Raw genomic sequence first — 144,179 nt, 5'->3', positions numbered from 1 at the left:
ATTTCTGCTTTGAGCTGTTCAGTAAAAGTAAAGATCTGTGTTATGTATCGTTTTCATGAAATGAATCACTAGCTGTGATGCAAATAGGAATGGAGCAGACATAGGTATAGATACAGCAGATATTTAGCATAGCTAGAATGGCAAGAATTTTGTTTGTTCTTTGTCCTGCTCTGCAATGGATAGGCTCACAGGGAGGACTCAGTTAGAGATACTTTCACACTGCTCTTTTTTGTTTAAGCTGAGTCTGTGGATATAGGATTTGCTGGCTCAGACACAGAAATAATGAGCATTTCTGTACAGTACATTCCTTGCATTCAGTTAAACGAAGGAAAAGTGCAATTAGGTTTGAAAGAAAGGCTGAAAAGCTGTAAGTGAAGTGAAGATGTCCCCCTCACAATGAAAACTACTGGAAAGAGACCTTTTCATTCTGCAGCCTGACAGGAAACATTTTGCTGTTACTCTGTATGTGGACCAGCACTACTGCACTTAATGATTCCAAGGAAGCAGAGGGAAGCTGTGAACTGAACCAGTGTCTGTAGTGCAGAATGAAGAAGTTAAATGATATGATTTCCTGTAGTAATCTGAAACATGGATTTAGTTACCCCATACAAAATGATGGTGCTGTGTTTAGTTATAGGGCAAAAGCTGGCCAGGACCAGAAGTGATCTCCTTATAAATCATTTCTATTTAGTATGATCTTTTTTGCATGAAGGCTTTATTCTCCAACTGTCTAGCAGCTACCAGGTCAAATGGTATGTGATCCTTTTCTACTTCCAGTTAAATGAGTATTCATGAATAACAAAATGGCTGTGAATCAGGCTAAAGGCTGAGCTGTCCTTTGTGTGCCAGTTTGGGAAGGTAAACCAGGGAAAGAATTGTTCATTACCTTTATTTTGATATCTGATCAAAGTCAAGGGAACTGAATTTTTGAAATGAACAATTTATGACCCGTTTGGATTTTTTAAGAGGAATATAGCATCCTGGTGTGAGCACTCAGCCAGCCTTGTTCATGCAAATGAGTGTACAGAATACCTTCCTAAATTGCTTATGTTCGAAGAGACCTCTGCAGCTTGACTGACATCAGGCTTTCCGAGAGAAGGAGAGCTATAATTTAGAGAAGAAGCCAACTCTTTTCTCTCTCAGCAATGCAGGCTTTGAGCCTTTTTGTTTGCTGTGCTCTGGAAATCCAAAGTCAGATTGCCAGCTCTGTCTGCTTTTAATTTCCGGAAGCCAGTAAGGACAAACACTTGGAAACATGGTGAGAGGTTTGCTCAAAACCCATGAAATTTAAGGAATCAGTCTCAATGCTGTTTTCTTTTTGTTGCCTTCTGACTTTGGGGTGCTTTCTGGCAAATCTAAACATTCTGGTAGTGTACTTCACTGAGGAAAGATAAAAGTAAATTGGAAGCTGTGCTTCTCAAATAAGGGTGGAACTAAAACTCGTCACAAGACTCAAAATAAACTCACATTGCTAATCTCTTCTAACATTATTAAAACCACGAGAAGTTTTTCCTGCATATTAGTCTTGCACCAACTCACTGTAATGGACCACCACAGGAGTGTATTTGCAATGATATTGCAGTGGTTTAGCATGATGCAAGGGGTTAATTAGTCAAAAAATGCCAATCTTAAATTGGTGGCTGGGTGTTCTAGGGCAGAACAGGGCAAGGAGTTTCAGTGAAATGTGTAGGGTTTGGAATGTGCTCTTGTAATTATGATAGAGATAGGTTTTCCTGTATTTGTGTTCTATTTCAATTTTGCATGGTGGCTGGCATGTGTCCTGAACCTGCATCTAAAACACTAGCAAAAATGATGCACAAAAGCTGCCTCGTGGGATAGGGTGGGCCAAAAACAAGCACAGTACAATTGGTGTGAAGATACATCTGTACCGAAGATGTGGTGTTGCTCAACTCGGTCTACTTAGTCAGCTACTAACGGGTAGGAATGTTGCTTTTTTCTTTGAAGCCCATCTTCATCTCATCTCCAAATATTTGTGGAGGATTCCAGAGGTTTTGTTCTGAGTGAATACAATGCACTTAAGTGTGTTTCAGGACCTTCTGGTGTTGGAGACAGATTTGAGCAACAGGGAAACTTTACAAAATACATGGAATTATTTTGTAGAATCCAAGAGTTTAATAGGGACACGGGGACTTCTCACACAAGCCACGCAGAGCCTCTTGCTCTCTGAGCCACTGAATGCAGGCCAGCTCTGTTCTGGAAGATGTTAGGACTCTGTATGCTAAGGGCTTGGGCACACTGACTTGGGCACACTGCTGCAGGCAGAGGAGCTGTACTCTCATTGAATCCATCTGTTTGAACGGTTCTTTTTTTTTCCTCTTTTCCTTTTCCTGAGTTTCTCTTGACATGAACTGGCTGTGGAAAAAACCTTCAGCTCTTCTAGGTTTCTCCATGACTGAAGTAAATCCATGAAATAAAATAGGTTCCCAGGACCAAGTACACCCATGACTGCCACTTTTCCTTGAGTTAGGCAAAGAAAATTCCCATTTCTGCAAATTCTTATTCTATCTGGACTCTGTTTAATAATGGGGTTTTTTCTCATAGTCAGTGAAGTGAATTACTGGATGCCAAGAGCTTATGAGACAAACAAGGGCAGAACAGAAGATATTGTAATTTTATATTGGAGAGCCAGCTATTTCCTCCTGGTTTTTGTTGCTGTTATCTGCTGTGGCTCTTTTATAGGAGGCACTGGAACTGGAGAAATTCATTAAAGAAATAAAATACATCTTTTTAGCCAGTGATTCTGCATTCAGCTTAGATTCTGCTCTTCAAAAATACTGATCACTGTTTTGCAATCAGTTGTCCCCTCTGCTAGACAGTGTGTTTAGGCACGTGGTGGGGGTGGATGTCCTTTATGCAGAGCCGTTCAGCAGAGGAGTTGTGAGTCTGACTGGGAATGCCATGCCCAGTGTGTTGGATGTTTCTACTGACAGTGGTTTCCCAGTCCCAACGCCCATCACTGTCCGAGGTCATTCAGCACTTGAATGGTTATGTATGGACCATGGACTCTTCCTCTGAATTCAAACTCCTGTGTGACCAGGAGGGTGTTTTTAGGATTTGCTGACCTGCAGGCACACCAGAACAATTCAAAGTTTGAAACTGTCAGTACTAATTTCAGTTCAGGATTGTTACATTTTATGGAATGTGCATTGAGTTTGATATGCGTGTATTCCAGATCTTTGACTAATGGCATTTGCATGACCTTCATTTTAGAGTTTGAAAGGAGTTCTAAGTTTATGCTTTTTTTTTTTTTTTTTTTTTTTAAAGCCAATGATAAAGGTTCAAAATAGCAAGAGAACCATTTTACCAGGCAGAGACAGCTAGATGGTCCCTTCTGCATCAACTTCCTTCCTTGTTCTGTGAAGCAAGAGTGAGGAAACCTCTCAGAAGTACCTCTAGCTTTGTGTGGAGAAATGCAGCTTTTGTGCAAACTGATGTTGGGCTGAGAGTCCTTCACTGCAGTGTAGATTGAGTTCTGAGGTTAATCCCCTTCTCTGTGTTCTCTTGGTGAGCCGTTTTGTGAACTGTGCCCACAGCAGTTGATGTGTCTGATGCAGGCAGTTCTGCATCCCTGCGTGCAGCTTTGAGTGCTCAGGCAGCAGTGTGTTGTATTACAAAGACATATTTCAGTAATTTGGGGGTTTAGTCATATTTGATATCACCTTGTGAGGTGTTAGATAAAAGCCATATCTCAGTCTTACCGAAGATTGCAGTTGGTGGTGGAGGAAGTACTGATAAGCTTATAATACATGGAATAGTTATTGCTACTATAAAATTAATCCAGCCAACTTTCCATATTTGGAGACTTTAATGATCGGAGTGCATGTCATTATATAAAGACAAAACTTTCTTCAATCCTTCCTACACAATTCAGCCTTTGTTCTGAGTATGTCTGACAATCAGAGAGATCTCCAATACAGATTGCCTTTTTTTTTCTTCCAATTGAGTGGCTTTAGGATTCCCTTTAGATTGATGATAATAGTGATGCATTTGTTTACTGAAAAAGCTTCGTTGGTGGGAAAAAAATATATTATATACATTATTTATTATATAAATATACTATATATATGATATACAAATATGTAGAAATATTTTACTCTCTGCTTAACGCTATCTGCAGTGGGTGGCTGTAGTAGCTTCTGGTACACTCATTCTTTTCAAGTGAAGTGATTCAGTGATGGAGCTCAGTATGATGTTTTCACTAAAGCCTTGACATTGTCAAGAGCATAGGCTGCAACAACAGCAGTGATGTGACAATGTTTCTTAGCTGGTTAGGAGCGCTTAGAAGTTTTTTATCTCACAGAGAAGAAAAACAGATTAGAAAGTGGTTTTGTACATCTGATAAAAGATACCAGAAAAGGCAGACCCATGAGGATAGAGCTGTGGGCATCCTGATCTAGTGGAAGGTGTCCCTGCCCACATGTGGGGGGTCAGATCTAGGTGGGCTTTAAAATCTTTTCCAACCCAAAGCATTCTATGATTCTGTAAGAGATACAGCAGAAACAAAGGCCAGCGTTTCCCTGCAATTGAGGTGCTGTACAGTTTCATATACGTAATTCCTATGATATATCGTAGTCTTTATCCTGCTAATGTTGAGATTTAAGAAATTTAAGCTGGTTCCAAGTTCTTTAAAGCCAACATACTGATGCTTTCCAGTGAAATGACTTTGCAAAACTTCTTTTCAATGAGCAACCGATGGTGTTACTCCATAATGAAAAAAAAATTTGTTTTGCAGAATCCTCCAATGCTACTTTATTGACCAATGCAGAAAAAATTGCTACAATTACAACCACACATACTCCTCAGCAAATACCACAGGAGACCAGGTCAGATTGTTTTCCTTGAGGAGAGCGTGATGCCCTGCTCTCTGTTTGGTTACTCCTTGATCATCTTCACACCCCATGAGCTGTCTTTTTCCTCTCTCCCTCTTTCTCTCATGCACTGCAGCAGGAACAACACAAAACCAAAGCAGGAATCCCAGTTTGATTTCAAACCACCCCAAGCAGCACAGGTAAGAACGCTTTTCTAATTGCTTTGTTTACCACAGACTATTGCTTCCAGTCTGCTTAAGGGCTGTGCTCAAATGTTTCCCTTGAAAATCCATACTAGGAGGCTGTTCTCTCTCAGTCTGCTTGCTGGAGAAAGAGGGATTTGTTGATTAGTTTCTTAATAGGTGTTGCTTTTGTTTCAGCTGGCAAACGTTTCCAAAACATTCTCACTCAGACTTTAAGAAAAAGTTAAACGTTTTTATGGCAGTAGTGATTGATGTGCTTGTTTATGGAAGTGTATGTTTTAAGGGGGCTCTCCACAAAGCACTCTGTGTGCAAATGATAAAATCAGGGAACAAAGAAGAGCAAAACTTAATAAGGAGCTGTTCCTGAAGTGCTCCAGGTTTTGCAGACTGTGCCTTATTAAAAAGATTATTCCACTGTTATCTTTCCTTGCCACTGGCCATCCCAGAAGTAACCTCTTCCATCAGGGACTTCAGAACATCCCTATGCCAACAGCATTGTGCTATACAGAAAAACAATGCATTTACTTCTGATCTAACAAAAGAATAGAAGAGGTGGTAACAAAACAGAGAAGACAGCACTGTGGTGTAGACTCATCCCAGTTACCAGCTAATTAGAGCCTGGCTCTGGGAGCAGGGTTGTCTTCACGGCCCTTTACAAAGGAAATCCTCATGTGTGTGTGAAATCTCAACTGATTTCAACGATGAGTAACAGAAATAATAACGTTCATTGGCTGAATAATTTCAAAATGATAACTAGACGGATTTAACTTTCTGTTCAATTGCACATGTGTCGTCTTCTCTCCAGCAGGACCAAGATTTTTACACTGTTGAGCTGGAAAGAGGAGCCAAAGGGTTTGGCTTCAGCCTGCGAGGCGGCCGGGAGTATAATATGGATCTGTATGTGCTGCGGCTAGCTGAGGATGGGCCAGCTGAGAGATGTGGGAAGATGAGGGTATGCACAAACAGATTTTAAAAGCACGCTGCAGCGAGCTGACTTGCCTGCCTCTCCCCTACAGACACATCTTCTGCTGTGCTAGCTAATGGGAAAATTAAATGTCAGCTGAAAGGAGCTGTAGTTTCTACTTACTGCTGTCACTGGCTTCTGGCACTCTCTATATAAAGAGTATTTAGAGATTGTATATATAATCTCCAAAAGCATGTACACATTGGAAAACTTTCACCCCGTCCTTGTTGCAACCCATATTTCCAAATTCTAATACTTAAACAGACATTGAAAGCTAACAAAGGCATGGGAAGCAGTGAAAATATAAGTCCCAATTTTTGACTTTGATTTTGTGACTTCTTTAAAGCTGGAGATGTGTAGAGAATTAGGCTGTCCTGCCTGATCCTCGTCTCTACTGGGGATAGAGCAGTGAAGGACCATTCATATTTATTGACTGTTGGATTGAAAGAGTATGGTATAGTTTTAATTAGTATTATCTGTTTCTTTGCATATCGTCTAGATTATAAACATTATAGTTATAGTTACATAAAGTCATGGTTACAAAATGCCTACAGAAAGGAAATTACCAAGTTTTATGTATTCCTTGCTCCTCTAATAGAGAACGTGTCGTAACTTCAAAGTATGTCTGTCTCCTGCAGACAAATTACATGAAGGGCATTTTCAAAATCCTTTTGCTAAAGCTAGATTTATAAGTCCAAAAATTTTGCTGATGAAAATAAAGTATCACTGCGCCCTGTGGAAGCCAATGCTTTGACAAATTCTTCCAAGCCCTGTTGTTCTATCTTGATAAATGCTTATATATATAAGAGGAGATTTGCTCGTTCATAGCAGGTATTTATATCCAAGTGAGAAACGAACCTGAAAAAACTACTTGAACATCTTTGTTAAAGCAGCTTATAAAACAAGTAAGCAATTTGACCAAAACCTTGAAAATAGTCAAAAAGATAAGAACATTTCTAGCATTAGGCCTAGTTACTAAGCAAACAACAATGCAGGGTGTTTTTGCAGAACGGCAGTGAAATAATTTGACACCTTAGGCTGTCCCTGTCTTCTTCATGTCTCCCAGATCCCCTGCGCTGTTTTCAATGGACTCACAGCCATAGCAGTAGATGTCACTGGAAGGAGTCAGGCATATGTAGTCCTAACTGGTGCATACTTTGTCCTATCCGTTTGCTGTGACCATTGTCTTCTGTGCACTGTGCTGGTGGGGTCCCTCTTCAGGGCTTTTTTCTAATCTCAGGCTCTTCTGTTTTATTGCTTTGGCAGATTGGTGATGAAATTCTAGAGATCAACGGGGAAACTACCAAGAACATGAAGCATGCTCGGGCCATCGAACTGATTAAAAATGGTGGCCGCAGGGTCCGCCTGTTTCTGAAACGTGGAGATGGCTCTGTCCCAGAATATGGTGGGTCAAACTATGAAAACATTCCTTTCTTCCCTGGCATCACTCCATGAATGATTTATCTCAAGATCTGAAGCAGGAATTCTTTTTTATTTTCCTTTCTCACCAGTGTCTTACCAACCTTTGCAACATATGGTTAATTGCCTCGCTTGTACTGAATTTTCTACACATTTCATCCTTTGCTTGCTTCCATGGACTTGGGGCGCAGTGTAAGGCAAGATCATCATAGCAGTATTTTTTGGTGATCAGAGAGGAAAACAAAACAAAACAAAACCTTATTGTCTTGTCCAGCCAAACAAGGAATGTCATTGAACTGTGCCAAACTGTTTCTCAGCGGCTGAAATGTTGTTCAAATAGGTCTCTACTTCTAATCAATGCAAAAACTGGGATGCTGAGTTGTTATTCTGAAGCAGTGATTATTTATTTATTTTTTGGTTAGGATTTTCTCTTAGTTCCTGTCTGTATTCATAGACACGAATGCCAAGATGGCTTACGGGATTTTGCCTTCCCTTAATATTTATGTAAATATTTATAAAGTTATTTAAGGAAAAAAGGAAAAGAAAAAAAAAAGCTTTACTGCAAAAAATATATTGATTTGGCCTCCTGAGCCCTTTTCTCCCCCTGTAAACAGTCTGCTGGTTTCAACTTGTTAATTCATAAGGTCTGAAAAGGCGTGGAAGTTATGAAAAGGTGCTCTCGTCTCTGTGGTGGGGGAACATTCAGCCCTTGTTTCTCACTAAGAATTGCATTAGAATTCCTTTTCTTCCCCTGGAGGTTGGATTGCTGGGTGGCTTAACATAGCACACTATTTAATATTACAATTATGTCTTATTTATTTGAGATAATTGTCATATATTGTGCCCTCGATGGAGGGCTACTCCCAACCAAAGGTCTTTGAGGTTTCTAAGGAAACTGATGATTGAAGGGATGTCCTTTACATTTTTCTCCCCTTATTTGGGTTATTTCTGTGTCAGTAAGATATGTGTTTATCATTCGCTCCATGTTCTAGTATCAAAACCAAAATCATTCTGCACAATTTATGAACTAGATTTTCTTTTCATTTACTGTACAAGGTTTGAGAGTTTCTGCTCACTCTGTTCACTACTTAACTTAAAATGACAGATTCAGAGTATGACCAACCAACAATTGAAGTATTTAACAATACGAAAGGGAAGTTGTGGGTTTATACTTCTGTAATATAAATAGCACACCAGAAGGTTCAATGATGGCACTGAAATTCTGTAATGTTCTTTCTACTTTTGTCTTTTCCTATACTCCTTTGGATGTACAGTACTGTATCATATGCTAGACTGCATCAATACCCTGTAAATTAAGTGCTTCACATCTCAAAGCGTATGTCTGTTGCACTGAGGATGAAAATCCAACACCAGTTTTCTTTTGGCTAATGCTAAACCACTAAACGTTCATTCTCCATGCAAGGATTTAATATACAGGGGCTGCACTACTTACTGTAAAGAATATCCTTGTAACATTTGGGACTCCTTCCTCTCTTTGTTCTGTTCACTGCAGTCACAAATGGTTCCTCTAATAATGTTAAGTTCCAATATTTTTCTGACTTGATTGGAACGTGCTTCTCTATGAGGCTGTATATTTTTGTAATGAGTTTTGTACTTATTTTTAATGTTGTGGTCTCTGGTGGACTTTATTTTTCGTCGTTGTTTGATTGTTAATGTTTTTTCTATGACATTCTGTGTCGCTGTTCCAGCTGTCTTTTAGAATGGATGCTCTCGTTGTCTGGGTTATCGAATCACCTCTTAGATGTCTCTTTATGTCACAATAATAACAACCGCTGTCTTTGCAGCCTTATATTTGGGTGAAGCCTAGACAATCTGACTGGAAAAATAAACTTTCTTTATTCTAAGATAAAATATGAAGATTTTTCTTTCTTTCACCTTTAATATAGGGAATCTAAATTTTCTACTTTTCTCTTTCTCTTTCTCTTACTTTTCTTGGTGCTGGGCTCTTCCTTCCTCAGCGATGATACCTCCTAATATCGCTGCATGTATGAGAAATGACAAGCTCGGGGAGTCTTGCTTCTACCTTATGGGCCATAATCAAACTACGGTTTGTAGCTAAAATCAATATTAGGTGTTTTTGTGCTGTGGCCTAATTCCCTCACATTGCTTTCTGCTTCGCTATATTCTATATGTACAGCAATTCATTCCGAGCACCCTGCGTCCCCTGAATTGTAAGTACACCACTGAACACCTTTAAGCCTCGCTTGTACCATGTGTGATAGCCAGGTTGCTGCAAGCCACGTGCTTACAGCTATGGAAAAGAGGTATGGTCCTGCCTGGGAAAACTAATGAGCAAAAATGCACACACGTGAGTCACAATAAGGGTTTCACTTGGAAATCACTAAAATAATGGTCCATGCCCACACCGACCCTCCCAGGCTAAGGAATGGAGATGTCAGCAGGTGGGAAACACTGTGGTGGCAGGAGCAAGCAGTATGCATAGTGTTTGTCATGGGGGAGGGAATACTAAAGGGAGAAAATTAGAAAAAAAGAAATCTGTCCCCATACGTGGCTGCAAAGGGTTTAGTCATTGCCGTTGGGACAGCCCACCTCAGGGTCAGCGTGGGCTGAAGGAAGTGTAGCAGCAGTGGCCGAGCTGCCCCACAGAAATTGCTTTAAAAAAAAAAAAAAAAAAAAAAAAAACAGTAACAAATAAAAGCAGCACCCACATTAAGTCAGCATGGTTACTTTAATGATTGCCACGTCTGTAATGAATCATTCATAAACATCGTTCCAAATGACGTGAGTGATTGAGGCTAAGCTGGAGGGCAGGGCTGTGGGCTCAGTTCTGGGGTTTTATTCAGCTTTGCAGTTTGGGTTACAGAGGTAGCTCAGCTGGATTTTACATGAAAATAATGAGCTGGAGATTAGGTGTTAATCAAAGCCATTCTACATATTATAATACCTTTCCATTGCTTTGATACGAAAAAACCATACCTTCTGTCATCATCTGTTGAATCATTGTGGCAAAACCAAAATCTACCCTAGGACTTCTCATAACGTGGCAGAATTAAGTAAGATTAAGTAATGTCTTAAAATGGAAATTGCACGATTACAGTTTAATTCTCACACCTTCAAAATGTTCTTTTGCAAGGTCAGAACATAATGATCAATTCTGTTTTCCGCACTTTTTTCTGCTGTTTGAAACAAGGCCTTCCACAACAGGAAGGCAAGGCTTTCAAAAGCCATAAAAGAAAAAAAAAATTATGCCCTTAGGCCCCTCTTTATTGGAAACTATCACAAAAAAAATCCAACAACCCAAAGTACCTTTTTTTTTTTATCCTCACTGGAGTGAAAGTAGCATAAGTGGATGGGGGAAATGTAAAATGCCCCATGATGAGAAGAGCATAACGATGCTATCGGCCTGGACCAAAGCACAGCATAGAACAGAGCAGCACCAGTACTAACCTGTAACTCCGTTGTTCGCAGTTAAATTAACGAAAGCTTTGGTTAGCCCTCACTGACTGCTTTAACATTTGTTTGTTTTTGTCACTAATGAAGTCTGAAGAGTGCTAAGTGGTGTCACGGCGCTGCGGAAGGCTGTGGTACCAAACACTTTGCTGTTATTTTCTTTCAGACCCCAGCAGTGACAGGAACAGTCCCGCCACAGGTTCACAAAATGTATCGGAAATGAAACCCACGCCATCCGACCGACGGCAGCACCCATCATTGGAGTCCAGTTATCCACCAGACCTTCACAAATCATCACAACATGGGGACAGGCGGACTTACGTTAGAGACCTAAAAGGCAGCAGAGAGGTTAGCAGACATCCCAACGAACACCACACTTGGAACGGGACTTGTAAAGCCAACGACACCGTGCCAGGCAGGAGGACGGAGCGGTCACCGGAGAGGAGACGCGAGAGGCAGCCAGAGAGGGCGGCGGTGAACGGGCAGAAGAGGAGGTCACCCGAAAAGCAGCGCAGGGAAGGGACGAGGAGCGCCGACAACACCCTGGAGAGACGGGAGCGGCACGAGAGGAGGAGAGACCTCTCCCCAGAGAGACGCAGGGAGCGCTCACCCGGCCGGCGCCGGCGCTCACTGGAGAGACTCACAGAGCCAAGGAGGTCGCCGGAGAGGAGAAGGGAGAACTCCCTGGACAGGCGAGCCAAATCATCCGACCGGCGGAGAGAGCGGTCGCCCGAGCGGCGGCTCAGGGAAGAGCGGGCCGGCCACAGGCAGAGGGAAGATGCCAGCTGGAAGCAGGAGGCGAGCCGCCGGCACCCAACCGAGCAGCGCAGGCGGCCCTACAAGGAGTGCAGCACCGACCTCAGCATCTGAGGGGTCCCCGCCGCCTTCCCCACGCCACGGGAGCTGGAACCACCCGGGCTCCGCAAAGCGAGGAGGCACCCGCTGGTTCTACAAACCTTTTATGCAGATGAAATCTTATAACGAAAAAAAAAACATTTAAAAAAAAGTGTTGTGCCTGATGTATAATATTAAAGAAAGTATTTTTCAATGTATTCTTTTTTTTTTTTTTTTTTTTTTTAATTACTTGCCAAATGTTGGTCCTAAAGGATTATAAAGTTTTGTTTCTACATTCTTTGTAGATTTCTTAAGAGTAATTCCTTTATCGGGCTACTTTCCCCCCTCCCCAATATAGTAAATGGGGGTAGCCAGTAATATAACATAGGTAAAGGATTTTATGACCAAGTTGGAATAATTTGATCCAGACTGTTCTCTAGTGACTCACTGCTACACTGTATGTAGAATATTTTTTAAGGTTTGGGGGTGGGGAAGGAAGAAAATTGTTCATCTCAGTAGGAATGGAGCGCTCCTGCTGAAGGAATTAAAAAGAAAGAGACAAAATGTTCCTAAAATTGCAAGAACTGTTTGAAGAGACTACTGTTTCAATGAAGGATATTTATAATAATAAATAATAATAAATAATAATTAAAAAAAAAAACAAAAAAAAAACAAAAAAAAAAAAACCAAACCCACACAGCACAAGGTGATTTGCGATAAGGAATTTTTAGTTTGTTCCATGAACAGTTTATACTTTCAGGCCCCCTCTACAGGATGCGCAAAGGCAGAAAGACTGGTAACCACCATGCCTGTGTCACACACTAACGTAGACTGTTGATCTCTCATTAGCCTCAGCAACACTTAACGATATTTCATTAAGGCAGCCACCGCAGCCCTCTTCATCTTCTAGATGTATATGGACAGCAACCCAAACGTGCATGGTATTGCGTGTGTGCTTTGGAGCAAGGGAAGGGAGTGGGATCCCGGGAAGGCGATGCGGTGGGGAGCCCTCCCTTGGAGCAGGTGTGTTCCTTCTGCTCCGGCAAAACCAGTGGGCTCTTCTTATTTTGCCAAATTCAGACAAACTCTCTTCTTCTCGCTCCGTATTTAAGTTTTTATTTTACTGGTTCATCCTTACTGAGACAAAAGGAGTGCACTTGCTGAAAAAAAAGAAAAAAAAAGGTGTATCAAAGGAAAAACACAGGCAAAAAGAGGCAATCAGTGGGACAACCTGGTTGTAGAAGCCTACCCATGCTGGTTATATGCTGTAAAATTGAGTCTGAGAACAGCAGCAAAAGGGAAACCTGCAAGTTTCTAAGTTGTGTTTTTAAATTTGCAAGTTGTGTGGTAAGTCTGCTGTAGTTTTGGTCTGAGATTTTAATGGATTACTGCCTAGCTGAGCCAAAATGTTTGCCGTTACTGTTGGACCACTAAAGTAACCTGCTGCTTTTTACAGTGCATTGATGTGTACATGTATACTGTTTCACATTTTCCATATGAACACAAAAACATTGCAAGTCTATCACTGTTGTTGCCATGGTACTGTAAAAACAAAACCAAGAAAGAAGATGGCCAATCATTGTGTGTACAGTTTAAATTGTAATTAATAGAGCCTGTTGGAAAAAAAACCACAAAACTGTTGCCTTTTTCTTGTATAAAAGAGGATTTATGACAAAATTTAGCTGTGAGGAATGTGATTACGTGTTTATATTTCTGAAAATGGAACAAATCGATTCAGGGGAATATATTTTAATGTAAACTGAATCAGGTATGTAAAGCTGTTTTAAAATGGGAGACTATATAAGTAATTCTAAAGCTTTTGTTGGTTCAGATATCATTTCTTTCTTCATGGTGGGCCTGCTTATATATTCTTAAGCACATGTATGCAGTCTATGTTCTTCAATCATCATTTCTTGCAATGTGCTATTGACATGATGCTCTTTTCTGTGTTGATGAAAAAGCAGTATGTGGGCCAATCTTTTTTATAAAACACTATGCATATATAAATACTACATTGTTCATAGCTTTATTTGACTTATTGGGTTTATACATAACACTAGGATGAGTAGTCGTGGACTTACCCAGTATGAGCTTCTTTCCTTGGAACAGACACTATGTATATGATGTAGCAACAAAGAAGGAGAAAGTCTGTGAATGCTATTTTTATTATCAAATAAACTTTTCCATACAAAGCATACATATGAGTGTAGTGATAAGATGAAGGAAGAGCCACACCATAATGTTACTTATTCATCCCTTGTCTAAAGCAGTAGGTTTGCAGGTTCCAAGGGCCATCCATTAAACATGGTAATATTTGACAAGTGATAAAGCACAGGTTCCCAGTTTTCCAATATGAAATGTTCTTCCCCAGAATAAGGAGAAGCTGAGGGTTTAAGTGGAACAGAGTTCAGTATTATTCCTGGGGTGCAGCCTTTAAGTCTTTAAGGGTGTGTTTGGGTCTATAGGAAATGCACAGATGTTTTAGGTTTGACTCCTGAATTTTTGTCCTCTGCTGCTACCACTGTTTGCCCTCTCTTGTAACATAGTTTAAGTGGTCCTAGAGAGCTGATAAATGAGTCTTACGTTTTTTCCAGTCTTAAGCTGACAAAGATCATGCATTGTTAATGCTGAAATTGTAGGAACATTCAATATAAAAAATACTCAAAGTTGGGGAAAAATATTTAGTTGCTTTTAATTTTTTAGTGGTGGTTGTCTTCTTTCTACTGCTTCCAAACCCACTCGGAGCTGGAGTTAAAGCAGGAGCATTGCAGCTCCATATTCCACGGTGCAGCTGTATTCCCTTTAATTCATTCCAGCTTTACTTATGACTGTAAAATACATTATTCAAAACTTCTAAAAATGAAAAGAAGCACTTTTTTCAAAAATGCAGCTTGGCTGATGCTTTGTCCAGCAGTGTTCTGCCATTAAGGGGCTGCCAAAAGGATGAATTTGAGTTTGTTTGTGACAAAGAACTGAAAAGCTTATGGAGTGGTAAGTGAAAAAGCTCAGCCAATTGATATTGTTCGTTTTTCTTTATTTCCCTTTTTTTAAGTTTAACATCATTTTTACTTACCACTGTTACGTGATGAGATCATGTGCCACCAGTGTGCTCAGTCCTGTTATTTGTGCACATGTCGATTAATACCTGAACTTGGGAGCTTGTGTCTGCAGATAAGGGGCTGTTAACAGCAAGAGGAGTTATGTGGGTTTTTATCTTCGTGGTTGAAGCTACAAGTAACTTCTGAGCTCCATTCACCTTTTTACACTTTCACTCACTTCCCTCCTCCTTGAATATTCATTGCTTGGCACTGAAGCCAGTGTTTTATTTAATAGTGATCCCATGTTAAATCCATCTGCTGCACAATTCTTGTTTTATCACCAGAGTAGTAAATATAGATACTGCTCTCCTCCTCACTTTGGTACCTTTTGTTGCAACACGCTTTCAGCTCTGTCTCTTGGCCGACTGTTCTGCCGAAGAACGTTATAAATGGCTCATAATATGCTTCATTTATTTGGCTATCATAAATAGCACCAGGAAAAGATGTCATTTATGACCTGCCATCTGTAAAATGTGTGTTTGTTCGGCCTTTGGGATTGCATCTCTTAAAAAAAAATAGTAAGAACTAAACTAGAATCTCAGTTTACTCAGCAGTTGTTTGAAATCGCGTGAGTCTGACGATGCCATTTTCTGAGTTGGATGTGGTGCCAATCCATCAGCATTACTTCCTCAGTACGTGACAAAGAGGCAGTAAAATGCAATGCAAATGGAAAATCGATGGGTGTCAGGACAGAAAGGAGTATAAAATACATGCTGCCACAAGCAATGCTGCTTAGCACCTGTAGAAGTTCAGTGGTTGGGATTAACCATGTTATGAAAATCTGCCACACAAACTCTAACTCAGAGTCTGCTGTTCACAATTTGAGGCATTTGTGTTTCTTTTCCAATACTGCTTTTGTTGCCTTTAGCTTGCAGCCAAATACTTTTAGAACACAGTGGCTCTGTCTTTGTAGGACATCCTCTTCTAAATTCCTACAAGAAGCCATTGGACCATGTCTTCAAACTCAACAGCAGTTAGCAAACAGGTTGCTGTGATGTGAAATTTACCCTTTGCAATGCTCTTCTAAATAATAAATGGCCATCAAAGTTTAAAAAATGCAAAGTTCAAATGTGGACACAGTTCTAAAATATTTAAAATAATTATGTTTCTTGATATTTACAGGGCCTGGGAGGGAGAGGCTGCACACGTGCTCCTTCCCAGATGGAGTTGTGCTAACTGCAGGATTGTTTCTAAAACAAACAATTTATATTAACATATAGGAAGTGATCTGCAGAATAGTGTGTGAATTTTCAGTTAAATACCCATAATTGTGTATGGCTCTGAGCATATTATATCTATATATAGCAGAGTATACATACATACATGTATACATATGGTATACATATAAATGTGTAAATAGTATAAATGCCATTAAGATCGAGTGAGGTTTATCCATTGGTTTGAGCTCAGACACTTCAGTTGTTTATGAACTATATAATGAATGTAATGATGATTAACTTATGAGTAGTTTCTCATATTGTAGTTTATATTTAAAACAAATCTGTAATGATCATTATTTATTAATCTTTATTACCCCCCTAATTCAGCAGAATGCAATGCCCAGCTAACTTTGCATATCTGGGTATAGGGCCACCAGAAATGAGCTCTGGGCAGTCAGTGGAAGGTAATGCGTACTCCAGTACTTCCACTTCAGAGCATATGAGGCATCTCTGCACGAAGCCATTTCAGTGATAGTGTGAGCTAAAGGGATGCACCTCTCAGTGTAGCAGCAGATGAACCCACTGCTGATGCTGCTGACTGCCTGGGAAGGTGAGGGGGAGCTGAGGAGGGCTCTTAGCAAATCCCTGTCAGCATGTAAATTGAATGAGGTGTTTCAAAGAGCTGTCTGAGCTTTGGGATGGTGGAGTTGAAATGAAGGCAGTTTCCTCTCTTCAAGGAATCAGCTTTAATTTTGCAACAACTGGTTTCTTAAAAGAGAGCTGTTGAGGAGGATTGATGCAGCAAGAGGGAGAGAAGAGCAGAAAATGCTCTGCAGTGAAATCCTTTATTCTAGTGTGTTCTCTTTGGCTATATCCAAGCAAATCCAAATGGCTGGCATCGTGCCCCAGCCAAGGTTATTGGGCCCATTCCTAAACTGATGGGGCTTTGGTGCTTAGTGTAAGAGCAAGTCATGTTTGTAGGAGACGGGAATTAGACCTTGTTTATGTGGCTGCCATAGACCAGGCTTTATCTTCACTCCTGTCTCATCTACAGTCAGCCTTAAATCTCCTCTCTTTCAGTTGCAAATTTTTAGAAATTTCAGTCTTCAGATTTTGTCTGTTATTAGAGGACTGGGCTTAAGTAATAGGAACCTGCATTTGCTGTGAGCTAAGGACAAATATATGGATGTATCTGCAGTAATTTTCTGAGTCAGGAAATGGATGGCAAGAGTGTTCCTCCAAGCCTGGTGACCCCTTTAATATGAATAAGATTTGCTGCACTGGCTATCTTGCTTCTGTCTGAGGACAGCCAGCAGCAGGACTGTCTGGGGGAGGAAGCTGGCTGAGGCTCATCCCATATGTGCTAGAGAAAATATTGATTGGATACGGAAGCAACTTGGAGAGTTTCTTGAGGACTCGAGCTTTTGTTCCATATAAATGTGCAGTTTTTGCTTATTGTTTCTCAGTAACATTCTTCTGGATCCTGTTTTCACTTTGGAGACCCCCAGGCAACTTCTTTCCTTTCTACTTAATCCAACAATTGTTGCATTGCTTTGAAGCATTGAGTCTGCTGGCAAAGCCCTTGTCTTTGTAACCTCTGAACTGCAGTTGTGTAACTCGGGGCTCACATCCAAGAGCACAAAGCAGCTTCTCTAACATTCAGTACAGCATCATGGTCAGCATGTTCCTGTTCTGTATCCCAGTGGAAGTAGAGGTCCCAACCACAGGCATGGAGAGCAGAGAGGAGGGCAACCTCAGGATCCACACAAAGCCAAGAGTCGCTCTCTGAAGGAGCACCAAAGTACCATATCCTGTGGGTTTCCAGATGTGACATAAAAACTAAAAGCAGTTTAAGATTTATATAGCTGATTCACAGTACTGGCTTCATTATTCTATGAAATGTACTGAGCGGTTAGAATATGTTTTAAGATGATCCCAGTGTGTCTTATTAACATGGTATTAATAACAGTAACAGAGAGAGAAGACCATAAGAAAATATATGGCAAATGTTTCTTGTCGTGCCTTCTTATTTTCTTGCTGAAGTGGCTGCACTGTTGAGGATGTTTCAGACCTCTGTTTTCCTTCACCAGTCCCTTCTGTGTTCGAAAGGTTAACTTGATGGGACAAATGTTTATAGACAAAATGTTGGGCATGTCAGAAAGAAGTCTTGCTGGAATCTTAGAGAAAACGTCTGAACTCAATATTCAGTGCTCCTTGAAAAATATCACTTTATACAAGCAGGACGTGCTATCACTTAATATATATATTTTCTACCCTGACAAAGCTTAGTTCTTAACAAACAAAACTGCTAACAGAACTTTCCTAATGTGTGACACACTTTTTTCCCTGCCCAATTAGCAGGATTGAAAGTTCTTTGTACCTTGGGGACAGATCAATCTGAAAGTTTTGAGTTTAATTGTGCAATAACAATGCAAAAATATGCAAATGATAAACAGCTCTGAAGTGCTTAATGTGACACAGCACGCACAATGTTGATTATCTACAGCCTGTGTCAAGAGCTTGGAGCAAGCCTGCATGAAGGACCACATACCTGTGGGTGTACCACTGTCCCACTGGCCATGCTGCCCAGTCCCTGAGCATGGTTAATCTCTGTATGCAATTAATACTAGAATTTATGGTCATTGCTTCTTCTGTTGAATTGCTTCAGTATTGGGAAAAATTCTCATCCCTCTGCTCACCAAGGATTCCTTCACTGAATCAGGTTGACTCTCCTTATTACAATTATGATTTAATATGTATAGCTCCTTCTTCAAACATAGCTTCATGGCCTTTCCAAATTATTCATCCTTTCTCTTACTGACGTGTATTACAGCCACACAGTCTCATGAGTTTTTAGTTTAAAATTTCTCCTATGAAAAGGATGCACTCAAGTTCAGTGGGCTGAAAATAGGCACATCCTGACTAAAGGTTTGGACTTGTTTTAGACCCTGTTTCATTGTGAAAAATTATCCATAATGATACCTCTTGGAAGAGAAAAGTCGAGTGAATTTCATAGTAAAGTACTGAGTAAAAGGCAAAAGAGCTGTTGTAAGCTTCATTAAAAAGTGGATGTGTGTTCATTTTTACTTCCACCCAAAATGAGGTTTGGTTTTCTGTATGTGTTTCCACATTTGAGGATTTTTTTTTCCATGTTTTCAGCTTGCCTTCCTACCTGAATTCTCCCACAGCTGCTACATCTCATGATTTATGTCACTGTCTTGTCACATCCCTTGATGAAGTGGTGTACTGTTGATACCTTTATTTTCAGCACGCTCTTTGTCTTTATCAACTTTTACTGCAAAGGACAGCAATTCATTCTTTCTCAGTCTCCGTTTGCTACAAGGTTTTCTACTAAAGGCAGGATGCTGTGAGATTTGGGATTTCATTTATCACAGTAGCATTGCATCAACAGTTTTGCAGAAAAGTGAAAATGTTAGGAAAATGGGGAAAAGCTGCACCAGCAGATTTCATACATCAAGTTTTCTTTGCAAAAACTGATTTTCCAGTTGTGAGCAAAAAAAAAAAAAAAATAGAGCAACTTTTGTCCTGCCAAACCCACATTAATTGTATTTAATTTGCTTGCTTGGAGCCCAGATGAAAATGCTTTTAAAATAATTAGTTGACTGTAATCATGGAGATCCTGATTCAGAGGAAAGCTTTGTTAAGGAAAGCATGCAAGCATATGCCTGAATTATGTTGAAGTTGGAGTTGTAATCATTTAATCAAGAATCTTTCTGAGGTCAGGAATGTTCATTGGAGTCATAATGACCAGCACTGTCTCGACTTATGCCAGAAAAAACAAAAATTGTGGTCTGCTCATTAACGGCTTTCATGGTTTTCCAATCCTTGGCTTTTTTTCTTAACCACCCCAACAAGGATCTCTATTGCCAAGACATGTTCCATATGTGCTATCAAATAGCAATGCCACTCGTGTGTTATGGGTGCACTCAAAGCCTGCTTGTGTCTTCTCATCCTGTGTTGATCTCTCCATCCTTACGGAGTTCCTCTTTGTGATGTCTTCCCAGTGTTTCTCTGCTTGCTCTGTTCATGTTCTCCAGGTTAGAAATTGGATCTATTCTGGGGATATCAGTTCATCTAGGTGTGTTCAACATCTCTCTCATGATGGTTTTTACATTTTATTTTATGCTTTTGCCACGAGTTCTTATGGAGCCTCTACCGGGGCAATATTCCCTGTCTTGCCATGGCATTCCATAGGCCCAGATGTGTGTTCTGAGTGATGGGATGTATTTGCATCTCAACTGTCAACAGATTCTGGCTGAGTGGGACTCACTGTAAGGATGCAAACCAGAATGCTGTGCCACATGCACCCTCAAAAAATTCCACAGTGCTGTCAGCAAGCACAATTCTATATTGAAAGGTGCCAAAAACCAGGTACACAGAACAATGTGTTCAAATAAAACAGTGTTTCCATAGCAATGAAGTGGCTAAGAACTACACAAATGATCTAGAATTAAAAAAGAATCAGGAGAAACTGAAGTTTGGTATTTTCTGTGGTGGATGCAAACCTGAAACATGAAGGGAAAGGCAGATGTTGAAATAAAGATAAAAACCAAGTGCACGAAAATCCATTTTCTTAAAAATAATAATAATAAAAAAGACCTGTCAGAATGATAGTCAGGGTAGCATTTAGCTCTCGGTGACTAAGGGAAGAACAAAAACGCTGCAAAAAGGAAGCAAACTGGAGAGATAAACAGCTGAAGAGAGATTTCCTGTCAAAAGACAGTGAAAAGTTTTCTAAATGTTCTTATATTTTGCTAAAGTGTCAAACTTCCATCAATTCCACCTTCCTATTAGGTTCTGAACACACACACACTAACAAAAACAGCCCACTCCTCACAAGTAATTGTGTTTTTCCACTCAAATACTGGGCATTGGAAATGTTTTGATGTGAGATGCACGTAAGAATGTTATAGACAAAGCAGCAGAGAAGTGATGATGTGGTGAAAACCTTGGGCTGCTATTCCCTGCACGGTCTCATTTGCTGTCTTTGCATATTTAGCAGGGTTAAAACTAGGTCAGACTCCACCAGCCATTTGCTGTGGCTGTGACATTAGCCTGGAGCTGCCTATGGCTGCTGTCAGCTCTCCGGGCTGCTACGAGATGCCTGGAGGAGCTGCAGATCCCAATCTCACTCTTGCAAACCATGGTTGTGGTGATGAGTGAAGAAGCTTGTGCACTGGGGACACAGCAGGAATAGGGAGGAGACAGATCCTGGAGGTATGGCCAGGATTGACCGGGTGGGACTGTTGTGTACATTTGTCCAAAGCAGTTCCTGCATTGCAGCACGGCTTTGGCTGAGATGGGTTTCACATTTTCCCGACGGAGAAGCAGCAGAAGGCTTTCCTATGGAAACAAACAGGGTGGGGGCAAGGCTAAGGCTCAGTAACTAGAGCTCCATAGGTCTCTGAAATGAACCTGTCTTTAAAGGCAAGCATAAATTCCACTGTGCTGACACTGCATCAATATATTAGTCCTGACAAATGGACCTATAACAAATCAGGGTCAATAGTGACAAGGTGACATTTTTACTTTTTATTTAAAACCACATAAGAAATCAGTGAGAAGGGAGGCCATATTCCAGCATGCCTCTGGGAGAATCTAAAACAAATACACCCCACAGTTCTTACGTACTGTAAGAAAATCATAGAATCATTGAATTATTCAGGTTGGAGAAGACAACCAAGGTCACCAATTCAAACTGTTAACTGATCCATACCATGCCCACTAACCAAATCCCTCAGTGCCACATCCATGTGTTTCTTGAACACATCCAGGGGCTGTGACTCCACCACCTGCCCAGGGGAGAGGCATGGGGCACAGAGATTCGAGAGGATGAGAAAGCACACATGAGAATGGAGCAATCCCTTGGATTTGGCCAAGCTGAGCAGTGAAAGGAAGGCAGCCCATCAGTCAGCACTGCTGTGTAAAGGATAGAAGAACACATCTGTCACACTTCACAGGCTGCAGAAGCTATTATCCTTTGTGAAAGTTGGAATATTTCACTGGGAGCATATGAACCATCCCAAATGCAGGCCCTGCAGCTCTGTCAGGGCCAAGCTGAGCAGAAGCTCTTAGAGACAAGGTTTCATGCATGCTAAGCACAGCCACAGACTGCTGGTTTTTTTTTTTCCCTACCAATAAACAGGTGAATCCACTGTGGTCCTCATGGGACAGGGGACAGGAATGCTGGAGAATGCCCACAGCTATGAGCAATCCTAACACAAAGCACAGGAGCCTTTTGGACCTGACCCACAAAGCCCTGTTCCTGAGGTGTGTGCTGCAACCAATATTGTGCTGGGAATGGGAGGCATTTGGTGCTTCCAGGAAGGTTTTAATTGAAGTTCTCTATCAAGCACACGCATGTTTGTTTTGGAGAGCTTGAAAGAGTTATGGATCTGCCAAGTACGTATCAGGCTGAGGTGGAGAGCACGAGAACAATCATCATTGCTGTGGCAGGCAATATATTATGGTTGGCTTGCCAGGTTGAAGAGTGAATGCAATTCGTCTTTGTGTTTGCTTTAGTGAGGGATAAGAGACTGTTTTGCTTGCTCAGGTGTTTTGAGTCTTTTAACTCTGTCTTTGTCTCAGTGGGTTTGGGAATTAGCTTTTAAGTGTTTGTGCATTCCTCCTTCTGAAACCAGAGGTGATTTGTGTTTGCTCAGTGTGAAGCAGGGCTGCTTTATGCGGTATTACTTCACTCTCATTAATTGCTTTGCTGCTGCTGAAGTTTTGGAGAGAAAGAGACACAAAGAAGCTGAAGTGTTTCTGCGCAAGGGGATGAAGCACAGGAGCATGCTGTTTATTTAAGAAGCTGTTGCCATGTTTATTAAAGCAGCACTGGTTCATATGCACAAGGGGATGAAGCACAGGAGCATGCTGTTTATTTAAGAAGCTGTTGCCATGTTTATTAAAGCAGCACTGGTTCATAATGCACCTCCTCTGCTGCTGTAAGCAAAGGGGATGAAAAGAAAACATTCCAGTTGAGGTTAAAGGGCTGGTTGGCAAGGGAGACATCTGAAAGGGGGACAAAAGGAGCAAAGAGTGACATTCAGCAGCTATACAGTGGCAACAAGTTTGTCTCTCCTTCTTGAGTGTGCTACCTCCTGCTAACATGGTGTCTGCTGTCAGATCAGAACTCATCTGCATCAGGGCAGCTCAGGGCTGGGAAAGGAGCACAGGTTGGCATTCCCTGTTCTCAGAGTACTTCCTTCAGTGTGATGTTATTATTTCCAAATCTGCAGCTGGCAGTAATTTTTTTTTGAGAGTATTATTGGGTTTGACATTGATATAGTAAGGATTTTCTATGATATCTCCAAACTCTGTTCCTGAGGGGAAAAGGCATAATTCCATAATAATTCACCACCCAATTTACCTAAAAATGTCACAAAATATTCCCTCCAAGTGTCCTGTACAAGTCACAGGATGGGCAGAACACTTTTTCTGTTTCTTCATTCACTAGGAATAATTCATCAGCTGACAGCTGTGCTGGTGAAACAATGAGGTGCATCCCTGCGAAGCAAGCCCTGACAATCCAGTGGGCACCCAATTTGGTTGTGCTGCATCTGTGCACTTGTCGTGCCTCTGTTATGCAACCCCTGTGCCTCTACCCACAGTCTGTTGACTTTCATTTATTCATTTGTTTTCAGCCTCGCATGCAGCCACCGCTGTCATTTCCACGTTATGAAAGGAGGCTGGGGATGCGTTGACACAAGGCTTGGACTCACGTCTATGCTCAGATGGCAGATGGGGAAAGCTCTGTGCACTTCAAAGAAGAGGGGGTATTCAAGGACATTTTCCCTTTGGATTGAGGCTCTGCTGGGAGACGTGAGCAGAAGGGGGGACTTCTGTTCCATGAGAAAAGCTGGAATCAACATTTTACCCTATTTTCACAAAGCAAGACTCCAGTTTGCATGACTGGAAAGAGACAAGAACACTGCAGACTTCAGCAGAAATAAACCAAATGCTTTGATACTTCCGTAACAAAAAATGAGCCCAGAAGCCCAAGTAGGATGTAAATTCTGCTCTGAGTGCTCTCAGCATCCTGTGATCTTGTTTCTTCAATAAAGACAAGAAGAAGCAGTGGGGCTGTAGAGCATGGTATTCCCAGCTCTGGAAAGGAACAAGGAAGCCCCAATGTCCTCACAAAAGTCAGAGCTCTTATGCCCTGGTGCTTGGTGCATGGAAACATCCACCACAACTTGAGAAGTAGGCACACACAAAAGATTTAGGTGTGATTCTTGAAGTGAAGAGTTTCATGTTTGCCTGGGGCTCTGAGGAAATGGGCTGGGTTGTTCTTGATTTCCCACCATATTCACCTGTCTAGCTAATGCTCTTCAATCTGCATCTACTACATCTGCCTCCCTCCCTCATCCCCAAGCTGGTTTCTCAGCCTGGCATAAGAAATGTGGGATAAGTGCATTTCTCATCAGTGTTACAAGATAAAAATCTGTTCTTTTACTGTCCCATTTGAGGACCGTCCCCATGTGAGGTGAAATAAGGTGGACAAGCCCTCCAGAAAGAGGTGAGACCAGTAGGTGCCCTTTAATTTTCTGGAGTTGCCTGCTTGTGCTGGAGGAAGATGAATCTTAGCTGAGAGATAAAAACACAAAATACCTATTGTATAATCTCCTACAGGTGACAAAGGCAGCAGTGATGAGGGAAAAGAGGAATTTCCTGTAGGCAAAGTGCAAATCACCTGGAGGCCCTGACTTCAGCCTTCTCACAGCTCCGTTTGACCTGTCACAAACCAGCAGAAGCTCAGGGATGACCAACTTCATCTTTCTAAGGGTGGGAAATCTGCCTGCAATTTTCATTTAGCACTTATGTGGTAAAAATGTGTTGACTGCCTCTGCAGCGCTTCTCTGCTTCTGTAATGGGATAATTGCAGATAAAGGTAATGCGTTTTTAATTTCATATTGTTCCTAGTTTGCTGGCAGGTATAGAAGATGGTTTAATAAGACAAGTTGGAATTTCTTGTAGCTGTTGGGAGGACTTACCAGCTGTGGGTGTATGATGCAGCCTGCACTCAGGAACTGGCTCAGAGTCTTTCATTCCTCATGTTTTATCCATAACATTTTACCCAAAAGCATTTTTCCCGGCTGTGAAGGCACTGACAATTCTCTGTACTGAATTTTTTCTTTGCTCTCTTCATTCTGGAAGAGGGGAAGTAGGGTGGATGGAGAACTATGCTGGCCATCCAGTTTCTCTGACATCTTTTTTTTTCCCCATGTATTGTTCAAAATCCCGGCTGTCTCAGTCAGTAACATACTCAGCCCTTCAGCTGCCCAGCAAGCACCAGCTCACCTGTAGTGTTCAGACACTTGATTCTTTACCCTGTTTTTAATTTCCATTTTTATACCTGGCTTACAGCCACGTTCTTCACCTTATGGCAAATCTCATCTGGTGTGCTTTTATGTGAGTGTGAAAATGCGTTGTTTGCTGAGCAGCCTCTTCTGCTGCCTTCCTTCTATTTGTTGCTTCTTATGGTTTAGCCCCTGACTTTTCTACCAGGTAGGATTGCAGCAACAGAATCTGGCTGGATTCACACATTAAAGTATTCACTGCATGTGGAAATAATGCTAATGGCCATGAAATTGAAAGTTACACATACTCTTCTGCCTAGAATGAGGCTCTCGTTAAACTTCTAAATATGTTATTATTTCTTATGAATGTTTGGATAACCACAAGTGATTTTATATTAATATTAGAAAAGTGAGGAGTTTTTACTTATGTCTATGCCTTGTGGCTCAATTATATGATAACAAATTCCATCTGTCTGCTTAATTTATGATCAGAGTGCAGAGAAGAGGGCTGCCCAGCAATAGAGAGCATGACATTTGATTCGGCACATTGAAAATCATGATTAAAGGTGAGCAGTGTTACTTAAAAATGTAGTTTCCACTTGGCACAAGGCAGATTTGGGTCCTCCGGTTGCTGAGGAGGTGTGGGCTGTGTGCACAAGGCACTTGATGTCGCTGGTGCTGGGTGAACCTTAAATGTTTCATGAAAATAATCTCACCTTAGAAAAAGCTGTGGTTCAAACCTGTCACAGGAGCACACTTAATTGCTCTTTGACAACATTTTCATTGTTTCCTGACTGTGCGCCGTGGCCTGCATGCCACCCCACCCCTGCCCTCAGAGTTCTTGACGTTAAGAGCTATTGATGGATGAGCTTGTTTTGTCTAATTTTGAATCCACTTGAACATTTCAGGTTTGAAAGTTCAGTGCTGATGTAACTTAGTCCACATCCTGAGGGGAAGGAGCATATTGGCAGAAGGGAAAAAATTCTAGTGGGAAAGGCTGGTGGAAGGAGAGAGAGGTGGTGAGGAGACAGCAGGGCTCTGCTTGTGATGGAAAAGAGTCAGAGGCAACACAGAGAATGGAAATTTAAATAGAGCCTGTTTGTGTGGGCAGGTATTTGAGTCAGCTTGGCCCATTCCTGAAGCTGTGCTTAGCAGTGGGCCTTCATCCTAGGTGAGAAAATGAAATTTATTCTGCAAGGAAAATAAGAGTTGAACGTGTGATGGGTGGAAGACCTGATGATCTTGACCATGGAAACTTAGGTTTTCAACTGTTTAAATAAATCCTTCCCTCCTGCCCCACTTTATCCCCTTTGTCCTTCTGGCTCAGGAACATGGGGAGAACAGGAACTGTGCACAAACGCAGCTCTGGTGGACTGAGGAAAGGCAGTTTTCAATCTGAGGGAACTGAAAGCTTCTTCCAAGTCATGTTGGTTTATGGAAGGCCAGTTGCCCTGTGGGGCTGAGCTGATGTCTGGTGCAGGATGACAGTCCATCCATTTCTCACAAAGGCTTCCCTGCAACAGGGCTCTGTGATCCAGCAAAGGAAGCTCACAGTGACTGGCTCAGGAAAAGTTAAGATTGCATAGAGCGGTCTCACACTGCTCCCAGCATCTCTTCCAGAGTATGAGCTCTCTTTCATCACCATTCAGAAGTACTAATATCTGTTCAACTCGTTGCATCACATCTGGATGGCTGGCAGCATATAATAGAGGTCAAAAAGAATTGCGTTTCTAAGTCTTCACTTCGCTGGTCAGGAACTGGCTGCTGTGGATGAGGCATACTTACAAGATTATGATGGTAATTTGTAAGCTTTTGCTTGAAGCACTGCAACAGAGTCTGTTGTACAAGTGAGGCTGATGGCTGAAATCCAAGCCTTTGATAAATCACTTTATTGCTGACCTAATGAGTCCTTCGTGACAGGAAGATTTCTGCGGCAGCTCATTCAACAAGCTATTTTCTCTACCGGTGGTCAGGGCTGCAGAAATGGTCATGCATAGAACAGCTAGGAGGTGTGCTGCTTTGCAGAGATTAATTGGTCTCACTAGTGAATGCCAGCTATTCTTCTCTTTTTTGAAAATAAAATTAAAAATAATAATAATACTAGTTATCAGGCAGGATCTATTTCATTAGCAGCCAATGTCACTGTGTTCCATCCTATTAAAATAATTGAGATTAGTGTCCTCCCTGAGACTCATTCAGCCCTTTCGTTAATCATAAAATTTCAATTTGAGGAGTGGAGTGGGGGAAATTTTCTGAATCAGCTTTCCTTTCTTCCTCCTTGTAGTGAAGGGGACATTGGGATGGGTCTGCATCCACGTGGCTTTGGGTGGAGGAGCAACAATGGCTGTGGGTGGGAAGCAACCCCGTGGGGCTTCTCATCATTTTGTGACACTGAAGCCCCTAAGGTTCCAGAGATGGAACTGTTCAAGGTCTTTAAAGTTGTTATCTAAGATGACCAGTTATAAAGAGGTGACTAATAGCTAATGCTTCTGGGCAGACCTGTACCTATGATACCCTGTCTATGCTGTTTGCTCAGAATGAGGGGGGGAAAAGGACAAATTTTGCCTGAGCAGCAACTTTTTTCCAGGTCAAGTCTCTTCTTATTTCACTGTTGGTGTTGAAGTATTATGTAAAATTTGGGGCTGCAAAATGTCTGCAAAATTGGATAGGAGAGAACTAGTATGAAGCCTTTTCTCTGCCTCTTTGGGCCATGTTTTTTGTGTTTTATTTTTCTCCTCTTCCTCCGGGAAAATTCCCATGGTAGCCATGATTGCCAAGATTTGCTTTTTGCTAACGTTTTGTGTTGTACTTTCTGCCTGGGAATTTCCTTGTGCTCCACAAAATCCTTCATTTCTCTGTGAGAGCCTTTGGAGCTCTTTCAAGGCTTGGAAGGACAGGGATATGTCCGTGTCCATCAGTCACCACCCTCCTGGGGCAGTGTCATCTCTATTTGTACAGCACCTATAGGAGCTGTAGGCGATGCCCTCTCTGTCCCACAGCGTAAACGCCTCACAGAATAAAGAAGTGAGAAGAAGAAAAACCTCTCCATCCTCTGTAATTCTGTGTTGCTCTGTTGACTTGTGACCCAGAGCATGCTAATAAATTGTGTCAGCAGCACTAAATGATGTGAAAACAGGAGATGGCTGGGTGTCGTTTAAAACCATAAAGGGTTTAAAATATTCACTGGGCTTTGGTCAGTTTGTGCACAATGACTTTTTACTTTCTGTGTGCAGTAATGGATGTGCACTTCGGTGTAAAAGCTTTCTAATAGCCACCATTTTGGGAAGTTTTTTTTTTCCCCTACAAAGAAGTCTGAAAACCAGACAAATTTTCCCCTAATGGTTCTTTCAGGTCACGTGAACTGTGTGCTTTAAATGATTGCTTAAAGAAAAGCATATTGAGGTTGTAGGCAAGCTGAAGCTGATGGGACTGTTATTTTATTGGCAAAAATCAGGCTGAGTTCACTTCAGTAGAGATAGATTTAATTCATTTATTTGTTTTCTTTCTGGCTGACTTGGTTCTTTTGCTTTAAACTTAAGGTAAACTTAAGACATGATTATCAATGCACAACACCTGGATATCCTTAATGGCAGGTTGGCATCTGCCTGTAGGAGCGATCTATTTGTAATAACCAGGAGAAGAAAGACGTGTGACATTTTTGGGGGCGCATGTTTGTGCGTGTGATGAAAATTAGGCAACCAATTCAATTCCTTGTTGAAAATCACGGCGTGTGTTATCTGCTATGTCATTGTGCCCATGCAGGCCTATCAACAGCTGTGATATCACAGCTGTCAACTCATACAACCTTGCAACTTCTGATTAACAGGATTTCCTGTCCAGTTATTAAAGTACTAACAGAAGATACTCTGTGAAAAGCAACTAAAACATGGTGATTGAATGCGGTGTTTTCCTGAGATACACCTCAGCTTCTTTTCTGGCAAAAGGCATTACTGCCTGCAGTCAGATGGAGGTTTATGGGCTGCAGTTCACCAAACACGAGCTGGATAAGCTCCCTTGGTTTCATCTCGCACTTGCACTGATCCTTTGGATCTCCCTTAGCTATTTCATGTTTTTGTTTGCTGGGACCTGGAGTCAGCCAGGTCTTTCCAGTAAATGGAGAACACTAAGAAGAAGAAGGCTTTTAATTATTAAATGGGCATAGGGTTGGGTGTCTGGAGCATGCACTAACTCAGAACACTTTTGAAAAGAATGAAGTTGGATCTAATGAGTAAATGAAGTGCTTGGAAAGCAATTTCTCTCCAATCTTACATACCTTTGGCAGGACCAACTTTCGCCGTGCCTTAGCCTTAGCTTTCCATTTGCCCAAGGCTCCTTGAAAGTGCATGCCAACAAGTCAATCAAAGATTTTGCAGGTTTTCCTTGTTATAAGCTCCAAAAGCACTTGTTTCTCTTTAGCCAGAAGGCTGATAATGCCGTGGAGGTCTGTGTCATGGCTGCACATGTGGACTCCCTGAACACGACAAAATCTTCGTCTTGTGTGGGAGGGCTCCTATGAGCTTCAGTAATTCTTGTTGTCCTTTTTCCTATCTGGAGAATGAGATTACTACTTTGTCTTTATCTAGTAAGTTGCTCAGTGGTGCCAAGTGAGCTAAACCAGAAACCACCTACATATACATTACTGTTAAAGGTAAAGCGATATGATAATCTGATGTTTTGTGGTCCAGTTCCAGCCTGGCTGTCCATCAATCTGTCTATGTGCTTTTGTTCATTTACCCATCTATCTATCTTATCCTACTCCCAGTTTCTACACATGTATATATAAAATTACATTTCAGCCCAGATTCACAGAACTATTTAGTGGCTCATAAATCCCTCTGCAATTCGGGATGTTTCATCTTTTTTTTTTTTTTTCTTTTTTATCAGAGTTTTGGTGTAAAGCTGACAGATAAACTGCAAAATCTTTCATTCCCTGGCTGCTGTAATCAACTAGCTATAAGAAGAGGTGGCGAAGTTATTTATATTTTTCAGAGAGAATAATTCTTTCCTTGCACGTGGCAGAAAAAAATGCTCTGGCAATGTAAGATCTTAGAATTTCTTTTGAAAGTGCCTCTACTTGGCTTACGAGACAAATGAGTGCAGTTTACTCGCATTAAACAATGTTTTATGACCCTTGTATACAATGAAAATGGTGTGTGTGGCGTAAATGTTCTGGGGTAAAAACTGCATCTGTTAAAATTTGTGAAAGAAACAAGTAAGGGAAATGCAAACTATTTCCTGCCTGACCTGGAGCTTTGTAGTTCATCAGCCAGCCTGATCTGTGGTCCTCTCCTGCTTTCTTTTTTTCATCCAGCTTAGTTCAGATGTCTCAGTGAACAACTGTGCAGGTCAGCAGTAAACTGGACGCTTGCACTGAAGTTGTACTTTGATGCATTTGTTCAAGAACTAAGTTCAGACCTCTTCAACATCTCGGGTGTCTCTTCACGGCCCTCAGTGTTCCTATGCTAAAGACTGGCAGATCCTCTTTTAAGTCAAGGAACTTGGAACATACTGTACAGGGAGTCTTTCTTCATCTTTGTGAGGGAGAATTTGAGCCCCGCATATTTATACCTACTTATATACACCCATTTAGGATTTTCTTTCCCATTAAGAATGAAATGAACCTTTCCATAAATGTAATCTTTTGTCCGTTTACCCTTACCTTGAGAAATGCTCATCCTTTGCATGTTTGCTCCCAAGATGAAGCATACCTTTTCTTCCTACTCATCACATATGAATCTACAATAGAAATGAGGCATATCAGCCATCAGAGACGTAGCTACAGGCAAGAAGCAAAGTGGGCTTAGTGACCTTGATGTGCATGCTGCAGTTGTTATGGCAACAGGCAAGTGAAATCACTGTTGCTAAGGCTCAGAGAAATAAAGCGATCTCAGTCACTTAATGATCATTACTCTCGAGTAACTTCATTTTGAGTTTGCTGCAAGCAAAACTAAAATGAGTCAGCAAACAGATCCAAAATAACTTAGCAGAAATCTGAATGCGAGCGGTTTCCTTCCTGTCCCCATCTTCTCCCCACTGATCCATCACTGCTGTAGTCAAGAAAGGTTTTCCATCAGGTCTGTAATCCATAGTGGATACTGGGAGCCAAGGCGCGATGCCAAGTGCAGCCCAGAGGCAGAGATGTGGGTGGTGTGTGCTGAGCACTGGGAAGACCAGGAAGCAGGGTGGCCTGGAAACACCTCGCTTTCTCATCCAAGAACAGTGATTTGCAGCTTGTATTAACAATGCTAGAAAGTTTAGGTCTTCCTCCTCTACTTGTCTTATTTTCTTGCTCAGAAAATATGTTCTTGAAGTACTTTTATCCTCACTTGACCACTAATAACACCTGGCTGATGGATGTTCGTGCTTCCTGCCTGGGACAGGTGTGTAGTTCTGTTGGATCAATAAAGAATTCAGTCTATGGGGGTTTAACAGTCTGAAGGAAAGATCTCTTCAAGAAATTCTAATAAATGAAATGGTGGAAAATGAATTTTCGTGAAGATTTTAAATCTGTTTAAGTAAGTGTTTTAGCAAAATAAGAAATTGTAAAATTCAAGAGTCAAACCGGTGTCCAAATATTAATGCCAGTTTTCACTCAAAATATTTGGAACAGAAAAAGCCATGGAAAATCTTAATCCTAGTAACAGAAATGAGAAATGAATGCGCACAGTGGGAAAATGTAATCAAATTCATTTTGCTGTGAAAATGATTATCAACATGTGTTTGGAGCATGTCTGTTCCTTAATCCTTCCATAGACTCATCTGATGCCAAACAGAAGATGGCCCTCCCCTAAAATAAATACTCAAAGAGTCCTATTATGGGCACACTCCCACGTTCCCCCAGATATCGTTGCAGATTCTGGTGTCCTGTTCTATGACTGTGAATGTGTTGATCTTTCTAGAAGCTGACTGCAAACCACCTTGATTCCTAGTTAATTTCCAATGAGGCCAGATGTGAATTTGCAGTTTAGGCCTCTCCACTGCTCCAGAAAAAGCAGTGGCATTAGCAGCTGAAAGCAGTCAGCATGTGTTTGTTCCTGCAGCAGGCTGATTGCTCATCAAGCAGAGCTGAGTCCCATACAGGCTGAGCTGGATTGCAGCACTATACATATGTATTCCTTCTCAGATGGACACAATCAGGCCATCCGTTCATCCTGCCAAGATGCCTCTTGGTTTTGGATGCCCTGGGTGACTGCAGGGAAGATTTGCTTCCGTGTCTGTGTATGTTGGCAGTTATCAGGATGGTTGAAATCAGCAGTATTTCACTGCAAGGTAAACAAAATTTGAATCTATTTAGAATGTGAACGCTGGTCTTATATTGGACAACAGGATTGATGCCCCAAATTCATGTGGCTTTGGAAATGTGCCTTTCATCTCCGTAATGCTGGGCTGCAGGGGTTGGGATGGGCTGTAGTACCTCTGCCTTGGCCTCAAGGGAGGTGAAAGAGAGGTAATGTGTTCCTCTTGCATGCCATGGAGAGATGGGGCTGACACACCTATGGACCTCATGAGCCATCTGAGGCTCCAGCATCTCCCTGCAGCTGGGGACCTGGTGGTTTTGCATTTCAAATCCAAGCAGGGCACGTTAGAAGTTCAGGAGCTGATTGTTGTCAGGGCCTCCAGCAACTGCTTGTAATTCAGGCACTGATTAAAAAAACTGATTGCAAAACTGAACAGTTATTGAGTATGTTGTTGCTAAACAGCCAAGCAGATGATTCAGCAAAGGTTTGCATGAATATTCAGAATAGTATTAACAATGGCAGAAATTGTAGTTCTCCTCAACATGAATGGCAGCAAATTTCTATTTACATAGAAGTTTTCAGCTGTATCATCAGAAAGGGAATAGCTGCAAGACAGCTGCTCCATCAGTGCATTGCTGAGTGCTAGAAGAGTTCATACAGCGATGTTCGGAATGATGTGTGCACATGCTTTCGTTGTCTGTGGCATTATGTATGGGAATATGGGAGTCTGAAATGGCACATGAAGAAGTCAGGCAAGAAAGACTAGGATTTTTTCTTTTTAAGTGAATGGAAATGTATTTGAACTGAACTCTTGACTTGCTGAACTTTTTCTTTTATTCTTTTCATCTTTAAATCTCCTTTCCCTTTTTCTTCCCCATGCATCTTTCAGTACGACAACTCCTGCCAATGTAGCAGGGATTCTCTTTTTCTGATCAATGACACCAGAAGTGCTGTGTCTGAAGTTTTATAGCGTTTTCTGATTTAGAGCTTCATTTTTTAAATAATGCATTGTGCTGGAGACCAACCTCTGTGATTGAAATGCCACTTGGAGTCAATGTGGCCACTTCTTGGAAAAGTGGATGTAAGAAAGGTCAAATTTGAAAAAAAGATAGAGGAAAAGACAAAGAATTGGTGATGTCCAGAGGCTTGGGAAAGTTTAAGGTGTATGTATTTTTTTCATAGACATTCAGGGGTTCCCATCGCTACTCCTAATACGTTGTCTTCCATTGCAGCTAAAGACACTATCAGCTTTTATCTGTTTCAAAGACTGTATTTTATAGAAGGTACAATTACTTTTGCTCACACTAATAGCAAGAGTGTTACTGCTTGAAAACTGTTCTTATTAAAGGAAAAAAAGCCACATGGTTGGAAGCAGAACCTTTCTTCTTGGAACTGGCTTCTTCCACTGGGAAGTGGATGAGTCACTGACCCTGGTGGTGTTCAAGAACTGTGGAGGTGTGGCACTGAAGGAAGTGTTTAATGGGCTTTGTGGGCATGGGTCGGGGTTGAACTGGATGATCATGGACATCCTTTCCAACCTTAGTGATTCTTTGATTCTCACTGCTACATAATCTGAGCATACTGCAACATCCATGGTCCAAGCTCTCACAGGAGGGTTAGAACTGGTGGGAGTTCACCCACAATCTTCTGGATCCTGAGGCATTTTGCAATGTACTAAGACCCATTCTTTGAGAAGTGTGGTTAGACTACAGTAATGTAGTTTCCCTTAGAATATTTTTGGGAAAGCGAGTACTTCATTTTCTGTACTATAAATGATATTAGAATACATTTGGGGAAGCAATTTGTGCTCTGCCTTTTGGTGCACTTTTAACCACTATCCTTGCTCAGCATATTCCTGTTTTTATTGTTGGCGTTGTTTCTAATGCTTGAAGTACTAAGAAGGACAACAAAGATACCTAATCTCAAAATGGAACCAGTCTCAATCTAACCAAAGAATCCATATAAATCAAGTCTGTAGCACTTTCTGATCATCAGTAACTGCCAATACTTTTCTCTACAACCTTGATTAATAGTGTCCTGTGGACACTTGTGGCACTTGGGAGTAGCTCAGCTGTCTCATCTGCGCCATTTGCTACAAAGACTCTGAGTTATTTTGTTTGCCATAGTTCAGATTACAGCATAAAACATGACAGTGTTTCAGATTGTAGTGTAAACACGAAGATGGCACAAAAGATGGCATTAACAAGTTCTCTTAATTACTTGATACATTTGATTAGGGAGAATAACGATGCTTTTGTTGATTCCCACTTACTGAAAGCAGCTTTTTGAGGAAAATGTTCTATTTATCTCTTTAGCAAGAAACATGTGGTAGCCCCAGGCTTCACCTCTGCCTGGAAGCTCCTCAGACTGGGGAGGGATCTGCAGTCAAAGCCTCTGCATCATTCTGTCTGAGGCAGTCAGAAGGATGTCAATTCATACCAAGCATCATATGGCCCAGAGGTGAACTTGTCTCACTCAATTTGTAAACAAGTATAGATTTCACAGGAGATTAATGAGAGAGATGTATGCCTTCACATGCTAAGAAGATAATAAAGAGAGGCGATAGATCATGAGGAATGCAGGAGCTCTGGGTTTTTGCAGGACCAATAGAATCTGCACCATAAACTGAGGAGTGTTTTGGAGATAAAGGTTTAAACTGAGATGGGGAAATTGCCTCCTGCTCCCTTGGGTAGGATAAAACAGCAAACCCGCTGTCCCACAACATACAGGCAGGACATCACTGAAAATCTCTCTGCTGAAAGGCACTGAAGGCTTCAAGAGGCTCAGACTGCCTGAGCCTCACTGTTATGTTACCCTAAACAACCTAAAAATTGCTGCCCAGATTCCACACCCTGCTATCAGCAGAGCACTTGTTAGCCTCAGATCTGGGATCTTTGGAGAGCTGTCCATGAAATAATGTTTGCAGTGTTGGCAATCATGTTAGCAGTGAGCAATCAGTCAGCTCCACTTGCATAAACACAGGCGGAAAGCCATTGATTACTTGCAGCTCTGCTAACGATTGCATGACCAACAGGCTTCAGAACTCAAAATTCATGGTTGCTATTTGGATCTGATCACCTTTCATTCTACTCTGAAATTTAAAAATACACTATTTTTTTAGTACTGGAATGCTTATAAAAATAACCTTCTTTAATGCAATCCGTAAACTCCCGTGAATGACTTGCTGAGCTCTGGATGCTGTTTGTATGCACTTTTGCAGCTATAGTGCTGCCTTCTTCAGCATCTGTGCCAAATCTGGCCTGGACTAAGTGCTACCAAATAGGGAAATAGTTATTTTTATATTTGTGCAATTGGCATAGGGTTTGGCTATGTTGACCTGCAGCCTTCTTGTAGCTAGTGTTACTTTTCAGAATGAGCCCTGAAATTCATTTTTGCAGTATTGCTTGCTGGTTATGATTAAGGTTATACAGCTTTTATTAAGCTAACATCAAATTACTTCTCAGTGTTACTTCAATTAACGTGACGTGTTAGAGCTGACAACTCCATGACTAAGCACAGAGTTTAACAGATTTAATTGAAATATCTTACTGCAAAGGAATTATCCAGGGTAAATCCAAACCCTGTGTCACTTTGACCAGGAGTTTATTAGTTTTGAATGCAAAATTAACTTATCAAAGAGCTTGCTGGCATCCAGACATTTTAACATCTTTAGTTCCTTTAATATTTCTAAAACATGCCATTACTGAAATAAATGTATAACGAGAATCACAGCTCCTGTATCAAACGGGACTTCAATTTTACATGCTTGGGGAGTGGTTCTGCCCTTATTATCAAGGCTGGATAATGACTCATTCCTCCAAGATTACAGTGGAACTACTCAGCCAGACAAAAGGAGCAAAAAACATCCAGAGGGCAAAGTGAATAACATACTTTTCCATATCTTGAGGGAAGCCAGAGATTTAGGAAACCGTTTTTGCTATGTTGTAAATGTTTTATGGCTCTGGATGTTTCCATGAAATGGGCTCCACTGTGTTAAACTGGGGTATTAATGTAAATTATCTTCAGAACAGGCAGTAAATATATACAGGGATGGAGCAAGAGGATGCACTGGAGACAAGCACTGCTAAGCACCAAATATGCAAAAAATGCAATTGAGGCGAGCAGCAAGATGCAGGAGCAGGGACAGGCATGCAGGGCTGGGTGGCACAGAAGCTGCTGGTGTCCCCTCCAGCCCTGCTTGGTGAGGAGTTCAGCTCTGTGCTCTGTTACATGCACTTGATTTCTTTGTCACTTTTCACAGCACGTTCTTAACAGCACACCCAGACATACCTCTTTAAACGAGCTTTTCTCCTTGGCTGCTCTTCCCTGGAGCACGGGGCAATGAACACCCCATCAAGGAATTACGTTGATGCTAAGAGTGAGGATGTCTTATTTTGGGACCAGCACTCGGGTGCAGCCCTGGAAGAAGGCAAGAACAGCTGTGATCTCATCTGAGAATCTCCCTGGGTTTAGGGGAGAAAGAGACCCCAGCACTTCATGTAAGCTCTTGTAAAGGCACCAATTGAACTAATTTTCCCTATAACACCATTAAAGGCAAGGTGGCTACTGTTCCCACCAAACAATTTACCCCTTAACAATGGAGCATATTACCTGTGAAGGCTGAAAATCTGGTAATTGCAATCATTCTTTAATTCTGACTTGATTTGTGTACTTGAAAGGTTATTCTGGTGTTTTATGGCTGGCTAGTTTATCTTTTAATTAACTGCCCATCAAACCTCTTTGATCTGAGGAATGAGAGCTCAGTAGATGCAGAATCCCTCCTCTATGGCTCTGCTCAGGTGACTCTCAGTAATCCAGATTGTCTCATCCTGCAGCAAGGAGGCAAATTGAATGGAGGCTGTGGGTTGCTGCTGAGCTGTGTCTCTGCTGAACTTGTTGATTTGCATTCTGAGAGGGTATTGCTGTAGATAATGGGATTTGTGAGGAAAGTTGATTTTACCTTGTTATCTGGAAGGAGAATAGCATCATCCTCTGAACAAGAAGCAATGCAGAACAGTAATTACTCAGCCAGGTGGAAGATAGCAGGGGAGCAGGGAGGCACAGCTGCTTACCCTGACCAGCCCTGGATGGTCCTCTATTATAGAAATGTCATCACAGAGTTTCTTTAAGCAATTCCATGGGGCTAGGAAACAAGAGAAAATAAACCCCCGCTCCTAGCTTGCAAAAATCATGAGCACAATTGCAAGAAACTGGGAAAAGCTTTGTCATCGTGACGTAAAACCCAACTTTGAGTGCATTTTCTGTGCCTTTTGGACCTCTAAGTCTAATGTACCACAGAATCACAAAACGGTTGGGTTGGAAGAGACCATAAAGCCCACCCAACCCCTGCTATGGGCTAGCTGCCACCCACCACATCAGACTGTCCAGGGCCCCATCTGTGGGCACTGAGGCTGAGGAGGTCCCAGCAGCCATGCTCTCTGCCCAGTCTATCCTCTACATTCTACTTCTCTCCTTGGAAAGAGGTTTCCAGCCCCAGCACTGTGCTGGTCTTTCTTCAACTCCAGGGTTTTGCTTATGTGTAATCTCAACTCTGCTTCTGGCAGTTTCCAGGAAATGCCCTCCCTTCCTCCTCACCCTTTCTACCCTCCCAGCTTGAGAACCACTTTGTAAAAATGCACATGAGACAGCAGAGTCCAAAACAAGCTTAGGCACTGACTATTTATACACACAAATATGTGAGCCTGAATGCCAAGCTGCTCTACAAAAACGTGTTTGTTTTCACAAAGGAGCTGCCTTGTTTACTCATTCCTCAGGATAACTTCTCTCACCATTGGAGCTCTGCACCCCACATAGAGGGACCAGCTCTCTGCTGGAGGAGTCCCTACAGGAGCTCTTCTACGGAAGCACTTGGGCAGGTTCCAAGCCTCAGTGTATCTTATTTGGCATTCATCACATGTTAGCCTGTAGTGGTGCTTCACACCTTCTCAGAATGCAGATCTGGAAGTTGTAGGGAAGGGCTACAGAAAGAGGCTGGTTTAATCAAAGGCTGATCTGTTTACAGCATCATTCCATTAACTGCTTCCTCTGACCACACAGCTTCTCTTGGTGATATCTGTCATGCTTGACTGCTGCTTAAGCTTTATGCCCCTTCTGTGTACTGCTTGTAGGATTTCCCTAGGATTAAGCTTCATGTGTTGATTTTAAAAATCTACTTGGTTGTCCTGACCAGAGAATGAATTAACTCGGATCATCCTGAAACCACTGAGATCCTTCTGAGTCTTCTCTTGTTTTTGTGCATTGCCATTGGATCCCCCTCAGCTCCTCAGTGGTATAACCACGTTTTTCTTTCTTGTCCTCTAGAGCTTGCTGGGTTTTTCCTCTCAGCCAGCAGGGGAGGAAAGCACAGTGGTTACTTGCAGGGACTGGCTGACATTATTCACATGAGCTTGTGTTAAGTACACCCTCCATCACAGTAAGTATATCTTACATGGGAGTTAAACCACTTCATTACATTGGTTAATGTTACAGTTAAATCACTCATATGTGATACCATCATCAGAGACTGTCAGAGGTCAGTAATTTGCTTTTATCTGGAAAGCCGGAGTCTGGGATCACTGACATCTTATAAGGACACGAGGCACTAAAGCATCACTTTTGTATAGTTCCAAGGTATTTCAATCTTGATTCACTCATTTCAGAGGTAATTATTCTTATTTCTCCATTAACAGGAACTTTGTGCCCGTTGCCCATGAATGCAAACTCCAGTGTCACTCTCATCTGTGATCTTAACTGAATTCTACCGCACAAAATATTCTCATTTACATTTCATAGAAGCTAAAAAATTTTTTGATTAGACATCCAGAAGGCTCACTGCTCTCTGTTTGCAGACTGTGTTTGGATACAAGTGGTAAGGATACCAAAAACTTTGACTGAGTCACTACTCCTAGCAAAAGCATGTTAATACTCCTCCCAAAATAAAGCAGATTTCTTTCCCTAATGTCTTAAAACTTGTAGCTAGTTTAGAAAAACAACTCAGCTTATGTTCTCCCTGACCTTTCCCTTCTTTGTGCAGAGCAGGGAATCTGAGCCTTGAGCACTGGGGTATTAATGGTCTTTGCGCTGTACTTATTCATTGTGAACTCAAATATTAAGATCTATTATTCTTTCTGGAATCTATAATCACTTATCTTCTCTTGCCCGTAAACAGAAACTTATGATATCTTCTCTCAGACTCCCTGTACACATTTGGACCTGTCAATTAGCATCCACAATGCAACCCCATGAAGTGTCCGGCATAAACAAAATCAATTCCATTGATTTCCAAGGGAATATTCACTGGAGGCCTAGCTCAAAAAGTCCTGAAAACTTATTTCAGTGCTGAACATTCCTACAGTCAGAACTTTTTTTTAATGCATTGCATGATGATATGTACCATGAAGACTGATGGATTTAACCATGACCTTTCATATGATGGCAGTAAGAGAGAGCGACAGCCTGCACATCCCTTGCCCCACCTCCCAAAAGGGGGAAAAATGAGTCTTATTTAGGACTTCAAAAGCCTGGAAATGGTGGGTACCCTTTTGCATAGTGGGCTATGAGTGGTTTTGCATAATGTAGAAAGAGAGGCGCAGCCCCTGGAAATGGTGTGTGTTGAGGGGAACTCAGAAACAGCCTTAGAGCTATGAGAAGGTTTTAATTTGTAGTGATATGATGCTTGGGTTTTTTTTCCTAAGCAAGGTGGGCTTCGTGCAGGCACCACTGCAGCAGGTCTACCTGACCCATTAACTTCCTCTTAAAAGAACTAACTCCCGGGTCCAAATTTCAGCTAATTGCTCAGGTCAGCAGTACAAGCAGGAACGGTGGCTTCAGTCTCTGTACCTGTCCATCATGTTGCCTTCTCCGTCACCAAGGTCTCTGATCCTGTGGAGAGAGATTAAAAACCAAGGGAGACAGAATATGTCATCACGTAATTCCCATGCAGGTGGGGCAGAACCAGAGCCACTGCGGGTGCACACAAGGGAAAGCTCTGTACTGTGGATGCACCTGCAAATGCCTGTGCTGGAGCCAAGGAGGCCTCTGGATGGACTCTGGGGAAAAAGAACTGTGTCGTCTGTGGGTCATTCCCCTCCTCTCCTGATTGAACTCTTTTCAGCATTCAGACTCTCAGCCTTTCAGCAGGTAACTGTGTTTGGCTTTGTGGGTTATCTGTTATAAAAGGGCGCATTTTTGAGTGCTAAAATTCTAGCTCGGTGTGTAGGTTTTTATCCAAATCTTCCTTTTGCTGTTCACTAGCACAATTACATGATGTTTCTGGAGTAGGAGAAACAGAGTCCCTTTAAGAATGCCTGCCTTTACACCCAGCTGGCAGGAGACTTCTGATTACTTACTTGGACCTTCCCTGCCCAACACTGAGAGGACCAAAAGGAGGTGAGATGAGTGTCAACCAAGCAATAAAAACATTGTGCTGCAGCCCATTGGCCCCAGTCCTCATTTCTTGCAGAGCCACTTCTGCTAATGGGTCATTTATGTTGGTAACCCATCTCCAGGCACGGACACATCAATTCTGATCATCAGAGCATGATCAGTAGAGCTACGTTTAAGAGAAAACTTACCCAGAATGGAGGCTCTTTGCAGACTTCATTAGTGGAGGGGAATGATAATCATAAAATACCATGAACATTGTATTTTACTGAGGAAAATCTATCAGTTTTAGATACTACTGATTTATAAATGAGCTGACCTCAGAGGAGGAGGAGGGTCTTGCATTTGTTTTTGAATGCTTCTTAATAAATGTCACATAGTTCAAAAGAATCATAAAACTTCCATCTCAACCCCTCTTGGAATTCCTGGGTAGAAAGGGAAGCTTCCCTCCTCAGGACTTGCTGAATTCTCCATGGGCTTCACTATGAAAAATGACATAATGATGTAGCACAATTATGTAGCATGAATTTTGGACCAAAGCCCAAGAAAGCTCCAAGCTTCCCCAACCTAGCGCTTGTCCATTTCTTTACATATTCTGTGCTCTGTGGAAACATTTGTTGTTGTTTATATCAATGCCTTCTCTTCCTAATTAGATCTGCACCATGCAGATCACAGTCTGTCACATTGAGAGATACAGCTGAGACAGTGCCTTACACTGCAATGGCAGTCGCTGCAGCAGTCTGGGAGAATTGCTTTAGAGGCTCTGCTGTGATTAGCAGCAGGATTTAATCACAATTAGCTGATATGGTGCCAGCTGCAATTTGGTCTGGTCTGGGGAAAACAGCCAGCATCGTGTCAGCTTGCTCAGCTCTTCACACATGACCACATCTCTAATGAAGACTCGCCCTTTGGTGGACATCTGTCGTGAAATTCTCCATCCTTCTCTCCTGCTTTCTCTTACATGCTGCAAAATGTTAGACAAAATCGTTATAAATGGAGCATGAGTGTAGATATCAGCTTATTGGTCTGGCTTTCCTAATGTTCAGGGTGCTCGGGCTGTGCTGTGCTAGTAAAAAGCTGAAATCATTAAATGTATGAGATAATGGGAAGGATAGGTTGGGTTTTCAACAGTACCACCCACCCCTCAGCTCCCATGAGGTAAAGATGGAATTGTGTGTCCCATACACATGCAGGGTGTGCAGCCCTACAGATTGCTGCAGGTATTTGACTCTTGGATTGACTCTTTGCTATGTAGTGATAGGTGAGATTTCTATCACTGAAACCTGCAGTTCTGTGATGTTGATGTCTCTTTCAGATCTTTTTAAAAAGCCAACTATTAAAGCTCTACCCTTCACTACTTTATTTTGTTTCTGCATTTTTAGTATGCTTTCTGCTTCCGAACTTAACAGTCTATTGGTTAAGGTTTGTAAAGGCATTTAGACAATGAAAAAACATTGTTAGAATGAGGTACCTTTTGAAAATATTGCTACACTTTAAGTATTTATCTTCTGTCAAACATATGGCCCTTAAAACATATTTTGAAACCAGATAGGCTACATCTGAGCTCTATCTATTATCTAACGCCTGTGCCCCACATTTTGGCAAATCAATCATTGCTATTCCAGTTTCGGAGCTGTGGAACAAGCTGTCAACTGATATTAATCAATCTTTGTCATTGCCCGTTTCCAAAAGTCATTAGTGTGCTCAGCCTCACATTATATTCTCCAGCAGAAAAATAGCACATTGTCAACTGTACTTTGTTATGAGTTCCTACACAAGTGACCTTACTGATTGCGTGCATGTAACCAAGGTCTGTATATACTGAGAACCTCTCAGTTTTTGTGCTTGGCTTTATTCTATTTCCACTTACCCTTCTTCTTCTTCTTTTTTTTTTTTTAATATGTATTACTTAGTTTTCCTTAGCAGACAAAACAGCTGTTTCCAAGGAAATGAAGATAGCTGAGAAGCTGGTGTGAACTCTCTAAGTAAATGAAGATATCAAGTACATTTGACTGCTGGAACACCAGGAAATGATTTATGACCCTATAGCACACTAAAAAAATGTCTGCCAACATATAGCTATTCCTGTTACCACACGGCAACATTTTGAATTTCTATAAATGTGGCCATGGTGTAGTTGGCATGTGTAGAAATCTTTCTTTTAGCTATCATGGCTTTGCAGATGGATTTTTCTTGCTAGTTATTCCTCACAAGGCTTGGCAAAACCTTTCTGTAGAAAATTGTTTCCTTATATATGTGTGTATATATATGTATATATTTCCAGAGAAGAGCAATTCAGTTTGGAATGGACTTTGTACCGTATCATTTGGCTGACTTTGTTTCTGTTTCTCTCTCCACACCCAGGGAAAGAAGTGATACATGCTCTGTGTGCTGATCCATGTTTCAGGATGCTGTGGTCTCCAGAGTGATTTTTGGACCATGGCACCTTGTGACTCCCAGGGGCTGAAGCCCCATCAGAGCCACCCTACATCCTGCAAAGCTGCAGCATTCTGTGCCCATGCTTCTAAATGTTTAATAACGAAAAATGTTTGTGTACTCAGGACCACAAAATTAATCCTATTCTGATAATAAGGTTGGACTCCAGAAGATGGAACACTGCAAAGGCTGGTGCTTTGCAGACTGGAGATTAATGTGTATTTCTTCACCAAGAGCTGAACGTGGAAACCAGAATGATTTCAAATGTTTGAGCATTGCATAAGTGATGGCCTGTCTCCTGCTGCCAGAGGTAAGCACTTCAGAAAATATCTTTGTGAATGGACCAATCTTTATATTAAAACTACCTGCAGTGCTGAGTCAGAAGCAGGTCTAACCCAGTACACTGATAAACGTGTTTCTCATTCCAAGACTAAATACAATCTGTCCAATAATAATAACTGTTGTTCTTTCTGGCAGTCCACTCTGTTGGCTGGGTCCTGATGCGCACTTGCAAAAAGTGTAAGCACTTGGTGGAGACAATGGAACACAAGTCGGATTTCAATGGGCATTTTTTTTCCTTTTTTAAATTTTTTGAGTAAAACCCAACAACCCAAATCTACCATTCTTAATAAATCAGTATCCTCACTGCCTTCCATTTCTAGATTGCCTTAAGGTGCAGCCTCAGGAAAAATACATTACAGGCTCAAGTCCTGAGCTGATGAATGCTACTCTTATGGCAGTATGTTCAGGATCTGAAGCACAATCTTGGAGTTGTTAGCTGCAGACAGCAGGAAATAAGTGGAAATGTTCCAGAACATTGCTGCTGAAAAAAAACCTTTTCTAACAGCTGAGAATCCATGAGCCCTCACAGCACAGGCTGTGACATCAAGATATCTTCAACTGGAAAACACAATGTGAGCCAGGGCTTCGACAGCCCTCCAATGTGCCATCAGTTTCAGTGGGAGAAAGTCTCAGTCAGGCAGGTCACTCTCTATTGTATTCTCATCCAACTTTGTTTAACTAGTTTATCAGAGGAATCAAACTTTCTGATAAAAGAAGAGTGGTGGTAACTTTGGAAGGAATATCTCCTGGCAAGTGCCAAAAGGAGATTGCAGGAGTTCTGTGTCAGTTCGCACAAGGACGCCTTAAACTCCACCCCATAAAAGCCTCACGACATAATTTGGCTGTCTTTCCTGGGAGGCTTTATTATGAGTAGTTAGTAGGAGATGTCAACACCAAAATGTCAGCTTTCCTGGCCAAAAAAAGAAATGTCATCTTCTCTTACCTAGGTTTTATTTAGAAAAATGCATTCAGGAGTTTCTGACAAAACAGATCCAGCCTGAGCTGGTGACAATGCTAGGTAATTGCCAGCAAGCCACTTAATGCATTTAGCAACGTCTGAAAAGCTTCCCAAATCCTCAGCCAGGTTTCTCCCTGTCATAAGCATCTTCAATATTTAATTTGGGTGATGCCAAGGAGGGCTGCTGTCCCCTTCATGTCAGCTGCCCAACTACGAGCAACAGCACTGACCTACCTGGGCTGCAGAGGGACAGCTGTGCGACCACCCCCTGGATGCAAAGGGTTGGCTTCGGTGCCCACCGAGAGCTGGTGGGTTTTTTTCTATGTCTTTGTAGTGTAGCAAATGAGCTCCATCCTCTTTCAGCCAGGGTGAGCTGGAGTAGCTTTGGTGATTACGTATTTCATAGGCCATTGATTGAAGTGCTCTTACAGTCCTTCCCCTTGTGAATGAACTTTCATCCCCTGGAGGCTTCTTCAAAGGGCTCAGGGACAAAGGATCCTGCTAAAGAAAACATTTGTGCAGGTCCAGGAAGGCAGCTCTGCTCTGCAGGAAGGTAAGCACGTACTTGAGCAGGTTGGAGAGGACAGCACAAACACACAGTTATATGCGTAGCTGAATGGGTGAGGACGGGTTGTTCCAAAACCGTTCTGAAAATGGTGCTGACATTCATCCTATATCTTGCCATTTAATTTGTTTTCTTTCCATGCTTTTTTTTTTTTTTCCTCTTCTCGCTTATGCAGTAATCTGTTAAATGGCAATACCCAGAACAGACTCAATATTCTGCCAGAAAAGCACCTTTTCCCCCGTGCCATTATCAGTTCTCCCTTCTTTCTGTGATCATCATTCCTTCCTCCTTCAGTGAGCTTCTAATGACTTTCTGCTTGAGTGCTATGGTTACTGCTTTGCAACCAATGCTTTTAAAAACTAAGATTTTACTGCCTATATTTGTCAGGAAATGAGTGCTGTCCAAGCAGTTCTGATAAAGATTGAAAGGAAATGAGACCTGATCCTCGGCCCTCCTGCAGAAGGAAGAGGTGATATTTGCAGCTGTTTTGATGGTGTTGTAAAAGCACAGGGCACTTCTTGGCAAACAAACCTCAGCAGAGAGATGCTGCTGCTCACAGTGTGCTCCTGTGCCCACTCCTGTGCACTCTCTCTCTGCAGGCTTGCTTGCTCTCCCAATGATTCTAGCTCTGTTTTAGAGGCCTGGCAACAACAGCGTGTGTGGGGTGCACAGCTGCCATAAATGGGCTGCTAATGGCCAAGATTGTCTCAGTCAGTGTCCTTTAGATGGGTGAAGCAATAGGAGAGTGACTTCATGGATTGGGTTGGCTCAAAGGCCTTGCTTTATTATCATAGCACCTATACTCTGCAGAAATGCTTTCATGTCCATCCACCAGTGCAGATCTTGAGAATGTATTCCCACTCAACACAGAAGGGAAATAAAACCCGTAGTGCCAGACATGCTATTGCTCATGATTACTGTGCTGGTTGCAGTTATTTCTAGGTAAAACATCAATTGTGATGGACTGTTTTATTTTTTTCTGCTTGGTATATGCAAGTTCTCTAAAGAACTACATTTTAACAGAGCATTAATTAAATGCTGATTCCTGCATTACCTGGTGCTTTCAAATGGTTTAGCACAGACTGTGTGAGTTAAGTGTTTTCATAATGGTGCAATTTTCTATTTGCTGTTTGCTATTGTTCCTTTACCTCAAGTAGTGATTTCATTGTTATTTCCCTTTGGTTTTTATTATCTTCACCTATTTTTTTTTTTTTAATTTCTCCACCCTGAGTGGATGAGTATCTGGACTATGCTGGCTACTCATGACAAAAAACAGAAACTGTTTGAGTTCTTGGGGTAAAACACCGTGGTCATCACTTTATGAACAACTGGCTTTGTAAATTGCCCCTCCACCCAACTAAAAATTAATAAAAAGTCATTTAGCTGCAAAGGCCCCTCATGTGATGAAGCACAAGAGGGCAGTGTTACGTTGAATTGAGTCACACAAGGGTGCTATTAGCATGGGAACACTTCAAGGCTGATTAATTTCTCTTGTTTGCAAAGAGGCACCTTCATCTCCAGATTTGGTGTTGCTGCTGCCTCGAGCAGAGCCATGGGACACTGTAGGGCATGGATATTGCACAGGATCACCAGAAACCACCCTCACCCCGTGGCAGACTGCTGTAAACGATAGCTGCTGTTCATCTTTCTCTACCCATCAAGATTTTCTTTCCTACCTTGGGCACTGGATTGCACGTGTGACACCTGCCTGAGAGCTCAGCATCTGCATCTGGGGTTAGTGGGCAGGAGCACCAATCCTGTACCAAAGATGTCCCAGCTCTGTGGGAGCTTTTGTGCCACCCAACAGCTGCCATAAAGGACAAGGTTGTTTCAACACAGAGACTTGCCAATCTCAAGCTGTGCCAGTAAAAAACAGCTTTGTTTTTCCTCAGTGCCTCTTATGGGGCAATAAAAGGGAAGAAGTTAAACTGTATGCATGGAAACTGCTGTGAGTGCCTAAATGGGAACAGAGATAAAGGTTATCCATCCCAGGAAGGAGGGATGGGAAGAACAACCCTTCCACAAAGTCAACGCTGCATCCCACAGGGTACCAGCAACCTCATCTTTTACTGCATGGACCTCTTTTACTCAAAGCCCTCAGGCATTTGAGGCTCTTTCGTCAGCCTTTGATTTTCCACAGATGATCTGAGGGTGTGGGCTCTCTCCAACTTTTTTCCCTGTTTTCAGGGAAGAAAGACTCTCAAAGCAATGTTTGTACGTGTAACTGGTGGTGAATCTTGAAATATGTATACTGCACACGCAAAGTAAGAGCTGAGCATAGGCATGCATAATTTATTTGTGCCTGGAGGCTGCTTGCTTTTGCACTGTCTCATTTTCTGGTGGCTGGATGATGCCTGAGAATGAACTCAAGCTGTGGACGTGATCTCGAAGCTCCAATCTGCCGATGAAGGCCACTGATGGACTCCTCAGTGCATCATGTTGTGTCAGCCAAGCTCGCAGCCTCAGCTGATGTGAAGCCCTAAGATGTCCCACTGCAGGCACAAAGCCTCAGGCACCACTTCTTGATGTACACAAAAGACCTTGTTTTAATAGGAATTAATTAGCAGTTTAAATACTTGCGGGTAGGAAATCCCCTATGGGGTGTACTAGTGAAGGTTTCTTTACACATTACCTCCCAGAAGGATGCAGACTTTCCCTTACTTTCCAGCATCCTTCGCTACTTCAGCAATAGCTGCAGTAATTGCATTGCAGCCGCAAAGAACTGTGGCTATAACCATAATGTCCTTCCAGTGCTCATCCATTCCCTGGTGTTAGATAGGATTGTGATGGGCAATAATTTATCACAGAGGTCGAGGTTATAGTGGCACATATTCATGCCCGGAGTGCCTTTAAGCGATGACGAGGTGATAATGTCAGTATAACCACACATTCCGTTTGCATTATTTATTACCATTATGAATGACAAATTCATATTTCAAAATGGCTGAGAGGTTTATCTGCTGCCTCAAAAAGTCAAATTAGGAATGTGGCATAATCTTATCTGTGGGGCAGACACTTCCTTTCGTTATTGGCATTTAATAAGAGATTGTGTAATTAAAAAAAAAAAAAAAAAAAGATAATTAACCCATTTATTTGCGCTGTGAATGAACAGGCAGGATCTCGGTGTGCTTGCAGAAGTCCAGCTGTTGGAGCTGCCTTTGGAGACAGATGGGCTGCGTCGCATTGCGTGTGAGTGACTATGAAATGCTGCAGAAGAATTCCATTCTCTTCAGGAGTTTTAGGTTCTGTGGTGTTTTGCTAAGGGGTCATCTCTCCCCTTAGTGCGTGACAACACAGCTGGGGCAGTGGGTGAGCATGAGGAATCCCAGCTGAAGCCCGGTGTGATTTTACTGCAGCCTGGGCAGGCTTGGCAAGCTGAGAGGCTCCCATAATTGAACTGACTGAATGAAACAAGAATTTCATTCGGCTTTCCTTGGCTAACAGTGGTCACCCTAGACCAACAGTGGCTATGGCCAACAAGCAGAAGTAGTTAGAGGTAAATAATGCCAAGTTATCCCACCAGCAGTAAGCAGTGCCTGCGATGTGAGCTGGTTGCACTCTGACACAGGCACTCTGCATGGTGTATGGTTCACAGTGCTGGGTTTGCTGCAGGATGTTTTGCTGGAAGAAAAAACTCCTATGAGTCCTCTATCACTATTCCACATTCCATCATTTTTGCATAAATATGACTCTTTCCTATCTTTTAAAAAGAAAATCCCAGCAGAGCATTTACTCCTTCAATAGCAGAACACATTAAGTAGGCCATGAATGTATCCAGAAAGAGGCATAAGTAGCAGCAAGGGAGTCTGCAAGTGGATATATGGAAAAACTTATTCAAATGTTAGAACAGAGATGGAATCCCAGTGATATTCAGGTATTCAGCACGGGGCCCTGAGCAATATGAGCTCTGCTGAGAGCAGACAGATAGGGAAGAAGTTAGAGATAACCCAAAGACCTCCAGTGATCACTCCTGTCTGAAATTACTCTGAATCCGGGCTCACCAACATTTGGAGCAGCTGAAAGCAGTTGTCTGGCTGTTGGGGCACTGGAATGGGGGGAAGCTAAGGATGAGGAGTGTTGGATGGACAGTATTTAGCAACTGGACCTGTGAGGTGCAATGTGGGGATTGCCTCCTGTCCCCAAGGGACATCACTGCATGGTGACCGCTGTCACCTGGCCCCTCCACTGGGTATCCAGGTGGAAAGCAAGGCTCTGCTCATCATTTAAGTGTGATACTGGCTCATCTGAGATTTGCTCTCCTACCATGAGGTTAATTACTTTTCTTTAAATAAATATGGCAGTGAAATTTTCCATTCTTTTCCGTAGTGTACTGACAGAAGGGTCAAGCAAAGGAAGACTGATGTGAATTTACACTTCACAATTGCTGTACTGTGTCTGGAAAATAGTGGCACTACAATACCCCTAGTGCAGATACAGACCAACTGGAGTCACTGATGAAGTGGTTGGATGGTCAGCAAAAGGCTTATCTGCATGGGGCTGCAAGCTGTTTCTCACATCACCAAAGAAGAATTGGCAAAATGCAGAGGCAGCTATGGCAAGATAAAGGTGTCGGATAGTTCTGACAAGTGGCACCTTATCAGTCTGCTTCCAAAATGCCTGACTTGACCCAGGGGCTGTGCAGGTGATGCTACAAGCCAGATGTGCGCAGGACAGCAGCCATGCAGTTCGATGCAAGGCAGCCTGTGCTTTTCCTTATTTAGTTTGCATTTCCCTAAGCAAAGGAATCACTGCAACTTTAACTTTGAAAAATGGCTTCTTTAGCCCCCCCCTACCTCCCTATAGCTCCCTGTGCAGGACTCTGAGCAGAAAACCAGCCCTGAGGCAGCAGCAGGCACTGTCCCAGCTGCAGGAGCAGCTTGCAGCCCTGCCAAAGGATAAAAAAGAGAGGGAGGTCCATTCTGTGCAGTGAGCTCATGCACCGAGAATGGGCTGCCAGGCTCATTGCTAACATATGCAGAGCCAGACCATGCACGGGCAGCGCTGGGAGGGCTGGGGGGCCATTTGCCTGCAATTGGAAGCAGAGCAGGAGAGGATTACACTGAGGTGACAATGGCAATTGCACCTTCTTGGCCATGGGAGATTGGGCACCGACAGCCAGATGTTAACACAGGGGTGTTTCAACCAGGCACGGTGCTTTGATGTGTGCTTTTTTTTTTCCCTGAGCTCTGAGTCTATTTTGCTAAAGACTAAAATACACTTGGAGTGCTGCAATGTCACCACGTCTTCCTGCCCTGCCCTGGGATCTGCCAGAGGCCCAGAATAGAAGGAGCATTTTTTTGGTAGAGGTTTAGCTTCCGAATGAGCGAAACATCAAGCAATTGCCACAAAGCTTTTCTCTGAGTAATGGTCTTGTCCTTTTAGATTTAGGAGACTATCTGACACTGTCTGCATTGGATGAAGATTAAAGGGTAAAGGGAGACTGTGGGTCTGGATGGAGTTTCCTTCCACTCTGTCCTGGCAAAACAAAGCAAGACAGACGTGTGTCCTGCCCTGAGCAGCTTATGGCTGAGCCCATGCTCACTGTCTGCAGTGTGAGGAAGCAGCCCAGTGGGAGCACTGGGAGAATGCTGATGGAAAGGCTGATGGAGCACCGTGGGATTGATTCCCTGGACAGGACTGTGCTATCTTCTGCAGGGCTTAAAGGATGGGTCAGTTTGGAAAAGTGTGGGTGTAGCTGGTCCTAGGAACAAAGGGGTGCTAGACTCCAGAAATGGTCGCTTGAGGTCCTTCCCAAGCTTTTGGCACTCGTGAATCCCAGCCAACCTCCCTCTTGCACGGTGTCCCCTGAAGAAATCATATTCTCCATGTCCTCAGACTCTGGTTCTACTGGGAGCTGTGTACAAATCCCAGCAGTCACATCCCTTTTTCTATTTATTTGGACAACAGGCAGCAGTGAAGCTCAAAAAGTTGGGGAGATGTGCATGTAAAAAGCCAGACATGCTTTATACCCAAAGGTCAGACAGAATCAATATGTTCCCACAGAGCATATTATATCTAATCAGTGTTTTCTGGTGGAAAATTTCTGACAAGCCTGAAACCTAAGGCTGGATTTATTTGCAAATGCCTGGTGAGTGATAAGCAGGTGATTTAGTACAACATTTATTTTGCACTGGAAAAAGAAATATATTAAGGTCAGTGTGATTTTTTTCTTTTTTTTTTCTTTTCTGTGCAATGGGGGGAATGGTGACTGCCCAGCAGGTCATGCAGAAGCTGTGTCTGCTCTACTTCTGGGCCAATTGTTGTGTTTTTGCTGCTGGAGATGGCAAAAAATAGCTCCTGTTAATTAGAGTTGGGGAGATGCCAGTTCTTGATTTGGAATAAAACTGAAAGTGCGGGCAACTTTTAGGTGAAGATTTTTTCTTGCAAAACAACTGAGATTCGAAAGTCCCTACATCACAAATCCAGTGGTGCCTGCAAGGAGCAGCAAAAAGCCCCCTCAGCCAGCTGCAAAAAATGATGCTTTTTTGTATTCTACATTCAGCTCTTTCCAGATGAAGAAGCTGAACAGATTTACCAGTGAAACAGAAAGCCTTTCCTTGCTTATGTGCTGGACTGAGCATCCTATTGCAAACCACAGTAAACTGTGGCATGAGAGAGTCCAGGCTGTTGCCATGTCCTGAAAATTCTGCTCAAAATATCCTATCTAAAAAAATGAAACATTAAAAAATATATATTACTGTTTTGCATAATAAAACCACTGCAGAAATTGTTACTTGCACACAAATATGTAGAAGTCAAACCAGAGACAAGAGGCTGTGTTTCAGATCTATGAAGACAAGCTGATTCGCTAGCTCCGTCTTGAAGGCAGCAAGTTGAAAGTGAAATGCTCGTGTGGAATGTGCCAGTATGGTCAAACTGTCTCTTCCTTCCAGCGGCGGCCAAGCAGCAAGACAGTGTGGTGTGCAGAACTGCCAGTGATCTGTATTAAATCATTGCTGCTCTTTCAACTGACGTTCAGAATGGAAATTATTACTGGGCTGTCTTTCTGCAGAGGTCTATTGCATTTAGGCATGTCTAATTGAGAACATCTCATCTGCAGGCAGGGAGTGCTTGTCCTATCACCTGTCTGATGATACAACCTAGCCTGGTGTTGTATTACAGTGCCTCTTTGTGCTCAGAACGTGTGCCCTTTTAGACTCACGTCTACATACCAACTGCAGCAAGCATTTTAGTGATCTTTTTGTTTAGTCTCTCTCTGGCTGTACTTAAGGAAAAACAACAAGTATAACCAAAATATAACAAAAATAACTCCTTCTGCTTGATCTGAGCTCCCAGTTTTGTTGTGTGCCTCGGAAAACTCAGCTCCACAGCTCTGACTTCAGCCAGGCACTCAAGAGCCCATTGATTTCTGTATAGATCATGGTCTCTTTTCCCAATTACCATGACTGCAGGAGACTTAGAATTGGTGATTTTATGTTGTTTGAATACAAATTGATCGTTAGAAATATTAATAATGACTACTTGACTTTATAATTAGCTATGTATTTATATTGTGTGCAGGAGTCGTTAATCTTCAATGATCACATTCCAAATAATCCATTTGTATTTAAATGAATTGATGTGTAATAGCTATCTTAATCAATCTAAATTAAATTATTATTTAGGAGCCTTTATCACTTATAACTTTTCTTTGTCTGGCAGCATTTTGGTTTGGAGGACAACAGGCTTTGCTTGGCATCCAGAGCCCCTAAAGAGCTGAATTGCAGAAGAGCCATGGGTCTTCTCCCTTTGCAACATCCCCATCCATCATCTGTTAGGAATATGGATCGTGATCATGGGACTGGACTGTTGGAGGCAGAGGTTTGTGCCTTCTGTCACTAAGCCATTGGATGTCTCCAGAAGTGGATTCCTTGAATCTGAGATCACTAAAAATTAACTTCCCTTCTACTCATCCATAAAAATTCTCAGTGATCTGCTAATATCTATAATGGCTTGTTTGAAGTTTGTCACTTTATTGATTTAGCAAGATAATGGCTCTGCTGGCTGATTGTCACACCTGGCCAAACCCCAGGTGAAGGACGGGAGCTTCAGAGCAGCCCATGACAACATAGAGCAGTGATGACTGCAGGGGGCTGGGATCTGTGCATGGAGTTTGTAACACCTGTGGCTCTCAGTCCCACACAGGTGAGCTGAGTTTTGTGGTTCAGTTCCCCACTCACACAGCGCAGATTCAATTTTTGAGGACCCTGCAACTTTACTCATCTTAGGGGGACAAATTATTGGATGTCTGCTGAAGCTGGAAAGCTTTATTTAGAGAAGGAATTGCATTTTGGTGCTTGTCTAGGTAGTTATCCTCAACCATTTTTTTTTGGTTGGTGAAGCAAAGTTAACTGTGTTGTTTCCACAGAGGAGAGGAATGCTCTTTGGTGTTGGATGAGCTATATGACACTGCTTAGAGTCACATCAGCATTCAGTAGGTGAGGTTCACAGCAATTTTCTTCTGGGGAAATTGCAATGGTATTTTTTTTCGCTAACAAAAGAGATGTACTCTTTTTATTGAGCACAGTCAAAACCTGAGGAAATGATTCTTCTCTGGAGGACTGGAGTGGGTGTAAATATCTCTGTAGTGAGCAAAGACTTTGAAATCCCACCAGGGAGTTTCTGGAGGTGCTAAAAATACTTTTTTAAGTAGTTTTGCAATATGTTTCTCATCCCAGTGAAACTGCTGTCAAAGCAATCACAAGCGAAGACATATGCTTCAGACTGATCTTATTTTTCTGTCTTCTTAATGAAAATAAACAAAATAATAACAAAATATAAGTGTTAAAATGCCAGTGCAGGTTCCCAAGCAGTGCTGTGCTTGGGGCAAGCAGGGGAGGCTGGGTGCAGTGCATATTGTGTTGGGTGTGTTGCATAAGGATGTTGACCAAGAAGCAAATTAGAAGAAGTAAAATAAAAAGAAACAAAGGTACCAAAATGAGTATAGGTGGGGTGGGTGGTAGGACAGCCTCACCTGAGGTCTGGTGGTTTTTTTTTTTATTTTGTTAGCTGTTCTCAGCTAAATTCCTTATTTTGGGGGGGGGTTTGTTCACTAAAGCTGTTTGCTGTCACCTTTCATTTTCCCTATTCACTCTCCCTTCCCAGCGGCTAATTGTTGCCAGCCTTTGTTGCCTGGAATCATCTGAGCGACGTTTATTTTTACTTCTTTTTAAAAAATTCCACTACCTTTGCTACAGGATGGATTACACCTTATTTAAAGTCAACAGAAAGACCTCGATGAGCCTCAAACTGGACCTGAAATTGTTGCTTCCTTTCAGGTTTTTAAACTTGATATTTACCTCCTAGCAACCATTGTTTGCAGATGGTGTTCTAGTAACATTGAGCTCCTGCTTGTGTACAGCCACTGGCATCCTTGGACATCCCACAGTTTTATAAAGCACCCAGGGGTAGCAACTCGCTCCACTCACTACAGGTGCCATGTAGAGAGCAGCGTTGCACAACAGCCTGAAATGCAAGAGAAAGTACTGATCAGCAGAGGTTGTAACAGGAGGAGAGGGAGCACTGTGGAGTAGATTGATGCCCCAGGTGTGACAGAAGTGCCCAAAGGATGTTTGAGGATCACCTGTGGGTTTATTGCCTGGAGCACCCGAAGTGGGTGGTAAAGCTCAGCCTGGGGGATGCATTTTGTGCACAGGCTTGTCCCAGCTACAGTCTTCTAGTCCTGCTCTTTGACAGCCAGTTTGGTGCCTTTTTCTTCCTTTAGCTATGGCAATCCATCACACTCTGCCAGTTTGCTCTTGCTGATACACTGGGATGTGAATGTCATTTGTTTGGGTAAGGAAAAGGTGAACCTTGCCTGCTGGGAGCAGTGGTTTTTCCTTCAGCACCTGGCAGATTTTCTAAGTTGTCTTTGAGCTATTTGATGCCCCTCTGCTCCTTTGTTTCTGTTCTTGGGTGCCCACTCTTTAGCTTCAGTTCCTGCAGAGTATCACTATCTCTCCCTGGTAAGCAGCAAGCTTTCAAAGGCAGATCCTCAAAGCAGTCCCTGAAGTGATGCTGCAGTTTTTCTTTCTCCCAAGTGATTTATAGATACAGTTTTCTCTGTAGACATTATTAGCCCTTCTTTAGGGACCTCGTCATAATAGACATCATACAGGATTTGCATGAATAACCCCCTGTCATCTGTGTCCTACCTGAAAGCTGCTGGTGATCTTCCTTGTTCATTCAATCTGAAGGACTTGCTGCTGGTGAATACTGTCGGATGATTCAAGGTTAATTTGTTGTGGTTTTTCATGAGAATCTCCACTCTTAATAAAGGAGACGAAAGAAGTAAATATTTAGTGCACTAAAACATTTCCAGAACGCAAGTAGAACATGCAGAGATGCAAGACTAGAATTCAGAAGGCAAATTAAGACTCTGCAGCCTTTAAAATGTCGAAGTTATTGTTTTAAGATGTCGTGATGTTTTTAATGAATTCTTGAGTTTTTAGAGCCTGGAGCTGTTTAGTTTGGGAGATTTATAGTTTTAAGCTGCACCTTTTGGAATCTTCCCTGGTTTTGCTGAGTGGAAAAGGGTTGCACAAGACCATTACATATGTATGTCCATATATTCTGTATGTTGCATATAGATATATACATTTGCTGTATCTGTTTTGCTAACTGGAGAGTTCGTGCAGGGTGACTCTTTACTACAAGAGGAAAAGAAGTTTAAGGGCAATGCCACAAATATACTGTGGATTTTATTAGTCAGCAACAGTCATGATATCTGGATCACGTAGTAATTGCTACTTAAAAATTTCTCTTCCACAGTTATTAAGAAGTTATGAAAGTTGAAAGATGATGAGCCTGAGATAATTGGTTTGTGCAGAGTCTAATGAGACTATTTTCTTGATAAATAGAATATTTCTTGAGAATAGGAAGACTAATTGATGAATGTTTATAAATTAATCTTACATTATTTCTGTTATAGAATCTTCATCAAAAACTACGCTTCAAAACACACTGTGCTCACAATAGAAAAGGGGTTTATTTACTACTGCTTAGTATTTGTACTGTAGTGATGCTGAGAAGACCCAGTTCAAGATCTTGTGTGTCCCATGCCAAATTGCTGGGCACTTGGATCATTCTGCACTGAAAGCCCACGCAACTCCAAAGCAGTGCTGGCATCTGTTCTCTCACAGAAGGGTTGCCTGATGTGTCCATGTGCAATGCTCAGATAGCAGTGGGGCTGCATGAAGGATGCTCAGTCACTCACTGAGGTTGTTTCATCTGAGGATGATGGTTGACCAAAACACAGACTGGATTCAGCTCTGGGAGCAAATCCTGGAGCTGCCCCTTGGAGCAGCAAAAGCAACATCAAGGTTACGTATCATGCCTTATTCTGTTTCTCCAGCTTTACCTGAGGTTTCCATGTGAGTTTTGGTGGATCCGTTTTCAGTAGTACTTTCAGTCACTATTGATGTGGCTACTTCAGAGCCATTCTGGCCGTAGTGGGATCAGTACTCATCTAGCCTGAACCCACTTTGTCAATGTGGATTATGGAATGCTGTCATGTTTGATCTCTTGGCCAGCTCAGATGACATATGCTGTAATAATGATTTGACTGCAAGTAAAATAATACAGAGATATATATTGATGTTTCAATTACCTCTTAAATTGCATTTGCTGAGATCCCTGGGCCTGTCTTGGGCATTAAAGTATGGATTGCATCAGATTCTGAGAACACATCTTTTTTTTTTTTTTCTGCTCAACCTATATGAGAGCTTGTATTTCCATCCCTGTGTAACTGTCTCTGCTTTAAAGAATGACCCTAAATTATATTTACATAGTAAATTAATGCTCATTTCTTATAGAGAAAGGATTGCTCCAAGGAATGTGTATAAGGGCATTTTTCTCTGCTCCTCTTCTGTGGTCTCAATCATAAATAAGTAGCTGAGTACTCATGGGGCAGCACGAGGGCTTCTCACAAGCAATTGTTTTTACAGCTCTTTTATGGCCGCAGCGTTGAGGAACTAACGGTTTGAAACAGAATCACTGGGAGTTGTAAATTTGTCTCTTAAAGTGAGCTTTTTTCCCTCTCAGGGAATCAGGTGATGGTAGAATGGAAATTCCTGAAGTAGCTTTTTCTGAAGGCAAAGGTGACCTCTTTTCAGCAGCGTGTTAGTTGGTATGGCATGGACAGCTGCTGTGACTGCAAGGCAAGTTTCTTTATTTAAGGAGGAAGAATCCATACGTATCACCAGGGATAATTTGAAATGCACAGGAATTCTCATGTAGTATGAAATACTACTGAGCTGTTTCTTGAGACATATGCCTAGATAGCATTTCCTCTGGAGAGAACAAGGGGGAACATTCCATGCTAGATGTTTTCTTAAACCGACTTGCTAAATAAGATCATTTTAATCGGTCCGGATTCAAAACAACTTCACTTGCTGTGTCAGGAATTACTACTCCCCTGACACTCAATAAAAGGTGCAGGTCTTAAAAGCATTTGATGATTTTTATTTTTATTTTTTTAATTGATATTCTGAATGGAAACAGTCTCCTCTCTTGAAAGGAAACCAAATGAAACCAAGAGTTGGGTGCTGCAGTGCTGTGCCTCTGCTGAGGGCAGGGATGCAGGAGAACAGAGTGGTGTCACCTCTACAGCAAGGCTGGAGGAGTGAACACAGTTCTGCTTTCCACATCTCGGAGAGGAAGCTGCAAAACTGGAAAGGATGCCAGAAAGAGCCATAGTGATGTGTGAATACAGGAAAATGTACCTTATGGTTTGAGATTCATAAAGTTCCATCTGTTTAACTTATCAGAAAGAGATTGCAGTTTAAAATGGATCACAGGGTGTACATACTTCTGTGTAGAATAAATACTAGGTAAAAGGGTACTGTGTGATTCCCACAGAGGGTGGCTGTGTAAATACTGCTCTTGTGATGGTTAACCAACCCATGGAATTAACCCTGTGAGGCTGAGGCTGGAGGCACACGAGTTGTTCCTGTGACTTGTCTTCCACACTCCTCTCTCCACCACATCATCAGTAAAAGGACATCCTTCATCTGAAGATCCAACAGGACTTTTAATCAGAATGATGTGCTCCAGAATAGCTTCTCATTTATGCTTCCTGCTTCCCTTTATTTTTAAAAAAACTTTTCATACTAAAAGAGAAGGCAAAAAGGGCAGAGAACAGGGAAATGAGTCGTACTACTCATTTATTGGTTTTGTTAAAAAAATAAAAATAAAAAATTTGGAAAGCTTTCAAAATCCTTGGAGTCCTACTGGTGAAAATACCATCTTTTACAATCCGACCAGGAGCTGGGCTTGAGGAAGAATCCTGCATTCTCTCCAGCCAGTTCTCATAGCCATATGAAAGGATTCTGTTATCTTTCTTAAGCTAGTTTTAATCTATTGTACTAACCAATAATATGCTAATATAATAAGGATGGAATATTACCTCCTTCCAGGAGGAGGAAGTGGAGTGAGCTTGAGTGACATGGCAAAGGAGCTTGTGAGTAGAAAATCCATTGCTTGTTTCCTCTTCTAGAGCACCCACCCTTCAGCAAAGAGTTGGGGATGGAGGGGAGAGAGGGGATCCTTGGAACAGCCCCACGTTCCGCAAGGAAAGGAATGGATGGGGCAGGAAGAGCACTCAGATCCACAGCTGGGCTTTGGGGCTCCCCTTCAGCCACGTGGGAGCAGTGCTGTGTGTGCACATCGTGGCATCAGGAGGCACACTGTCAACTGCAGTTTGGTGATCGTTCTGGGTCCCTTGTCCCTCCAGATCTTCAGGGAAAGACCTTATTTATGCTTTGACATTTTCTTTGCTGAAAGATTGTTCTTAAAATGCTGTGGTTTGTGGATATAGTATTGTTTATGTATAAAATACCATTGAAGTTCAGCTGGGTCCTGAGCTGACCTTGCCTAGCACTCCAATCTTTCATCTTTCATTTGATCTGCCTCCGAGTGTAAAACATGCTGCTCCTCCTCCATGCACTACAGAGAGCTTGCTCCCCATACCTACCTAATTTGTAGCTAATACTCTCATTGCAGCTGCTTTAATAAGAGTACAGATTTTTTTTTCTAAATGAGATGCATATGTGGCTCCTAAACTGCCATTTTCTGTCTCAGCTTAAACTTTTCCATTCAAGATGCCACATCATACTTAATTTTCTATACTCTTTCTATTGATTTCATTCCTAGCCTACATCAAAATAATGCCAAAAAGGCAACTGGGACCTACCCTGAAGAGAAGGAGCAGAAGCCATCTACTTACACTTCTCTATTGACCTTTTGCTTTTTGGGTAACACTTTTGGGTTGGGGAATAATACTATCTAAATGATGCTATTTCTAAGTATAGGAGTCCTGGCAATTTTTCTCCCTTGCTTTTGTCCTAGAAAGCATCTCTTGCATGGGACACAGAGCTATGAGGTGGAATCAGCTCCTTCCAGAACAGGCTGGAAGCTCAGAAAATGACTGTTGCATTCTTGCAAAGCCGCAGACACTGAGTACAATAAGGTTGAGCCCAAATCCTAATGGGGAACAAAGTTATAACTCAACCAGCTGGAGCTGAGAAAGGCCACTGGCTCTGCTCCAGAAAGCCTGGCATGTTCTGATGTTTGTGGAATATCCTTTTGTTTCTTACCAGGACACACTGCTGGAACGAGAGCAAGCTTATGATGCTGAGGGATCTCCTGGGTTCAACTGGAGCAGAAATACCTCGTGGTTTCTCTACATCTGGGGGGAATTAATAAGTCCTGAAACACATGAAGATTAATAATAAGAATAAAAAGCTTTCCTTCCACCCCCCATCACCTCCTCCCACTGACACGATTTAAAGATTTAAAATCAGTCTGTACCGCAGCCAGAGATTGGAGTTACGATTGTAATGTTTCCATTTAGAACAAGGAAATTGAAGTAGGGCAATTAATCAATAACAATATGGGAAAGTACAGGCTGAGACAGTCACTTGAAGCTCTCATGCTTTGCTGGCTGAGGGGAATTTTAGGAACTTCTGTCTCTTGCTGCCCTATACGTTTTATATTACCAACTTCCAAGTGCAGAGAGAAGCAGTGCTTTGTGTTTGTGCTGCTTCACCCAAACCCATTCATTTGCAGGGAGCGGATACTTAATTATGAATAATCCCAAAGTGCTTCCCTGTCCGCTGTACAAACTGTGCACTCGGGCCCATTTCATGCAGCCATGAAATGCCATCATCCCTCAGGTGAAACAAAGCAACTCTTCAGCTGCACAAAGCAAGGCTGCACAGCAATTTAGAAAAGGAAGTGAAGAATAATGGATTCATTTGAAACTGCAGGGGGATTTTAACTATGCAGAATGCAATTACCAGAACTGGAGTTTATCCAGGACACTGGGGTTAAGACCCCATCTATTATAAAAGATGCCATGGAATTGCCAGCATCCTTCCCCTCATTTCCTATGTGCTGCTCATTGGGATCCTGAGTGCACTCTGGAATAGGCTACTCCTGTTTAGACTGTGAAAAATGATGGGACCTCAGAGTAAGGTGCAGAGGAAAAGGCAGTATTTATCTCAGACCCGAGCTTTCCTCCAACATGGGATATAAAAGCCTTTGTATTAGAGAGGGAAATTAATGGCTCAAGTATGTGACTGTCCAGAGCCACGGAACCAGGGCAGCTGCTGTTCTGTTGTGTAAGGGATGGGCTGCTGAACAAACAGCGTGGATTTACAGTCTATGTTTTGTCATCAAAACCTTAACCTGGGAATGGACCATATCCAGATCAAGTTGATGAAAGTTAGTCTGTGAATCCATTTAAACAACCAAATCCTTCAAAATCCAGAAATTCTGCATTTTGTGGAGGCAGTAAATGAAGGACAGTGTCTCCAGCTTGATGGTTAGCAGGGAAGAGTGGTGTCACAGCCCAGAAGATGTAAATCTTGTCTGCATAACATCTGTTTGGAGCTGTCTGAGCTCCGCAGAGTTTCTTGACCCCTCAAACCTACCAGGTCCTCTGCTGCCTCTCCCTTGTGCACATGGGTCTTCCCTTGTTTATTAACTCCAATTGACAAATAATTAATAAGCCGTTTCTCCTGGAGCGTTTACACTCTGGTGGAAGCAGAGAGAAAAAGCAGATATGCCACAGGCTGGATTTTAAAGGAGACAAGAGGGAAGTAAAGCAGCACAGCTGAGCATGGTGCCCATGCATGGGAACCACGAGTGGGGCAGGTAAGCAGCAGTGTATGGTGTGTGAGAGGCAATTCATGTTCATATATGTGTATATTCTTAAGACCCATAAAAATAAATGTTGTATGTCAGTGCTCAACATATGTATTTCTGAGCATTTGGCTGATTAAATTGAGAGCTGGTAAGTCCTGTATCCTTTTGTCTAGAGATTCAGGTGTTAGATATGCTAGAAGTGCTTACCCCTCTTGCCTTCTTTCCATTTACAGTTGAGAGTGTTCAAGTCTTCTTTAAATTTATGTCATTAACTACCTGTAATTATTGCCTATTTAAATCTGGTGAGAACAGACATATAAATAAAAGGAAACATCGCAGTGAATATGGATAACACGGACTGCTTGCCCACTCACATGTGCTGGATGAAAAGTTGCCATTTACTACTGAAACCTCAATAAATAATACTTCAGTCTCGTAACTGCAAATCTTCTTAATAGAATCTGGCTATTTCGTGCCCTGTGCTATAAATCAATGCCCCTGACAAGTGAGCTTTGAATTCCTGGACAAAAACAATTATCAAGATTAAATCAAAAGCATCATGCTGCATGCGAAGGTGGTGTTAGCCAGGGTGCTTTTCTATGAACAAAATTGCTCAGCAGTGGCTTATAAATCTAGGAGATGGCTAAGGCTGAACCGAAGAAATGTGACTGGGATGGATTTTCAGGTTTTATTGTGCACAGGTATTATATATGGTTGAGTCCTCCAGCTCCTGCAATACAGCATCCATGGCTTCCTCCATGAAAACCAACAGGTGATGATGCTGGACACAGTGACCATGCCCATACCCCTTCTGCAGAGGCATTCAGTAGCACAGTGTGATTTATACCAGCAGAAATACAGAGAAGACCACACAAAGCAAAAGGGTACCCAGGGAGAGCAGACACCATTTATTAAGAGGAAGGACAAGCAAAACCTGCAGAAATAAACACTGCTGGAATAGAGATTTACTCCGTTTTGAGAACATATTTCCAAGCAGATTGGAAGTGACAGTGTCTGTGGTAGTTACTGTGTTGAGTGTCAGCCCAGTCATTGAGCCTTCACCTAGTTTTTCTCCTGTACTCACTGACCATTCATGGTATATTCCTCACAGACACTGATTGAGCCAAAAATTGTATGCTATGCAACAAAGAGCAGTGCTAAGAAATACAAGAATATATGCTTTCCAGCTTCAACAGGTAAATTAAGTATGCACCAGAGATGGTTTATTACTTATTGTGAAATAATGCTCTGTTTCAGATTCATCCTTAATATCCTCTCTTAAACTACTCTAATGTATTTTTCACACGTAACATTCCTGTCTGGAATAGTTCTCAGCTTATTTTCTTCAATTCTTCTCTAAGGAAGAAAAGATTTGCATAACATTATGTCAAAAGCCCATTGAGGATATATTACATGGAAATTTTGTAAAAATGGGTTCATTCTCAGGTTGTGAAGAGGAGCTGGGCTCGGAGCAAGGCTTTACAAAGCTACTAAAGGCCTGACAACACCCAGAGGTTCTGCTTGCTCCCAGAACACAATGGGAAGGCACCGAAGAGTTAATAGATCTATCACTACAGGACCTGGAGCAGATGCAAGACGCGTTCTTCAGTGCAAGAAGAGTGGTTGCAGATAAGCAACTGTGATTCTTAAGCTCATGGAAGGGGCAGGGCTGGTGCTAAGTGCCCAGCATGGCAGAGCCACATGTGATACAGCAGCTGTAAACACAAACATCACGGAGCATGCCTTGTTATCCTCAACTCCCACCTCTCAGCATGGATAGAAATTTATATTTGGGAAAGTTTTTCACCTTTGAATAGTGAGCAATAAACATTTTCTTGGAATTCTGCCTTTCAGCAGATGAACAATAACTTTAACTTTTTTAACAGCCTTCATCACGCTGAGAACATTGATAGTAACAGCTATATTTTTTTTATAGCAGGTTGTAAGGGAAATGAATGTTACTCGCTGTGTCAAATGAAGGTCACCCTGACCACTGCTTCTTCCAAGAAAACTTTAGTGAAACTGCAGCTGTAGCTCAACTTTGGGTAGCATTATTAATGAGCAAGGGGAAAAATAGCCTTAAAAATCCAGTGTACAAAAATATCTGCAAAGTCCAAATAAAAATCAATAGCACAGCATGAAAAATGGCATAGGAAGTAAAATAGCTCGTCTGCTGGCTCATTTAGAAATACTTTGCCCTGACCTGAAGCTTCAGCTAAGGGAAATTCAGGTTTCATATTCATTGTTCTAATGAGCTGCAGACTCACTAAAGAACACCCAGCTCCCTACTTTTGGTTTTTGTTTTCTCTCCTTCCTGCCTGGTTTAACCTGGGCTGCTCCAGAGGCCAATGGCAAGTGTGATATCTGTGGTCAGAAAGTATTTTGCTGCTATAAGCATGGTGCAAGCACCTTCTAAAGCAGCTCCAGCAAGTGAAGCTCAGCTGGTGTGGATGGTCACATTAACACTCATGAAAGATTTTAGGGTAGTTTCCCTTCCCCTTGTACATGCAAACTTACAAGCCAGAACTTTGTGGTTTGTGCCTTAGTTTGTTATGAAAGCATGCATATATGCAGCCTGAGGTTCAGAGCTGGGTTCTCCAGCTGAAGATAAGCTTTCTGCATTGATTTCTCTTTCAATCCAACCAGCTGGGCACAATGCTGATAAAACAGCCTTGGCTACAGGAGGTTCTCATGAGTACCCAATGGCCACAGGTGCCCTCCAGCCTGCTAAGGAGGTTTTAAATAGGAGAAACAAATGCAACTAAATTATATGTATGCCCCCAGTAGGAGGAAGCTGACCTGTGAAGGAGGAGGAGGAGTGTCCAGTACCGTGAGCACCATCTCAACACAGTGGTGAGTGAAGCCTGCTGGCTGTGCTAGACCAGGTTGAACTGTGTGAAGGCTGGGTCAGGATTAAATCAGGAGAATTTGTGGCCGCTGTTTTGAGTTTGCATTCCAAAAACTTTGCTTTCTTTTGTGTTATAGAGTATGACTTTGCCTATTCTGTTGCTATCATTTTTGTTATAGACTGCTGAATTGTAGCTAACAGGGGGAAGTGAGGGAAGAAGCAATGCAGTGGGTGTGCAAGGGTAGGAATTATCCTTGAATATGTTGGGGTGGAACAGCAATAATTGCAAGAGGATGGCAATTGTCTCTTTATCTGGAGGTTTTCTCCACCCAGAACTGGTCTCAAGAATCTTCCTGCTTTTTCCAAAAACAAAGAACTTCTCATATCTAAAGCACTTCAGAGTAATTTCATCTCCTGTTTAACTCCTGGCTAATAATTTCATCTTTCATTTCCTCCTATTGTTCCCTCTGGCATGCATCCCATCTATTATAAGCCCCAGATATCATAAAATAATTTTTTCAGATATAGTGAGAGGGAAATAAGAGTCAGATGGTTTGAAGTAAGATTTTTATAGCAGCACAAGTTCTGGAAGCATTGTACAGAAACTTGTATTAAAGAAATAGCTCCATGGGAGGAAACAGGAGGGAGGAAACAAAGCAGCCCTAGCTTTCTGTAAGAGCTGTGTTACTGCCAAGGCAAGAGTAATTGCTTCTGTTTAGGAATCCAGTGCAAAATGGTGCTTTGCAGGCACTAAGGAGGGAGATGAGATTTTCACAGGCACAAAGTAGCCACTGGATTATTGCCTGTGGCAGCTGAGCATTTCTGAAAATCTCCATCTAACTCCTGTATTGAGAAACTTGGCTGTGAGTCAATGTGTTTGAAACATCAATGTCTGTAAATAGGGTTCTTGCCTCTCTGACTGTATGTAGAATGGCAGCAACTGCAGATCCATGCTAGCTGGACATGAGTGTGCATTTTTCAAATAGGGCTGGGCTCTGGTGCACCGTATATCAGGGTGTTCTCCTGCTTCCGAATCTTCTCCCATTTCTACAAGAAGTGCATCTCTGAGTGCTTATGTTTCTTATATCTTATGATGATGGATCAGAATCCCCAAAACACCAGCTCAGTCTGGAATTAGCAAGCTCATCTTAGAGAGCTATGTGTGCAGCTCTGCTAATGAACCCCTCTAGATGTGTTTCTTTTCCTTTCTATCCACATCAGTGTTAGCCTACCAGGATGAATGTGTTGGCCATTTAGACAGGAGGAGATGATGGGACTTCCTAGAGTATGCATCAAACTGGTCCCACTGGCACAACTTCAGAGAAAGTGGGTGGAGGAGCAAATACTGGGTTTTATTTGCATTGAGTTCCTCATTCTGTTCAGAAACTAAACGTTTAGCATGCAGGAGATAGGATATTGAATCAACAGATGGTCGCAAGAGTGCTAAACTGTAAGGAATATTCTACATGTTAGAATTAACTTTGGGTCAGAGAGGATAGTGTTTCAATCCCAGTCACTGTTGGTTTCCTTTCCTTGCTCTGAAATGTACAGCATGCCTTATGACCTGTTATGCAAGTCGTTGGCTATAGTCTGATGCACAGAACTTAATGTTAATTAGAGCATATCATACCAAGTTCACTTCCCCCATCTCAGGGCCCTGAGCCAGAAGGAGGGCTGACACTTTGCAGTCATCTCCTGCCATGTGGGTTTGAACACTCTAAGAGCAGCTCTGACAGTCCCAGGGAGCCTGACGTTGTTCGTGAGGATATATTTTACAGATCACCTTGTTTCCTGTGCCAAATCAGCACTGACAGGAACCAAAGGTTTGTGTTTTCTGAGGATCTTTGTTTTAATGTATAGACTGTGGGGAAGGGGGGGGGGAGGGAGAGGGGTCAGAGAGGAAAAAAACCCCTTCTAGAAAAGGGATTAAAACCAACAAGTATAGGGAGGCTGCTCTATCAAAGCAGCCAGCTGTCCAATTTCATTTGAATGTGGGATACCAACAGTAGAGGTGATGATGTCCAAAATAACCAGTCCTCAAAACACTGCTCATTGAATTCAGGTCTGCTGTAATTATGTCAAACTGTGCATTTTCATACAAAATTACTGAGGGGATAAATGTTCATTTCTCTTTGAAGAATTATAGTCTTGATAGCATCTCTCTGGTTATACTTGCTTTAGACCAACAGCGTGACTCTCTTTGAGGGATACAAGAAGTCTTCTTGTGGCAATGTGATAACTTGCACAGTGATAGGTCCCAGCATCAATGAGCTTCGTGTTGCTGAAGACCTGTATCTCCAGTAGCTTTCTAAGACCTGTGCTAACCATTCTGTTAAGGTGTAATCCTGCATCTCCCAGCACTTCTGGTGACTTCAGTGTGTTTAAGAACACGGTGTGGGGAGGTAGGTCTGGCCCTACAAGTGTTAGACTTAAAACCTCACTGTTCTGGATTAATTGCCATTTGCCTATAACTGTGTTTCGGATTTAATGAACAGTTATGATGATAACCAGGTTCTCACTCTTTGTGGAACAGCAGCACTTCATAAATACTGGCTTGTGCTCTTTGTACATCTGTGCTGGTTTCCTACAAATCTGGAAATGAAATTATGTGGCTGCTGTCTTAGAACCGTAGCTATTGAATAGCTATTGCCAACAGATTCATCTAAAATACATAAATAAGGAAAGGAATTCCATATGGTCTGGGGAAAAAAATAAATACCTCATGAATGCGGCACGGTGTTTCTTGAAGACAATGAAGGAGTATGTTTATTGTTATTTTCTTGGAATACGAAATATTGCAATATTGCAGTAAAAATCCTATTGTCTTTAGTTTCAAAGGGGATCCCTGACCTATCAGGAACCTATCTTCTACCAGCAGCTCTGTTGTGTGCTGATGACTGAAGCCCGTGAATCTTTGATGTGAGCCTATTATGAAAGACACCTCTGAAAGGACAAAATGGATATGATCTCTGTATTGGGGCTACAAGAAGTCAGTTTCTAAACAGGGTCAGTATCTTGGTACTGTATGTCTAATGGTGATAGTATCCCAGAGCACTGTGTCACTGCACTTACCAAATCTACTTCCTTCGGCTGTGAGCTTTTATTTTTCCCTTCATTTCTTTGGAAGGATGGCTGAAAATGGGAAAATAGATAGCAAATAGACGTTATAGGAGCATGGGTGAAATGTAAAAGCTCGAGCTTGTTGTCAAGATGTAATGGGTAGTCATGGTTTCTTAGAGATGAAAGACATGGAGAAAGTAATATAGAGGTTCTTCAGAAATCTTTTCTAGAGCTTTTCTTCTCCAGCTGTGAGACTACATGATCTTACATAAGCCCGAAAGTATGTTGATGCAGCTCATGAATAAGATACGGCGTTTGGGACCAGCTCCTATCATGTAACCTGGTGTAACCTAGTAGCAGTGATGTAACTTGGCTGTAGGATTTGTGTTGGCTTGATGTGGTGAGTTTGTTTGAACTGTGAAACTCTAGAAATGACAAGAGCTCAATGTTTCCTGAAAGCACTGGGATGCAGGGAGATTAAAGGAGGTCAAAATAACAGAAAGCCTTTCAGAGAAGAAGGTAGAAAAGGAGTCTATTAGAGGGTAATAACATGAAGGAAAAGGAAAGACGAAGCTTTCAGCATGGGATGATCTGTGTTGAAGACTTTGTTTTTTACATTTTTTGTTTTGTTTTTAATTGCCTAGTGGAAAGTATTCAGGAGAGCTGTGAAAAACTAGCTGAACACTTTTATAAAGAAGGACAATTGGCTGTTTTACTGCAACTTGAGGAAGGGAGGTCTGCCAATGTGAAATTCCTGGAAATGGAGCAGACCAAAGGGAAAAGCCTTATGGTGAAAGAGGCAAGAGTCGGTGGGCTGTTCCAAGTTGGGTCCCTGAGGATCCTTGAGGGCAATGGAAGGCATGGAGGTGCTGGTCTAGGGCAGCACTGAAGCTGCTGTGTGGCTTTTAATCATCATGGGAATGAGTTTGCTGGATGTGCAGACCCAGAAAGATGACCAGAAGTCACTGTGCTTTTCCCCTTGCCATTCCCCTCCTCTCTGCACAGGGATAATATGTTATAATGGCGAACTCGCCAAAAGCAGCAAGGATTTAAAAACTCCATCAAACTTCAAGTAGATTAAACATTAAATTATTCTGACACATTATATTAAACAGTCAATTATTTATTAGTGGCACCAGAGAGCACACAAATTTTCTAGATCAGAACAAATGCTGAGATGTAGTCCAGGCTATTTTTAATAGTAATGCTTTGGACATGGTGTGCTGGATGTGACGTGTCTCATCACTACATGCATCACTTAAAGCCTTTATAAACAGCCACACTCTCCCAGAAACCAGACATTAGGCAAGCACTTGGGCAGCAGCACAGAGCTGTGACGTAGCAGTGTGATAAACATTTGCAGAGATCCAAGTAGGGTCTTCAGATGGCTAAATGTTTGCAAAAACATGACGTGGGAAGGAGGGCTTGTTATGGGACTTGGAAGGCTGTATTGACTCTGTCAGTAATGTTTAAGAAGCAAATTCTCTTGAGCTTCCAAATTCCCAGTCCTCTCAGGTTTGGTGCCAATCAAAACAAGAACAAGTTGCTGAAGTACTCTTTCAGCAAAGGGTAATGTATTTCTTCTGCTCCTTGCAATAATGTACCAATAGCAGAAGAAACTGCTGCAAATATCAGGAGACAGTTGTACAAGGCAGGATGCCACTTACCTGCCTGAGTCAGCTGCATGGCAACAAGTTGAACGGTAAAGTGCACTGCCTTCCTCTCCTGCAATACCACTACATGCAAACTGTGTGTTCAAGGGCAAGTAATGCTATTGTCAGTGCTATAGTGGGAGCTATTTTGAATTTACATAGTGATCTAATGTAAGCTGCCCTAGTTTTCTAGTACTGCGCCTCAACGTGACACAGGGACAGAGCAGAACCCACTTCCTCAGCGGCACAGCTTTATGAGCTGCTTCTTGCAGAATCACTGGTGTAGTAGTAAGGAGCTGTAATGAATGAGTGAGTTGACATGGGACCCAATGTATTTACTGCAGTGACTTGCTGCTGGGAAGCTACCTGGGGGAAGCTGCTAATACCTGGGGGGGAAGAGGAGTTGGCAGATCCTGTAGGAAAGCAGCACATCAAGAGAAGAGAGTACATTCATGCACAGGTGGGAGTTGACCACCTTGAGTTCCCAGTGTTGTGCTGCTGGCTGCAAACCTTTCATAGCTGGGGTGGACAGTTTTTGCTGTTCTGAATACAGCAGTGTAGTGGGCTTTTATTTCTAACTGAAGCAGAGGAGGCACACTGAAATACAAGTCGTGCCAGAAAACAGTCTAGCTGACCTCCAAAGTAATATCGTTTAACAGCATCAACAAATGGACTGACAAACTGCTGGAAAAATACACATAAAATATGGAGCAGAAATTGTGTGATTTAAGCCCATAAGGGCAATGTAGAATTGATGTTCAGAATCTGTTCCCAAGTGCTTCTGTCATCATCTGTTACAAGTGCAGTACACTAGCCCAACTGATGCAATTCCCATGGATTCTTGGCAGCACTTGAGTTACATCCCGCCCCAAGGGAGCTGACCTTTTCATCACTGTGAAAGGAAAAAAGTCCCTCTTGGATTTCAATGACCCTGTTCCAGTTTGACCATGTACTTTCTGATGGCTTGCTGAGGTCATTTGTGTTGACTTACCCTATTCCTGTGCAAAATGGTTTGGCAAACCTCTTTGGAAGGAGCCTATGACTCCGCACTCACTGTGCAGTGTCATGCTGTGGAGTTGTGCCTCTTGTCTCAGTGTTTCTCATGATGCTTTGACTTCTTCCCATAGGCTGGAGCTAAGTGAGAAATCATCAAAATAGATCAGAGAGAATCATAGAATCACAAGCTTGCAAAGGACCTACAAGATTAAGAGAAGGAAGTACTGCCTCTTGCCATGAAAAGCCATCCTAAGCATCCTGGCTGAGATCAGAAAAGTCGTGTTGAATTGTAAATAAATTGAGGCAGTACTCACAGCAATCCTTTCCTACCAACAGAATGAAAGTAAGAGAGTGTGTTTTTGAGTTGTGCATCAGTAGTAAGGGATTGGTGGGTGAAAGCAGTATATTGTTGGCCTGTCCAATGTCAAAATCAAAACTACTGAAAGAGAAAGGGAACAAATCCATGAAATACAGAAACAAAGATGAGGGGAAAATAAGTTATGGAAAGGAGAAAGAAAACAGAGATCAGGGAAAAAGTTGGAAGAATAGAGAAGAGCATGAATGAACAAGAGACAGAAACTGAATTTTGCTGTTGGAAGCTTAGTTCAAAATTAAAAGTAAGATGTCTAAAAATGAAGGTAATCAGTGAAGCTGGAAACAGCTGAAAGAAAAATTCCAAAAGGGCTCTTAAGCTTGCCTGTACTGTCATCAGCATCTCCTTCTCTCCATCTCATTCCTGCAGCATTGTATTGCTCACTCGGTTGCTGGAGCACTGATTTAAATGGATATCGAGGGGGGGAAGAGAAAAAGAGGTGAGCTTTAGCTCTGCTGCATGTTAGCACAGAAGGCAACATTTCTTCATGTTTGTTGTTCTTCTAGCTGGAAAAGTTGCCTGTAACTTTGTTGCCTCTAAGTTGCCTATAACTTTAAATGGAAAAGCAATTGTAGTGGTACAGCTGAAACTTCTCATTCACTGCTCCCCAAGTGTAGCACTACTGAATGTCACAGTGGCGTGATTCAATCTCTATTTTGAATGACTTTAACATAAGTAATGTGGAGAATCTCTACAAAAGTCAAAGTGGGAACACTGTGCACCAGTCACAGCTTTGTTTTGATGCACAGAAATAACAGCTTGCTCTCAGAACTCTGCTGCTGCTGTTACTACCCTCAGAGCTTGAAAAAGGATGTTTCTCCTCAGCTGACATCTGCTGCTTTTTTGATAAATCACATCAGCTCCTTCAGCACAGAAACCACTGGGGGGAAAATAAGAATAAAAAATGGGGAACAAAATGGCTTGGAGCACCCTGAGATGTTAGCTGGGTGTTTGCTAGCCCTCTCGCCCAGTAGTCTGAATTCCAGTCCAGAGACCGAATTTTAGGAGCCAATTCAAATATTTGCACCTCTTAACGCTCCTTTTTAATAGATAAATAAATAAGCCTTTGTTATGGTGCTATGGAAAATCTGACAGCGTTTCACAGGGATCCAGCTGAACAAGCAGTCCTAAGGGCTGAGATCACTACAGGGACTGTAAGAGGGCCTGGCTGTGCCAGTACAAAGGGATGCTGCAGCCTGTGCTCCCCAGCTGAGCTTCTGGGGCAGTTGGGTTGTTACATCCCTGGTAGGGTATAGTCACCCTGACAATAAATCTAGCTATATACTGTGATAAATGCAGGTGTGCAGATCCCCTTTCCTTGATGCCTAAGTAAAATCTGTTTTTAGTGAACAATATTCTCATAAAGACAATGCAGACTCATTTGTCCTGCCACTGGAATAACTGCTTACCTGCTGCACCTTTGACACGACGGAGGAATTGTACTGGAGGAGGAAGATGAGCCTGAAGGGAGATGGATGTCAGCAAAAACTTGATCTGCTTGAAACCCAGAGCACTCAAATTCAGCACATCCTGTGTTTGCCTATCTTCCCCTTTTTGATACTGATCTTCAGATCTGCATTCCTCATTGATTTCATATTATTGAAAATAACAGCTTTGGCATGGCAAAGCTACCAGTGATGTGGTAGGACTCTTCAGAGTATCTAAGAAAACAGCCATTCATTTTAAAAAGACCATAAAGTAAACCAGACTTTCTCCGTATATTAAGCTCAGCTGCCGCCTCCCTTTTTCTGATCTAATCTGCAATAGATGGTTGTCATATCCTGAATGCTTCTCCACCTGGATCTGTCTGTGGTTTCTGTAATAAGTCAGACATTCCTACTGAGAAACACAATACGCACATAAATCTGGCGTGCTGTTCGTTAGAGAAGGCTAAATCCTCTATCATCCATCCCATGACAAAGTCTGAGTGGTTGCAGTGATGTACCACCACAGATTACATCTCCAGAATTTAATCGCCACAAACTTTTCACTTTCTGGAATAAACAGTGCAGCTGAAACATGAAAATATTTCTGCAGACGCTGCAGTGAGAGAACAACACTGTGTTATCGATTCAGCTGAAATGCTTCTTGCAGAGCAAGCATCAAAGTAAGGCTGTTTTATCAGTTTACATATTTTAAACAGAGAGTTTATTTCTTGCGTAATCCTCCTTGAGGCATTCTGGTGGCTGAGCAGAACCATTGCCAGAAGCATCTGCTTCCTGATCTGCAAATGTAATTTCTGCTCCTCTCCTTCCATTTTTCTGGGCTGACTTCTGGAGTTTTTTCTGTGCTGTTGCTGAATCTGATATTGGTGTTTTTAATGAAGAAAACATGGGTTTGGATCTTTTTTAAGGGATTCCTGAATTTAGACAGAAACTGATAGTTTTGCTGCTCTGAGATCAGTCTCCTTGTGAAACTTTGCTGGAACAACCTTCTTCCTGTGCAGAGTAATCGTACCAGGGTGAAAACTACAGCATCCTGTTTGGCTTCAGTTCTGCTGCACTGCTATCCAGCTGTCTGTTCACTAGTCCCTATATGTATTGAGCTGCTTTGACAGAAGTGATGAGCTCAAGCATTTGGGACCTGCTGGTCTCCACAGTCAGACCTGATGGCAGGCAGAGAGCTTTAATGCAGGGCTCTTCCAGCATGACATCCTCGCAGATCTCTCCAAGGCCAGGTTGGATGGGGTTCCAGGCAGCTTGATCAGTGCCTGATATAGTGGTTGGCAACCCTGCCTGCACCAGGGGGATTGGAACTGGATGGTCTTTGAGGTCACTTCCAAACCAAGCCATTCTATGATTTTTCTCTCCTCCGGTTTCTGCCATGTTCTTGATTATTATCTTAGATGATTTATGCCAAGAATCAATTGTGGGGACCGTGAAAAGAAGTCTAGTAACTAGGCTTTTTTGCACAGATGCTAGGTCAGGATCTTCCTCCATCAGCTTCGTGGAAGATGTAACAACGATGAAGCTGATTTAAGGTGTAGGTAAGGTGAGCTTGTTGCTCTCAAGGGTTAAACATCTACCTCAAGTGGGAACTCTTCTGCAGTTCCTACCTGAGAAAATGGTTTGGAAATGAAAGCCCTTCTACTGTGTAAATACTCACAGGTACTGTCCTAAATATTTGGATATTTCTGTCTTTGCACTAGGATATTTTGGAAATAATGATGCCCAAGCTGAGAAACAATGCAATGTCTGCAGCTAACTTCACTTCTTACCCTGTGTTGAAGACCTCAGGGTCTGGTTGAGGTGGAACAGACCATTCTGGCTCTGCCAATGCCCTCAAGCAGGTGAGGAGCATTCCCAGTCCCCCTCCATTGAGGATTGTTCTTACCTCTTGTTCTTTTCATTTCTACTACCACCTAAATTGTCTTTTCTTTCATCCAACTTAAAGTCTCTAATATCTATTTGTGCTCTGTGTGGCAGTTCAGAGGAGAGAGAACTAGTGCAGCATTTTTTTTTTTTTTTTTGCACACTTTGTTCCAAGCAAAGGAAGTAGCAAAATGGCTGATAATTAACTATCTCATTCATAGCTTACGACAGAAATGACTGCCTCTTGTCAAGGCATGGTCTTTGAGGAGAAGAGCTGAGGATTGAGAAATGCTATGAGTTGTCATTCTGACTCTTTCTTTTGCCATTACTGTTTCTTTGCCTTGAAGATCTATCTTCAGTTATTATCCAAGAAAGGAACTGGTAGGTTTTCTCAAGACTCTCCTCACTGCTTGAGTATTTAACATCATATCCCTGGTGCAATTACTCTGTTGTGGGCTCTACTGACCAGATGTCAAAGGTTATTTTGAGCTGTTGTAAATGGTTGACATTTCATCTCCTGCCTTGTTACTGAGGTGTTGTGAGAAATATATACATTTTTTTTAACTTCTCAAGATGCAGAAAGGTATGTTACACCATGAAAGAAAACAACCCAAGACTGAAACATGACTCTTGGAAATAAAGTCAGACTGTTTTTATGGGTATAACTTAAATCAAACTAAGTTATGGGAGAATGAGACATACTGTCTCACTCATCTTGTGTTTTTGTTTTTGGTTTGTTGTTTTTTTTTGGTAATAAACACAAAGCCAAAGATTCATTTTCTCAAAGAGCTTCCTATTTTGTGTACATAACAGACCTGTGGAAAAACAAATTATCTAGGCGTTGGGCTTTGTTTCTGTTTTTCCATCTTTGGTTCCCCTCTATCTCTGAAACACCAGGAGATATGCTATGACTTCAAAGAAGATGCATCACGTATGTCTGGTTATAGTCATTCCTGGGACTCTAAATAATATTAAGTGACATGGGCTACTTGACAGAAGGGTACACTGCTGGTTTGCTCCCCTCTCTGCCTGGATTGTGGCTTCCTTCTGAGACTTAAAGTGAGGCTGGACAGAACGCTATTTATTTCCTATTGACATATGTCTGCTGGGAGAGGAGTCTTGGGTACATTCAGGACACAGGTTTTGGTAGTTTCCTTGGCTTCTTGGTAGGGCCTGGGTTAAACTAAGAGACAAATGCATCTCATTGTTACTTTCCCACACATCAGCTCCCCTCTGCTTTCCTGGCTCTGGTTTTAGATGCAATAGGAGCTGCTCTTCTTCAAGGTAGGGCAGCTATTCAGAATAACGTTCTTTCAGCTAGAATAAACAAGATCACGGTCTTCTAAACAGGCTGAGGTTCTTCCTATCTGAAAGATCAGGTGCAGTAGTTGTACCCATCACACCAGGTAACAAATGGCAGTGAAACTGTAATGGCTACTTTTATATGTGCCACATTAACTTGGCAAACACAGTTTATATTACTCCACCCGGGGCTGTGCTTAGCAGGATATGACCTAGGAGTTCAATGTTTATACACAATAGTGTACTGGTATATTTATTGTGATCTTTTTTCATTTAAGTGTGAACTTTAAAATGCTTTACTTCTAAAACTAAAAATATCTGTCTCTCTTTGTTGTTGATGTTGAGGAAGTTCCTATGTTTTAAATCTCAAATAAATTTTGGCCCCGTTGAGAGGTCTAAAGCCAGGGTCTGATCTAGTCACCTTCTCTGCAGAGTATTGCAATAGCAGTAGATGCAGAGCAGCCAGCAACTGGGGAGTAGGAAATCTGCTGTCACTCTGACGGGTGCTGGGAAACTCTGGGTCCTCCTACAAGCTCCTACTGGGTCCCTTGAAGTTGGTTTACACTTCAAGACGTATCTAGCTGTGTTGCAAGAAGGAAATGGCTTTTTACCCTTAACAATTTGGGTAGATAAGGATCACTTGCCAGAGAACCTGCCTTTCTGAATAGTGATGTAAAGTCAGCAGGGCTGGTGACAAGGGCTTGCCTTTCCTAGGCAGGATTCATCCCAGGAGAGAGTGGTGCACAGCAGTCAACAGCTCTGGCAGTGCTGCAGCTGAATAAGCATGAGCCTGGGGTGCTTCCTAACCTGTGAGTACTACAGAGATTTTTTGCCACTTCTAGCAGTGACTTTTTGGGTGGAATCATTAGACAGATACAAATAATTTAATATCAAAATTACAGCAGTGTGTGTGCATGTTTTACTCATCTTGAGAAAATAATAGCACCCTTTACTACTGCGCAGGGAGTTGGAGCACTCCTAACTGTGCCATGCGTGTATTCTTAAAAGAATTAAATTGCAGGACTGCACTGTTCTGCAGAGATGTGTCTGCCCAGAAGACGAATCAGGATGTAATGTTAAATATGTTGTAGATCTTACATATGCTATTTTTGTGCCTCTGTAGCAATGCGCCTGTTTAGCTATGGGTAGCTTTATGCATAAGTCTCAGCACTCGTGCCAAAAGATCCACACAACTTGCAGTTGCTGGTTTGTGCTTATATAAATTTAAACAGGATTTATCCACGCAAGAAGAAAACATGTGCATCTTTAATCAAGTTCCACATTTTTTCCCTTTTTTCTTATGCTGCTGTTCAGCTGTAGTGATTTCAGCAAAAACGTATGACTTACCAACACCAGGCTTCAGCTTCTCTGTGTGTAATGACTTAAACAATGCGGGTTTGCAGGCAGCTTCAACAAAGCAGAGCTTGCCACTACTCACAGCAGAATTTCTGTCACCAGGAGAAGTTGTTATATTCACACAGGGAAAGATATTAGCTTAAAGGTTGGTGTTTTTGTTTGTTTGCAAGTCGAGGGTGGAAATTTTCAAAGCAGCGCAACGGACCGAATTAACTGTCTCCCATTACTGGAATGTGAATGTGAAGTTGCTGAAAGCAGCTGAAGTACTGAGAGAGTTGGGAAATCTGCAGTCCATTGGCTGCACTAACGCTGAGAAACATCTGCACCGCCGGTCCTCTCCGTCCTGCTGGCTGCTCTTAATAATTTAGAGCAGAGCTAACATTAGGAACCCTTGTTTTTTTGAGTGCATTGTTTTTTCTTTCTCTTAAATGAGCATTTTGCCAGTGATTTGTACAGACATGTTAATGGTTCAGAGTGAAGTTTAGAATGCAAGAGATCCTTCTGGTGATTTTTTCAGATGCTAGTGATGCTTTGTGGAGATTACAAAATAGTCTTGCTATTTCATCAGTCAGTCAGTGTAAAATGCTCCTTGTGATTACATCGAATGCAGATGAAAAGTTTTCTCAAGCAGTCCAAGATATTAACAAGTGCAATGTATTTGTGCATTAAACATAAAGTACTGAGAAGTGCAATGTAGTGCTAAAGTCAGCTGGCGTGCTTGATGGCTACAGTGGAGATCAAGCTGGAGATAGGTCTGCGCATAGGGACTTTGAGATATTTTTTCCCCAAGAAAAGATCAACCATGTAGAAAACTATCTTTTTGTTTCTGATTATAACAACTTGTATTATATACTAACAGACTTTGTGCACTGGAAACTGAAATCGTTTGTCATAGACTGAAACATGTGCAATGAATAACAAATGCATGCATCTCAAAGTAACATGATGTTCTGTAATTTATGAAATGTTTCTAATAAATCACATAGGCTGCATATCATCCATTAGAGGGCAGGATCCTCAGAGTTTTTAATCCAGAATTTGGTACTTATTTTCTTTTTTGCTTCAAATAAGCCATTTTCCATAGAGTTATTTTCTCTGTTTCACTTTCTTCCCTGACCATAGTGCTGTAAGGCCACTCAGGGATAGTATGTGCACTTAATCAGGGAAGAAAGGTTTCATAGAAGATGGGTGCTAGGTGAAGCTGTTTGTACGCTGTATATCAGAGCCTGGTGATGCCAACAATGCAATGCTTTGAGTGTATCTCCTAAATCACTTACTGGTTTGGAAGTGTGCTAAATCTGTTAGGAGAATGTTAGAAGCCATTGCATCCCTCAGATTACATCGTCAGTCAAGCAGTGGTCTGTGTTATGAAGACAAAAGTGGCAGAGATGTTGTGTAACTGCTTTTGGTAACTGAAAGCTGGAGGCAGAGTTACTGGCTGGGATGTCCCTGTGAGGTGTCAATGAGAAAAAACATGGCATGTTTCATACAGAAACTATGGTGTGAAATAACCATGGAAACGGTATCATCTGAGCCTGCCAGGTGGTGAGAACAAGCTTTCTTCCCCCTATCTTCCATTATCACAGCTCCTGTGCAGTGGGAAGAAAGCAAGGATTGGGCAGCTGGATGACAGCTGGGTGTGAAGGAGCTCAGTTCTGCCAAGAAAGGAAAGGCCTCCTTGGTGAGGCCATTGCTTTTGCACCAGGAATATGATTTGGGGCAATGCCCAGAGGATCACAACTGCTTTTCCAGCTGTAGAGTGAGGGTGTGAGATTGCACAGCTCAGGGATGCTTAGTATCCTCTCTGTGCTTGCCAACCATGCAGGCTGGCTTATCTGAAACTTATAGGAATGAGTGCTGAAAGAGGCAAAACTCATCTGAATATCCTGGCTGTTACTAGATGAGCAGGAAGGATTCCGTTGCTCATTTGCGCAGTCCTCCTAACAGAGTGTATAATCAGGAAATCTGAGGATCTCCTAACCCATCCACTGACAAAGAGCTCCCGACCCCCTCATTAAAATCATGGAATGAGAGCTGCAATCAATTACAGAAGCGCTAAAGGCGATGAAAATTAGTTCCTCTGGGAATTTGCCTACAAATTTTCTTTCACCTGCAAAAATCAGATTACGACATAAAATCCCTGAGGAGAGAGGGGAATGAATTGGAAGACCAAGGCATTCATTGTATGGAAAAGAAACAATTAAAAATGAAATAATGAAGGCACAGCTCTCCTCATACACATGACATCTAACCAGATATATAGGAGATGGGAAGGACGTGTATAGGACTGAAGATGTGCCAGCTGAGATGCCAAGTTCACTGAAGAATAGGAAGACACGTTAGAGGGTGGACAACAGAAGTGCAAGGAAATTTCTACAAGAAGAAATGTAATTTAAGGAGGAAAATAAAATAGATTAGATTGCTTAAAGAACCAGTCAAGACTCAGTCAAATCACCAAAGGTGGACACTGGTGAGGTGGATCAAGATGGCCACTGCCATATGGAAAAGAATTTCTACTCGCATGGATTTTTCTAAGTGAAATGTAGTTTCTCATTTTCCATGTTATGGTGGATAAACGTTTTTGTATTTGAGTATGGGAAAAGAAATGGTACTGACTGCAAGCTCTATTCCATCTTCTTACTCCTCAGTAGACACGTGACTTTCTCCAGTGTTCAGCAAATAATGACTTTGGAAGGATTTCTCCTAACCTCTATAAAATTATAGGGCCTCTTTCTATAACTTATCAGTGCTAGTCTTGTGCAAGGCAGCACATGCAGGGTTAAGCCAATGAGTCTAGCTTGAATAAAAATGTTCTGCTACGTTTGTTCCTCTAGATATCTGTAAGATACTAATTTCAAAGCGTTTAAAAAGGGCAAGTGGGATGTGTGGAAAAAGGTTTGTGGAGACAGAAGGAAGAAAAGTACTTAGGAAGATAGAAAAGCTGTTAAAGATCTCAATTTCTCTGCTTGAAGTCAAAGTTTGAAGAGATAATTGATCTTAAATTATTTCAAATTAGATTTAATTTCTGATTAATCTATTATTTGATATCAGTGCCCATCAAAAACAATTATATTAATTCTTTTGAGTGATGCTACAAAATAATCTTTTCCATTTGATTTGAAGGAGTTAAATGGTACATTCGCAGTGGAAGACACTATATTAAAGTGCTGACAGATGTCCAGGTCCACTTTCCTCCATAATTAAAGCACTACTTGAATAAAACCTGAAAGGTTGTTGCCAGATCTCTTCTTTCAACCTTTTTTCATTACATTTGAGGTTCAAGTTTTGTAGAAAGCTTGGCAGAAACTTGAGAACCGCAGTTAAATCCAGACTGTATTTGACAAATATAAAGGAGTATGGCTGACAATTACGACCAAGTGCAAGTTGAGTTTTATGACTTTATGTAATGGAGGCTTTAGCCATCCTTTGTGGTGTTTTTTGGTAGTTGGCTTCTTTCCTCCTTTCGTTTTCAGAATCGTGATGTTTGTAACAATTTTATAAAACTTAAATATTATTTCTGTTGGAATGTTGTACCCAAAGTTTTCAGCTAATATATTTTGTTTTTCATTTACCTGCTGTCTCAAAAGTGAAAAACTTCTGCCGTGTTTACATCAAAACTTCAGTCTTGAGGTAAAATCTGAGTCACTTTTTAGTGGATGCTCATTCTAACAATTCAGCTAATCTGATACGCTTTGTGCATGACTGAATTTCACAGGCTCCTGCAGAAACATCCATCTTCTCTACAGTGATCAGAATCTATTGCACTTCACTGTATGACCTTGTAGCAAGATTTTTATCAGCCAGAACTATGTTGTTTTATGCCTATTATGTTATATGAAATCCCTGAGTGAATCTTACTGACCCTTGCCTCTCGTTCCAGCTCTGTCAGGAATAGGACTTGATCTTATTTGGAGTTTGGGTCTGTTAGAATGTACACCTCTCACTGTAATTTCAAGTACTCCTAGCACTGGAAGAAGTAGGTTTGGGAAAGTATTTCTAAGAAGAATAGCATGTTGTGCATTAGCTACTCCACATTACATTTTTGCATAAAGTGAAAGGTCTACTTCTTTTAGCTGATGTGCATAGGTGCCTAATGCTCCCTCTCATTCCCTGTGGAGCACAGTTGATATGATGTCCCTGAAAAGCAAGGTAATAATCACAGACGTCTGATAGAAAATTCATACCATGTGCTGAACAGAAAAGCAACTGAATGGTTTCGTTAGTGCTGAAAACACTAAGGATGTGGAACAGGCATTGTACTGTGGCATGGTAGGAAAAGCAGCAGAGAAGCCATCTAGGTTTTTACACCAGTCTGAAAAAAAACAAGGACAGGGCATTTGTGAGCTGTCTGAGAGTACACAACTCTGAAATCTTCACAGCTGAGACATAGTGACTGTCCTTGCCTTGATATTAAGTGAACGCAGGATATCTACAGTATGTGTTTACCACTGTGTAACCTATGATTAGACTGAAGAGAGTTTGTGCTCTTCTGACGTGAAATTTGCCCTTGTTTGTCACAGAGGCTTAAGAATGATGTAGGGCTGGGATTGAACCCTCTGTGTTGTGGGAAACTGTGCTGGTAGGAAGCATTTTGTTGCTGTGCCCAACACACATTTATTGTTGCTTTGCATCTACATGCTTACGAGGTGGGGAATAGCAGGATTTTTAAGTTCTGATGATGTGATTTGTTTGCTGTCAGATATGTATCTGCTAGAAATTGTTATGTAGTTATTTTTAATGCCCATCCTTTCTTAACGCCTTTCAAAGTATGGGAAATGGTCTCTTCTTTCTTCTTGTTTGTAGGAACAAAAGCAACTGCATGCCAATAGAAATACCAACAAAGTGTTGACTTATGCACGTTACTAAGCAGAATAAAATGTCTGGATTTGTCTCATGCAGTGTAGATGTCTCTCTGTGGAAAGGGGTTTACCAGCCTGATGGAGCTGATCACGTGCAGTAGGGATGCATGCATAGGAAATAGGGCAAATGGGTGTTGTGGATTACCAAACTGAGGGAAGAACTGACTGTAGGATGAGTTTTGATACCTTAATATCTGAGGTTGTAGACTGCTGTGGTAGAGAGTATGTGCAGACAACTGTAAGGAGCTGAAGGGCTGTGATAACACAAAATTTTAGTGTGTATTCCTAACCTGCATCCATTGCTATTTTTGGTGTATTTAATCACTAATCTGTGCTTGATGCTGTTTTAAACATTAAGACACGCACACAAAATCCCCGAAAAACAAAACTTCAAAATACTTGCTGGCAGTGAATTACCTAAATTTACTTATGTCAAGCATTCTAATTTGCCTTGCTGCAGATTCCTTGCAGTTTTTAGTCATTTCCTAGAGAGAATGAATAAACTCTCAGAAAAAAGAAGGTCATACCCAAGCTTTCAACATAGGTTTGGTGTTATTTTTTTCTCTGCTACTTGTAATAACTACTAACCAATGCTGTAGGTACTGCAGAAAATAAATGGTACGTGTTCAATTTTAGAAGAATGACCTAAGAGTGACAACAGAAATATAAAACAGTGAGGATGAGATGCAGAAAACAGCGTGACTGAGTTTGGAGTTTAGCAGGAAAGCAAAGCCCAGCTGCTTATATAGAATGGGGTTTGTAGGACACATCTTTACTCCCTTCTCTTTGGAGAAGGTTGGCTGGGGTGACTCTGAGCTGAGCTGTGCTCCCTGCTCCAGAGGAATGCCTTAACCACCGTAGGGACGCAGCACCATCTGCTTTGCTGATCTTCTGTCCTAAGACAAGCAAATATCTTGGAGAGGTGACAAAACACAGCTATGCAAAATCTCTTCTTCGAAAAGGGAAAACACCCACAATAACCATGTATTTAAATTCTTACTCTGGAATCTCTGGTCCTACTCAAATTCTTTTTTTTTTTTTTTTTTTTTTTTAATTCTTAGGCTGTCATTTAGTTGCAAGTGGAAGCTATTAAATCTTCTGGCAACTTAAGCATCTAAAAATGGAGTTTGCTCCCTTCCCACCCCATCTGCAGAAGGAAAGTTAACATTTATTAGAACTGTGTTTCCTAGGATCGTGTGTGATTCAATAATGCCAAGGTTTGAGTAACACTGACTATGGAGCAGTCAGAAGGGAAGTACAGGAAAACTGGAGTGCTTAGGCTTCTTTGAAATGGTCATCTCTGTCTGGACAGAACTCCTAACACTCATGGAGCAATCTCAGCCTGAAATATGGTATCGGGATTTTTCTGTTCTTTCCCTTCTTGTGTGCATTGCTTTTGTGTCACTGGTGTATAGTTTGCTCGGCACTGAGTGGTTTTCTGATTTGTATGCTATCACTGATGCTTTGTGGGTATTTGTTCTCAGAATGTCTCTGACTTCTTGAGTCGTTACTACCTTGCATCTGCATAGCAAGTCTTGGTGGTTGAGGTCTGACCAATTTCACTAGAGAAATTCTTGAATAATTCTGGTCTGCATTCCAAGCAAGAAATTTGTTCCATGATACTGTGATTAAGTTCTCCTTAATCAAAAGCTTCTGTGACTTTCTTGCTAACACTCTTCTGAGTTTGTTGTACAGATGACTCAGTCCTTTGCTGTGGAACTTGTAAATTACCTAATTAGATTTGTACAAACTGTTCCTCTGGAATAAAATAGAGTCAGTTGGCCTTTGGGGAGGGGTTTTGCAGCTGAAGTGATTTATATTTCTGTTTTTTAGGGCTTCAGATTAACAAAGCAACTAAGTGTGTGCTGAACTTCAGTAGATGTAGAAATAGTGGTTTGAGTGTTTTATTATGTGTTACAATAATGCAACCGTAAGCTTCCAGCATCTTCTGCAAGCAAGTGCAGAAAGAAGTGTTTCCATGGTGGGATTTCTTGTCTTTGAAAATCTATAGTCAAGACTTTACCTAAGTGCCTTGAATTTGTGTGGCTGAAGTTAGGAGAGATTCATCTCTGGATCTGCTGCTCCTGTGTGGAAGAAGGATTTAATTGCAAAGCAAGAATGCTGCTCAACAGAATTAAGAAGGGTAGCATTAAGGCCTAAAGTATCTTCTAGACTGATTATTGAAAGCCACAGGGATAAACTTCTTGTGATTTTAATAAGATGATGTTCTCCTTTTATGACCAGCTAATTCCAGCTGAGCCTACCCTGGTCACTTTTCAGCCAGGAGATTTGTCTGTGGAAGGGCAATGGTACTCAGAAGTGGAGGAAAAAGGTCGTTGCATTGAATAAACGTGCAACAAATGGGACTCTAAGCAAACTGATGGCACAACTTGAGCTAGTCTTTCCTTAGAGCAGGCACATGTTTGAGAGGGGCAAACAAGTATTCGGTGATGAAGACTGAATACCTGCACCCCTCACTTCCTTCTGCTCCTGCATGTTGTTGTCCACATGCAGCCTGCTCTTCATTTGATTTTAAATCGGCTTCCTCTGCCTCCCCTCTGCTGTCAGCTGTGGCATTCTCCAGATCCCTTTTGAGGACTTAACTCTCATTCTGAGCCTGAACAGCCCTGCCTCCCAGGCTTGTGTTAGAGCATCTGCCTCGGGTGGGAGATGATATACAGTAGTCTCCTTTATTTACAGGAACATTTCCTTAATGAGAAATGTCCTCCATGAGCCAGCTGCCTGCTGTATTTGTGCACCCTGTGTCCCAGGACACCCACAGAAAGGGCAGCTGGATATCTTGCTGTCCTCAGTGAGAAACATTCCCCAGGAACGTAAATTTAGCTCTAAAGTTCGTAGGTGTTCTGGGATCCATGGTCTTTTTGTATGGTGTGGAGTGCTGCACTACTTCTCGCCTCTAAAACAGGGATTGGATTTATAGTGGTTCCTTGTGAAAAATAGTGATATGTGATTTATAACTGTATTCAGCCAACAGCAATGATTTCCCAAGTGCTCATTTAAAAAATGTGTATATACATGTATATATACACACAGTGTGCAGTGGGAGGCTCAGTCTGCCTTTTAGATTCAAGTCTGTCTTGACCATGCCCAAAGCCTCAAGATGTGAGTGCTTGTGGGAAAGCCAGGAGGAGGTCTGGCTTTGTTCTGCTGGGTTTGGCAGGGTGGGGGTTAGGGAAAGGTTCTGCACTGGAGGACAGTGGGCATGGAGCAGACTCCCCAAGGCAGCAGTCATGGCCCTGAGCTGCTGGAGTTCGAGAGGGGCTTGGACAGTGCGCTCAGATAAAGGGTTTGAATTCTGGGTGATGCTGTGTGGAGCCAGGGGTTGGACTCAGTGATCCTTGAAGGTCTTTTGCAACTCAGGATATTTTGTGATTCAGTAGTGAATTTGGTCTGGCCACTGCCTATGGAAGCTGCGGGTCTTGCTTGGGTCAGACTAAAAGCTCTGCTCATGCACTGGCCTGCATGCAATGTATACCATTCACATGTGGATAAAACCAGAAATTTTCTCATGTCCATGACTGACCTGCAGATAGCTTTGCTTCTGGCTGCCAGATTGAATAGTTTGGGCCTTCTGGAGACTGCTTGGGGTCATAAAGAGCTGTTGGGCATTGATTACTTTTGCTGTTGTTCTGCAGTAGTTTCTTTCACCTTGCTTTTCTGATAAGACCTCTCCTTTTTCCACAAAATCCATTCCTCTTCATGTATCTGCACTAGCACTTCATTGGTTTTAGCCCCTTTTCTGAGGAAGAGCCAACCCCCCCAGGTTGGATAAACACCTCTTAAATAAATGGAAATTTATTTTTTTTTGCCTCATGCCAGGGAAACGTGATTGCAACAGCAACAGGCGGTCCCTGCCAGCTCCTTTTTACCCTAGTTTCTTGGGTGGGGTTTTGGCTTTGGTGATGAATGGCTCTCACAGGAGCTGTGGCCTTTTCTCATCTGACTAAGCCTAGCAAGTTTGTCCCATTAAGAATATTTCATTAAAACTTTATCCCCATGTGCTTCAAACAGCTCTTGTCATAACAGTGTCCAGATGTGTCTTTAAAACTGTCTTTATCCGTTGGTTTTGATAACCTTCCTTGGCAACCTATCCTCTGTGCTGAACACTGCATTCATTATTGCAAGGAGTTCTGCTCGAGTGCCTGGGTCTCTCCTGGTGTTTTCATTTTTCTAGTGAGAGGCTCAATAAACTGGGAAACACAAACTTATTTCACTTTGGCTGGGCCTTTAGATTTATAGCTCTTTGGTCGGTGACCAAACCAGTTAAAATGCAGTTCTTCAGCCTTATCTCACTGGTGAAACACTGTGCCTGCAGAAGCTGAATTCATCCTCTTGTTTCTGCTGGTTTAGCCATCCGTTATTCCCCCTGCCTCCTCTATTCAACACATCCCAGCATTTCGCACAGCAAAGCTCTTCTTTCCCATACTTTGATTGAAACTTCCTCTGTCTCAGCTGCGCTTTACCAAGAGGACTTTGTCCTCAGCAGCAAAGGAATGACCCAGCTCCTCGGCGCTGCTCACGAAGCCCATGCTGAGAATCCTTGTTCCAGCACAATGCCAGCCTTCCCCAGGCAGAGCGGCACACACACGTCACCGTGCAGGGCAGCATCGCTCGGGAGGGTGGGATCCCCTTTGTGAAAGCACCCTCCAGACCCATTTGCATTCATACGTTGAGTGGGAAATTGTAAGGACTTCATGAGAGCTATAACCAATAGAGCTTCTCAGGGGATGATTCCTTCTCAGGGCCTATGTTTCCAGTTCAGAGGGTTTGCTTTTTTTTTTCTTTCTTTGCTTGCAAATACTGCTTGTGAATGCTTCACATCGGACTTGGATCTTTGTTTTCTGTTCTATTTTGAAGGCATATTTTGAATTCTTAGCGGGATTTTTCTTTATGGTACTATACAGAAGTCCCAGTGTAACAGCAAATGTTTGGTCTTTGGCTTTTAAGCCATTGGCAAACTTCTCCTGATATTTTATTTTCCTTTCCTGCTAACAACACACAAATACCTATGACAAAGGACTGGTCTGTATCTTTCTCTTATCAGAATCTTTTACCAGTGTTCACTGCTGCTTGTGAACACTTGCTGCATCCTGGATTTAAGACTGTTTAGTGTCAGTGTATTGACACTAAATACATGACCCAGGTGCTGGCATCCCTTCAGCAGTAACAAGGCTGGGCTTGCAATCGTAGTTTGCCTTGGTGGTGACTCACATTATTTCCAGGGGAGCACTTGTACCAACCGGGTGTTACATGTTCCTGCCACCTTGTGTCCATGGCCAGCAGCAGTACCAGGTGTTCAGCAGGCTGTGTGCTCACTGCATCCTTACCTATCTGGAGATGTGATTTTTGGATGTGTTTCTTGTGCCCTTTACTGCTTCTCTAAGCTGTGCTCTGTGAACCTATTTCTAATGCAGCTATGCTCTTGCACATGTTATTGAATATTTTTCCATCGTTACCTTTTAATTTTTTTTTTCCCAAACCATTCTCTGTGCTGAAAATTCAATGCCCAGAGATATAAAAGAAATGAACAAGAACATTTCAGTAGTGACTTAAAGCATAAATCCCCAAATTCAGATATGTTTTATCTTCCCTTACAGGAAAAGATGACATTAAAAGAAAAAAGTAGGTAGGAGTGCAATTAAGGAGTTACAGTTCTTGATTGCCTAATGCAAAAAGATAAGAATTTCTTATGTTCCCGGACTTCATTATTCTTCAGGCCATCATTAGCCACTTGAAATGAATCAGCATCCTGCCAATGATCCAGTCCTGTTCCAGTATTGCAAGGGCTGTGTCCGAGTCATTTTGAGGTGAAGCACAGCACCAACTGTGTGCATTGCAGGGCTTCACTCATTTCAGCAGACGAAAATGGAGAGTGTGCATGTCCTGTAGTGTGGTGGGCCTTCAGAAGGGCATTTACATTCGATGTCTCTAAATTAATAAATAGGGAAACGTGCTTTATTAATATATTTAATAATGTTTGCTATCATAGTGTAGTCCTCTAATATTTACGCTGCAGTGAAGACTGCTGTGAAGCAAACACGGCTCAGCCTGTTGTAGGCATCCAAGCATTCAACATGACAGCTCCTACCAGAACTGGGGAGGGAAATTAGGAAGAAAAATCCTTGGGTTGCCCAGGCCAATGGCCTCTATTTTCTGTGTGCCCTGCAAAGTTGTAAACTCTGTGCATCCTTTTTCCATAATGAAGAGAGAATCTGACCCTCTAATCCTCTTTCTCTAATTACATCTGTACCTTGCTTGATTTGGGCCTTAATGCAGCAAAGATTTTTAAGTACATTAAAGTGCTTTGCTTAATCAAATCCTCAGCTTCTAATTCATATATTCCTAGAGACCTTTCTTTGCCGATCTGGGAAGAATTTCTGCTTTTCTAGGCAGAACAAAACTGTATGCTGTTGTTTGCTTTTTTTTCTTTTTCCTCTTCTTTGGTATGCCTCACAAATTTCTTATCAGTGCTTTAAGACATTTTGGCTCGTTGTCTCTAAGCACACAGGCAATAAATCTGCTTTGCTATGTAGGTATGATCAGGACAGACCCTTCACTGTAGTCTGCTCCAGAGCTGAGAGCACTTCAGTATCAGCATCCAATCCTTGGCTGCAACCACAGGTCTACCTGAATCCTTCTGCTTGCTACAAAGAGGCAGAACCTAATAAATGCCTCCCTGCTACCCACCTTTCCTTCCCTTCCAAGGCTAAAGGTCCCTCCTGAATATTTCTGCTTTGGTTTCCATGCAACTGTAAAAGTTTTGTCAAATGTTTGATTGCTATTCTGCCACCTTAAGTTTGGTTCCCAGCATCCTCTTATGCAGGTGCTGGTCAGTAGTGATCAGTGACCCTTATGAAAGTACCAGCCAGCCTTGTTCTGCAGGAGCTCCCTTTTTTTTTTGTGCAGGGCTGGCTTCTGGTGGACTTTGTGGTGTAGCCTTTTCTTGCTGCAGACAAGCAAGCTCCAAGCATGTTGAGTTTTGCCGTTTGGGGGTATCTGAACCTCCCCAAACCTCTTGCTACCTTGCCGCCTTTCTGCCTGCTCCATTTTGGTTTCTCTCTGTCTAATTGGGTTGGAAGAATTGCACCCATTCACATTCAAGAAGTAAACCTCAGAAAGGGTACGCAGGACTCCTGACATCTGCAGGCAGTCACCACATCGACTTTGCCTCTAAGCAGCACTTTTTACCTCATTTCCGTATCTTTTCTATTTAGTCTGCAGGGCAACGATCCACTCTTTTCCAAGAGCTTCGTGATTTCAGATGAACCCTGCAGGCTGCTGTGTAATGCAGAGTCACATTTGCTTTGATTTAATTAACAGTCCGTATTCTCCTGGTGCGCTGAGTTCTGCTCTGGAGGCGTTCCATGCTGCTGGCAGCTTGCTATTGCCCAGCAGCCCCCTCGTACCAAAGAGCAATCCCTAACCTTTCAGGAGGGTAATTCAGGCAACACTGAGGAGCGTACCATAATGGGCAATGTATCTCTTCTATAGTAAAATGGGAGAGTTTATACTCCTATAGAATACATTCTGTGAGGGTCTCTAGGCTTGTAAAGGGAGCTTTATGAATCCTCTCAGGTTTTATAGAGCTGTATAGGTATTGTCCACGTTTAAAATTTTATTGGTCATCTTCATTGTGACAGAAAATTGAGTTCCCCTTTTATTTGTCTATACTAGGGGCACACCACTCAGTAAAATACCCCAAAACCTAGAACAAAGTATTTTAAAATTGGAGACTGCTCTATTTCATATTTTCACTGCTCCAAGGAAAAATCTTAAAACTACTAGACTGCTTTTAAAAGAAAAATGTTCTGGCTGGATCTGGAACTGAGGTGGACTGTATTATCTCTGTTTCACATTAAAGATGTTAAACTGTAAGGGAGAGGTACTTCTCTGCTTATCACAAATCTGTGGCAGAGAGCCATAGGATATAAAGTGCAGATGGATGCAGAGAAAGTCTCTGTAATAAAAAGTGTGGAAACAGTTTCACTGCCTCTTTCTCTATACAATGGTCTGTTGGGCACACAAGGCAAGCAACAAAGGCATCCTGAGGTAACGGGTGCATCCAGGGGATAGCAGCACATGGAGGTAATCATCCTCAGCACCCAGGGGCCTTCAGACAGTTCTGCTTCTTCTGTGGCTTTATGGTAGCTGACAGCTCTGTATCTCAGTGGGGATTTTAAGGTATTACTGTAATACAATCATAACTGTTGCAGATGGAGGGTTCTGTAGACACGTTCTCTCAGGTTTGGTCACAGGCATCTGCCTGCACGTGTTGTGTTGCTGCAGTCTTGTCTGTGAGTACCCACAATTTACTTCTGGGATTCATTGAACGTGTGGTTAAATTATGTCTGCAGGTTGATTGAGGCAGATGCATGAGTTCAGGTGTCAGCAGGAGATGAGTACTAATCCATCTGTGTGTTTTGAAGACCTTTATTAAACTCAATAAGTAAACTGTTATTCTGTCCTTTGCATGAATATTGCCACAAAGGTCCTCACTAGAACCTCTTGGGCTGTTCTGTGGAGGTAACTTTGGAGAAGATCTTTGGTGGTTTTTTTTGGAGAAGGACACAGAAGGGTAAAAAGCACAAACCCAATGAAAAACACCATTATAGAATATGTTGCATCAAAATCAAGCAGGTTGTAGAGGAAATCATGCCTGGTTTAACAGATTTTATTTGTTTTATGTTAGCTTCACTAATTAATCTCTTGCAGGGTTCATATTACTGCATGCAACTATGTATTTGTGATGTGATAGTTTGTCCTACCAGTCGGCATATCCATGTAATTTCTACTAATGGGTGTTTTCAGTGAATTTCCACTCGTTCAATGACTTAAATGAATTGCAGAGAGAGACTGGAGCCTCTGAATGAGTTAAGAGCAGGGACTGGAGCAGTTGGTCACTCACAGGATTTGAGCCATTATTAACCTTGAGAAATAGGTCTGCTCTGGTGAGCCTTAACTCCTTGAAAACATCCCTGCCTAATCACTGGTGTGTGGCATTAGCCTTGTACAAGAACCAAGGTGGAAAATGTGTGATGGTTTTTTCAAGGGTGGGGTCATCATGATGCAAATCTCCAGCCTTGCAGGTGTGAGATATTCAGAGAAAGCAAGGAAATGTCAGAACTGACTGTCTCCCTGCATGCTGCTATGGCAAAATCCAACTCCAACTGTGGTGACTGGTGCAAGGCATGGGATAGGACCTTCTCTTAAAGCACTGGAATAATCCAGCTTCCAAAAGTAAAGGCATTGATGGATCAGGCGTAACTTTTAACCTGCTCTCAGCAGGGCTGCCTCCATCTTGGCAGATGAATGGGACTACGGCTGGCAGATCATGGGATTAAAACACTAGCACCTCATATTTTATAAACGTGGAAGGAATGAGATTGATGCACAAAGCTGGGTAATGTAAGTGCAGAGGCTGTGTTGAACTGAACAGCAGGAAAAAGGAGGCTCCCGTATTTCTGACAGGCTCTTAAAGGTTTTGCAGATCCTGGGGAATCATTGATATCTAGCTGGAGGGAAGCTGAGAAAAATGAATTGCTGCTGTGCAAAGGGAGGTTCGTTCACTGCATTGACTGCTGGTGGTGTGCTGCATACTGCCTCCTAAGAAAGAGAAGAGAAACAAATTGTGTGTGGGAGATGCATGACGAATTAAACCTCTGGATAACCCCAATGTCAGTAAATCACTTGTCCAGAACCCTGGTCCTTGGTGCTTCAACATGCCATGAAATCTTGTAAAAGCAGGACTTTAAACCCTGCTTATTTGAAGCTGAAGCTTTATTTAAACGTATGAAATAGATCTTAGGGAAAACTCTTTAGGGCCCTTATGTTGAAATATTCCATGACTGGATGAAAGTAGGAAATACTGTTGACATGACATTGAAGGTATACTTATAGCTGGGCGTATGTTACATTTAAATTGTAACTGGGTAGTTCCATCCTTTTAGAATCAGCCTCACTTCTGCACCTTTGTGACAAGTCGAGCAATGTAAGGTCTCTTTTCCAACCTTTGTGCATGATAGAATGGCTTAATAGAGGAAAGCTCTCATTAGTTACTGAATGACTGATAGAACCATTGATATACTCTGGTTACAGGTAACACAAAGTTCCCAATTAATAGTAGACGTGCCAGAATTCCGCAGTTCGGGTAATCTCTCTGCCCCCAGCACTTGCCCTGCTGCTGACAGGGCAGAGAGCCAAAGTCACATGTGCAGATTTGCTTTTTTGCATTTCCTTTGGTGCAGGACAGAAATGGAAAGGATTGGTGTCTGCACGAGTGTGTTTTCAGGCATGGGAAGAAGTTTGGTCTCTCTGTTAATGAAATTTTATTAGCAGACTTAAATGATCATGGAATTCAGGAGGTTAATGTGACATCTGGATTTATCTGGACTGATGTGATGCCCACTGCCCTTCAGACTCCACGTGACCCACCAGCTCTGGTGTTTGGGCATTCATCCTGACTGTAACCACATGTAAAATAAATTGGTGAAAGCAGCTATGCTGTTTATAAATCACTGTAACAGCATTTCCATGCCAGTGTTGAGATGTCAAAGTGTTGGTCATGCAGGGATGCTGATAGAGAGATGAGGCATGAGGACAAAGCTCTGGGCTGCTGCAACTGCACATTTGACTGTGCTGATGTGACACATTGCTGCAAGTTCAAGCAACACTGTGCTTTGGGTTCGTTTCATTTCAAAAATGAAAGTTTCACCTTAAAAATCAATAATGTGAAATATGTCATGTTTCAGCAGAAGTCATTTCTGGAACTGCAGGGGTTGAGGGAAAATGAGGAAACACAGGGTCTGTAGATTAGCACAGACTGAGGGTGCAGCCTGACTTAGGGCTGTTGTTGAGCATGGGGCAGGCCTCCAACCCGGCCTTCACTGTGGGGCTGCCAGCTGAGTGCTCGCCCCTGCCTGCCTGCATGTATTGGGGCAGCCATGGCCGTGTCTGCCAAGCCATGAGGCTTGGGATCTTCAGTTCATTCTGGATCTTGATATCCCTTCTGCTGCGGGAGAAGCTTTGTCTGGCTGATTCTACTCAGTCAGCACAGAAATGTGCACATGGATTGTTTTTGCTTCCTTTTCCTTCTCTCCAGCCTGAAACCATTCTTGTCTTTAAGTGTCCCTGAACAAACAAGATGCTGTTCACTAGTTCTGAGCAGTGCTTGTTAGTACAACCCCCCCCTCCCTCCTTTTTCCCTTGTAGCAAAGAAAGTTAATTGAAGTAACAAGTGGTTTAACACTATCTGGTTAAAAAAAATAAAAATCTAATAAATGTTTAACATTTAAACAAAGTTCACTATATGCCCCAACAGTACTGCATCTGTGTTTTCTCTTCTTTTTTTTTTTTTCAGCTTGGCATGCAAAGTGCCATTTAAATACCATGGTGAAAAGGGCAAGCATTCAATTTAATGCCTTTGAAATTATTCTGGAATTAAATGCTGGGCAATATATCTCAGCCAAGCAGTGTTGCATGTAGCCACATGCAGCTAATGAGCCATCAAAGGCAATGCTTTAAACCCACATGCATACAGTTTGTGCAGATCCTTTATTTTTGCGGTCATAATACAAATCAGCAAACAACTTTAAATCAAACACAAAGGTAAAAGGAAGAAGAAAAATAAAAACAAAAGGAAAAGAAGAGGGAGTAACTTTGTGGCTAACTGGAAAGAAATCTGAAATAACAGTTGGGGTTTCTTTCAGCACCATTAATCACCTCTGCTGGAACATCCCTCACAACACAGGCTTTCTTCTCCTTGCTGTTATTTTCCCTCTTTAATATGGTACAAAATGTACGTACTCTGTTGTTCCTGAAAGTGATTTCCCCCGTGCTGTGGAGGAAAAGCTCAGAGCATGGCCCATTACTGCTCCCTCTGCTCCTGGCTGCAGGTTTCTGCCCTCCTCTGGTGCCCTGAACTCACCAGTGTGGACAAAGTTGTTTCTGCCCTCGAGCTGCATGGTAGAGATATGCTGCTTTGTCACTGTCCGGGACAATGCTGAGACCTCGAGAACACATGCAATGAAATTTATAAGCCAGAAAGGAAGGATGTGAGATGATATTTGTGTAAGGAACTGAGGCATGGGTTGTGCCAGAGTTTCCATTCCCTACCTGATTTCCCCCCCAGCAAAACAAACATATGAGACAGCTTCGGATCCGTGCTGGTTGCCTGCAGGCTGCTTAATGGCCAGTGCAAAATGACTGATGGCTTTTAGCCAGCTTTGGAACAGCAAGAGTTCACCTTGCTAAAATCCTTGAAGGAGATGGAAGGGTTCCTCCTGCAACCCTCAGGCATCTGCTCCAGGGAGAGCTGCTCCAGTGGCCTTAGTGCTCACAGGGAATATGGCGTAATCAAGGCTGGGGAAGTTGTGTGGTTTCTATTTTTCATTGTTGGAGGTGGGAAGTTGCTGCACAGAAGCAGGCTGTATGCAGCGCCCGGTGCCTTTTGAACAGTTTGTAATTTGGACAGCTTAATGGGGCAGATTTTTTAATGAGTCGCATCAGAAATCCTTTAATTGCATGATGATGATGGAAACTAGAGAATGAGCAACTGTGAGGAATACATGTTTGCCTGAGATCAGAGGCAGTGCTTGCACGAAACGTGCAAGGTGAGGTTGTTACTGCCTCTCCATGGGTATAGCATGGCACAAAGGGATTAACTCGTCCAGTGATGGCAAGGGAACACTTAAGCCCAGTTTAAGGCTGGGGAGTTTGAATGCTGTTCTCTACATTCATATGCTGTTTCTGGGGAGCTGCGTGTGTACACACATCACATCTATGTGTGGAAATGTGCTTGTTCTCAGCAAACAAGGCACTGTTGTGCTATTCTCAGGTGGTGGCTTAAGAAATCAGAAGCAGGATTAGTAGCTATGATAATCCTTTAAAGCAGTAAGTGATCTAGAAAGCAATCATGAGAAACGCTGCAGAGATGGCGAGAGGGATCCATACATGTCCTGTTCTGTTAAGTGGAGTATTCCCAAGCCCCCACCATTTATCTCTGCAATGTAATTTTTTACCAAAAGAATGTTTGTGCGTGCTTGTTTAAATGTCATCATCCATTCTTATTAGTGGAATAATTAAGAGGTTATATTTATTGAGCTCTGAAAAATTTCTGGTTTTGATCCTCAGGCGACATGACTCAGGTTTTGTGATATCTTCTGCTTTCTGGCAGAAGAGGTACAGAAAATAAATCAAGCTTTGCTATTATACTTAAAATATATTTTTTATTTTGAAGTGTTTTGGTTTGTGTGTAGGTTTATGTATGTTTACACAACATGCACGAGTCTCCACTTCTTTTACTATGCTGGAAATCCTCTTCATAGTGGTGGGGGGGGGGGAAAGCATCAATGGAGATCTTTGTATTCAGCATACATTAGTGTGATGAATAGAGATATTTTCCCTCTAACATTGCAAATATTTATAAATGACACATCAGCGCAATTTACTTTAAAATGTATTTTCTCTCACAGGGGTTTCCTCTGTTTGTCATGGTATTTATCCAACTGGGAAACGCTGAAAAATGGGTATGTGTTAACACAACAAGCCAGAAGGATACAAATCATTCTCTTTTTACCCCTCTGTGGGAATAATGTGAATATTTATAGATCTGGAAAGCTTTCAGGAGTCTTTAATGAGTGAGAGAAAAACCATTCTCTTCGTGCTGATACCATTTTTTGTTTAGACCCGAACATCCATCAGTTAGTAGTTGTAGCACCAATGTCACTGAATTAAATCAGCCATCTATACTTAAGCCAAATTTGTTGGTTTATTTTACTATTAAAATTGCAATAGAGCTGAGCAATGATACAGAACTGTAAGAGTAGCATCATTTAGAGCACACAGCCAAAATATAGCACGTAAATACAATCAACTTGGAGAGCTGGTCAAATGAAGACATGCTCAGACAGCTTACGTCATGCAGCAGGCGGTATTCCTGGCATGACATCTAGCAGAGGTTTCCAGTCCTCCCCAGTGGTTGGTTTTTGCCAGACTGTTTTATGTGGGAGGTGGGTAGGATTTTATGAGAAGCGAAAGAGTGCTGATAAGACGAAAACGGGGGTTCCATTGAGCTTCTCTCCCTTATTGAAGCCAACTGATGGAGTGGGGAGGGAAGGAGGGTTAACGCGATCCAGTGGGAATGCCGAGGGCAAAGAAAGCACTTCAAAGAGAAGGCTGAGCAGGGGTCAGCAGTGGTGTCAGGTCCAAAGAGAAATGAAGAGGGGAAAACCTGAACTCTGTGCACCTTGTCAGACAAAGACAGCAGTGTCGGGTACTAAAGGGAAGAGTGGAAGTTGGCTAGAATGGACTCCTGGGAGGCAAGCGGAGGATGCAGGAATCTGGCAAAAGGAGTTTTCATGACAAAAGAGAAAACTTGAGAAAAATCAATCGCAGCTCTCGTCTTTGGCCATTTGAATTTCCTGGAATGAGTTAGGAGCAGAGCTCCAGAAGGGGAGTGGGAGTGTTCACCACTTGTAAGAGGAGATGTGAGGCTGGGTTTTAGCACAGCTCATTCTTCAGACAACTCTTCATGAAGAGGTCATATTTTAGTCTTTTGCTATTGTTGGCTCTAGGATTGAAGGCCTGATTCTGACCAGGGCAAAAGCTCCCATTTCTGCAGTATAGTGCCAACATAAGATAAAGCTCAATTCTTTGTTCGCATACAGCCAAAACAAATCAATAAAGCACACTCAAAGACTCACTTGGGATCACAGATCCTATACAGCCTTCCAGAATATTAATTCTTACTGTAGTATTTTGCCTCAGGATGTTATTTGGGCATGAAGCAACTATATCCTATTGCAGCAAATGTAAGACTTAGAAAGATATCTGTTATATCCTCAGTAAATGTGTGTTGTCTAAAGATGGAGACAAAGCAACCAGAAACCAAGAATGTGGCATGAGAAGAATGGGTTACAACTGCTTTGTCATTGCTTTGGCTCTTTCAGTGTTTACAGGAACTTTCTTGCACCCATTTTCTCTGAAGGCCAATTTGAATGCTGTTTTCTTATGAGTAACTGTATTTCTGCCCTGGAACACCATAGAACCAACTCGGAGTAGGCCAGCCTGTGACTTCTGCATTTGCACCTCAGCTACACTTCAGCCTGAGGGTAGAGGATGCTCTGGAGAACCTCAGCTATATTAAAAACAAAAGGCTTGGCCTGAGATGAATACCATTCCACATGTCTGTAGCAAATGCAATTACAAAACATCTTCCATTTTATGGGCGGTGTGTAGGAGCACTTTGGAATTTAATAGTTCAGGTTGGTGTAGCACAAGTGCCCCTTTTCACACTTCAGTATTATTTTTATTCAAGCTGTTAAATAATAATGCTTTTAAAAGAAACAAAGCCCACTTCAGGAGAACGTTGAGTCCTGAAGTACCCCAAACAATAACCCTGCTCCAAATTCCTGCTCTGTGTGTGGTAAGGAGACCAGCACAAGCACGGACCAGCCTCTGTATTCTGAGGCTGAGCTATAGCCATCGATGAGAAATGGAGCAAGAAGGGTGGAAGGGAGTCTGTAACAACACAGCGGCAAGGCTGCTCTCTGAAGCCAGCCCCTTATATAACTGAGGATGTCAGCAACACTTTAGCTCAGGTTTATTTTTACGTTCTTACATGGTTGTGGCTGACAGACAGCCCCAGGGCTTGCACCCTGCCTTCTAGGGCAACCCAGTGGCACTGCGACCTTCTCCATACCCTGCCATCATCATGCTCCCACCCCAGGGACTGCAGCCGGGCCCCAGCAGCTGCTCACCCCTGCCCTTTTGCTCCTTGTGCTCCCTGCTGAGCCTGGCGAAAATGCCTCCAATTACTTCCAATTGTGGTGACAGTTCTGTGCGAGGTGAGATGCTGTGTTGGGGACTGAGCCTGCTGCTTCATTAGGCCACCACAGCACCACTGGGTGGTGGCTGCTCCCCATCCCAGCTAACCCAGCTTGGTAATGCATAGTGATGACCCCACTGCGTGCCTCTCAGCATGAATATGTATCTCCAGTTTACAGAAGCATTGTTGGGTAGTTAGATGGTTCGAGAGAAGACCCAGTGCTTAGGCAGATTCAAGCCAGGTGAGATTGGAACATCTCACATGAATGTAGCAAGGAGAAGTAATCTCCCACTTTGCTTGACTTCGTACCTGCACAAAGGCACAGTGAGTGCTACAGTACAGCTTACAGTGTTTTGAGTTGGAAGAAATTGGAACTTTGGGGAATTGGTGAGGGGTGGATCCATACAGAAGTAGAAAAGCCCACTGGGATGTTGAAAGGTGGGAACTGGAGGAGAAAAAAGCGCATTTGGTTGAGAAGAGCTGGGTATATCTCCCATCTCTGGGAGAAAGGGTCGCTCTGTATTACCTTCAAGAGCTCTAACCAAAATAACCACCGGAGAGGTCTTAGAGGAGCTGGGACCAGGAGTCAAAAACATCTGAAGTGCCATAGCTTCAATAATATTCTGTTCTCAAAAGATTACCAACTATTTGAGCAACACTCAAATAGTGCTCTCTCCATGCATGTCTGCACAGTTGTGATTTCAGGATTATGTACTACTTACTGAAATCGGAGACCTTCACAAGTCAACAGGATTTTACGTGGCTGATTTCAGAAAGGACAGTATTTTGCTCTCCCTAATAGAAGACCGCTCATGCCATAAATAATTACATGAGGAGCATATGATCACACTTCCCTGTACTTGTAGTTCTTACTCACACATCTGCACTGAATGTGTGACTCACATTTTGCAGAACAAGGCAGTTTTGGGGTACCTGGTTATGTGGGGTGTGTGTGTCAGCATGGAGATGTTAATCCCTTTCTGAAGGACTTCAAGAAACTTTGTCACTATTTGTAGTCACAGTGGCATCTCAGGAGCCTTCCCTATTCTTCTAAGGCATTGGACTGCATGAACATCTCTTTCAATGGTCTTTCTTTAAATCCCTTTGAGGTCGCTGGTTTGCAATTCAAAAGCAGGCAATAATAAAACACATACCCCTGAAACATGGTAGCTCTGCCCTGCCAATAAGCTCTCTATTTATTTTACAGACTGAAATGAATTAGATTTTCTTTTAATCGAAAAGGTTCAGATGCATTCATTTAAGTTGTTTGCATCACTATTTTCCTGCTGCATCCACCCGTATTCTCTAGGAACAAGCTTCTAGATGCAGTTTGATTTATGGAGGTTTGGCTTGGTTTTTGACCTTTTTTTTTATTCCAGCAGTTGCCTGGGGCAGTAGAAGGCATCCTGCAGAGATGGGTCTGTGTGAAGTTCTGTCTGTTCCCATCTTCCTTCTGTTGCTGCTTTCTGCTCCCACTTCTGTTTCTTCTTCCTTTGTAAGGAGGACAGATGAATTGTTGGTTGGGGCACACTGGACTCTTAGTTCAGAATTTTGCATCTCATTTTCTAGATTTGCTGTAGTGCATTGCTGAAATAATGTGAACAATATTTATGTTCCTGTGTTTTACAATAGCAGCTAGAGGCGAAAAGTAAACACAAGACCCTTTGTACTTTTCATCGTGCAAATGTCAAAATGCACAAGACAGGCATTGAATTAGGGGATGCCCAGTCTCTGGGAGTTCCCCACTGCTTAGATTATTTTATTCTGGGATCAGGTTTCTTTCTGCAGACCTGAAATTATAATGTCGTCTCTCAATATTGTGCTTAAATCTTTGTCGTATGTGAAACGTTCAACTACTTTGACGTTGAGTGGTGATAAAGAACTTTTATATCCCCTTGTCTCTGAGGCACCATGTTTCCATACATTCACTTTCTTCTCATCACACCTTTTTGATTAAGCATAGGTTCTGGAAGACCCAGTCCACTTTACTTCTTTTTTTCTTTCCCATAAGCAATCATGTGTAGGCGTAGCAATGTCATTGAGCTAATTAAAGACTTTGAAATCTGTGTTATGGCTCACATTTAGATAAATGGATGAGCAGCTGGCTAAAATGCCTTTCAACTCGTGGTCAGAAACTTGCGACTTACCTCCCTATTTGATTTAGAGGAACCAACTTTAGAGCAGTGTATTCTCATCTGGAAAGGTTTTGCCCTTCACGGTGCGCTGGGCTGTGGGGCACTTTTCTTGAGCATGGTTTAGTGTATGTAGTGCAGGACTCAGGGCAGCCTGAAGCTGACAAAACTGATAGCTTGGACTCATGAGTTTTATGTCTACAAAAAGATGTTCACCAAAGTTTCATATAAGTACCTCAGGCTGCAAACTGCAGAGCCGTCGTTCACTGGAGCAGGTCAGGAGAGATGGTAAATTGAGGTAAGCTTTCATCTGTGTGGAGAATCTCTCTTTAGTAGATTTAGACAGGAGATTAGTTATAGAAATTAAAGAGCAGGTTTAATTGGGTGACAGCTTCTACTGCACACTGTGCTTCTTCAGCTGTCAAATACCTGGGAAACTGAGCATGTTCCCATCCTGAGGAACTGAACTGTAATGTCAAAAATCAATATTCCTAACACACACATTTTGCCGTTCTTATATTAATCATCTTCCGTGCCTTAATTTAAGGCCTTTATGTCTCAAAGCTGGAGTGTGATGTTATGATAATGAAATAGCAGCAGTGACCAAAAATTTTGTAGTTCAATTGGTAATTTGGATATCTGTTGTCAGCTTGGCAAAGACTGATTAAGCATAAAGGGCCACAATCATTTTTCATCTCTGATGAAAACAGATTCGAGTTTAAAAACCAAAAACAAAACAAAAAACTTGGGATTGAAGTTTTTTAAGTACTTTGTACAGATGTATGCATTGAAATTTATGTACTGATTGCTATGCTATAGAAACGTCAGTAAATAATGTCCTTAGGAATGTTGTCTGATTGTTGTTTACCATGACAAGGAAAGAGAACAAAGCAGAAAGCTGTTCCCCGTGTTCTTTGTCACTGGCTGTGCAGCTCCAGAAGTGCTGAGAGGTGACTACAGGCACTGCCATGTTTATGGGGATTGTGAGAGGGGTCCAGTGAAGGAGAGTGCCCTGAGTGCCCATGAGCAAAGCCTACAGATAGAGAATATTGGACCTATGTGGAGAGCATCAAAGGGCAATTAAGAGGTTCCTATTTCCAAGCATGGACCCCTTCAAGGCTCAGCTGGTGAATGTGAACCATAACCAGTGATTTCACCTGTGAAATAGCTCAGCTGAGGAGCAGATTCTTGGCTCAGTTTTCTCCTGGCCCACAGGACGCAGTTCATTTGAGGTAAAGTCATCCTTTGCTGCCAGAGAAACACTGCTCCTGGGAAAATGGGATACACCTGGTTACCAGAAAAGCTTTGATGGGTCTTTTCCATCACTTAGAGACTACATGAAGGGCCATAGTTTCCAAAGCAAGAATAGAAAGTGTATAGAAAACATCAGAAAATACATGACCTCACCTAAACTACTGCTGATAAACATTATTTTAAAGCCCTTCTAAGGGCTCCAGTTTTGCATTAATTACAGATGTCATGAGGACAAAGCCAAATGTCAGCAGACTTGTGGTATAATGCAGCAAAGCTTTAGATATGTGCTGTTATCATTCAGTGGATTTTGTCTTTGCGGTAGTCTTGCATAAATCAGAAAGTTAACATTTGTATTAGATGCAGTAATCCCATTATAGAAAGAGAAGACCAGATTTTAGGCCCAGCCAAATTAATTACATTTCTGTATTGTCAGGGATATTTCAATCCATTTTGTGAATAATTGTGTTGTGCATTCCTTTTCTATGTTTTGAGCATTTTTCATTATCTTTTGAACTCAGTTTTACTGTAAGAACCAGTATCATGCAGTCTCTGAACATCCAAGGAGCTTTGTTGCATGAGATACCAGCTCTTGAGAAACAGTTCCTTGCTGTCTGAATCTGATCACTAGGATTTTCAGGGATCAAATTCAGATTGTTTAATGCACTCTCATCCTCTATTCACATCAATGACAAATGTGCAAGAATATTTGAGCTCAACTGATTCTAATGATAAGGAGGATCTTTTATCCCTTACGTACGTTGCTAATACGTAGGGAAATTTTTTTTGTGTTACTTTTTTTGGACAAGAACATTGCTAAGAGAATGTATGTCACATAACTAAGATGTACTCCTTTACCCAAAACATACAGTGAGCTCCAAATTGTAGATGTACTCACTGTGAGTTGCAGCATATGCCCCGTGTTAAGCAAGCAAGTTACTTTACACAAAGGATTTGGAAATTAAAGTTTTCAAAGTGTTTCTGGGCTTATAAATCCCTTTTGCCTCTGGCAGATGTGAGGATACACAATGGGCTTTTGGTAATCTCGCAAGTTGTAACAAAATTTAATTTTTGTTAGGGATTTGTAGAAAAATATTTTATTGGTGTCTGATAACTGCTATGGGAATATTTATTCCCTGTATAAAAGTAACATTTTGAAAAGCATAATGGTAAGGGACAACTACCATGATATTCCATCACTGCTCTCGGACACAGGAAGAACAGCCATGGTTACTTAATGCTGATGGAACAGCACCATCTTCTTTCACTTTCTGCACTGTTAAAGTAAAGTATGAATCATAATAATTGCTTGGTACATTTTCATGATGATGTATGGCGATTCGGATGCGTGTATCTGTAATTAATGGGAGGGAGTTGTATGGCTAATTCCCTGTGCAGTGCTGACATCCTGTCTGCATCTTTGTCCCTGACTTTTAGTTACGTGTATCAAACAGCCGGTTATTGCATTACATCCTTGTATTATATAAATAAAGCCTTGACCTTTGTCCTTTGCAATATTTGTTCAGGGCAGTTCAATTTGATTTGGGACAGAAGCCTGAGCGTTAAAACCATTTGAATCTCTCACACACCTTGAAAGTTGATGGGACCATTTCTGCTCAACAGAAAGCACTAACTTAAGAAATTGCCTTCTAGCCTTTTGTCATTGATATATGATTGTCTTTCTGCAGACTGAAACTATGAGGAAGCCCTTCCCATGCAGGGAGTATACCTACTCCTCTGCATTGCAAGGCATCATGGGTCCACAGAAATTATTAGCAGTGCCTTACTTTGTGTATTATTTCATCAAACAGTTCTGGAACAATAACCCTCGTTGGGAAACTTCCTTCTCCTGCTGCAGGCAAAACTCCAATGGTTTTTTAATTTTTATTCTTCCCCATCATCACGTACTATAGCTTAGTCAGGACTCCTGTCTGTGAATCCTCCCTAATTAAGCTAGACTGGCCTGGGACTATTGCAGTCATTTAAAACATGGGTATATTGGTGCCAAAAGCTCAGGCCTTTTCCAGAATTGATCTAAACTCTTTCTTCCTCCACCATCGGTACACTTGTGGCTTCTCCCCAATGTGTCTGTGCTTTAGAGATGCAGGTACACAGGGTGCTTAGTCTGTGAGCATCTAACCACGTCGCCTCTGAGCTTTACCTTCTTGCTGATAGCAAATGTTGATAAAGGTGTTTAATTGTCTTCTATGAATACTGTGGGCTAAAGTTATTAAAGATTTGGAGTGTTAGTGTGAGAAACAAGCTGGCTCTTATTAAGATTCCTGTGACTGTAGCATTGTTGGTAGCCCTGCGCAAACCCTACCAAAAGTAATCTTTTATAATGATGGAGATGCAGATCCTCTAATTATCCAGGAGAACTTAGCACCACAAACAACTGCTAAAAGTTGAGACAGCATGATGCGTGAAAGGTAATTGATTCTGAATATATTAAGGCACAACTGCTGTTAAGTGATGTCCAACTGGAGAAAACAACGTCGCACATTTAATCACACCTTGAAGAAACAGAGATGTGATTTATGCCATTGCTAGAGACTGTGGGAGACAGAAACCTGAAAGAAATAGGGAAAATTCTCGCGACTTGCTTAGATTTTTCACTTGTCACTTATATCTTGTCTTGTATAATTGAAAGAGGCTTTATATCAATTTTATCTTGTTTTCAGATTTTGAACTCGGTGTAGTTACAAAACCAGCATGAAGAAGTATTTTTCATTGTTAATTTTAGATTCATTGCATTAGTAGAAAAGAGGGGTTCCTGGTGAACCTCCACAGGTTTCCCTTGGGAGAAGTACAGCAAACCTTGACTACTGCTAAGCTGACTGACTTCATTTAGATTTTTTTCCCCCCTTACTTTTGGCATAATTATGCATAATCAGTGATTGCATGAAGCTACCTGGATTCCATGTAAGTGATATGTCTTTGGCATACTGCACTTTTTGTAGATTGCTTAAAGCAAAGCATTCTTCTGCGCTTGGCAGAAGAAGGATACAGAGAGCTTTTGTAGCTCGGTTGCATCAAATTGGATATTTCTTTAATCACCCAAGGGAAGAATGCACTTGATTGCATTCTGTGAGCTCTGCAGTTATTGTCCCTGGGTGGATCCAGCAGGTGAGCTGATTCCATACCACCCCTCCCTCAGCTGCCACAGCCCCCTTGAGCCATCAGCTCTGTCCCTTTGGGCCAACTTTGTCCTACTGGGCAGTAACTGTGTGATAGTCCATAGAAAAGCATGGGGGGAATGGTCATTCATAATGAAGCTGGGAAGCCGACATGAAAATCTTCTCCCAAGGAGTAATGAGGCCATGTTTCATTTGACCACTTATCAGGTGGGTGTGCAGGAGGTGATCTGCAGGTAAGGGCATTCTTCTTTTTCTGAATGTCCTTTTCCATTTTTGTTCTTTTACACTGTGACTACTCGCTATTTAAGCAACAAACTGACAAAAAAAATAACACTTTTTTTCTAATAAGATGTTGATAACAAGACTATAACTCTTGCATGAGGCATTCTTAATCCTCCAAAGAGAGGGAAAAAGCTGATTAAAAATTGGGTCCGTTTTAGCAAATAGCTGCACACGTGATGTATTCAATTTTGAAGAATATCAAATCTGAACCTTTCCCCAACTTTTTTATGTAAAGATAATAGTAGATGCAAGGTCATTACTAACAAAGTAGATTGCACTGTCATCAGTTTAGACATTTTTCTCAGAAATATTACGAAAAATATCAACAGTGAAAATGAATGCCTCTTTTTGTATTCTCAACATCAACTCATAAACTACAAGTTTAAAGTGGTCACAGAGTTTTTTTCCTTCTTATTTTTCATTCACTCTGTGTTGGAGTGAGGCTTTGCTTTGGTATGGTCAGCAAAACCTCTGGAATTCCATCCACATGAGCAGGTGCAAACGTTTGCTTTATCATCTCCATCTGGATACAAGGCAGTCCAGGCTGGAGCTCTGCAGCCGGGTTTGATGTGCTGAGGCAGCTTAACTGAGACTCCATAATGAAAGGAAAAATTAAAACAAAAGGCACTTCCCAGCTGTAAGCAGCTCACATCTGGTGGGACCCAAGCAGGGCTGAGTGGGTGTACGGCTGGCCTTGCCCACATGTGTGGATATATCAATGTAAACACGCATCCACTTAATTTTCACACATTTGTTACAGCTTCCCTTGCCTCCTCCAAGGCCTCCCACAGCCCTCCTCGTCCTTGATCTTGCTGGGAAGGCCTGGATTTATGGCAGTGCAGACTGTTCCTTGGCCTCGTGCAGGGCAACAGCCTGGTTGCATTGGTTGGGTAGCATGGAGCAGACAAGCAAGCCAGGCTGGGAGGAGATGCAGGCTGAGTAGCCCATGCTGTCCTCTTTCATTCATTAGCCCCTACCATTAAGAATAATGCTGATGGAAAGAGAAGGCTCTCCTAAAGGAGCACCTATGAGGCTATAAAATATATTTTAAATTGGGAGGAGGGGCTTACTTGTAAATCAGTGTTTTCCTGCTCCTATTTTTAGTGAGAGATGTCCACAGAGTGTCTGTGGTGTGGCTGCTAGCTGAGCACATCCTTAAACGGAGCAGCAGAGATAAGAACTGCTTTGTCACCGGGTCTGATGCTTGCTCTTTTGACCAGAACCAAGGAAGGGGGAAATATCAATGAATTCTCCAACGTGCATTACGTGCACATGCTATTGTTTTTCTGTTTCCTGGGAATACTGGATCCCATTTAACATGGCAGCACTATGCTTTCCTCAAGCAGCGTGCAATCTTCAGCAAAGGAAACTGGGGGAAGCTGCCTTGCTCTGTGACTGTATTTTCAAGTCCCACGGAGGGTTTGGGTGCCCAGGGCATTGTGGTGTGTGGGGCGGTGGCTGGCCAGGACCAGGCTCCTTCCTGTGCGCGGGTGGACAGGGACAATGGCTCCAAGCTGGCTGTGAATCAGCGCCTGGGCTCACCCTGCAATCAGCCCTCAGGAAGTGAGCCACCTGCCCCGCTTCCTTTCATTTAACAGATTTTTTTTTAAGTGGAAAAGGCTTTGTTCCTTTTTCTCAGGGACTCTGCGTCCTTTAGAGATCCCTGAAGGCTGTGGAAGAGCACGACAGTACAACGGTCCTCCTTTGGGGACCGTGTGCTGGTATCTTCACTCAGCACCTTGGAATTGAAGCTAGAACTATTTGCAAGATGCTTGTGGATCAAAACACTGGACAGTGAGCAGAAACTCTTGATGTTATTTGAGTCTCGTTCTATGCTCTTCTCAAGGAGGGTGATGAAAAGTATTACTGAACAAAGCCAGATCCTGATGCTCTGCTGTCCAAACCTGCATCTGCTGCTGCTGTTTGCATGTCTCAGGATGCACTGAGGTCAGCCTCTAGGATTATCTTAGGACAATTCAAGGCCTATCTACAATTACAAACCCTTCCCTTTATTCTCCTCCCTACTTATACTAGCACACTTTAGTATCACCTAATCCATATCTTTCAACTTCCTCACCCATCCTCTTTTTTTTTTTTTCTTTTTTTTTTTTCCATATTAGAATTATTTCTGGATGCGGTTCTTTATCTTTCACAGAACTTCTGCCAAACCAGAGGTTCTCTCACAAAGAAGAATGTCAACTGTCTGACAATCAGATTTTGTCAAAGGGAGGTTCATATATAGCGCACAGTCATGTGTATCATAACAAAATCTGTTGCTATGATGGTAAGGTGGATTTTAGTCATAGCTCCAGCTAAAGAATGCATATAGAATCGTGGAACCATAGAGGCTGGAAAGACCAATAAGATCATCTCGTCCAGCCATCAGCCCATGCCTGATACTGCTCTAACCATGTAATTCAGTGCGACATCCACCCTTTTCTTGAAGACCTCCAGGAATGGTGACCCCATCACTGACCCCATCGCTCCCCTGGGCAGCCCCTTCCAATACCTCACTCCTCTTTTGGAGAAGAAATGCTTCCTAATATCCAATCTGAACTTCCCTAGCACAACTTAAGGCCATTACCTCTTGTCCTGTCAAGAGGTGTGATATACCTCTGCCTACAGGAGAAAGAGGAGTGAATGACACTACCCTAGAGACATAATTTCCCATTGAGTTCTGTTGGAAAAGTTGTACACCACTTCTTTTCAGCTCTGCAAAGCTGTGCACAAAGGTAGTGGAAGAGAAGAGCCTTACCTGCCTGTGTCTTGTCTTTGTGTGTTGATTGCTGCAAAGCAAAGCTCTGTAGATACAGAAAGGCAGGCTGGGCAGAATTTTCATTTCCCAATTGTATCATTTCTATGATATTTCTTCCAGATTTACCAAGCTCCTATGACAAAAATTTTAGTAGTGTTTTATGTTGGTGTTGTGTTTTTTGTTGGTGGCTGCTTTTGGCCTGTAATTCCCTTTGTATGATGTCCAGTTTTAGTTCTATGAGCAAATTAGAGATCTGCAGAGCACCACCCAAATTCAACAGTATTTATTCTGGACTCCTGAACATTCTTTTTTTTTTGTCCCTTCACTCTATTTTTAAATATCCTTTCTTCATCAGACCCCCCAGTCTTGGTTCAGGAAGTAACTAACAATATTAATATAAACCATGTAAACAAAGCGTCACTGCTTTGACATACAGCACTATTCATTGATATTTCTAGCTACAGTACTTTCATTCTCCTTTTTTTAGGTTTTTGGGGTTTTTTTGGACTGCAACCTTTCTTTCTTTTCCAGTGTTTATCTTTTCCCCATTAAGAAATGCTGGGTTTTATTCTGTTGATTATGAAACATGAACCATCCTGGCTTTTCTCATTAACTTCCTTATTATCATAAGCACCACCTCCTGCAACATCAATCATGTTAGCAGCATGGAGCTGGAAGCTGCATTTATTAGCAAGCCAATTTCCTTCTTAGGCAGAATAGAAAAATATTGCAAGGTCATGCTTTCAGGATAGGTATTTTCTCCTTAAGCATTTGTGAGGGTTGCAGTAACGTATATATGCATTAAAAGTAAATACATAAATACAGATCATAAAAATAAAACAAAATATGCATATTTATATGTTTTATAAGACAGAAACTCTTACAAAGCTGAATTCTAGATAAGATTGAATTCTGCCTCTTTTTGCACTGGGAAGCCAAGCAACCATGCAACTTGCAGGACTTGGGATCCTTTTCTTCTCATGGTAAGACTTCCTGAAGTTGTATTAAGGACTGTTCTTTTGTTTTAAAGTCACTTTATTACCCTATGGTGGTTTTCTAGAAGAATACAATACATCATAGTAATGACAACCTGAAAAATACCTTGAAATTTTAGACAAGATGCATAGTTCATACTGTTTGCTGAGTGATGAATAACACAAACTGCACTGAAAAATTATATAAACACATTATTTCAGCTAGCACAGCAAAACAGACCAGATATAAATCAAGAATAACTGCAGTCTTGTGGTCCTTGGCAGTTATTTACAAACCTCTTGAAATATTTCCTTATCTGTCATTCTCAGAAGAAATTGGGCAATTACAATAAATAAGTTTGAAACTGGAGAACATCAAATAGTGAATCATTATGGCATCATTACAAGGGAAACACTAATGAGGAGAAAGCCAAAAACAAATCCAAAGGTTGTTCAGCTTCAAGAAATCTATTTTAAATAAAACTGAAATAAATGCCCAAAATGATTTTAACATCATTCTTTAGGATAGGCAGTTACACAACAATAATTATGGAGAGGTATTTACAGCCAGAAATTGAACTTTATCCTATTTTGGTGTATTTCTAAACAGGATAGAAACAATTACTGTGTCACTGAACTTGTTGCAAAACTCTGAATAGGGGAAGCTTACATTAGAGAGGAAAGGAAATAAAGTCTAGAAGTGTTCTGAATCTAGATGGTGGGGAAAAGTGAAATGTTTCATTCTGATATTGTTTGGTAACATCAGCATTATATACAGACTTTATTAATTTTGTTTTTAATGGTAAAGCATGTCTACGTTCCATATTTAGGATAAACAAAAACATAACTGATACATAAAACATAACTTGAAAATATAATACTTTGTAATGACTATATTACAAGAAATTAATGGGGACCAATCCAGCTGGGGTTTCAGGTTTGGGGTTTTTTTTTTGTTTGTTTCTTTTATGGTTGCTTTTTTTATTGCTTATGGTGATTTTCTTTATTTTTTATTTTTATTTTTCTGTGTTGGGGAGGGGGATCTTTTTGTTGTTGTTATTTTTGTTTTTATTTTTCCGGCTCTGGTATTGATTTTGTTGGTGGGTTTTTTTTGTGTGTTTGTTTGCATGGTTCTTTTTTTTCCTTCTGAGTCAGCACAAGAGCACATATCAAGATACTCGATGTTATTTTCAGGGTGGAAAATTCAAGCTTTGTTCAAAACAAAATGAAAAGCACAATATCCCTTGCAAATCCCGTCAGACATTCAAAATGCATTCAGTTCCCCGAAACATCAAAGAGAATGCTCAGCAAGTCTCATGCTCGCCCTGATTCGACAATTTTAAAGTACCATTTCTTTGACGTTGCCAATGCCAACGTGCTGAGGTCTGTGGAGCATCATTCCACAGGGACAGACATCCCACAGATGCAGCTGGAATGAGCCACTGGTGCTCACCAAAGGAGCTGTTGATCTCCTATTCTACTTGTTCTCTGCAGAAGACGAAATCAGGAATCTGATTCCCCCACTTGCCAGAAATTGCAATCTGATCCCCAGAGGCAGGACTGATGGCTTTGATTGCTGAACGCACCGCTCAGTCCTCTGCTCTGGCTGCGCTGTGATTAATCACAGTGATGGGCCATCATATCTGGGAAAATTTTCCATCATTTAAGAAAAAAAAATTAAAATGTCCAATCTTTTTAGATCAAGGGGTCTTCTTTTTAATAAATTGTGTCACAGTAGGGTAAAGCAGGTGGGAAAAGCTATCTGAGCTGCCTCAAGTTTGCTCGAAGGTAGTGAGTGTTTTAAGGATACCTCTTGATCATGCACTTAGTGTAGGAGGCAATGCAACAACTTAGAATGCATAAACTACAAGGACATGCATGGCTTTGAGCGTATATCTTGGCACCAACCTGAACTATGAGGCTTGGGAACATGGTATCTTTTCCAGACCTCAAATGTGCCATAATACAACACATAAACTTCCAACTTTGAAAAGGATGCAAATAATCCGAGGCAATCTCGGGTCAAGAGATGTCTGAAGTTCCCTTTGTATAGACTCACACTCAACCATGCTGAACAAGAGAAGCAGGAGCTCATTTTCCTCTTTAGAAATATCAGACAATGCATGAGATGAGTGGTAGTTATCTCCTTTGTTGCTTTTTGTCTGCGTTTGGATCCTTTTGTCTCAATGGGTGCAATATCTTCACCGTGTGTTTGTTGCACTGAAGCCCCATTCACAGAAGTCATGAATTTGAATGGGTACCGCTAAACTGCGGCACATTTTAAGGGCTCAGGAGCGAGTGAGGATCCTTCCCGCAAGGTGTAGGTGTAGCCAGAGCTTACAATCTGAGTACATAAATCGGGAACAGAAAAGTTCAATGATATGCAACAACCCCATGAGAGGAAGCAGCAGCCTGGAGTCTCCGCAGTTGCCTTTTCCACTTGACATTGCTGTACTGACATCTTGGATAGCGTAAAAAGTATTGAGCTATATATACCAAATAAGAGGCTTATTGCTGTTATCCCTATAGTCTTTCATCAGGAGGAACTGAAAAACAGGTACCGAATTATAGACACACAGCTGTATCCTGAAAGTATCTGTTTAACTCAGTAATATAGAACTGCTTGGTTATTGACGATGGAATTCTCATGCCACTACTCATCTCCACATGTCTCAAAATGCATTGAGATCGGCCCCTAGATCTATTTCTTGCTCTTGGTCTCAGGTGTAGCAATTAAAGAAATGTTCTGTATTGCTGAGAGCACCAGATGTGTGTGGTGGAGCATCCTATACCGACAAACATTTTGCTTTTAATAGTTCCTTTGGGTACACATGGGCGTCTGGTTTTATTTTTCTGTTTACGCTTTATTTTTGTTTTATGGAGATGTTTCCTTGATGGGATTTTTCAGTTTCTTGCCTCAGAGGACAGTTTGAGGTAGCACAGCAGCACTGTCTCCTGTTTCTGTTTCCAGTTTTTAAGGTCATTATTAGATCTTCATTTGAATCCTCCCATAGGAAATAAGAGAAATGTGACCTGCTGACTGATTCTGCAACCTCCATTGTGGGTCATGCTGGACCTTCCTGATGACTTCTCATGGTCTCTCTTGTCTTCCTCAGCCTGAAGCCAGCCTCAAACATACAACAAAGTCCATTCAGGAGCTAATATCAAAGGAGCAAGGTTTTTTCAGCTATGGTAGATGCACACCTTATACCTACATCCTATAGATGATGGCACATTGAATAAGGTGGGTGATTATCTTTCAAGGTCTGTGTTTGCAGATGCTCTCTTCCAGTCTAACTTTCAGTTGAATCCTCTCTGACAAACAGAGCCAAGATTTTGTGTCACCATCCTCAGTGTGAGTCAAATGATGAAGGGGTGTAGTGTGAGACCAGGTATATTCTAAGGATGTGGAGAAGTCTGGTTTATTTTTCTCAGGGATATTTTGCTCTATCTCAGGAGTGCCAGGCTGGATCCTTGTGTTTTGCTGAGAGGATGCACAAGTTAAGTTTATTCCCGTAAGTAGAACAGGAGGTCTTTCCTGACTACTGCAAGTAATTATCTTACTTCCTGCAGGGTCCAATGTGCCTTCTTTGGCTACAGTACGAACCCTACTGAATGTTGCTCAATGTGGTGGATTTTCACTGACTCTTATTTTGAGAAAAAACAGATCCTCATATAGCTATTATTTATAAGGAGTGGCAGATGTATCATGACTAAGAATGATGACCACAGAGTTCTAATCTGGGAATTGCTTATCTTGCAAAAAACTCATGCATGTATTTTTATATATATATTTTTTTAAACCAGGGTTCAGGTAAAACCATGATGAGCAAAAGATTAAAGCTCTGTCAGATAAAAAGAAATGCTACTCTATTTCAGCTCTCTCAGTTTTCAAAGGAGAATGAAATATGCAGTAATTCACACAGACAGCATATATATCGAATAACCATTGCAGTGGATTGTATTAATAGCTGTACAAGATGAATAACAACATGTTTGATTTAGTCCTTTTCTGATGGTGCCCCTTGATTACAAGGATTAGCCTGTTTTCTGTGGTGCTATCAATCCAATTACTATGATTCAACCTGTCTTTCATTTTCACCCTTCCTCCCTTCCTTTTTCCTTTCCAGGAAAACAGAATAGTTGTGATAAATAATTCCACTTATGTCATTTTATTTATCTGGAGCCAGATCCTGATTGTGCCCACCTAACTTGATTCATGTGAATATTCCCATTGATCAAGGAGAAATTTGTTGCATCCTTAAATCTTTTGGGGACTTGAAGACATGTGGGTGAAATTTAATCCGTCACCCAACTCAAAAACCTGTAAACCTACTTGGCCTGATATTATGTGATGTAATTTGGGCATTAATTTGGTCTGAGGACTCGTGAAGTGAAAATTGAAGGCAGAGTCCTTTTCTTTAAAGAAAACTCCTATTACTAGTTGACTAGCTTTAGATCAGAGCTGAGAGATGCTGCAGATATGGCTCATTTCCCACTTCACTGCATATCAAAAGTCATGCATGGCTGGCCCAGCAAAGCCCTTTGTTCTGTATTACACTGCTGGTCGCCTGAGGAGTGCTGCAGAGTTTCCATGTCCCTAACCCTGACACTTGGTGGCTCACGGCTCCTCTTGGTGCAAACCTTGCCTAGTACCATCTCCAATAGGTAGGGATGAGCAGGAGTGACATTACTGGGAGGTTTCCTTGTTCCATCTCTGTGGATCAGGAAAGTGCGGTGTGTTTCAGGGCCCAGATGCCTGAGTCTTTTATTTAATATCCTGCTGTGCTTTTGAGAAGTGCTAAATCACTCTTCTGTTTTGATTATCTTTTCTCCATCTCCAATAGCTTCTCAGATCATGTCCAATAAAAGAATTGCCCATGAGCTTGCATTAGGGGTACAGCTCCACAGGGAACTGTATTACCTGGATGAAAACGTGCTAGTTCAGAAATGCCTTTCCTACCCTTTAGTTGTCCTTCTTAGGAAAAACGCTCTACCTCAACACCCCAGCTAACTGATTACCCTTCATTCTCCCCTCCCCCCCCCCCCCCCCCCATTGGTTCTGAGGCTGTGCTTTGAATTAATCTACTCTAAAAGCCAACAGAGATGACTTATGTTTGGGCACCTCACAGGAAAGCAAGGACATGAAAAGCCTTAGGAAATCTTTGACGAACATCTCTGAGTGTTTTACTCACTGTGTGCATCTGTTACTGCATGAATATTGCACATAACATGCCAAAGGGAGAGACAAGAGGTGATCAACAGGGAGGGCAGCTTTCGTGTCTGCACTGAACATTTTCTTTTTTAGGAAAGAGAGGAAATATGCTGCATTACCTGTAGGAGGTGTGCCTGCTTTTGCTAACAGATGTTCCTGTTTCGTAGATGAATGTCTAACTGGTCAGATCCTTTCCTGATGAACGGTGGTGTATCTGGGGTAAGTGCAGCTACATCTACACAGAACACCTTAGTAAGACTGATTTCATCCCAGCCATTTAAATCTGTCTTGCAGACTTGTCTGCATAGCAGAACCAAAACGTCTCTGCCTCCTTCATTCCCTGATTTCAGCTGATAAAGTCTCCTCATAAATCCCACATGCGATAGCAGCAGCGTGACCCATCACTTCATTACATCAACTTGCAAAGCTCTGTATTGTGCTGAGGAGGAGCCTATCTGGGCAGAATGGATCCAATCCAGGAACAAATAAAGGAATCTAGTTATTCCTGGACAAGTTCTGCATGATTTACTGCTTCTCAATTTTCCTGCTGTCAGCTAGTTTTTCTCCTATTCATATTCCCTCTCCATGCAGGAGGGCAAGTATCCAGATGGCATAGGTATCTTGGTTAGTTTTACTTCTTAGCTGATTTCTTAACAGTGCAGCTGTCAGGAGAGCCAACCTGAATGTTGGTTCTGATTGGGGTGAGATGCACATATTCATTGTGGTCTAGCATTAGCTTTTTCAGTGCATGCCTCTTTGTTCCCAGATAAAGTATCTGCCCCAGTGCCTGACAGTGCATCTCTGCAGGCATCCCTGCCTGCATGGTACAATGAGGAATCTTTGCACAGGGAGGTGGTTTCCTGATGAACAGATATTGTATATCTTTTGTAGAACACTTGTATAACATTTTTCACTGTCAACAGGAAGGGATTAAAGCAAGATGGTATGTCAGGCTCTAGGCTGCTGTGCATTTATTTGGGGCATAGTAGAAGATGTAAGAGGTAGGGAAAACAAACCGTGTTTTCTTCTGTATTTTTTTAAGCTTTTGTTTGTGATTACTTTCCAGCAATTTTAAAAGGTAGTACAAGGCCAAGAAAGAACAGCTAGCTTGTTTAGTCTGATGTGGTATGTATCACTAGTTTATTTCTTCCAGGACATTACTTTTTCCATGCATTTACTTAATGGTTTGTATTTGACCAATGCACATCTTTCAGAAAGGTTGATTCAATGATTGCTGGAATTTCCTGTGCTTTCTAAAACATTAATAATTACACTTGTGCCAAGCCTCCTTTGCTAAATTCTGCTATGATTCTCTTATGCAATATGCAATTGCCTTGCAATTGTGATGACTTCAGCAGTCATCACTCTTGTAGCTACTGTCCCAGCTTTAAAATTATTTCATTGGTCTTGTTGTCTTATCTTGCATCCCTCCAAATACAGGACTGAGATATTTACTGATAACTTTTGTCCACCCTGCACATTTAAGCTGTCATTTCCAGGTAGCCTGAGGCTTGTATAGAGTCTCAGTTGCAACACAGAGTATTTCTGCTGAGTTTCCCTCTAAAGCAATGTGAATCCATTCAGGTTTCTGTCCATCTGTCAGTTGCTCTGTGATGAGCTCTGTGGATTTTCACAACGTGCATAATTTCATCTTCTAATTTCTAAATTAATAAATTTCCTAAAATCAAACTTAAATGGAATTAAACTTGTTCTGGAATGATGATAGCCTAAATTCAGTGCAAATGCCTTGAAAAAAGAATCTTGTTTTCTTTACGTTGTGCAAGATACCTTAATGTATCTTGCACAAAAACAACAGTTGAGAGTATACGTTCACTGCTGAATTTGTAAAGAATGTCAAATGACTAAACTGGAGAAATGACTAGCTAGACACCTGGAGTAGGAGCTCCATGAGTAATAAGCAGCTCTTGACAGCTGTAGCCTCTTTTGCAGGTGCAAAAGGAGCATCTTTTTCTTTTATCCACTTTCCATCAGTTGGAATCTTCCAAGCTGTGAAAACAGCTGGGAGTTGAAACAAGAGGAAAATCAGTTTACCCTCTCCTATCCTATGACTAAGAGGTGTGTGGGAGTCTGAGATCAACAAATTCTGACCTCAGAAAACATGGAAGCAAGGAAAAAAATAGCTCAGGTCATTAATTACCAATCATATCTCTAATGTTAGGTACATCAGAGCTACCTTGACGTGCATTGAATGTTTTGGTAATATTTTCTAAAATATTCAGGACACAATTAAATGATTAGACTCTTCTGCATGTTTTTGTTTAGGAGCAGCATGACGCAGAACACTTTAAAAAGGTAATTGAATGACTAAAACTGTCACATACTTTTTTTTTCACCTGTCAGATGTAAAAATCAGGACAAAGTGAATGCTGATGTTATGTGGTGATGCACACACAGTTACAGTGTGTGTTCACTCAGTGAACAAAAGCAATTAATCACTACAAAAGAGCTATCTTTGTTTTGTTTTGTTTTGTAATTAAACATTTCTATTCGTTTTTAGTCTTTCAGAGTAACTCTTTCTTAGGAGTACCTGTTAGAAGGCACAAATGCAATACAGACCAAGTTACCTGAATTGGGTTTTCTTAGTTCTGATTTAAATGACAATTAACTACATTGATTTAAACCACAGTGTTATAAATGGGTCTGTCTTGCTTTAAAGATTATTAAGGATATAACTTGAAAATATGCTTCTTTCAGTGCTGTAACTCAGTGAGTTTTCAGAATAACTCCAGTCTTAATAAATCAAGGCAAGCTGTGGAATCCTTACTTAGTGCAGCAGTCTCAATATCTGAAGTTAAGGCCACTGAAGAATATATTAACATTTATAATTGCTAAGTTGATCAGTAACACAAATAAAAAATGAGAATTTCAAAACAAATTAACCTTTGCAGCACGTCATGTGGAGACAGACGGACAGTGAAATCTCTGGAAAGGTTCCCCTTGTCCTTGCAGTGATTTGTCACAGATCAGCATATCCTCCGTGCTGCTTTCCTGCTCTGCAGCAGGCAGCCTCTGGAGTCCAAATGTCCAAAAAATAAACTCTGATAACAGAGAGAACAACGTGGACAGTCTGAGGGTGGCAAGTCACTGCATGGACTGTTGTTGCTTTGCATCTCTGCAGGCAGATTTGTATTTTGGGACTAAGATTAATATGCTTAGGCTATGGCCAGATGGGTTTATAATTAGATGCACACAGTCTCTGACCTATTAATTGAAGCTCATGCTTTCCTGTGTCTATACTCCACATTTAACAAGATGCTACTCTGAAGCAATCAGTAGAAAAAGGCTCTTCCTTCCCAGTTGACCCTCTGCTTAAAATCTGCCAGTTCCATGCTTTGTTGAGAAACCTACAATGCTTCAGTTCTGAGTGCACCACACCACACCCAGACTCTCAGAAAAATGCAGATGCTCTCAAATGAAAGCAAAAATTGCAGTCCTTCATGGAGGAATGTTGCGTGGGTGACTGCAGAGGGAAGAAAGGGGCAAATATTGCAAACATCTTTGGCCTCTTCTCCTATAGATTTGTCAACTTCCAGAAAGATTTTGTCAAACGACACAACTGATGAAGACTTCAAACTCACCAAACAGTACTGCCCCAAGGAACAGAAGACAAGGTAACCAAGCTCTCTGCATAAGCACATATGGTTTATTCTACTGCCACGTTCTATAGGCTTCTGGAAAGTTGCTGTTTTCACATCACCGGTGCTCTGCCTGTAGCTTCAGTTCCTATAGACGACCTTTAGTACCTTCAGTGCACACTATTGATGAGGGAAGAGGAATGTGGGAAATATTCCTTATTTTTCCTTGTTTAATTTGACTCTACAGTCCTTAAAAGATCTGAGCAGTTAGAAGCCAGAGTTGACTATGTGACCCATTAGTTTGGCCCTGTGGAAAAAGGTTATGAACACGCCTTGTGCAGCAGTAGAGCTCTTGTATTTCTTCTATAGGTCTGACATTGAGGGGAAATCAGTAATCAGTAATGTTATCTCCTGATCCCAGAGCTCAGGGGTGTCCAAACAGGGACAGTGGTATTAAACTAAGCAGACTGGAATAAACACAGAACTGTGGCATGTATTGGCATTGCAACCTACAGCGAGTAAACAGCATTTTGGGTGTGAGAAGTACAGACAGCCCTGCCTTTCCTGCTGGGGCTGTGAGGTGCTTGTGGTGTCTGTCAAAGTATATAGTGATGTATAGTAATAGTAGATGGCAGGTGAAGAAAAGCTGATGCAGCAGGTATTGATAAGGCTGCTGAACAGTCAGCCAAATGCTTGGAATATTTTCCAGCAGTTTTGGCAGACGATCCTTGGTTGCAATACCCACCCCATCACCACCACAGGTGAAAAAAATAAAATACCTGTGTTCAGTAGATGTTTTCAGCTACTGGTAATGGCATTAGGAACAAGAACCAGACAAGTAAACAAAGTGATTTCTCTTTCAGTGCATACAAAAATTGAGCAACATCTGTAGACACTTAGTTAAACACGTCTTGCTTTGCATACTTCATTTTTCTCATCTAAATAAACTGCAGTTTGCTCAGTAACCTCCCCCTTTCCTTGTCCTATATTCCTCACTGGTTTTGATGGTTTTCTTTTTTCCACAAAGGGGAAGAAGTAGTTTTTGTAGTCTCTTTACAAAAATAAAATCTACTTGGCATGTTTAGCCTTTCTGATCTATCTTATTACTGATATTTATACAGATGTCTCAGTTAGAACAAATTTATTGCAATATTCATTGGACTGAAATTGGGCTTATTAGTAATGTGAATGGATGGCTATTTATTAGACTTGTCAGAGTATATATTTAATACATCTATAACTGTGTAGCTGGGATTATGACATTTGGCAGTATTTATTGTATGCAATCCAGCAAATATTACAGGAGGAATAAATTTTAAGAAAAAGTGATGCAACCAGCAGCATAATGAAGGCACAAAGTACAAGAAACGTAGTTTTAAACAGAGATTCCCAGCTGTGCTGAAGGAGGGGAATATTGAGGATGTGAGGAAGTCCAGGTGCAGACTTCAAGTTCTTTAAAGTGCCCCAGCATTCTGTTGAACAGCTGACCTTTCCCTCATGAAATTGGCATTTTTTCATGTAGAAAAGGAAATGAAAATCTTCTTCTTTGATTTTTTTATTTTATTTTATTTTATTTTTTTTTCACTGACTAAGTACAATTAAAAAGTTCTGTGGGGATTTCTGTAGGAAGCAATTTCATCAAAAACAAGTATTTCGCAGGCAGGTGTAAGTTTGACATTTTTACTATTTTGTGTTAAGGTGGTATTGGAAATTGCATTTCATCACAATGGATTCCTATTATTATTATTATTATTTTTGCATTCTGTGTTTTTTACCATTTCATGGTTAGCTCTACTTTTCAGTGTTTTGCAATCATGACACTTTCTGCACCATCAGGCTAAAATCATTTATTATAAACAACTGTGAAGCATGCTTGATGGGCTTTTAATGATTACTTAAATCAGAAATATTGAACTCCCAATGAATCCATCTGGATGAGGCTTGCTTTTAAGGAAGATGAGATTGTTAGGGCAAAAATTTCCCAAAGAATAACAAATTTCCTTTTAAAAGAGTTTCCTGTAATCTTCAGAAAATGCAGATCCCTTAGAAAAACCAGTCCCCAGCTTATAGATACAGGGACAGATGATCTTGGAATATTCCACTGAAAAAGCCCATTGCATTATTTCTGTTTAACAGATAGATAGAGCAATTTGTGTGGGAGGATGTGGAGGAGAGAGGAAATGAGGCTGCCCGTGGACCTTGCAGGTGTGAGGGACTCTCCGTTCGCAGGGCCAAAGCTTCCCATTTCTCATGGAGACACAGGAGGAATGGAGGGAGTGTGGGGTGAATGGAGTTGTCCTCCTTTTTCTCATGCCTCCTGTTTGCCTTTTCTCATGGCAAAAGGGCGCGTTTGCAGGCGGTGTCGCTGCTGAGCGGAAGTGGTGGGCCCTGTCCCAGCTTGTTCCGTTCCCAGATGGATTCAAGTTGTCCAACCCCAGTCCCGTGAGACCGCCTTCCCTGCAGACACACAGTTATGCGTTGTGGGATGCGGCTTTCAGGAGTGACTGTGGCTGCTGGGGACTGATAAGTGCATATTTATCCTCTGCTTAGGTCAGAGGAAAAAGAGGGTTGAAATACTCCAGTTTTTAGATCCTAGAGCCTGGAATAGTTGAGGACTGGATATGAGAGGACTATGGAGAGCACTCCTTGTCCAAATCCCCGTCATGGACTGCTAGGTTTCCATAACAATTTTTGAAACAGAAAGCAGCCATCAGCTAAATGCAAGCTGTCACCAGTGGGAAAGTACAGCACATAATTCCAGGAGACCCTCAGTTTTCTTAAATTCGTTAGAAATCTGCAGAGAGTTAAGGACAATACTACTGAAAATAGGAATTAAGGATTTCAAGCAGAATGACTTAGTCTGCTCACACAAAATTTCAGGGGAGATGAATTAGAATGGTTTATTAGCATATTCCACTTTTTCAACACACTTCAGAAGGAAGGAAAAACAGAATAACGTAATGGAGCTGAAGATCCATGTTTCCATAACAGCTGTGTCTGCACTATCCTACCTGTGAAAATAACTCTCTGCAGGTGGTGATGCTGTTGAATATTTTTTATTTCTTAGCTATCCTATTTTTCCCTTGTAAGCAGCTCCTTTGGGTATGAATATTAACCTCTCTTAGCTAAACCTTACTTTGACTGCATTACACCTGGGCAACGGCTCTTACTTGGAGCAAAAAGAAGCATGTGAAAATGACAAGAATACGTGCACAATAATCCATTTTGACTTGAGCTCATACATTCTAATTGTCCTCTTGTGACTTGATCTGGAGTGCAGTGAAACCCAAAAGGGGCTCGCTGGGCTGCGGGTCAGGTTTTTGGGTCACCCATGCGAGGCAAAGAGTGAATACTGAGCAGCAAACCACTTGGTGCCAGCTCCTCAGGCCTGATCCTGGTGACAGCAGCCAGAATTTGGCCACTGATTTTACTCAGTGCAGACTCAGGGCTGGAGGAGAGCGAAGCCAGTTGCTCCTTCTGCTGTAAAAGGCAATCACAGACCCCAGTGATCAGCAGACAGAAGTGTCCCAGTAATGTAGCTGATCGTGTCCTGATTAACTGGTGCACACTGTGCCCCCAGCCCCTCCCTGTAGGGTTGTCTCTTTCCTAGATTGATGGTGGTCTAAGAAGCTGTGAAAGTCACTGCTAGGACTTGGTATGATTATAAATATACTCCTATATGAAATCACAAGTACTGTGATGGCTGATTTCTCCTTTCCACTCATATAAGCAAGCTGGGATTAATTAGGACTACATATATTAAAAACTGTCTAGTGTGGATTTTATTTCTTCTCCTTCTTATTTTTCCTTAATCAAATCTCTTCAGCCAGTTAGAAAAAAATGTTATTGTAGACAGAAATGTCTTTAGCTTCTCTCAAGACTTGGCATCACAGGGAGAGGTGAGATCTGGGGATGCTGAGCCATCGTTTTGTGCAATCATGCTGTGACATCTCCCACCAACACTTGCCCTGCCTTGCTAGATGTAAATGTTTATGGGAGGAGGCTGTCTTCTGTTGTCTTTTTTAGATATAAGTATGATCCAAGACCAAGATGGGTCTGGACATCACTACAGTAATCATTAGAATGGTTTGGGAGTTAATGGGAGACTTTGGGCAATCCCTACACTCTCCTGATTCCACAGTGGCAGAAACAAGCCTCTGGTGAGCTGTTGGATTGTAGCACTTAGTATCTCCATGGGTCCCCTCCTGGTGTTGCACTTCTCTTTGTGCATTGAGCTCTATCAGTGTTACAAGGATCTAGAAATGGATGTGCAATGACCAAGTGTAAGTCAGATTACTCCATGGCAGAAAGAGAAATGTTCAAGCCTGGAAACACAGGAGTTAATAAAAAACTCATTTCTCTCACCTACTTTCAAAAGAACAAACCTTATTATATAAATTCCCTTGTCATTAATCTAATAAAGCTCTACTTTGTTCATAATTTACTATACCATTCAATAAGCATTGTAATATTTGTGCAGAGCAAGTATATAAATCATTGTTGCCCTTCTTTACTTTTTTTTTACTTGTCTGGTTCTTTCAAGGTCACTACCTTATAGCTCTCATCTGGTTTAAATATTCTGCTATTACCATTTACACCTCGCTCTCTGCTCCATGCTCATTTAGATATCTGCAGCTGCATCTTCTCAAATAACTATTGATCCATGTCTCCTTGCTAAAGCTTACTAACTTCATCAGCAGTAATGACATAAATTACACCTGTTAAGGCTCACTTGCATCTTTTTGCTGATCAGAAGACAATGACTATTTTCTGATTCTGACCATCTTTTCTGACTGGAAACTGAAGGGAGCTGAAACACAGGAAAGAAATATCTTCAGGAGAATATCTTTATTTTGACACACACAGATGTCCACCCCCTGGTAATGCAGAGAGTTTAATCAATCCCTGCTGATCTCTAAGAATCTGAAATGTAGCTGGATAAGGCCCTCATCCAGCAAAGTACTTAAGGATATCCTCAAGTAAACATATGATCAGCCCCGTTTTTAGCAGGATTTGGCAAGAAGTGCCTTTTGGAGTGGAGCATCCCGGAAGATGCTGCTTCTTCGAAGAGCTGTGTAAGACCAAGCTTCACCAGCAGCAAATACAATCTCAGTCCAAGTTGTTTGGTCATCTTACACTCAGCAAAGCAACTCTGCTCAACAGTATCACTTGCAGTGATGTCCCCATGTCCCCTCAGGGGAGGCTGGTGAAGTGTGACTTCTTCAGAGGTGCACATTTGTGACTGCACACCTCTGAGTATGCTTGAGTTTCTTTTGCTGACTATCAAAGAGACAACAAGATGATCTAGGAGTGAGCAGAGGAATCTTCTGAGTCCTGCAGAACCCAGCAGCTGTGTTTGCTGCATGATGTCTGGAGTCTTCACCAGATCTTCTGGCTTCGGAGTTCCTTGAACCAGGTGCATCAGTGCCATCCTATGCTGAAAAACACAGAGAGGATCAGGAGACGATGAGGGAAAGGAAGCCCAATGCCTGCCATGGTAGGGCATTCGCTCCTCCCTCCATCGTGGGTTTCCTTGGCTCTGTCATGGTCAGTGAAGGACAAGGCTGGGACTGTTATTACCGCAGCATGGAAGCAAACGGGGCTTGAAGATACCCAAGGAGGTAATTTCATCTGGCCCTATGCAAAAAGACATTTGTTTGTTTGATGTGTTTCCCTAACCCTGCCAGCAGCGGTGAGCCCCCGAACCTCCCAAGTGATTTCCAATGGTCCTTGCAACAAGGAAGATTTTCCTAGATTGTTTTTTTTTAAGTCTCTCTTGCTGCATTTAAGCCCATTACTTTCTGTGCTTTCACTATGGATAGCAATTTATTGCCTATCTCTTTGGAGAAGCCTTTTACATAACTGAGGACTGTTATCACATCTCCTCTCTGCCTCCCTTGCTCTAGACTAAATAGCCCAGATAGGAGGATGAAAGCTGGAATGGGGTGTCAGGGAGAAGGGTTTAGAGGAGGAAATCACAAAGGGATTAGTCCTTCCTGCCTGTGCAGAAATGGATGTTTCCTTCCGAACAGCAGGGATGTGGAAGGGGAGGGGTTTTTCCCTGCTGGTGATTCACCACTGCAGCTCCATGTCTGACTAGGGGGATGCTGCCTCACAGCCTGGAGATGAGGGGTTTGGGCTGATTATTGCTGAACTGTGATGCTCCCACCCAACCTGTGTGCTTGGGAAATAATTTTATAGCGATGAGGAGCAAAGTCAACTCACAGGTCAGCCCTGCTGGGGTGTGTTTGGTTGCACTTCTGTGTTCCTAGATGTGGTCATTTAGCATGGCCCCATGTACCCATCAGCCTGAAGCAGCATCTCAGCAGCATCTACCACGAGCCCTGCCATGGAATCAGAACCCCTCTGCCCTAATGCCAGAAGGACTTCAGGTGGAGTGATGCCACATCTCCACACCCTGCACACGGGATGGAGGGCCGCCCGCCACCCACGCTGCGACATGTGTTCCACAACCTGATGGCTGTTCATAAAAGCAGCACGTGGAACAGGAAAACACCATCTGATCCAAAACACCCCGGGGTGTATTATGTCAATGTCATATCCATTAGGAAAGTACAGCGAGCGCGCCGAGTGGCTTCTTATGCTCAGAGCCCATTTCTATTATTCACGTCTGCTGTCAGAGCTGCAGCACGTACACAGCCCCAGCTTTGTGGCTGTCCAAACCTGCAGGAAACAAAAATAGCTCCCAGCCTGGAGAGCTCTGAAAGCACAAGGTGGGGGATAACATCGGAAAAAACCTGGCTCTTTACTGCTTTACTCTGCCAATTGGCTTTCGGTGCCACCTGTAGCTCAAAGTGCTCCAAAAGCAGCACTTAAGGTAGAGCTGTTTTCCCTACGTTGCACAGGATGACAAGTTTATTTACATTAGGAAAGGGCTGTCCTTGAAGAAAACCAAGAATTAGAGGCTGTTTGGGATAGCAGAGAAGTTCTTTGCTTTGCCATTGTGCAGCAGCCCAGCTCCGGCTTCCCATTTCTCATCGCTGCAGATGTTAAGAAAAAAAGCTTGATAAATTACAATCCAAATGAACTTTCTTTAGCTCTCCTTCCTCCCTAGAGTGATTTTGGAGGTGACATTTGTATTTCTGAATTAAAACCACATTTGCCCAAGGCCTGGAAGGGAGGAGGCAGGGGCAGAAGGCAGAGAAACCCTTTTGTTCTCCTCCTGGTGGTTCCCCCTCACCTGCTAAGGCCAAGCTCCAAAGTAATTCCTAACAGCTGAGGTTAGCCAGGGACATCTAATCCCGGAAAGCTGACTCTGAATTCCTGCACCAGCACATAGTGCTTGTGTTTCAGCAGCAGCCATTTACATGAAATTCCCCCAAGCTTCTGGAGAATTGTGAGAATATGTACAGGTAGGTGCTTATTTAATGGAAAAGATATATATATTTTTTTTTTCACAAATCAGAGCTCAAGTGGAATCAATAGCAGTGGTAGCATGCACATTTCTAAAGGTAAAAAGACTCAGGAACTGTGTTAAGGACATATCAGGGTCTTTCCTGCATATCCTAAACAGCTGTGTCTATAGTATGCCTAAGAACTGTGATTCTCAGCCAAAGGGGTGAGGCCTCTTTACCTGATTATCCCTAATGCAAAAAGACATCACTTGGTTTGTGCAACTAAAGCTTCAAGTGTCTTATGGTTCGCTGCAATGACCTGTTTGCTTACAGAGTGGGTGCATGGAGCAGCCCAGCACCTCAGCAGAGGGAAATCTCCTGGGATTTGGCACATCGAGGTGGGAAAATGCAGAGCCAACAGACTCACTCCTAGAGAAAAGCCATCCTAGGTAGGAATGGGAACAAATTGAAAGCGTTGTGTTAAATGGTGTTTTTAATTATTCCAAAGAGATTTGAAGGTGCATCACCATGCAACACTCCCTATCAGTTCTGCTGTGCCCTTCACAGTGAGCAAAATTCCAGCAGCCTGTTTGGTGTTGTTTGCTTTAAAAGCATAAGCTTTTTATTAAGAAGAAAGCCTCGTTTTTGCTGCTTAGCCTCTTGAACATGAATAATGAAAATATTATTTGTATGGGACAAAGGAAGGCTTGTTTTTAAATTATCTCATGTTACTGGTTGGTTACAGTGGAGCTACTTGCATGTGTGTGTAAGCAGCATCTGGTCCCTCTGCTCCAAGCAGGGCTTCACCAGACTTGTGCAAGCAAACTCATGGAGAGAACAAGAGCTGAAGGCACAGGTGTTCAGGGCTGTCTGTCCCATGGAGCCAGCATTGCTTCCATCATGATGTAACGCAGGTGTTTGAAAAGAATCAGCTCCCAAAATATTAGAGGTTTCTCAGGAGATGGACTATTAGATTGTATTGATAGTTTAAAAGTGGTCTGAAAGGTCCCTGTTTCTCTCATGTGCCCCCCAGGCGACAGGTTTTATCAGCACCTTTTGCAAACATCCTTCTCTCCTACCAGGTTCCTGTTACGTTTTCTTTCCTCAAATTATCTAACAGATTAGCTTGTTTTGGTTAAATTCAGCAATTGTTGTCCATTTGTACTTACTCTGAATTTAGCTAGAAGACACACCAGAATCTGCTCTGATTTTCACAGCACATCAGCTGAAAATTAAAAACAGTAAGTTAACCTAAAGATACAATCTCTTCTTACAGACTCATATCACTCATATCTCTTTGACTTGACCACCAAAATCCATTTCTTGCTGCCTTCTCAGCAAGAAATGAACCCAAGGCTGGTGGGGCAGCAGTGGAGTCACCCAGGATCCCTCTGCTTCTGGAGGACAAAACAACTATCTCCCTGAGTGAGGCTTTGTAAAATACTGTCCCCAAGTGAACTGTTTCCCACTAGCAACCTCATCGCATGCTCCCAGCTCAGGGCAATGCAAAGTAGTTGCTCCATTACTCAGCTCTGAGTCCAGCTTTATCAGATTGATTCTTCCCTCTTCACAGCTCATCTGTCAGGATTCCCCCTCTGGGAAAGAAGATCAGAGCAAATGGGGAATGAGGAGAATAAAAGCTGTCCCAGACCTTTGACCTCAACTTAACGTAAAGCCAAATGAAACCCTAGAGGTTTGTAAACGTTGGTGGAACTTTTCCACTTCCTACCTCCCCCTCCTTTATCTTTCACTTCTTTATACTTCTGCATTCACTACATCTAATTGAAAGTCTAACGTAAAGCCCTGGTACCCTAATGAAAAGACTGTCAGAGATTTTAGTGGCTTTTGGTTCAGCCTCCCAGAAAAAGGAAATGATTTATTTAATGGAAATGTTTTTAAGCTTAAGAGAAAATTAAACCGGAGGAGAAATGGAAAACCAGAAGTCAAATGCAATTTTCTGTCTAGTAGCCAAGTGTAATCGGTCTGAACCATGCCTGTAAGATTGTACAGACATTGGATGGTGAGGGTAGGAGAGTTCTTATCTGAGCTATAATCATGGATAAAGGAAGTGCGGGAGGATCGTGCGAGAGGCTCAACCAGAGATGAAGATATGGTTACTGGGGGTAATTGTCCTGTTGTCACTTGCTGGTGTGGCTGTAGTAACAGTTCCTCTGGATTTGCATTTCTGGTTGAGAGTTTGGTCTCCTGTAAAGCATTAACCTGTCTGGAGCTCCTATTTGCACGTACAAATTGTGTGCTTTATGTGCACAGACTGGTATGGCTGCATATTTTACTTGCAAATACATGCACAGCTTATCTAGAGAGTTATTTCCCAATATTTGTGTAACAGATGCCGTTTTGATTTTCATGGTCACTGGGTAGAAAGAGACACCAGCAGCATGTGCTCCAGAGACACTTCCTCCATCTTAATGGAAAATACAGATGTGGAGAGTGGTCCTGGGAAGAATCTGCCCATAAGCAGTTATTGCTTGTTCGTAATGAGGCTATGAATGAGCATTATTTTGTTATTACAATTCATCATAGAATCATAGAATGGCTTGAGTTGGAAGGGACCCAAGAATCATCAGGTTCCAAACCCCCACCACAGGCAGGGCCACCAAACTTCAGATCTGGTAATAAACCAGACTGCCCAGGGTTGCATCCAGCCTGGTCTTGAACACCTCCAGGGATGGAGCTTCCACAGCCTCTCAGGGCAGCCTGTTCCAGCACCTTCCTTACTTATATTTTTATTTATCTATAATTTTTTATTTTTTTATTTATATGTACATATTTTTATCTTTGTATATTTTTGTTTATATACAAATTTTACACTTTTTTTTTTTCAATTCTCTTTTTCATCACTTCCTGTTGTCTTTTTCAACCTTGTTCCCACTATGTTTTCTGTTTCAGATCTTCTCCAAAGTTCTCTCCAGTGTCACACCCAGAGGGTGCATTAAAGCCCACAGCACTGGTGACAGCAGCGACTCACTGGGGTACGTAGTGGTGATACTGGAAGGTTTGCTGCCTTCACAGCATTGGTTGGCTTTGTCACTGGAGGCTTGGTTAGCTCCAGCAGTGTGTTAAACACTGGTCAGCTCCAAAAAGGAAACACAGATCTTCACCCAAAGGTGATGTTTGGGGTCTGCAGACCATCCAGTGCAAAGCAGCAGAGGTGGGAGGAATCCTACTGGCAGAGTTCAGGGATAGAAGAAATGATCCTGTTTATTTACTTCTTTCACCTAAAATTAGAAGTGGAAGAATTCTAAGTTGTTGGCACAGTGATAATCAGTTTTGATTGTCAGAACAGTTAGAAATCTTGTGTTTTTCTCCCTGCTCATCTTGGATCCAGTTTTTCATTGGCTGAAGTGGTCAGCTTGCGTTTTTTTGGGCTGGTTTTTTTTTTTTTTCTTTCTTTCTTTCTTTTTTTTTTTTTTTGTAAATGTTTGATCTATTTGTTTCTAGAAATCTTACAGGGTGTGAATTACTAGAAATGAAGCAAAATGTACCAGACACAAAATCAGTGCATTCTCTGCCGCTCATATTCTCTGAAGACTCATTTGTCCACCTTTTAGATGTTTTCTCTTTTCTTTCTGGCCTGGTCTTACTGTTTGCTTCGTCAGCCATTTGTTCTATGTCATTTGGCGAAATATCAGCGAAGTCTTTCCGACAGTGAGCTGGGAAGGGAAAAACAGCAGCAGCTGGTGAAGGTTGTCCATAGAGAATAGAATCATAGAAAGGCTTGGATTGGAAAGGACCTCAAAGCCCACCCAGCTCCAACCCCGTGCTGTGGGCTGGCTGCCCCCACCACCTCGAGCTTCCCAGGGCCCCATCCATGGCCTTGAACGCCTCCAGGGATGGGCACCCACAGCTCTGAGCAGCTGTGCCGCTGCCTCACTGCCCTGTGAGCACAGAATTTCCTCTTGACATCTAACTTAAATTTCCCTTCCTTTAGTTTAAAGCCATTCCCCCCTGTGTTATCCCCCTTACCCATTTGGACTTTTGTTTCACTTTTATATTGGGTTTTATTTAAGGTGCCATTTCTCCCTGAAGGTCTTGTCTCACTGCTGTGGTGGATGGAGATGAGCTCCGCATGTGCAGCTCCATGGCTCTTCTTGTCTCAAGGCAGAGATGCCTTTCCAGCTATAGGCACCCCAGAAAGTCATCTCTCCCAAGTCCACAGCTTCCTAAGCACACCTGAAATGGGCTTTGACCCAATCTTGGTCTCAATAAACTTTCCCTTTCGAGCTTCTCTGAAGATTTGACTTGGCTCTGCGATTGCCCTGACATTCAGTTGCTCTGGTGCTATTGGGTTGCTCTGTCTCCTCCGTAGCTCAGTGTTTATAGCTGGGCTGCACAAGCTTGTCCCAGCTTCAGAGCAGAATCAAGCCAAGGCAGCTCCAGCTGCAGCATGCAGCCTGCCAGACAGGCAGCTCTCTGACAAGCCTGTCACTACAAGTTCACCTCAACCAGCAGCTCTGGTAATCTCAAAAATTTGCATGAAGTTCATGTTAGTTCAACATTAGCTCACTTTGCCAGCTATTCAGGAGCTCCTTCACGCTCGAAAAATTTGAGCACACCTACCATGCAAACTCTCCGGGAATGTCTTGAAGGTGGGCAAGCATTTATTTTTCACAAATACCACAGCACAAGTGAGTTTGATTGAAGATTTTAAGTCCTACTGTGTATTTCCCTTCTCTGCATGATGTAACAGCATCTAGATTAATTTCCAAAAACTGTATAGGTCAGAGAAAAAGTAGGTTTATACAAGAATATTCTTTTCCACTCACTGGTTCAGTGAGATCTTATGCAATTGCATTAAAACACGTTTATATTTATAAAGACTCTTTTAAAATAGTTTCTGATACTTCAGTGGTGTGTAATAAGAAATCACAGGCTGTTTAAAAGTACTTTTTTCCACTGAAGCACTCTGTGCATTATAGCTTCTGTAATATTGTTAGCAGTTACTGAGGTCTTGCAGAGCTGAGGATGTTTGTACTCTACAGATTTTGTGTATTTGTTCCTTATGTATGACAGTAAGTATTTGCTCAGCAAACAAAAAACAATGCTGGTCAAATTTTGGAGATTTTGCTGGGAAAAAAAAGATTTGGTGATGTATTTTTTAGTCCAGAGATCCACAAGGGTAGATAGTAACAGGACAAGGTGGAATCATTTTAAACCAAGGTAAGGGGGGTTTAGGTTAGATATTAGGAGGAAGTTCTTCACACAGAGGCTGGTGACACACTGGAACAGGTTGCCCAAGGAGGCTGTGGATGCCCCATCCCTGGAGGCATTCAAGGCCAGGCTGGATGTGGCTCTGGGCAGCCTGGTCTGCTGGTTGGTGACCTGCACACAGCAGGGGGTTGAAAGTAGATGAGCCTTTTCAACCTAGGCCATTGTATGATTCAATGATACTATTTTGCAAGTATTAGTAATGTAGCTGAAATTTTCCTTCCTCTCTTGACTTATTCTGGGAAATCAGGAATAATTACTGTCTTGATTTTTGTGCTGGATGAATGCTGTGTACTCTAGGCTAAAGTCATGAGTCACCTTCAATACTCTGTTAGATCCACAGAAGGTCCATGAATTCCACAGCTCCCCAAAAACTTATGCAGAGTAAGAGGTAGATCCATATCCAGTGACCTGTTCTGGTCCCTGTCTGCACAGTGCCATGAGGTATTACCCCAGCTATTGGAGCAACCCCACTTCCATCCTACTGGAAAGAGTGTTGCAAGGAGGAAGCAGAACTGCTCCCGGCGCAGTGCAGAACAGATGGTGGCTGCGCAGGGCTGTCCATGGGAAGGATCTGTGGGAAGGAGCAGCCGTGGGACACGCAGAGCAAGGAATGGGAGGCATGTCTGCAGTGGGAGGCAGCACTCACAGGGTTCCCAGCTCTCACCATTGAGCATTGTTTGAAACAAACGTTGATGCTGTATATGAATGTAAAGCTTAATTTGTGGTTTTTACACCCACCACATTTCTTGGAGTTGACATTTTCTGGGACTTTGGGGCTTTTTATCTCCAGGCTATTGTTTTGTTTGCTTTTTCTTGTCTTGGCCATTTTACCAGAGGAGAATAGCCCAAGTTTTTTCATTTTTGTAACAAAATAGCACGCAATCAAATTATTCTTTGAATTATGCTTTATTCTACTTGAAGATGTACAAACCTGGTGGGCAATGAAACACTTGACTGACATAATGTGGTATGGCTCCACTGTGAATCATTTAGGTGGATGAGAAATCCTAATAATTCCTATGGGAACATGGCGCTGGAGAAATGAAAAGTCCCTCTTTGTCCCCTGTTCCATTTCTGCCCAAAGTGAAAGCAGGTTATTTTTCCAAAATGCCTTGAACTGGCTGTGGCAGAAAGGTAGAAAGGTTGATTTCATTTCTGGTGGTGCCCAAAATGTGCCAGGCATTTCCCAAATGGAAGAAAGCTACAACTGAAGACCCAGGAGAGGGAGGGAAGGGATTCAAGACAGTGTGCATTTAGTGGGAGTGCAGTCTTGTTCACACTAAAGCTTCAACCCTTCTGAATTTTTCTTTCTTGCTCCTCCAGCAGAGGAAACAGAATATATTGCATTAAGTTTTGTACAAGGCTTTCACCTGAGGCACGTAATACTAACCTCAGAAAATTAGATTGTTATTCTCAGGATGGAAGAAATATGGGGCAAGCACTATTTTGCTGGGAATTTCCAACCGAATGGGATAATGATGTCTGAATTCACTGACAAGCAGATTGCAAAGCAAGGTGTTAGAGCCTCTGAGAATAGATGGGGTGACCCCTGACCTACCATGATCCTTTCCTCTAAATGTTCTCTTCTTTCTTTACCAGTATGAATAGAGGATTTTGGCACATGAAGCAACAGGATCAGAGTCAGCTAGAAGAAACAGCCAAGTCGATGTTGATAGATGTGTTTTAATAGACATCCTCCATTGGTTGAAAATTTCTGATCTAATTTCAAGGGCACTTTAATTTTCAAATTTCTTTTCCATTGAACATGTACATGCAAAGTTGAGTAGGAGAGAAAAAGGCTGGCAAAAGGAGATTTGCCTAGCTGCCCAATTTCCATTGTATACTGTAATTACAGCAGTGTACACTTTGGACTGACAGCATTTTTCAGCAGTTTGGTACTTGAGAAATATTAAACTTACATCAGCTATTTGTGCAGACAGTCACCTTCTTCAGCAGGTTAGTCGTGCCAATATTATCCAACTTAAATAGGCAGTGAAATAGGGAGAGAAACAGATTAAGTGGCTCATCTAAGATCAAGCAACACTGACAAGAGAAAACCTGGTTTATCTTGGGGAATTATTGTATCCCAGTGACCAAGGACTGTGTGTAACAATTCAGAGAACTAGCATGTGTCCCTATGGTAAGTTAGAAAAGATGCTGGCTTAGGAAGTTACACACTCACCAGGGCAAGGGACACTGAGATGGCACAGTACTGCAAAAGGCAGCAGATCCTTGTGCTTATGGATGGCAATGGGTAAGTGATGAAAAACATCCCCGTGTTACTGCCTGTGGAAGTCCCACAGTCCTTACTTCTTTAAAGGAGATCTAGAACATCAACAGGTGATCAAAATGAGTCTAAATGTGTGATGAGCTGTTTTGTGACTTCGGCTTCTTTCAGAAGAAATTATCATTAGGTATCTCCTGAAGTCTGACAAAAAATGACTAAATCTTCAAGTTCTTTACCCAGAAGTTAACCTTTCCCTCCTGTTGTTATCTGCAGCCAGTTGCTGTCCCATGAAGGAGATTAATACCAATGGGACTATTTCCCCTAAACAAGGAGAATCTGCGTGATGAGAAGAGCAAAAGAAGTTGTATGTCCACAGAACTTGCAGAAGTCTCAAGGTAAAAGCACCTCTGAATGTATGATAATTTTAGGTAAGTAATTATCCCCCAGACAGCTAAGTAAATTCCAAGGGGAAAAAGAAAAAAGATGCTTACATTGAGGAATTGGCTAATAACAGAGTTAATGTGTTTATACATGGGGGGAAGGAGAAGCCAGGCCTTTTTTTCTTGGGTTGTCTTCTCTTATTTTGTGTTATTATTTCCACTGAAGGAAGCAACCTCTGCAGATCTAATTGTTAACTAATTATGTTTCAGCAGAAATGAGCAGGGTCCCAGATTTTATTTGGCTTGGATGTTTAAAGGCAAATAATAAGTTACATAATAAAACAACAGAATCATTAAACATTGATTTACATGTTTATTTTGCTATAAGAAATGAAATTTTTATTGGAGCTGAATTAAACAGAGGTTTATGTGTTTGTATTCCCCATAGCCCTTTATACTCTAGTAATATAGCAATATTCATAAATCATACCAGAGTTTTCAAATTTCCTTAGGAGTGACCTAGGCAAGAAACCCTTAACAACTTGCTGAGAGACTTTAAATTAAATTCAGCTGTAATATCATCATGACTAATTTATGGCTCGTTTGGTTGCTGCAAAGATGCATTTAAAGAAACCAGAGTACACGGTGAGGATAAGATAAAACATTGGTTTAGTATCATGCACTAGAAAGATTTATTCAATGTTTCATTACTTCATTGAACATGGCAAAGCAATCAGTTCCTTGAGAAGGAATAAACAAGAATTACGTCATGAAACATGTCAATGGTAGACCTTCAACCAAGAAAAGGGGGGAAGTACTACACATGAAATTCAGATTTTGTATAATTAGATATGGTTGTGCATGTGTGAACATGTATGCAGCAGCACACGTGTGTACAGCCTAGATGTGTGCATGTATGAACACAGGTTCTCACGCACGCATTCCGTCTCCACTTCAGAGTAAGTTTTACTGTGAAGTATCATTAAGGTTGAGACAGGCAGACACCACCTGGCACAATCTATGTTTCTGAAATGCCCAGTGTCCCCAAAGCCCTCCTCTGTCCCACCGCAGCTTTAGAACTTCCTGCAAGCCTGGTTACACCAAATGGAGATTGATGAGAAAACACATTTTGAAATTATTAGAGGGTTTTTTTTTTTTTTTTTTTTGTTTTGTTTTGTTTTGTTTTTTCTTTTTGCCTTTAGTTTCTTTCACCACGGAATGAAAAGGGTGAAAAATGATGTTTTTCCCCAGTAATTAATTATATGTCTGACTTCTGAAATTTTATGCGGGCAGAAAACTCCTGAACTCAGTGTGAGTTGGAACCCAGGTCCTAGCATCTTGCTTCACATCACCGCAGTGCCATCATTGCCTGTCTTCTGAAACATGGATTTTCACTCTGTCCATGCTGGTTGACACCAGCAAATCATTCCAGGCAGGAGGTAAGCTAAAATACGTCTTGGTCTATGTCTTTTTCAGCCTTTTCCTCAGATAAGTGCATTCCTCTGGTGTTGGACCTTCTATGACATCAAGCTCCAGGAGGTGAATGTTGAATTACCCTGGTGATGGGTGCTATTTGGAGGCATATACTGCTGTAATGAGAATGTACCATGGTACCCCTTAAAGTAAGACATTGGCTATTGCTGGTAGTTACTGCCTTGCAAAGTATTAATGTTCAGTTATAGTGCAGTCATGTAGGAAAATTATAGATGCCTACTTATGGCATCTAACATCATAGGATGTTACTTAGCAACACTTGGTAATGTTGAATTAGTAATGAAGAAATGGAGTAAAAGAAATACAGAAGGTATTGAAATCATAAAATAAACTGTGGTACAACTTGTGAAAGCAGTTCTGCAAATAAAGCTGTCTGTTTCTCTTTTTGGCATAGCGAGCATGGTAGGAAAAGTTCTGATCTGATCTGAAGCAGCACATTTAGAATACCTAACTAACAGAACAAGTGTGTTGTTTCCTTTTGTCCTTGTTCCCTGGGAAAAGCATCAGAAGAGCTGAGGTTTTGAAGATCTTCCTGTCATTTCAAACCCACCCTGAAGCACTGGCTGGCCAATTAAAATAATCTCTCCTTTGGAAGGCATTCACTGGAGCTGAGAATGAAAGCTCCTCTCTACTATACCTATTTTAACCAGTCATTAATTTACATAACTCTCTCCGCCGTTAATCAAGTGTCTGTAGGCATATCTCAAAAGAAGGAGAAGACCACAAAAATAGAGACATTTCTGTTAGAGATGAACCTTCCATATGTTGCAGATCTCTCTCAGACACTTATCTTAGCTTATCTCCACCTGTTTAAACTGGAAAACCCACAAAAATCTATCTCAAGTGAGATAGCCAAGGTTTCTTGATTTCATTTGGGTCAGAGCTGCCACAAGACATGCATTTCTCAGAGCCCTTCTGAGCTGCTGCCAGGAACAGGGAGTGCTGGGCTGTGCCACTTCAACAACAACAGAAAAAGTTTTCTTTGAAAACTCACCAAATTTTATAAGCTTTTTTTTTTATTAAAAAAAAAAAAAAAACAAACAAACAACTTTAGCCTCGTTCAGCCTCAGATCTGATTGAAGGAGCTGCCCTGATTTATTGGTGTCAAATAAAGTATGTTTGGATAGAATGCTATTTTGTAATGGAAAAAGCATCAGTGGAAGCACCGCCTCTCAGCGCTGCTTGGGTTGGATGAGTGCTAAGCCTTAAATTATGATTGTGCTGCTGAAGAAAAGGAGGACTGCTGGAAATGCTGCAGCTAAGAGGCCCGTCTCTCACTCTTCCAAATAAAGGTATCTGTGGAATCAGCCTCAGCAGCACCACCAGATCTGCTGGTTAAGTACTGGGCAGTATCTGCCTGCTCTGTGCTGCACCTGCTCTGCAGAGCAGATGGGAAGGGGTTTCTCATTCCTCTTCCACCAGATGCATTGAGCTGTAAATGTGGAGCAAAGTTTTGGGAATGTTTCACAGGATAAATTTTCTTTAGACGTGAACTTTGTTTAATAATCTCATTATTATTACTATTAATGGTTAAGCCCTTTTATTTTGCCTAACTTCTTGTTCTTGCACATTCCCTTAGCCAGGAACCTTCTACCAGAGCATTGCCACCAGGATGAGTCTGCAGGGACTGCCCAGAGACACCTGGAAAATCAAGTGCCAGAAACTAGTGGTGCGGGAGAGCCAGCACCTCCGTTAACAGATCAGTTTATACCTGCAAGAACTTGTCCCACCAAACCAAAAAAACCCATCATCCTACTCATGCACTGTTCCCCAAAACGTCACAAAAGTGACTTTCAGCCTTTAAATCTGATCTGTCTCCATTTGAGATGCCACTGAGACCGCAGGTGTGACTAGAAGATTATTACCAAATATAAATTTAATTCAGTAGAAGTTATTTAGAAAAAAAAAAATTACACTGCAGTTATCAAAGTCCTCTGCACATCCTTCCCAGCAGACATTCTGTCTGTCTCACTTGTGGGGAACTACTCTTGGTCAGAATGCTGCAGATGTTTTAAAATTAAAAAAAAAAAAGAAAAAAGTTTGTCGCATAACTTTTAGCAGTGTTTATTTTGCGTGAGCAAAATTGTCTTCTGTCTTAAGATGTTTAATCATTATTTGAAAGCCACTTGATGAATAGAAGAGTGTGTACTCCCACACGGGACAAACATATTTTTAGACTGATTCATAATAATTTATTTCTGTCAGAGTGGAATGCATTAATTTCTCCTACTGGTAAGGGCTTTACTGCTGCTGCTTTTCCTAAGGTAGATGGATCTGCTCTGGGAACATATTAGCTGATTTAAGTGGATGCAACCAGGTACTCAGTTATGTCATGGCTATCTCAACGATCTCTTAAGGAACACTGAGTACTTATTTTTGTGTGCACTCTGTGTTTCATCACAGACCTTTGTCACTTTGTTATTTACGGAATTCAGATTATTGCAATCTAAAAGTTTCTCAGTCCTTGCTCAGTGACACAAAATAAACCCACGTATTAAAGAGGGAAAAAAAAAAAAGAAAGACCAAACAAAACAAGAAAAAGAAAAAAGAAAGAAAATGAAAGCAGCTATAAAGGGAAGTGTTATTATTTGCTAATAGTTTCCATGTAGAAGTTAGCTGCTGAGTGCCGGGCTCTGTGCAGTGCAGGGGGATGCAGCCAGGCATCTGCCTCCATGTCCCTCCTGATGTAGGCAGAGCGGGACCACAATGCTCTCCAAGTTCCTTTTTTAGTAAAATCATTCCTCGTCCAAGAGCTGCTGGGCCCCACTGTGTGCCAGAAATACCCGCGGTCCTCTGGGAATTGCAGCCCTTGGCCCTGCCCAAGCCCCAGTCCTCCCAACCCAGCAGGACCCTCCCAGCCAGGGCTGGTGGCAGCACTGCTCCTCACTTCATTTGAAGGGCAGCAGACAGAAATTGACTATCTATTTATTTATTTGTTTATCTGTCTATTTTTGGCACGGGATAGCTAACAACTCGTGCATGGCTGTAAAAGACTGCACGCAGGGTAGGATGTCACAGGCTGCAGGGTGAGAAGCTCTGTGTGTTGTCATCCGTTTCTTCCATACCCAGTTTTGCCTTTCCTGTGCTGCTGCCACTGGAGTAGAGAGAGACCCAGAGCAGTGATGCCATTCTGCTGCTGGCCTTGCCTGCTCTGATCTTTTCCACTCTCAGAGAAGGTTTTGGCCCTAAAGCCTTTGCCAAGAGTCATCCCTACAAATCCAGGTAGGATGATGCCTTGGATCTGGCAGGCTGCTATCAGGTTGCCCTCAATGGAGATGTGTGAGCAAGGCAGAGGGAGAACGAAGAATGGGTGGTGCCATACAAAATGAGCTCAAAGTAGGCACAGGGCTCAGAAGTGCTGCTGAGTATCTCATGTGCTGCTAATGAGGCTGATAAGGAACCTGTGAGAGGGAAGGAATGGGAAAGATGGCCTCAGATCCACTTGGAGGTCAATGAATATGAAGTAAGGATGGAATTAGGTTGGAGAAGTCATGGTTGGGTAAGGGTCAAGTTGAGGAACTTGGGATAGACTCCCATTGAGATGTTTAATGAACTGAGCTTCTGTCTACCAAGATGGTGCTTTCTTAAGTACCTGTACAGAGCTCATGGTTCAGCTCTAACCCTCCAAGAGGTCACCTGTGTCTGGCAGCAGACATTTCATATGTCTGCACACGTGTACTATGTGATTAGAGCAGGTGATAACATGTGTGCAAAAACATCTCTGGTCTAGGGAACTATATACTGCTCACTGAGCTGATCCGTAGTGATAGTCATAGAATTGTTTGAATTAGAAGGGACCCTTAAAGCTCATCTAGTCCAACTCCCCTGCAATACCCTATCAGGTGCTTGGAGCCCCATCCAGCCTGACCTTGAAAGTCAAGTACTGACCAAGTAGAGACCAAATGCTGCCTATGTGCATGGAGGTGCATCTGGGAGGTGAGCTTCAGGGCAAGGCAAGGTGGTCCCATGCACCTGAATGGCATCCTGATGAACTGCATTTAGTTTCTTCAGTTACCTGAAGCCTCGTTTAGTATTTTTGAAAAAAAAGAGTTGCTTTTCAAAGGCACTGAGTGTTCCTAGCTCCAGTAGGCATTAATAAGATTTGGGTTTTACAAGCATAACATATACGTCTCTGAGAAATAAGATTTCTGGCCAGTTTGGATACCCTAAAACTAGAAAACACTTTTTATTTTAATCTGATTATATTTCATCTCTTCCTATTCTCACAACATGTGATTTGACTGCAGGAATACTTAAGTTGGTTTTTGGATGACCCGTTAATGAGAAGTACAGAAAGCCCATGAGGCTCTGAACAGTCCTGTCTTGCTGTTACTTGATCTCGGAAATAAGGCATGGTGTCATGCAGTAAACATGAAATAGAAAACCAAACATAAAGTCATTAAAAATGTGCCATCTGGTCCGTGCAGATGAGGAGCAGAAAACTCTTAGGAAAACTCTAAGGAAGTTCTTAGGAACTCAACTGCAGTTGCTCAATCGAAGTCAGGGTAAAGGTGGTGCTTATGTACGTCTTTGTACTATTGCACAGATGAGGTCTGAGTTCAGCTGCTCATCTGACACAGAGTCATATTCATCCTGACACCAGGTGTTATGTTGCACTAGGAATAAAGCAGCCACTTGCTGACTGAGTGAGCTGTACTCACAGTGAGGGATGGTGGCATTGCTGGGCCCTGTGTTGGAGGCTGGAGATGGCTGATCCGTTCCTGCAGCTCCAGACCCTGCTGGGAACCTGAACTGTTAACCTGAATGCTCATTTTTATGTGTTTTCCGCTGAAACTGTTTAAAAGCATCTCTGTTGCTGTGAATTCCTGCCTATTTGTCATAAAGGGGGAAAAACACCAAACAGGAATTAACAAGAGGATTTTCTTTGTGACTTCAGTGCCTCATTAGGAGGTTTATGATCAGGCTTTGGGAAAGCTTTCCTTGAATTATTTTAAGGTTCTAATGATAAAAACCTCGGGGAGGTCATGCACATGGGAGATTTAATACCCCTTCAGAACCATCTGGCATTAGATTACATGCAGGGAAAGAACAAAATCTGGCAGTAATATTCATCTCCATTAACCCAGAATACAGGCTGATATGATTATAGCAGAGAAAATGCTCTCACTCTGTCACTAGGAAAAGCTCTTAATAGACCCAGGCTAAATTGGTTTATAAAACTAAAGACTTCTTGAAGCATGGATCTGCCCTCTCATTGAGTGCATTAGCTTTGGCTTTTAATATGTTTTATATCTTTTTAACGTCGACAAATAATATGTTAAAGCATAAAATATTGCTAGGGTGAAAGACGGTGTTTGGAGCTCCCAACTTACTCCATGAATACAATGCTAGTGGTGTAAGCACAGCCTTGGAGCATGGTCCACTTGTGCTTTGCTTCTACCTCTTCTCAAGAGCATCAGCAAGGTCATGGTCCCAGTGACATCCTCAGCAAAACTTGAAATGCTGTTGGTGGCAATAAGATCCTCTATCCTCTCAACTGCTCTTCTGAGAGCCCAAACCAGCAAAGTGCTAAAGCAAGCATTTGGCCTAACGCACACTGAGCACTTCAGGATTTATGTACTTCTCTCTAAGAAAGCCAGTATTTAAATTCTTGGCTAAACCAGAACTTTAGGAGAAAGTAGAGAAAATAGAAAAGCGTAGAGTAAGAAGAGAACCAGGAAAGCCACTGTTCTCTGCCCCTCAGTGTGAGGGTGTTTGATGCAAACCCTCCTGAGCAAAGCACTACAGAGACACAGACAGAGTCACTGCCCTGCACCCGAACTGCTGGCTCTCCTCTAATTGGCTGCCTGGTAGTTCCTGCATCCAAACAGGCTCATCTTGTTATTCTCCATCTGCACAATGACTTCTCCAGACGTAGTCTCTCTTCCCCTTCAAATTTTCCTTTCCTTTCACCTCCTCTTCCCTCCACTCTCAGCTCTATCTCCGGACAGCTCCTTTCCTTCAGCCAGAATTATGATTCCCTCGTTACATGGAAAGCAAAACCATATGGGAGACAAGAAAAGGCCATTTATCTCAAAGTCTATTAAGATGTGGAGACCTTGCATTAAGGCTCCAGTTCAGCCAGCCTTTCTTGCACGTGTTGCTGTCATCTCCTTCCACCAGAACAGGGATGTACTCCTGAGGCAGACTTGCTAAGATGCTCTTAGCTTGTCATCGGGTTTGTACTTAGCATGGCTCTGCATAAAAAACATTTAAAGGAAATAAAAAATTAAGATGTTGCCACATCTTTTCCCTCAGCCTTCAAAGCCACCTCTGCCAGTTCTCCCTATTTTATTGTCATCCTGGGACAGAGTCGTAGAGCAGTAAACAGAATGGGCATGAAGCTTGGCAAAGGGAAGTCACCAAATGGATGCTTCTACCTGCGTGACTGGGAGGGTTGACATTATTGTATTAACAACTGCTTTAGGATGAGAGTGCAGAAGATGACTGCTCTTTTAACTTGGGGTGAAAGCCTCCATCTTTCACACTTCTGGGGAGTTAAGAGATATGGAGCCTTGTAAGACACAACTGCTGGAGTCCTGCAGTGCCTGCTGTTATGTTTCTGCTCCCTTCTCCAGGGTTGTAACATATTTGCTGACGGATTTACACTGCAGTTGGAAACCAGAACCCAGGACAGCCTGTTCCCTTGCTTCGTGCTATAAACATAAATACACTCGCACAGCCATTTGTAGCTGGTTCTTTCTATCTGCACAAGGATTTTATTATCTTTCTCTAAAGCGGTCTAAAGAGGAGCAAGAGACTCGCAACAAAAGGAAGTGCTTGAACAGGAACAAGAATAAAAAGGAGCAAAGGGCAGGAAGTTGCTAAGAGACCACGCAAGCAAGAGTGGGGAATTAATGGCAGATATCAAAGCAGCTATTGGAAACCACATGTTTTCCTACAAGGGCTCATTTATTGAGGAGGAGCTGCTATCAGAAGGCAGCAGTATTGCTCTGGTCTGAAGTACATTTGTAACGCAGAAAAAACTTTCTCCCATTTACAGTTTTGTTCTTTGCAGGGCAAGTTGCTAAGTTAATGACAGGCCTTTAAATTAACTAATGTTATGGAACAGCAGAGCGAGTAATATGGAAAAAAATGCAAGCAATTATGGTTTAAATAAACCTTATCCACTGCATTATTAGAAACTACCTGAGCTGAGATTTCAGCAGTGTTAGGTTTGTCCTCAGCTCTCCTCAGTGAGAATCTGGGTCCCACAGGGTTGAACAGTGTGGGAAATGCTGAACAATTCCAGCTGAGCTCTCAGCTGCTGTCTCAAATTCCTGATTTTCACCTCCTGATTTTGTTGTTACTTTGCCTCTAACGCACTATGGGTCTTTTGACTATAAAAGAACCAATAAGAGAAGCAGGTAAGGGAGGGCAAGAGAAGAATGATAATTGCATCAAAAGGCACTTAAATGTTAATGTTGGCAATGGCCTGAAAAACCCACACTAACCTCCACAGTACCTCCCAGTTCTGGACTCAATTTGAGATTACATCTGCCATAGCATGACAGTCTTTCTAGATGATCTTAAAGTCCTTTCCAACCTTGATGATCCTGTGATAGCCCATCGGCCACAGCCATTCTGAGTAAAGCAGGATGCTTTACTGGCTTTGCTTGCACGGGCAAAATTATTGCAGTCTTTCAACTGCTGCTCTGGGAGAAGTGTTCCAGCTCTGCTATATAGAATGGTTCCAGCTGTTCTCCACTCCTCCAGAGATATCATCAGAGAGCAGTCGCTTACACTGAGATTACGTTAATGATATCAAAGGGTGTGGAAGAAGGCTGCTAATTAGTAAGCCCTCAAGGCACAAAGATATAAATAGCCTTGAAGCAGCAAGAGAGCAGATCCAAATCTGCAGTCTAACATTATCTTGGGCTGAAAGCATTATGTGTTGACTGATTCCACCAGAGGAGAGCGATTGAACTTTCCTGCTGAACAAAAAAAGCAGGGCTTGTTTTGATTGATATATCTCCATGTCAGATTGTGCAGCATATTATCCATTTATCGTGCCACCTGCCATGCCTGAGACAGGAGCAGCAGCAGTGAGAACATGATAGGATGGGATGAACCTTCCTTTTGGAGAAAAAATATTGGCTCATATTTTTACTTATTACAATAAATAAATAAAATAGCACCTATCTCTATCTCCATTGCCAAAAGTTTAAATGCTTCTGGGATCCAGCCAAAAGGCAAAGATTGTGGTAAGCAGCTAATATCTGTCAGCAGAGAATTTGCAGGAAAAATAAGGCTATTCCAACTAGCATGGTCACGGTAGAGAGGGAATGTCAGTGCTGAGGGAGATGAAAATCACAGCATGGCCTTGCAGAGTCTCTCAGGCTCAGGAGCCACATCCCTCATCTCACAGCACTGGTGCCAGTGCTCTCCCCATTTTCTTGCATGTCTGCAACTGGAAAACCAGTCAGCTCTCCTAAATCGCCATCCTGTATTTGGATGCGACTTACTGTACTCCTGCACACTTTGCTTCCTGTAAGGATTACTTATATAAAGTTGTTGCATTGATTTTTTTCTACTGTTGTTTGGTGGATGTTTTTTTTTTTTTAATTGTTTTATTGTTGGTCTTTTTAAGTCCTAGGCTGTTTTTTGAACACCACACCAACCAGCCGCTTGCAGCATCTTGACAGCACTACCACCCTGCAATAAACTTACAGAATTTGGTTTTTCAGTGAAAGTTGGCTGTAAGGGAAGAGGGGGAGAGGAAAGCACAAGAAAAAACCCAAACTTCCCTTCCAAGCACCATCCCAGCCATACGCATGGACTTGCACAGCTGTTCCCAAGCGCGGTATCGGAGCACCGCACGTAAGGAGCACTTCTGCAGGACCACACAAGTTTGCTGCTATTCTTAAGCTGAGCCTCGCAATTGGGAAACTCCTGCCAAGTCGTTTGAGACAGTGGCACCTGGGAAGTATTATATGAGTCTGTATTGCATCATGAGAACCCTATTTGCACTTAATTACACAACTCCCTCTCTCCTCCCAGTAGAACGAGCGGGACAGATGCTACATCTACAAAGTGAGAATCAAACACATTTTTTAAGTGGAGTCTGACAGCCTGAAGCCTAGAGGCAGGCTTCAGACCAGATCCCAGCAGTGAAGATCCTCACAGTACTGAATGGCTCAGGCCAATGAGTTTTTGTGCATGGATCCTACATACCTTACTATGGGCCTGTTTCATGCTCCTGCCTCCTTATGCAGAAATTTAGTTGAGGTTTTGACTACCATCCTCTTCCTTGGTCTTTCTCTGTGAGCCTTTTGCAGCCAGAAGCCTGGATATTATCTTCACAAGGCTCCTGCCACATCTTTTCTATGGTGCTGGTCACAGTATGTTAAGTATGTACACAGTATGTAAAGAAGCCTTGCAAGGCTTCTTTATCCAAACCTGTGGATTGCACTGGTGCCTCTGGATTTGAGTCAGGTTAACAGACATCAGTTGGGCTAACCAATGAAGATTCTCTGACAAGGATGAGCAATGGAGAGGCAGGAAAACCCCAAACTGGCTTTGTTAAGCCAAGATAAATAACAGCAGCACCACCACATCATGTTTGACAGGAGCAGATCCTCTCAAAACAGGCAGCTGGCAGGTGGGCGCAGATCCACCACTGGCTAACACCTGCCTGAAGTGGCAGACTCTATTGCTGTTCTGCAGGCCATCGCAGACTGTATGGCAACAAATGTGCAAACTGCTCTTTTTAAAGCAACTCTTTGGAAGTTCGGATCCTCATGTGCATTTCTAACCTGAGCTCATTACTTAAGCCCTTGCAATTGTATGTAACCGGAGGCATTACCCTTTTATTCTCCCTTCATAAATCAAATCTCCCATCTTTTGCCATATAATCCAAGACTGGAAATACCTTTTCTGTTTATGTCACACCACGGTAATGCAGTCACTGATCTGCCACAGGCTTCAGCTGCTGTAAATTCTTTTCCTACTGCCCTTTCCCCACCAGCTTTCTCACAGTGCTTTATGGCTCACAGGTCTGGGCATTGATTCAGTAGTTTCTTTAAGGAGGGCCCAGAAGGAATGATGGAAAAGTATGTTTATCAGATGTGATATAGTTGAATGAATACAGTAAATGCTGTCCTACACAAACAAAAATACAGATCCAGCAAGGAAAGTTTTAATGTGCCCAGCTCAAAAATTTTGCAGATAATGATTAATGCTGTGGATGAGAAGAGGGGTTCTCACAACCTTTGTGTTGACTGTTAATCTGCATGGAAACCACTTGCACAAAGTTTAAGTCAGTGCAGATCACCAACTATTTCTGTGCATCTCCTCTTATGATGACTTTCACAATAAAATGGGAGATCTTCCATGGTTTCACTTTAATACTTGTCTGATTCAATTTGTCATTTATTTAGGCATCGTCTACATTTTAAAACAGGAAAAAGAAATATATAGGTTAGCAAAGGTTTGCTGTGTTCTCTTCCAGATTTCCAGCATCTTCTCAGATGGTTGGTAAATTCACTCTACGGATAAATCATTGAGGCTTTTTCACACACTCTTTCATTTTAGCATACATTAAATGAGAAAATATTAGGGCACACACAAAAAAATAGTTCAGCTTTCATGTTTCCTTCAGCGTGTGGTGTAAGCATGTTCTTCTGACTACACTCCAAGGCTAGCTGGTGTTTTGCCTACTTGGCACATTTGGAAAACATGCATGCCTAACTTTGCAGCTCAAATGTGAGTCATTGTTGCAATTTAATGTTTTATATGCTGAGAAACACTGTGTTTTTGAATAAGGTGATTAGCAGACAGCGTTTGCAATGCTGGATACTGTTAGGTGAAACAATATTTCTTGTATCAGGATTGTAATTGATTTCTCCTCTATAAAGAAGTTTCCCCTCAGATCTTGGTAAGGGGTTTTCCCCCCAGGTCTTCAGGAGCTGTGCCCCACAGTCAGGTTTCCCTCAGGTCAACAGCTCAGGTTCCTTTGGTGCAGGAGAAAGCACCACAAAGATGAGTTCAGGGCTATCACTGCTTTTTGGCTCTCTCGAATATGGTAGAAGGTTTGCATGATTAAATTCCTTTCAGAACTGGAAAACTGATATTTATTCACATTTGAGGCTTTTCTGCTTGTGTGTGATCTGGCTATGTCATTACTCAGGAGCTCTGCTGGCCAGGGAATGTAAAGTGGAATTGCTGTAAAACAGCTGTGGTATGAGATGGTACCCATCATTGTTGTTGCTTTCCTCCCA

The 144,179-nt window shown here is 42.0% G+C and overlaps 1 protein-coding gene and 2 long non-coding RNA genes across 33 annotated transcripts in view; all 3 read left to right on the top strand.

The window, feature by feature from the left end:
* Window positions 1-13,878, top strand: part of MAGI1 (membrane associated guanylate kinase, WW and PDZ domain containing 1) — a 290,518-nt gene extending 276,640 nt beyond the window's left edge. For 16 of the 25 annotated variants that reach the window (XM_052678832.1, XM_052678828.1, XM_052678827.1 and 13 more), the window contains 5 exons: window positions 4,754-4,844; window positions 4,966-5,029; window positions 5,838-5,984; window positions 7,263-7,401; window positions 11,014-13,878. In XM_052678832.1, the coding sequence (XP_052534792.1) occupies window positions 4,754-4,844; window positions 4,966-5,029; window positions 5,838-5,984; window positions 7,263-7,401; window positions 11,014-11,717 (1,145 nt within the window). In that variant the 3' untranslated portion in view covers window positions 11,718-13,878. Of the gene's footprint in view, window positions 1-4,753; window positions 4,845-4,965; window positions 5,030-5,837; window positions 5,985-7,262; window positions 7,402-9,394; window positions 9,484-11,013 lie in introns of all 25 variants that reach the window. The other 9 variants (XM_052678843.1, XM_052678842.1, XM_052678845.1 and 6 more) reach the window with 3 other exon arrangements.
* A 38,973-nt stretch (window positions 13,879-52,851) lies between these two features.
* LOC128078433 (uncharacterized) lies at window positions 52,852-60,049 on the top strand. 2 transcript variants are annotated; one of them, XR_008205652.1, is made up of 3 exons: window positions 52,852-53,488; window positions 53,552-53,621; window positions 59,781-60,049. It is a non-coding gene; the product is annotated as an uncharacterized LOC128078433 (long non-coding RNA). The 2 variants fall into 2 exon arrangements; XR_008205651.1 differs by lacking the exon at window positions 59,781-60,049 and adding an exon at window positions 56,114-56,361.
* A 15,404-nt stretch (window positions 60,050-75,453) lies between these two features.
* LOC128078477 (uncharacterized) lies at window positions 75,454-143,307 on the top strand. Of its 6 annotated transcripts, XR_008205667.1 has the most exons (12): window positions 75,454-75,680; window positions 107,358-107,470; window positions 110,578-110,705; window positions 112,844-112,895; window positions 114,960-114,989; window positions 116,215-116,308; window positions 123,961-124,076; window positions 125,201-125,320; window positions 126,538-126,620; window positions 131,360-131,481; window positions 132,760-132,905; window positions 141,551-143,307. It is a non-coding gene; the product is annotated as an uncharacterized LOC128078477 (long non-coding RNA). The 6 variants fall into 6 exon arrangements; XR_008205665.1 differs by lacking the exon at window positions 114,960-114,989 and having other exon boundaries at window positions 107,362-107,470; XR_008205664.1 differs by lacking the exon at window positions 114,960-114,989.
* Window positions 143,308-144,179: the final 872 nt, after the last annotated feature.

This window comes from Tympanuchus pallidicinctus, unplaced genomic scaffold, assembly GCF_026119805.1.
Source record: "Tympanuchus pallidicinctus isolate F22 unplaced genomic scaffold, pur_lepc_1.0 scaffold17, whole genome shotgun sequence".
NCBI classification, from domain to species: domain Eukaryota; kingdom Metazoa; phylum Chordata; class Aves; order Galliformes; family Phasianidae; genus Tympanuchus; species Tympanuchus pallidicinctus.
This window is presented reverse-complemented; position numbering and strand designations above follow the sequence as displayed.